Below are 144,179 nucleotides of genomic sequence, written 5' to 3' on the forward strand. Positions count from 1 at the left end.
GAAAATATGTGACAACGCTTGTCAACAAATTTGAAAATTTTGAAAAGAAGTCAATGTAACATCCAATGTCCTTCTCCAGATTTGTGAAGCAAATTTGCACAATCTTCTTCAGAGTTTCAATAACGAGTAAACTATTAAAGTTTACGACAGAATTTCCACTTTTCACATAGACATAGTCCATGTGGTCGAAACGACTTAGCCAGAAGACGTATTCTGTGTTGCTTGCTTTCTTTTCAAATTTGTTCGCCGCAGCTTCTCCAAACAACAATTTTGAAACTTTTGTTGGAAATGTGTCGTTCATTAGCTTAAACAGTTGATCAAGTTCTTCCATTGAGCGTAGTCTTCCAAGTAGTATTTTTTCAATCAAATTGAAAAAATCTGAGAGATTGAGCTCCACAACTCTCCCCTTTCTTTTGAGACGAAATGTTGGTCTGCCATCGCGAATTCCTTCGTCGACAACAAGTACAATTCCAGCTGGATCAAATGGATTTTTCGGAGTTTCCTCCTTTACTGTAGTGTTCCTTCCAAAATCGCTGCGTGGGCCCGCCATTGTGACTGATGGATTATGAGCTGCGAGTCAGCTTTTTATACTACTAACTAAAACGTTTTTGCTCACAAAGGTATTTTTAACTCTGGGTACTTTTCCATGTAGACCACTCGACATTTTAAGCACATGAGAATCCATCTGGGTTCTTCCTCATCACTAACGTAAAATTGACAGGATTTGTAACAAAAATCACATTTTAGCTTTCTAACGGGATTGACAGCAAATTCCATTTCAGCAACATTCAATTCTTTACCGGATTTTAGTACAGATTTAGACGAACAACAGGTAGATCTAATATAAATACAACAGTTTGATTTGAATTGCTTAATGGAATCACAAATGGTTCCGAGATAGTTTCTTAACGCAGCCATGGTTCTAATGGCTGATTCTTTGCAGTTCCTCTCTGTAAAAACCGCCTTCCAAGACCTGACCGGACTGGTCGCGAAGAATATAAGTGCGGGGAACGGTTTGTCTGATCATGTGAATGATAAACTTTTCCGCTTGGAAATTTGTTGCTGCTCCTTTCTCGAATATCTTCTTCACTTTTGAAATTAAAACTGTATCACCCACTTTAAATATCTCTGCTCTCAGGTCTCCCATATCCGTCAAATGACCATACAAATTCTTATACGCTTCACTTTGTTTTGCTGGCACAACGTCAATCGGTCGACACTTTATACTTCTATGATATGACCTATTGTACAAATTTTCAATCTCTCTAATTCTATTCACAAACTTTTGAGTGTTGTTATGAGTCATAAAACGATAAATCTTCTCCAAAATAGGTCTGTTGAAACGTTCCACAACACACGATTTTAATTCTGATTGCACAGAAAATAGCTTAATTTTATATTTGTCCATTAGTTCTTTACAATTAGAATTGATAAATTCTAAACCCATGTCTGTTTGGATTCGTTGAGGGATCCCATAACTTCGTCGAAATATCTTTTCAATTCCTTGTTTCACAACAATACCGCTTTTGTTCTTCAGAGAGCATTCCGTTATTTGATTTGCTGAATTTAGAAATATCCATTAAATCCATCCCCCATTGAGCATTGATATGAGGCACATAAACAACTCGTCGAGGGAAATGAATTGGACTTGCTCGATGCAAAGTATAAGCTGGAATTGTTTTCAAAACGTTTTCAATTTGCTTAACTGATTCTTTACGATTCCCCGACTTTTTAAATCCTGATAGTCCGCTAAAGCTTCCTGGGATTCTTGGGTTAAGATAAGCACGTTTAATTATTGACTCCATATTGACTGGAATTCCATGGTAAACTAATCCCACCAACGTATAAATAGAGCAGTATTTATACTCAGTGGGTTCAGTTGAACAAGATGGCCAAGAATCGCATAGTTGCTAACGCTGCATTCCTCAAAAGTGTCTGTAGCGCCAAACTCAAACCGCAACGTCGAAAGAAACTAATAAATAAAGCTAGTGGAGAAGAAATACGTTCAATTTGTGAACTGTGCGTCAATTTGTGCAACAAAAATATTCCAGTCACTCCTTGTAAAAAGAACAAGCTATTGCCTTTCAAATCCAGCATTCTTAAATTGACTGCGAAAAAGCCAAGTATTAAGGCTAGAAAGAAATTCCTCAACCAATCTGGTGGATTTCTACCACTCCTTGGAACAATTGTCAAAACTCTTGCTATTCTTGGACCGGCATTATGGCCCAGAAAATGAAAATTGTGCCAGAATCCTGGTACAAAAAGATTTTGGCACTCAACTCGCAAAAGGATTCAGAACTTGATCTAGAAGATCAGAAAAACTAAACTAAACTAAAAGATCAGAAAAATAAACTTTTTAAAGATTCCAATTTGACTGACGACATCAAGCTACTTTTACTGCAGAACTTAAATCGACAGATTATTGAGAGAAAAAATGAGCAATTCAAGAAACCACTGCTTGTTAAGAACGTAGAAGAGGAGAAACCTACACTTTCAGCTGACATTAAAAAATCTCTACCTACAACTACAATAAACAAACTATTAAACAAGACAACTGCACGTGGATCAACAATCCTGGATTTCCTGAAGGAGCATGGAGCCGTTATTAGCAGCGATAAAGTTGATGTTGGTGGTGTGAGCTACTCCCTCGAGAAAATGAATACATGCTTAATTACTTTATGCAATGGATTAAGTGCAAAATCAACTGCTTTGACTGATCCTACAGTCATGCAACTTTTAAAGTTCATCAAGAGCAAAAAGCCACCCATCGATCTATTCCCAGCAAGCGTTAATGCCATTCTTAACAGAAAACAGACTGGGGCTGGAAGGATGACTAGCATGAAACGAGCCAAGAAACGTCAAGTCAAAAGGATGCCAAGAATTGTGCGATGGACAAAATTTTAATTTAACAAATATTTTATTGAATTTTGATTAATGTTACAATGTTTACACTTTCAATAAATACAACTTGTTCTTTAGAAATTGTTTAACTAATCTATCATTTCTACCATAATCATTTGAAAAATTACAATAAACACTCGCCAACGAGTAACCACTAACACGTTTCCATAAAAAATATATTGCATATTGACCACACACTGCACTATTTGGCGATTGTAACTGTACATTATTCTGAATTACACCTCTCCCGTGTCGGTCCACAAAATCTTGAAAATGTTGCGAGTAAGCTTAATTGGCGAAGTGGGACTTGCACTAAATAAGCTAAGCCAGTGTTCTCCAGGATGAGAAGAAGGCTTACTATTTACCACTAGTGCAATGGGATATTTTTTTGTTTTAAACGAATCCAATTCATCACTAGCCAAGACATTGTATGTAACATTGGTTGAGCAAAAAAGTCCAGATAAAATCTTGTAGATTTGTACAGTATTCATGTTGTAAAGTCCTTGAAATATGCGTGTCGATTCTTGTCAATATAGAGCACTGATTGATAGTCACAGTGGCAAATTACAGTTAGAGCTGATGTTATTGCTTGTCTTAGTTTAATTTCAATTTTCACACTTCCATGTCGTGGAATAGCGAACCAATCATGTTGATGTCGTAGATCAAAAATATATATTTTTCCATTCTTAAAAACTTCAAACGTCAAGTCGAGTCCTGCGTCAATATTTGAGAGACCAAGTCCAGAAAACACACTGAAGTAGGCTTCAATACTCTTCTTGTTGTTAAAATCAAGCTCAAATGTTTGAGAAGTAACTTGTTCTGAATTTACAGTCACCGAAATGCTTGAAATATCAGCTTGGATGAAATTGAACGGGTTCTCCAGATAATTTCCATGAACAGCTTTGCTTGAAACTATTCCAATTGCTAATCGATCGGGTAGCAGACCGGTGATTAAGCTCTCGTTTGTATATTGTAACGTTCCAGCTGAAAGAGAGAATGATTTGATATCCCCCTTCGCATAGGATAACAAGCTGGTTGGCCCTTATCCAGGAGTTTTAAATGAGTTAGCGTAATCGATGGGAAGAGTGTATGTTTCTGAACAACCAGTTTGGCTTCAACGATATGAACTTGTGCTTGATCAAGCGTAGAACCAGCGGTTGGTGTTTTTCCCAACAGACAAAAGTTATCTGGCGATCGGTTTAAAACTATTTTCACATCAACACCAGGAATTAAATACCTATTTTGATTGAAAATGTCACATCTCAATTTTCCACGCATTTCAAACACTTTGCTGTTATGGCTCAAAGATTCACGACTAATCCATCCTGCATCGTCTGTAGTGGGTTCAATTTCTTTGCTGTAGAGTGCTGCTTGAGCCTGGGTTTTTGTATAGTCTTTCACGAAAGAAAGGAAAGTTTCCATGAACGCTTTGTACGGGTATAAGGTTGATGGTGGAGTAATTTGCACATCATTTAAAAGAATGGTCACTTGATGTATCATTGAATGTAAAAAATTATTAACTGGAGCAATATTTGACGAAGTTTGAGCGGCTCCTTTACTGTCAACAATCTTGCAGCGTACGTATAATTGAGTTTCTGAGAAATCAATGTACTGCAAATCATTTCCTTGAATAATGAATGTTAGCGGTGTTGATCTGTCTTGTATGTTTGTAATTGGATGATAATCAACACGGTTAGAACTTGAAAGAGTTAAATCGTATCCTGGTTCCGAAAAGAGGTCGGTCTCGGACCGGATAAAGTTGACCACTTGCTTTGCCTTCGCCATTTTTTAGTCAAATAAACTGTTTTTTGAGATTAATTTTCGTTTTGACTTTGCTTTCCGTTTTCGTGTAACTCCTTTTGCTCTTTTTCGTGTGAGCCGTTGTAAAGGCTTACGTTTCACTAGTTTACGTTTGCGAACAACTTTTCGCTTTTTAGGGCTCCGCTTTACTGTCCTACGTCGTTTAACTCCACTACCAGACTGAGACACTAAACTGTTTCCAACCCCTTTTAAAGCTTCCATGGCGTTTGATTTTAAAGAACTGCGAAACGACTGTTTGTCGTTAATTACGTCTGAAGCAATGTTTTTCACCGCAGTTTTAAGCGATGGTATTACATGTGGCAGGATTGCTTTGACGTAGGGCAATAGCCCTCTTCCTATGGCTCCAAATATACCTCCAAGACCTGCTCCCTTCTGTCGATAATAACTAGCTTTATAGGAAAGCGAACCTCCGACTTGAGGTAAATACACCTCATAAAAGTCGTCATCCACGTTGTCCAGACAGGAATACATTTTCACTACATACGTTTTCTTCTGAAATGAAGTGTGGCAGTGAAACTACCAAAAGTAAATGGCGGGGGTTTCGCGAATTCGTTCCTTATATACATTTGTATAGAGTCAAATTCGTTCCTGGCCAACGAAACATATTGTAAATTGTTGAAACTTTTTGAAACTATGACATCTTGTTGAGTGGGCACATGCACAAATGAACGCAGCATTGGCGCTGTTGTATCGCCAATATACTGATTTTCAATTACGTCACAATAAACGAAATAACGTGTGTTATTTGCACTTAGACTAATTTGATGTTTGGATTTAACTGTCTGATCATCCAAAGTAATTGATTCAGTTAATCCGAGAACGGAAGCAACTTCGGGCGCGAATTCAAGTTTGTACAACACTTCACTAACAGGCTCTAGGCAAACAAATCCGTCCTTCAATTTGAATTTGATTTCGCAATTGAGACACTGAACTAGCTCGTCAATTGTTTTAATGTCTATGGAAGCAGATATATTGAACCAATTGTCAGAATTATCCATGTAAAGTGAATTGCTTTCTTTCTGAAATCTGAATAATCGTGTTCCTTTAGTAAATTGAATTGGTGTAGATGGATAGGAACATTCCACCAGAGCTATTTCGAATTGATTTGGCTCTAATATTATAGGCGTGCTCATCCAATTCCTAAACGTTGTTACTGTATTGTCCTGGAAATGATTATACGAAGAATTACTTTCCAGGTGAATGTAAAACGACGACATGTTGTCACTTGTAAATCTAGCTGACAAATGCCTTTAAAGTGGTCTCAACCTTTATTTAAATGATCAGTCTTAATCCAACTTTCAACGAGTAAAGATGGCGTTGATTTGCGCTCCAAAAGACCTATTTTGGCTAAGTTTCATAATCTTAGTAACGAATTTAATTTTCCTTGTTGTAATGTGTTTTTACGCTGTAATTGAAAATCAACATTCAAATAGCCAATTTCAAGTTAATAACAATACTGCCCTAATTGTCGCAATTGACAAAATTCTTGAAAAAGTACTTAAATAACGTGCGCTCTTGGCATACAATACATCAACCACACTATAAATCAAGCAAGATACCATAAATACGTCAGTATTAATTTTGCCGTCGACGTGTAAACATGGGGAGCATTAATAGCATACCAATTATATCTCAAGCTAAATCTGCGGTCCTCGCAATAACTGGTGATCTAGAAGGTGCTAGAAAGACACAAGAAGACTTTATTTTCCAAAATGACTTGCCAATCGTTTCCCAGCTCTCTTCTGCTGTTTATGCTATTGCTGGAGATCTGGATAAAGCTCGTGAACTTCAAGAACAATTTCTTGACAGAACTAGCGGGATTCCAGTTGTATCTCAGCTGGTTTCTGCAGGCTATGCGATCGGTGGGGACCTGGACACAGCGAGAGAACATCAAGAAAAATTTTTGGACGCTGTACAGGACTTTGCTGATCAAGTGCCAGGAGTGGGACATATTAAGGGGGGAATTCATTACGCAATGGGAGAAAATGAAAAAGGAGATGAGTCCATGAAATCTGCTTTAAGAACTGTTGGTGTTATCGCTGGCGGTGTTGTTGGGCTTGTTGCTGGAGGACCTGCAGGCGCTGCCGTCGGTGGAGCTGCTGGTGGTGCTGCAATGGATTTACTTATTTCTGGAAGTCAAGTTTTAATTCATGGTGATGATGGCGAACTCCATGGCTATGTTAAACATGGAGCCAAAATCGTAGATGCCCTGGCAAAGGATCAGCCTTACACATTGGATGACGCTGTTGAACTTGTAACACAACCAATGCATGATGTGCTTGTTGGATATCGAACAGGGCCAATTATCCACGACACACCGCCTATTAAATCCATACCAGGACTTATCAAACAAGGAGTTATAGTTACTGAATCACTACCACCATCAGTTGCCAGTTCTTCTACTACTATTAGTTCTCTAGGTTCGAAATAATTTATAATTTGCTTTTTTTTGTTTTTGTGAATAAAGTTTTATATATTGTAACGCCATTTGTGTAATTTGGGGTAAATTGAGATTTGGGGTGATGTGAGACTTTTGGGGTGACCTGAGACTTTTGGGGTGATATGAGACTTTTGGGGTCATGTGAGACATTAGCACATGAAAATACATCTGCAAGATCATATCACGTGGTCTATATTCATATGCATGCATATACTCATATATACATGTACCTGCAAGATCATATATACATGGGCTCGTCCTCGACCTTTTCTATTATTAGCCATATATAGCGTGGGATATACCTATATCCGAACCACTATAACGCGTGGAGCAGGATTTCTAGCCCTATACTCAACCGGATATACCTATATCCCGCTGGGTATAGCGTTTGGAGTAAGTTCCCCCTATGTATACTACTACATCCATTCTCTTTAAAAATCGGTACCAAAAATGTGTCAAGAAATCGTAAAAATTATCATATAATCGATTATTTGTGATTTTTAGCATTCCCATGCGATTTCCTAAAACTAATAGAATTTTTATATCTCTATTTACGTTACTAATTTTCTGTAAAATGTATAAATCAATGTTAAACTGGGGCTGATTGCATTTTTTTAAGTGTGGGTGAAAATATGTCATATTCGATAATTACCACAATTTAATGAGTAAACATATTAAAAAGTAAACACATATGTGAAGTTCTTAATACGACATTTGCAACAAATTGACAAAACTGGCTTAATTTGTTCATTAGTAAAGTTTGCATATTTTGAAGTTTTGATGATAATTTGGCCATAAAATTAAGACGAGAAATGTTACGTTTGCATGATAAAGAAAAAAAAATCAGGAAAAAATTATCCCGGTAAAATTAATTACACAAATTCCTTAAATCGCACACAATTTCCCAAAACTCACACTTATACGTAAATGCAAGAAAGATGAAATACTCGGAATACCCAATTCAACGTGGGAATGGGAGTTTAAAAAAAATTCCAACATGCAAAAATGTATATGGTTAAAGCAATATCGAAAAAATAAGTATTTAGACTAATCATATTTAGACTAAAATTGATTAATTATATTCTCATGAAAAATTGTGGATTTGGATTGCTTGCAAATTTTCGCCAAAGGGAAAATTTAGTTTTTTTTTAACTTTTTTGCACTGCATTAATTGGGAATCAAATAAGTTGGGAATTTGCCTTATTAAGAACTTTGTACGTATAATGTTCCTTAAAATATGGTGATATATTTTTCACCCACATAAAAAATGGACTTTACCGATTTGTACATTTTACAGAAAATCAGTATACTGATTTTCTGTAAGATACATTAGTATTTACTATATATCGTAAATACTAATGTACAAATCGGTAAAGTCCATTTTTTATGTGGGTGAAAAATATATCACCATATTTTAAGGAACATTATACGTACAAAGTTCTTAATAAGGCAAATTCCCAACTTATTTGATTCCCAATTAATGCAGTGCAAAAAAGTTAAAAAAAAAACTAAATTTTCCCTTTGGCGAAAATTTGCAAGCAATCCAAATCCACAATTTTTCATGAGAATATAATTAATCAATTTTAGTCTAAATATGATTAGTCTAAATACTTATTTTTTCGATATTGCTTTAACCATATACATTTTTGCATGTTGGAATTTTTTTTAAACTCCCATTCCCACGTTGAATTGGGTATTCCGAGTATTTCATCTTTCTTGCATTTAAGTATACTAATTTTCTCTAAAATGTACAAATCGGTGTTAAACTCTGACACATTTTTTTACCAGCGTGGAAAATATGTCATCATACATAATCGGAATTCAATTAATAACAAATCATAACCATCCTAACAATTTAAGGAAGATAACAATACGTACAAATTTTTTAATAATACGGCAAATTTACAACTTATTTAATTTTCAGTGTCAAATGGCATCCTCAAATTTTTACCAAATTGACAATAACTTTTTTCATTTAGTAGCCGAGTTTGAATGTTTGACTTTAATGCAACGATGAAATGATATTAAATGGTCGTGAAGAATTACAGTAAAAATATGAGAAAATAATACCATGATACAATTATTTATAAACATTTCCTTCAAAAATTAATAAAAAATATGCCTCTAAAATTTGAGATTTGAGTTTTAACTAATTATTTAGCATTGTTTATTTAATTATTAGTAACTAGCGTATAGCCCGGCCAAGGCCGGGTTCTAGAGTTCCAGTGGGGGGTGAAAGCGAAAAATCCGTCATGCTATACTTTAAATAATTCCCAGTGGAGACTTCGTCGTACTACATACATATATCAGAGTGAGGGTTTGCCCCAGTCATACTGCATTTTAATTAACCTGGTCACAGTACAATTTGATTTCCCCCTGTGGGAGTAGTTGAATAGCTAATTACTTAAATTCCCGTCGTGTGGGAGTAACTGCATAGCTAACTATTTATATTCCCGCGCTTCACGCTCCCGTTCAGTTCCATAAACCCCAACTTCTATAATTAACGTCAAACTATTGACGGATTCGGATTCAGCGTCAAAAATACATTCGGATAAGCCATATTTAGCTGCCACGGTCAAGGGAAGGTCACGGGGGCCTCGGAGGTCAAAACTATTAATGGCGTTGGATTCAGCGTCAAAAATACATTCGAATTGATATGCCACTCGCTGTGGGTGGAGTTTCTCAAACTAAAATAATTAATTAATAGTGTTTATCACGATCACTTATCATGATAACCACTATTGATGAGTAATGATGGTTGGTTGATCAGTTGATGTATGTATGGGGTAGCAGTGTTTGCTCCGCTTCCTTCTTTGTCTCCTCTACGGGGCGACTTGCATTGACTTACGGACCGACCCAGAACTTAACACTGTCATTTTATGGTAGTGATTTGCCAATTCATTTCAAATTTTTTACATTGCTATAGAAGACTAGGGAAACACGTAGAGACCTTGTAATTAAATATACTTTTCAATTTCCTTAAAATGTACAAATCGGCATTAAATTGTATCAAATTGCATTTTTTTTATTGGGGTAGAAACATCCCATCATAATCACACTTAAATTAACAATGACTCAAAATCATAATCACAATATAAAGAGCATAATAATACGTATAAAGTTCTTAATACTTGTGGGCGGAGAAGATGTCGCCGTGGGCTCGGTAGGGGAATATGGGCGAGTCTCATCGAGTACCGGACGTCAGGGTCCTTGGGGGACGGATGCGACACGCTTCTGATCACGGGACACCTTCACTGGCCACAGGGGGGTAGCCGGATGGGAGCTACGACGCACGGGGAGGAGGATGAATTGTCTCTCGCTTGGCAATTAGAAATACTGTCTTGTTTTTTACTCCGATTTCCACTTATGCACCGTTTCTATACTAAACTGCACCTAGCACGACTCAATGTACAATTTTTTATGAACAATGACCCGAATAAACTGTTCAATATCGGTGCACACAATAAGTTTCACTTGACAAGGTTTTAAGAAATCTTTACTCCTTACATTAAACGATCATAACGTGTACAATAAATGAATTTTAGGAACTTAATTTTTGATAATAATGTATTTCCAAAATGGCAGCCACGCAGAAGACGTGGTGCAAGAAAATATGGAGAGAAGAGTTGTGGAGGTGTTCACACTCGGAATCCTCGGGTCGGTCTGTGTAGAAACGGAGAGAAGATCCTTCTTTTTACAGTCGTACTCGGCCACGGTGGCTTCCGTGTGCCGAGTGGTAGGCTCGTCGGGTGGGGGATATCCAATCCCTACATACTATCACAAATTCCCAACTTATTTAATTACCAGTGTCAAATATCATCTTCATATTTTTACCAAATTGACAAAACTAGCTTCATTTATTAAAAGGGAATAAATGTTTTTATATTTTCATGATAATGCGACGGTGGTAAACTAATGATGATAAACGCTACTGTAGGATCATATGTAAAAAAATCAGTAAAAATATTAATATCACTCAGATTTTTTCTAAAAAACGATAAAAATTATGTCAAGAATGTCGAAGGTAAAATTCTAATTTTCACAATCCTACAGGGACAATTAATGCGTAATGACCTCCGCCACCAATTTATAATATTAAATTTCTATACAATTTACCAATCGGTGTTAAACTCTGACATTTAAGTTTTATTCAGGTGAAAAATATGTTATCATAACCACAATTCATTCAATTGATAATAAATCAAAATCATAATCATATTCACAACGTAAGGAGCATAATAATAACTACAAAATTCTTAATACCTCAAATTCCTAGCTTATTTAATTGGTCAAGTGTCATCTCAATATTTTTACCAAATTGACAAAAACATGTATAACTTGGAGCCGAGTAATTTTTTATGATATTACGACGATAAAATGATGAAATGATATGTTATATGCATGATAAATGCTATTAAAGGATTACATTTAAAAAAATCGTCAAAAATTTGAAACTATTTACATAAATTTCCTTTAAAAAATCATTACAAAAATATGCCTCTAAAATTATCCACAGATTTGAATTTTAACTAATTATTTAATTAGTACTTTGCCTATTTAATTCCAGAAAATTTTTTGCACAAAAACTGGACACATCTTTTACGTAATTATGGTACAAATTTTCCGTGGAATGTACAAATCGGTGTTAAATTGTAACAAATTGCATTTTTTATCGGGGTTAAAAGTATGTCATCATAATCACAATTTAATTAATAATAACTCAAAATAATACTCACAATTTAAGGAGAACAATAATACGTAAAAAATTCTTAATATCGCAAATTCTCAGCTTATTTAATTGTCAATGTTAAATGTTGCCTTCACATTTGTATTGTACCAAATTGACAAAACTGTTTTCATTTATTGGCCGAGTACAAATTTTTTGGCATTTTAATGATAATGTGACGAAAAAATTATGATAATAAATATAAAGGATTACATAAACATGATAAATAATAAATATGTTTATCAATAAATAGGATTACATAAACAAATAAGTAAAAAAAATATGCCCGTAAAATTATTTGGAAGATTTCATTTAAAAACGGTAAAAATGTGTAAACAAATCTACTTTGCTATCGTAAATAATTTCTCCAACTTCTATATCCTTTATATATTTAAAATCCTATAGTTTTCTGTAAAATGTATATAAATTTTTGTTAAACTGATTGCATTTTTGGGTGAAAAATATATCACCATAATTTAAGCAGCATATGAGATGAAAAATCCGTACAAAGTTTTTAATACGATAAATTCCCAACTTATTTAACTCCCAGTGTCAAATATCATTCACACATTTTTACCAAATTGACAAAACTGGTTTTATTTATTAGCCGAGGATAAATGTTTTTGTGTTTTGATTATGATGACGATAAAATGAGGATGATAAACGCTACTGAAGGATTACATGTAAAAGAAAAAACAAGCTTGTATTTTCAACAGGCAGGGATTATAGTTACCTGTAAAAGTTCGTTATTCTCTGCTGATGATCAGGTACTTTTATTTCGTATCAAATAAGATCTTCTCAAATGATTGTTCACTAACCTCATTAAAAATCAGAGTACTTACACACGTAAGTGTGCAGTGCAGGGACTTGACATAGCCCGAGTCATTTGCTGCACATTTTTCCAGTATTTTTTGTGACCAATATTTGACAAATTTGATGTCATTTTCTGAAGGATATGATTAAGATTAAATGGACAGACAGACAGACATAACGATTCCATGAGCTCTTGACACTTAGCAATAAAAAGTGGATCGATTATATAAATCAGAGCTCCTTAATTTTTGACAATCTCACTAAACAAGTCAAATAATGACAAATATAATGAAGGGAGGAGACCCGAATGCAAATTTATTCGTCAATTAAAAATTAAAATTCAATTAAAATTATCAAATTAAAAAATAATAATCCATAATTTTTATTTATTTTCTGATTTTTCATAATGATTTTATCAAATTTTAAACTTTAAAAAGTAATCGCTGCAAAAGTTTAATCAGAGGCAATTCATCCGATGAAAGGTGGACACCCAAATGCAAATGCGGTATTTAAAAAATATATTTAATTTATTAAAGAATCATAATTTTCATTTATTTCCTAATTTTTTCATAACCATTTTTAACAAATAAATTAAATCAAATTTTTAATTACAAAAATTAATCGCTGTAAAATTTAGTAATTTAATTTCACCTTGTATTTCTCTATCCAATTGACGTACTTGTCCAAACGGGTGTAAACTCCGGGATAAACGCCGCATCTTTTCATGCGAAAAGTAACAAATAAATTAATGAATCCATTGTCATCAGCATACCTGTTCACTTTCATTCATTTCATTGATTATGATGGTAAATGGTCGAATTGAATTTTTTTCTATTTGAGTAAAAATGAATGAAGGATTCAATCATTTCAGATGAGTTACTGTGAATGAAAAGATTTCTCACTCATTTCATTTCATTTTTCACCCTACGTTTCTTAATACATGAAGCGAAATAAGAAATGAAGTGAAATTAAATGAATTTGAACGAAAATCTTCAGTCAGAAATTGGGATGACTGATTTTTAAATGAAAACTAAATTTTTGAACAGGTGTGATTGGCATAAATTTTTTAATGAATAAAAAAATCACTAAAACTTACTTAATTCCCCAGCTCACGACTCCGATTAATTGCTGTCTCCCATTTTGCGACAAGGTCAAACTTCCACCACTGTCACCTAATAAAAAAATATAAAAAATAATAATCATTAATTTCAAACTTTCTACAAAAATTTCAAATTTTTGAAAAATATTTCCAAAGTTGTTATATAATTATCTGAAAAATATATATTTCACGTATTCTGTCAAAAATGCACAAATTTTCTCCATATTACATCTTATCTAAGAAAACTGGATTTTGATATTTTATTTCTTAAAAAATAATAAGATGACGTCAAAATTCCTCAAAATGTGTATTTTTCGTTTTTTTTCGAATAAAGATTTTAACGTTTTTTTAGAATAAACATTTTTACATTTTCATACATGAAAAACATTGAAACCCAAAAGATCGAATTGATTCCATCTTTAATTTTCGAAATCTTCTTTTCGACATCAAAATTTCATATTTTTTTGTAGATATTTCATAATTATAGTCCCACCCACCTTGACAAGAGTCTTTGCCATTCGACCCAGCGCATACCTGCAAAACAAAATCGCGAATATTTTACCCATGAAATATTTGCACACATATAGCAAACTTTGCAAAAAATAATTCGCACCATTCCACTCGAAATTGTGGGGGCAAGCGTCCCCACATATTTTTGGGCACACTGAGAATTCGTCCAAATTCGGATGGACGCCGTTCTCAGTTTTCTCGAGGGGGGACCATGTTCCGAAATCTTGCCCCAACCAGCAACTAAAAATCAAATTAATTATTCCTATCACATTGCAAATTATCGCCAATAATTACTGCAAATTAATTTCAATAATTGCCACTAGTAGAAAAAAATTTGCAATTATATCACGTCAACCTTTACAAATCTCGCAAGTTTATCTGGGCAAATTTATCCCGCAAAAATATTTGGCAAACTCATTAAACTCATCAAACTCATCATTAAACTCATCCTCACCATCATAAGCCAGAGAAATTACACAAATATAATGAACGAATATTAAAATAGGTATGAGTTTTTTAAAGCAAATTTGTGAGATTTGCAAAATTTGCGAACTAATTTTTTGCGAATTTATCGTCCTCGCTACATAAATTTTTCGAGCTTCGCAAATTTGATAAATGAGTGCCTCCATTGCAAATTGTTGCCAAAAATTAATGCAGATTTTATAATTAACATTTTCTGCTTACTGTCCGCATTGGTTTCTCCGCCATCGACGGGAGGACTCCCAGAGTAGAGACAGACTGGTTTAATACTCTCGGAAAACATGACGGGCGAGTCGAGGACCATGAGCGCGATGTCATCCCGGAACTGCTGCCCGTTAAATCCCTTATGAAACGCTAATTTCTTCACTTTCCTCACCTCGTAGTCCTTCCCCCCGTAAATGTCGTGGGCTCCGATGTACAATCGCACATTTTGCAACATTGGGCCCGTCCGAATACTTAAAGAGGCAAAAAATTGTCTTAATTAAGTATATTCAAAATGACAAATTCTTTTACATATTTGTATGTCAAATCACTTACTTGTTAACACAATGCTAAAATACGCATTAATTTAAAATATTGGTAATTAATTAATCGACAAATTGATTAAATACTTGATTTTACAACTCACCGCAGCCTGGAATTCCCAATTCACATGTAAAACAAGACGTATATTTTAAAGATTTATTTACTAACAATTGCTATCTCCCAGCGTATGGAGCCCGATATTTACTAAGCCAGTGTCAATCGATGGCAAATTTAATTAGGATGAAATTTGCGAAAGACACGATCTCCCAATTGGCGCAGATATTTGCATCCGGGGAGGAGACGCACATGCCGTAATTTGGAAATTCTACAATTTGTCAACTTTAGGGTGCGCTTTTTCCTCTTCAGATGCAAATATCTCTGCAAAACCTTGGAGCAGATCGTGTGTTTTGCAAATTTTATACTACCTAAATTTGCAATCGATTGGCACTAAATGTCTTTCAAAATTTGAGACCATGCGCTGGGAAACCTAAATTTTAACAATAATTGATCATTTCTTATTCGGAAAACGAGCATCCTTACCGTCACGACGTGTCTCGCATCAATTAGGGATGCACCACAGTGATGTCGCCCATTTTGGAATAATGCCACCTACGCAAAGAAAATCGGGTTAATTAATTCATTTTCCATCATTTTAATGAACTAATTAATTACAAAACGGGTATATTCCTTACTGCCCAAGGGAACTCGTTCTTCTTGGCTTCCCTGCCCTGCACGACTTTCGGGAGCTCGTTATTGTACGGGGTCAATCCACACCCCGCGTATGCCTCCACTTTCTCCTTCTCCATCTCTTGCGGGCTCATTTCCGCATTTTCTGTCGTTTCTCGACCCTCAAAGGACGGTAAATTTCCACTCGACGCGGCCCGAGTTAGCGTCGCGCAGCAAATGTGGTCGTCGTTTGAGACACCCTCTACAAAAAAGTGGTCAAAATATATCAGTAAAATTATTTTCGTACATTTCCTCTCCAAAAAATCGGTAAAAAATTCCCTCGTGATATTATCTAGATAAATTTCTTTTAAAAAATTGGTAAAAATTCCCTTTCCTCTAGAAAATTGATAAAAAAAATTCCGGCAAAATTACCGATACAGATTTTCTTTAAAATAATTCATAAAAAATGCGTGGGTAAAATTATCTAAAAAATTTCTTCCAAAAAAAGTCGGTAACAATTATCCCGTTAAAATTATTTGTCAAAATGATCTTTAAAAAATTGGTAAAAAAATATCCCGTTAAATTCGTCTACACATACTTGTTCCCTAAAAAAATAGTAATAATTTTCCTGTCAAAATTATGTACACATCGATATTGCTTCCAAAGAAAGTCCTAAAAATATCCAGTTAAAATCATCTGCCCAAAAATTTCTCCCAAAAATTGCTAAAATATTAGCATAAATCCGCAAAATGAGCACTTATTTACCTCCGCCCGGAGACAGGGGATTCGTGGTGACTTCCGCGGGTTGACAGGGGGTCGACATATTCCTCACGACTTCAATATGACTCGAAACCGTGGAGTGTTTCACGTCCTTAATTTCGCTTTGGAAGTACGGATAACACTCCGTAAATCGGATACAGGTCCCTGCAACCCCCTCGTTCGTGACGCAGTCCGTATCACTGCCGCTTTCAGGGGAAAGGGTGGTCACAACTTCGCCAGAATTGGAGGAGGACGATTGATTGTTAACTAATTATTGAGAGTATTAATTAATTAATTGGTAAATAATTTGCATATTTAATTAATTGCACTATTTGCATACCGATACTCTCAACTTCCAGAATTAAGGCGTCTTCCGCATTCCAAACGGTGCACGTGGACAAAGTCAAAAATCCCAGGAACAGGACGCCCCCCAATTTCCAAAATCTTTTCATGGTAAATTTCGCAATATGTGCAAATCTATATATGCAAATCTATATAAAGTGACGATAACAGACCAATTTCGCAATATATCTATGTAAATCTATGCAAAGTGCTGATATGAAACCAATTTCGCAATATGTGAAAATCTATGCAATTTTGTTTGGAAATCTGTAAATAAGACCAATTTTGCAATATAGAAATCTACGCAAATTTTTTGCAAATCTCTGCAAATCTGACGACGACTTATCGATCCGTCTAACTTCTTTAACCTGAAAAGCAAAACTGACCACTAGACATTTTCTGGCGAGACATTTTACTCCCAAATAAAATTTTTTTGACGTAAATCTGGTCAAATAAACGGTAGTTTTAGTACCATGACTCGAGTCAAAAATCGGGTTCAACTTGCTCATCAAGCCCTCAATACCTACTAGAATTTTATGATCATGTCAAAAAATTCGCTCATCCGCATTGTAACAGATCCAATTTCTAAATTATTTTTCGTAGAATTCGCAATAAAATCAAATCGATAAAACAAATTGCATACATGCTCATCCGCATTTTACAGATTCAATTTGTAAATTATTTTATTTTTTTATATTTCGTAATAAAATCTGTGAAAAACAAATTGCGACAAGTTTGTGGCAAATTTATGGACGATAATAAATTTTATGTAAATTTGAACTTCGGTAAAAACCTGCTTTTGTGTGTAATTAGGTAAATATTTTGTTAAATTGATCTCAACCAGAATTTGGTATGAAGTGGATTTTCTTTGCATACATTTTGTTGTGCTGTGCAATTTTCAAAATATATTGAAGCAAATTTCCATTGTATATTATTTTACTTTTATTGTGTTCATTTTTAATCATTTTTATAAATGGCGTAGTTTAATACAAATTTTCGTTTCATGGGTTTTGTTTTGTATTTTTTTGCAATTTTTAAAATAAATTGGACCGAATTTCCATTCCATCTCAATTTTATTTTGGTTTAACTGATTTTTTAAAATATTTAAAAAAAGATTATAAGAACTCGCGTATTTTAACACTAATTTTCGTTTCGTGAATTTTTTAAGCTGTACAATTCTCAAAATAAATTGTACCGATTTTATCATCTTAATTTTAGTTTTATTTAGTAAATTTTTAAGAATTAGTATTAATGGCGTAATTTAATAAAAAAAATTGTTTCATAAATTTTATTATTCTCAAAATAAATTGGACTGAATTTGAACATCTTAATTTTAGTTTGATATAACTTATTTTTAAGAATTATTATGAATGGCGTAATTTAATACAATTTTCGTTTCATGGGTTTTTTATGTATTTTTTGCAATTTTCAATATAAATTGGACCGAATTTCCATTGCATCTCAATTTTATTGTGATGTAACTGATTTTTAAAAATATTTAAAAATTATTATAAATCGCGTATTTTAAAACTAATTTTCGCTTCATGAAATTCATTATGCGATGCAATTCTCAAAATAAATTGGACATTATTTCAATTGCACCTTTATTTTATTTTAATTCAATTGATTTTTAAGAATTATTATTAACGGCGCACTTTAATACAAATTTTCGTTTCATGGATTTTTTATGTATTTTTTGCAATTTTCGAATTAAATTGAACTGAATTTCCATTCCATCTCAATTTTATTTTAATTTACCCGATTTTTAAAAATATTTAAATATAATTCTAAGAACTCGCGTATTTTAACACTAATTTTCGTTTCATGAAATTCATTATGCAATGCAATTCGCTAAATACATTGAACTCGATTTCTCATCTCAATTATATTTTTACTTTGTAAATCTTTAAGAATTAGTATTAATGGCGTAATTTAGTACCAATTTTTGTTTCGTGAAATTTATTCTAAAACTCTCGAAACGAATTTTTATGCCTTCCAGTAAATCTCAATTTCAGTTTTATTTTGAAAATTTTGAAGAATTAAGTTTTAATGGCGAAATTTAAAATCAAATTTCGTTTCAAGAATGTTATTATACGAAAATTGAATCCAATTTCTCTATTTTATTATAATTTTGTTATTTTTTAAGAATCATCATAAACGGTGTAATTTAGTAGTAGTTTTTGTCTATTTGGCTTTACTATGCTTATAACTGTTCACCTTCATTCAATTTTCTGATTATAATAATGAATGACAGTGAATGAAAATGAATTTCCCGTCATGTGAATGAAAATGAATTTCCTGTCAGGTGAATGAAAATGAATTTCCCGTCATGTGAATGAAAATGAATTTCCCGTCATGTGAATGAAAGTGACCGAAGGATTCCGTCATTTCAGATGAATTACTGTGAATGAAATGATTTTCACTCATTTCATTTTTCACCCAATGCTTAATACATGGGGCGAAGTAAGAAATGAAACCCGATAACGTGAAATGAAATGAATTTGAGCCAATATGATTGAAAGTCTTCACTCTGAAATCGGGATGACTGGATTTTTAATGAAAACTGAATTTTTTGAACAGGTATGATTATGGTATGAAATTCTCAAAATAAATTTTATTTATTTTGTATTACATCTCAATGTCATTTTTACTTTTAAAATTTTTAAGAATTATTGTATGTAGATGTAGTACTTTTATACTAATTTCGTTTTATGATTTTCTTTAATTATGAGATATAATTCTTTAAATAAACTGAACGGATTCTCTGTCATCTCAGTTTTATTTTCACTCTGTTAATTTTTAAGAATTCGTCTTCAATTTTCGTTTCACGAATGATATGTTTTGCAATTTTCAAAATAAATTGAACCGAATTTCCTTTGCATCTCAAATTTCAATGTTACTTTTATTGTTGTTAATTTTTAAGAATTATTAGGGGAACTCACGTCAAGTTCGTAAACTTCGTAAAACTTTTACGGATTTTTTACACACATTTCTAATGAAATTTTACTTACGAACTTTTACGAAACTTCCGTAATTTGAAAACGCAGTTTCCGAACTGCAAAAGCATATTTTTTACAAAAGTAAATAATTCGAAGGTTTGATATTTGCATTTTCAGTTGAAATCAAGGTTACGCTTATGAGACTTTTTTTTTAGCTAAACATGTTAACGAAAATGTTTACAAAGTCGATTCACGTCAAATCATAAGTATGTAAACTTACAAATCGAACGCAGTTACGTTAGTTACAAACTTGACGTGAACACCCCCAATCTCAATCATCTCCAAATCAAATCCCTATATCTTGTTCCATCTCAATCCAATCCAATTTTATTGAGATTTTGTTGTTAATTTTTAAGAATTATTAGAAACGGCGACATTTGTTCCCAATTTTCATTTCATTAATTTTGTTACCTTTTGAAATTTTGCAAATAAACGGGACCTTATTTCAATTGCATCTAAAGTTGATTTTGATTTAATTGATTTTAAAAAATATTAAAACCCGTATTTTAATGTTAATCTTGGCTTCATGAATTTTAACAAATCTCAAAATGAATTAGATTGATTTTGCTTTTCATCTGAATTTTATTTTTAAATTGTTCATTTTTAAGAATTATTACAAACGGCGTTATTTATTCCCAATTTTTGTTTCATGAATTTTGTAATGTTTTGAAATTCGCAAAATAACTTGAACTGAAATTGTTTTCCTTTAAAACATGACAATTTAGACTTTGTTCATTTTTAAGAATTATTATAAATGCCGTAACTTAATATCAATTTTTGTTTCATGAATTTTGTCATGCTTTGAAATTTTGACCGAGTTTCCATTCATTTTTTATTATTTTGATCTAACTGATTTTTAAAAATAATTATAATTGGTTCAATTTAGTGTAAATTTTCGTTTCGTGAATTTTATTATGCTGTGCAATTCTCAAAATTAAAAAATTATTTTCCTTTATATCTCAATTTATTTTGTAATTTTTAAAAAATTTTTATAAACGGCGAAATTTAATATCAATTTTCGTTTCACGAATTTCATTAATTCTCCCAACAAATTGCACCACATTTCAATTTCATCTCAATAAAATTGAGATTTAACTGATTTTTAGGAATTAGTATTAAAGGCGTCATTTAATACCAGTTTTTCGTTGAGTGAATTTTATACAGTTCCCGAAATAATAATTAGAAATAAATAATTAAACAACAAAAACTTCATGTACCTTCATTTGATTTTAATTTTATTCAATTTTCGCTTCATAAATTTTGCAATGAAATCGATCAATTTAATATTAATATTCCTTTCATGAATTTTGTGAAGCGATGCAATTCTCCCAATAAATTGAACCGAATTTCCATTTCATCTCAATTTTAATTTGCAATTTTTAAGAATTATTATAACAACGTAATTTATTTAATGGCAATTTTTTCATGAATTTTGTTATCCAAATAAATTGAACAGATTTTCAATTTCCTTTAATTTCGATTTAACTGATTTTTAGGAATTATTGTAAATCGCCTAATTTAGTACCAATTTTCGTTTCATGAATTTTGGTAAGCGATGCAATTCTCAAAATAAATCAAATTAAATCATGATCTCTAAATTTTATTGTGTAGTTTTTAAAAATTATTATAAATGGCTTAATTTACTTAATGTCAATTTTTTTGATAGATTTTAGGCAGTTCTCAAAACAAGTCAGCGCGGCATTAACAAATTTTTGAACTATTAACAAAATTTCCTACTGTTTCCAAAATTTCGAATTAAAAACAGGTTATCGACTGAATCGTAAACGAGATATATTCTGACAGGCATGAAGCTATGTCGTAAAAGACATATATAGTTCCAGATTATCATGCCTGCTTCTGTGATATCCAACGATGTATTAAATAAATAGCACATACATAAATAACCTATACTATAACCCATATTTCGATCGTGGAAAACTAATACGGAATATGCAATTATTTTGCAAACTTCAACATATAAGAAAAGTGGGTTCCGAAATCGAGGCAGCGGCCAATTTCTAGTCCAAAATAATTTTTAAAAATTATTTTCGCTGATATTTGACTAAGTTTGAACGATTTTGACATAAAACTCAAAATATGGCAAAATATAGAAACGCATAATAAGTAAAGTAAATCTTGTTTGTTTAATGTATCTCTATTTTATTTTTATTTCTTTAGTTTTCAGAATTACTATTCATGGCATAATTACATTACAGTACAATTTTAAAAATGAGATTTTTTTGGCACAAGTTATTTTATTTGTACCATAAAAATCAATGTTATTTTACACAAATCAATGCTTTCTTTTACTATAAATCAGGGTTTTTAAGTATAAATTAATGTTTTTTTACTACAAATTAATGTCTTTTTAGCAAAATTGATGTTTATAAGGTAAATGGTTTTTATGAAAAAATCCATGTTTTCACCACAAATTAATATTTATTATCAAAAATCAATGTTTTTCACCACAAATTAATATTTCTTTTTTTTCACCACAAATCAATATTTTCTTAACAAAAAATTAACAGTTTTTACCACAAATCAATATATTTTTTCTACCACAAATTAAGTAATTAATAAATATATTTTTTATAATAAATTACTCCCTGAATTTATGTCTGTCCTCCTTTGGACCAGTTATTTAGAATTTTTCGTAATCCAGGGCAAATAGTGGCTAACTTTCGTGTACACGCCAGGCTACAATTTCATAAATTTATAGATTTTGTACAAAGTTTTTTTATAATATGACTTAAAAAGTAGCTTACCTTTTCCCCACAACCGATCCCCCAACTAAAAAAAGAAGAATCAAAAAATAAAATTTGGTACACACAAATTTTGATAAAACTATTTAACTTACCTAACCACGCCCACCTGGGTTGCCTTATCTTCACCCTTTTTCAGCGTGAGTGGACCTCCTACGCAAAATGTAGATGTGCAAATTTATATATTCAGTTAATTCACGCGGTCATTAGTAACATTTGTAAAAAGTAAATCCTGTAAACTGCAAACTTTCAAAAAAATTTTACAAATATTTTGAAGGAAAATTAGCTTCCAAATTTTGCATTTACCCAAATCTAGAGCGGTGTCTCTTTATTTTGCAAAGTTTGTAAACTTATTTTACCAAATTTACCGATTTTAAAAAGTTACCAATAACTGTGCGAATTGCTTCATAATTTCATAGATACAAATACATAAAATGACAAATTGTATACCTGAATCGCCATCTGTAATTTAATTTTTTTTTCTTCACAAATCACATCTTTTTAAATTGTTTAAAAATTTGCATAATAAAAACTTACTGCACGCGTCCTTTAATGGGGCTTGAGACCCTGCACAAATCATTCCTGGTCCCATCGGAGGAGCATTTGTACCTTAAGTTTGTCACATCCAAAATTAAAATTGTCATAAAAGACACAGAAGTTTAGAAAATAACGCATTTATTTTTCATACCTTGATAAGTTCGTTTACACGCTTCTGGCGAAATTAGTGGCATGTTTACCGTCTTTCTTGCCCCAATTAAAAAAATCATTGATTAAACTCAAAAATTTGCTAAAAATACCAAACGGATGTATGCACCAAGCAATTTCGCTCAAAATTTTGCACAAACTTTGCATGCGACCTTATCAAGAGATATTCTTAGGTCGTACATAAATTAAGAAGAAATTAATACATTCAATGCCCTTCATTTACATATGTACTAATTTCAATTTCGCACAAAATTAGCATACGAGCTTATCAAGAGATATTCTTGGGTCATATACAAATTCATATGCAATTAGTACATGCAATGCATATCTGTTCGTATAAACTAATTTCGCACAAAAGTTTGCACAAAATTGGCTTTGTAAAAGCTTATCAGACGTATTAAACGAAATTTGCACATCCACATCTCTGGGGTCACATTACCTTCAAAGTTTTTGAGGGAGACCCATAATTTCCCGTTTTTCCCCACCCGGCCAAATCCACTTTCTCCTTGTACGTCAATTCCTCCGAATTCAAACAAATCGGCTGAATGTACGTCGTGTATTTTACGGGGGTGCTTAATTGTAACAGGGCGACGTCATTTTGCTAAAATTTATATTATTCAAATGAACATATGCCAATTTAGTGCAAATTTTAGTTAGTACTGATATTTTTTACGTACCAGATGTTGCATTGCGAAACTTCGATGGTACAAAATCTTAGAAACGCTGCGGGATTCGCGACCCGCTTCGGTCACCCCGATATTGTGACCACCAATGAGGACTCGGACGCCTCCAGCGTTTCGCAACCTATGCAGAATTACGACTTAATTTCACTAATTCATTTATATATTTTTAAACTACTAATTTAAACCTTACTGTTGAACGCAATGTGCTGAAAAATTCAGACAAAGGAAAAACAATTAATTCAAAATTGTGCAAAAAATTGCGAATATTTTTTTCATACCCGCCGTCAGAACGTAATCTTCCTTAATAAGGCTTCCACCTGTTCATTGGATGAGTTCCTTTTTAATATAATGATCAATGCCAAATGTAAATGATATGCTCATCCCGTATAAAAATCGAAAATTCGCCAATTTTTCTGCACATGCATGTATTAATTCTTTTATAATTTTTCTGCACACTGTATAAAATGAGCAAAGATTTTTGTACGCAGGAAATTTTCATATAAATTTTTATAAGAAAAATACCTCACCAAATGTGTTCGGATACTGTAAAATATGCAAGATTTTTTATGCAGGAAATTTTCTGCCCAGATTTTTGAAGAAAAATATCTCTCAAATTTTTTCCACAAGTCGATTTTTATACGGGATTTAAATACTAATTATCTATTTATACCGCAGAATTGGCGACCATTATCCGTAATTGCTACAGCCCAAGGGAACTATTTTAAAAAGTTACACGTAAAAATTTATGAAAAGTACATATCAAAATTTTTCAAAAAAATTTCCCTTAAATTTTAAATCTAACAAAAAATCCCTCCCTCACGTACATACCTGACCTAAAAATACAAACAAAAAAAATAATTAGTACTCAAAAAACTTTATCTGTTTTTCAAAAAGTACACTCAAAATAAGGTAGTAATGAATCATTACCATGCGGAATGACTATGTGTCTCTACCACGTCGGTTACGATTTGTCGTAGAAATGGTAATAATAAGTTCAGGGAAATTCAAATTTAATACATAATGGTATTCACTTCCTTAATATTTGGTAATGAATTTGAATTTCCCTGAAATAATTGTTACCATTTTCACGACAAATCGTAACCGACGTGGTAGAGCCACATAGTCATTCCGCATGGTAATGATTTATTACTACCTTATTTTGAGTGTATGAGAAACGAACCCTTTGAAGCATACTGTCCCCCGACCACGTTGTCATCCGTCCTGCTCACAAAAGTTCCACAAGTTTGCTTTGGTTTCGTCGGATTGGGTTTCGTCTGATTTTTAGGCGCGCTGGTCGTCGTCGTCGCCGCCGTCGTCGAAGAAGAAAGCGCCCCGGGTTTGTTCGTCGTGGGGGTGGGAAATTGTGGCAAAACGGCCGGTTTCTTAGCGGGAAGTTTCGCATAACTGTAATTCGGACAGCAGACGTAGCCATTTTCTAAAAATAAAAACATAAGACAAATTTCATCAAATTTTCCACATATTTCTAAATTTTAGACGCTTCGTCACATTTTCTCTTAATCATAACTAGAGGGCGGATATGTATTTATTTTCAGCTTTTTCATGGGATAAACCTTTGTCCCTGTGTTCCTTAACTCTTATAGATCACAAAAATTTCAAAATATTTGTAACAAATTTCCAGGTTTTCTCATCTTATTTCGAAAATTCGTAAATCTTTCACATATTTTTTCATAAATACGAATATTTTTCAAACATTTCGAACGATACAAGTAATCTTTTGCTTAAAGAAATTGGATCACAAATAAATTGTAAAGGTACACATTTTGCGAAAATTCTAATCCTTATTTTTTTGTGCATACATATTTCGTAAATATTTTAGTTTTTTTTTCGTAAGTATTAAATTAATATTTCATAAATACATATCCGCACTCTCCCAAAAACTAATGATTATCCTTACCATCGGAACAGGGCTCGGTCGCATTAATAATTTCCGTAACGTATCCACTAATCTGATTATTTGCGTCCTCCTGCATCATAAAATCCACGTAGGGAAAGCACTCCCTTAAAGGGATGCAAACCCCGTCCCCACCCGTCGGGGGGACGCAGTATCCTTCCGGTCGTGGCGTCGCGGCACTTCGATCCTCCTCTCCCGGCTCGAACTTCGACGGGTCAAAAATCACCGTGTCTGAAAACGTGTTACACACAAAAATTGTCACCATCTGGAACTAAATTTCATGCAAAATATACCCTTAGAAAACTGGTATTAAATCATTACTGATCGGAGTCAATAATCGACATGGTAATAACGAGAATCACCGTTTAATAACTTCGTGCTAATGAAAATTCTACCATCCAATAAACAAATTAGTACCGATTCGGTGTAAAATTATTACGAAATATCACTAAAAGTACCGAGTATATATGTAACTCTACACTGGTATTAAAGCATTACCGACCGGAGAACATACATATCTGACTCTATCGTAATAATGCGCATTACCATTTAGTATTAATGTCGTGACATGAAAAATTTACCAGTCAGAAAAAAACTATTACCAATCGGGTAAGAAATAAGTACCAAATCAATACCAGAAAAGGGTACATATGTATAACACTCTCAAGAATTGTCACCATTTGGTAATAATTTTCTGCTAAATTTGCTTACCATCAATCACCACCGCTTCCATGACCGGATCGTAATACGTCATGGCGTGGCAACCCATGACCCCCAAAAGTAGCACCGCTCCCACCACATTTTTCCACATTTCAAAAAATTATTTTTAAACAAAATAACCACAAAAAATTCCAATCTCGCCTTCACCAAAGTTCAAAATCCGTCTGACCCACCGGCAGTTGACTTTGAGGATAAAAAGTGCAAATATTTTTGGCATAGATCATCACCACTTTTGCAAATTCTCCGTCAATGAACCCACAAAATTCGTGTCTCTTACCATTAAATTTATTACCTTGTCCCCGACAAAGTGCAAAGTTTTATATTTTTCGTGCTAAAGAAGAAGAAGTGCATATAAAAATCGGCATGAATTTTATTACCGGTATTACTACCCTAGCGCAACATTGTTTTTGAGTTCATCTCACTCGTAAAATTATCTCGTCCTTCCAGTTTTCGGTAGACACGATTCTATGCATGCAGATTATTTCGCAAAGAATTTTTTGCACAATTTGTTCATTTCAGTTTTTATTGCAGAAAAAAAATAATCCGTTAATATTATTGGGGCTCATCAACAAGATCAAGATATTTTAGATCGTGTCGCTTTTGTCAAAATTTTCAATTCAAATTCTAAAAAAATAAACGCTATTTCTGAAAAACTTGTGTAAAAAGTATTATTTTTCAATTAAATTGAGCCACTTAAAAGTCGAAAATTAATTCTGTTAGAAAATGAATAGCGTAGAATTATTTAGATTTCTTAACTTTAAGGATTGCTTCAGATTTCTAAAATAAAAATAAATAATTTTGCTATTTTTTAAACCCAATTAAACAAATGGAAACGGAAGCTATATAATTTTACTTTGCAATTAAATAATTAAATCGTAACTATTTTTATAAAATAGTTAAAAAATTCGTATTTATCCGTGCAAAAGAAGGGTTTTACAAGACGATCAAAATGTATAAAGAGGCAATTCACGCAGGTCTTCGTAATTTTGTAATACCAGCAATCTTAAATACTTCTAAGGAAAATTAGCTTACTCTGATCAAGGGCTTTAATTTTTTAAACGCTTGCAAAATTAGTTTTCAAAATTTTCGGATTTTACAAAGTTTCCAAAGACTGCGTGAAAGACTTCCTTAATGATCAAATATGTATACCTTTTAAATCGCGTTAACTTGAAAAATTTCATATTGAAAACCTAAATCAAAATTGCCATAATTTCTAAAAAAATTATATTCTGAAATATTTCTGAATTAAATTACTTCAGAGTCAAAACTAATTTTTTGTACTAGAATGAATTATAAAACTGTATTTAGGTCAGGCTTTCAAAACCTTTAGTTTATTTTTTTTTCATAAATTAATTTCCACGTTATTCAAATACATTATATGAATACGAATTTGAAATCCTATTTAGCAAAAAATTTAAAACGAAATTAATAATTATTTTACAGCTAAATAATTAAATTGACACTATTTTTTGGTAAATTATCTCAAAAACTAATTATTTTACTCGTATAAAAAAACAGGTTCACGAGATTATCAAAAATATGCAATGACCACATATTTTAAATCCAATTAATTAAAGATAATGCATAATCAAATTTTAAATAAAAGTTGATAAAAAAAATACAATTTCTAAAAAAAAGTACCATTTCTAAAAAAAGGTACCATTTCTAAAAAAAGGTACCATTTCTAAAAAAAGGTACCATTTCTAAAAAAAGGTACCATTTCTAAAAAAAGGTACCATTTCTAAAAAAAATACAATTTCTAAAAAAAAGTACCATTTCTAAAAAAAGGTACCATTTCTAAAAAAAGGTACCATTTCTAAAAAAAAATACCATTTCTAAAAAAAGGTACCATTTCTAAAAAAGGTACCATTTCTAAAAAAAAGGTACCATTTCTAAAAAAAGGTACCATTTCTAAAAAAAAAGTACCATTTCTAAAAAAAGGTACCATTTCTAAAAAAAAGGTACCATTTCTAAAAAAAAGGTACCATTTCTAAAAAAAGGTACCATTTCTAAAAAAAAGGTACCATTTCTAAAAAAAGGTACCATTTCTAAAAAAAATACAATTTCTAAAAAAAAGTACCATTTCTAAAAAAAAGTACCATTTCTAAAAAAAGGTACCATTTCTAAAAAAATACCATTTCTAAAAAAAATACCATTTCTAAAAAAAAGTACCATTTCAAAAAAAAGGTACCATTTCTAAAAAAAAGTACCATTTCTAAAAAAAGGTACCATTTCTAAAAAAAGGTACCATTTCTAAAAAAAGGTACCATTTCTAAAAAAAGGTACCATTTCTAAAAAAAAGGTACCATTTCTAAAAAAAGGTACCATTTCTAAAAAAAATACAATTTCTAAAAAAAAGTACCATTTCTAAAAAAAGGTACCATTTCTAAAAAAAAGGTACCATTTCTAAAAAAAAATACCATTTCTAAAAAAATACCATTTCTAAAAAAAATACCATTTCTAAAAAAAAGTACCATTTCAAAAAAAAGTACCATTTCAAAAAAAAATATATTTCTCAACCGAATTACTTACTTAAAAGCCATAAGTTCATTTTTGTAAAAAAAATAATTGCAAAATTTTATTTAGATATGCTGGCTTCTAATTTAAGTTTATTTAATTTGTAATTTCCATATTATTCAAATAACGATTATGGGCAGAAATTTGAAATCGTGGACGCAATTAATAATGATTTAATAATTAAATCGTCACTATTTTTTGTAAATTATTTCGAAATTTCATCATTACTCGTACAATTTTATAAGATCATCAAAATACATAATTACCAAATATGCATACATTTTTTTTAAATCGTGCTACTTAAATAAAATTAAAAAAATATGCCCACTCCTGAAAAATTTCTAAAAAAAAATATTATTCCTCAATCGAATTGCTATACTCAAAAGTCGAAAGTCAATTTTTGGGTCAAATTAATTACGAAATTGTATTTAGATATCGTTCGATCTGAAGTCAATTCAGTTTTGTTTTACTTCCTAAATTAATTTCCACGTTGTTAAAATAACTATTACGAAAAAAATATGAAATTTTACTGAGGATGAAATTGTATAATTATAATTTAAAAACTGAATAATCATATCGTCACTATTTTTTTTATATAAAATAGTTCAAAAGTTAAACGTCGAAAGTTAATTTCAGTAGAAAATTAATTAAAAAATTTTAATGAGATACACAGCACGGATGTCCAAAGATGGTCGATTTCCTAAATTTATTCCCATATTATTTTTATGAAGAGAAATTAGGAAATCTTTTTGTTAAAAAATTCAACACGAGTTTAATAATAATTTCGCAACTAATTAATTAATCACTAATATTTTGTAAAAATAGTTCAAAAGTTTCAAAAAACAGTTTATCAAAATACATAATTATTAAAATTATGAATACATAAATAGTGTCAATTAAAGAAAATCCACTTCAAAATTCTCAATCAAATTTAATTATAAAAATTTGCAAACTTTCTGGAAAATCTATTCTCAGAAATTTGAAGTAAATTCTCAGAGAAGAGAAATGACTGCAAATGTGCTGATTTTTTTTAGCAACGAACGTTTCCTGTATTTGCATTTTACACTCGGTTTCTGCACACATATGTGCAAAATATATGCATATATTTTTGCATTATGGGAGTGACAACCGACTCCTCAAACTTTTTAGTTTTCCACCACTTTTTTCATGTTTTTCTTCTTCTGCCGGTGGTTTTATAGCGACGACGACCAAGCAATCATACGTGGCGTGGAAGGGGTCAGAAATTTGGGAAATGTTGAATTCCGTCGTCATCTTCTCTAAGCAATCTTCTTCAAAAGGATCTCGCAATTCGGCCGGGATTCCTTTCACGTACGGACTCGTCCCAATGTAATACACTAAAAGAAAAAAAATCAAATGGTACCGAATACAAAAATGAAAAGGTAAAATGTCAAACATAAAGTTAAAAAATTGCCAAATGATGCCAAAAAAAGTGAACAAAAACGGTGAAAAAGTAAACAAAAATGATTAAAAATAAAATTTACAACATTTCACAATAACACAATTTCAAAAAATCATTCCCTGGCGGAACATACTATGTTTCATTTGAAAAAAGTTTGGGTGTTCAAACTGTGTAATTTTTAGAAAATTTAGAAAATTTTAGAACACTAAAAAAATAATTGAAATAATCAAACCCTCTCGTTGTAAGTTTATGATACATCAAGACCTGATTTTCTTCAGTCTCTTTAATCACGTTTGCAAGCTTATACAGCTATTTTACAGATTCGCAAAGACCAATATGAATTACTCTCACGTAGACCAAATCTAGTTTCTAAGACGAAATGTAACACTTGTAAGACGAAAATTAATTCTTTACAAAAATTAATATTCTAAACTTATTTAGATTATTCAGGATAATGAAATTCACCAATAATAACGCCAATAATTCGCAAAATAAAGTTTAAAAAATCGCCAATAAATTGCAAAACAAAGTTTCGAAAATTGATAAATTTTTTTTAAAAAAGTAGCCAAAAAACGTCAAAAATCATCTCAACATTAATTTCTGCCCGTACCGACTGCTTTCTCCAAACTGGGAAAGGTATACTCCATCGGCTCCGTTTTGATTTTCTTTACTTCAAACCCAAGAGAATCCAGACACGTGTGAAATGCGTGTTGGAAACTTTCACTGCGTTCCGATTCTTCCGGCAAGTCCTACAAATTCAAATTCCATAATTAATTATTCCCAGTTTTTAATTAATTACATAAATATTTAATTTACTTCAAAATAGTTTTTCCACTTTTCATCATGAGAAAACTCTCGGTCCAAAAAATCTGTGAATAATTGTGTCGCATATGTCACTCCGAGTTGTCCGCCGGGTCGGAGAAAGTCAAAAAATCGGGCGAGTCCTCCTCTAAAATAATGTAAATAAATTTCCAAATTTCCACTCAAAATTAGCCCCAACTTTTTCCTGAAACTCGAATTGTCTTGAATGAAAATCGAACGGATTTAAATAAACATCAATTTTGCACAAAATTTGCATGTATGTATTAACATAATCTTAATCAAAATCGCTCATGTGAAAATCAATTTTGCACAAAATTAACATATAATCCTATAGTGATTAGAAATGAGATTAGTACATCCAACAGATCATGATTGAGGTCTCTCAGCGTATGCTCTCTGATTTTGAGCAAATTAGTGTCAATCGATCGCAAATTTACTTAATTTGTAAATTCACATTAAATTTGAGAAGTAAAATTTCTCGATAAGAACACATTTTCTTCTCTTTCGATGCAAATATTTCTTCAAACCTTTGCATTAGGAGATCGCGTCGTTCGCAAATTTCACACTAATTAAATTTGTAAGAGATTGACAAAAAAATTCCAAATTCTTCGTCAAAATTCGGAGAGCATACGCTGGGAGACCTCCTTTTTCAGACGCTGATTAGTGCGAGTGAAGTTTGCGATTTTTTAAAATTTACCTGTAATCCTTCACACACTGGAGCACATGTATCGCAAATATCTTATCAAACGACGTCCACTTGAAGGGAAAGTTGTCACTCGTCACGTCCCCCACCGTGTACGTCACCGACGCGTGTGGGTACTTCATCGCCGCGTACGAAACCAACTGTTCCGAAGTATCCATCGCAAATAAATGCGAATCATGCAGATAAATTTGCGGCAAAAAATGTGCAAATCCCGTCCTCCCCGAACCACACCCGCAATGCAGCTGATGTTTAGAAATTTCGAAGTTGCATGCATAACCCCGTCAACTAAAACTACCATGCAAAATAAAGTACTAAATAATACTGCGTTGCAAAATAATTCGCGTAGGAACCCCTGGATTTATTAATTCCGCAAAAAATTCTCCACAAAATCACGTCTTAAATGTCGCTATTTTACCTAAATTTCAAAAAATTGCAAATTGCTCACCCGTAATCTCTCAAACCACACTGATACTTGATACTTAAACTATCATGCAAAATAATTCGCGTAGCAACCCCTGGATTTATTAATTCCGCAAAAAATTCTCCACAAAATCACGTCTTAAACGTCGCTATTTTACCTAAATTTCAAAAAATTGCAAATTTCTCACCTGTAATCCTTCACACACTGGAGCACATGTATCGCAAATATCTTATCGAACGTGGTCCACTTGAAGGGAAAGTTGTCACTCGTCACGTCCCCCACCGTGTAGGTCACCGACGCGTGTGGGTACTTCATCGCCGCATAAGAGACCAACTGTTCCGACGTGTCCATCGCAAATAAATGCGAATCATGCAGATAAATTTGCGGTAAAAAATGGGTAAAACCCGTCCTCCCCGAACCACACCCGCAGTGCAGGACCCGCTCCTTAAATCCGTCCCATTTCATGTCCCGGACCAAAAGCGGGGCGTAAATTTCTTCATCGCGATGAATAAAGTTTGTATTCATCTCTTCAACAATGCGGTCCTGGTGGTCACGGATTTCTTCGAGGTGGACCAAAGTCACGGCGTTGTTGTCCTTATCACTTTTTGTGGAGGAGGATGAAAATCGTCGTAGAAACGACGCCATGATTTTCACACACTTTTCTATTAAATCTCACAAATTATGCGTGTAATTTTTTTAACCACTTTTGTCACAAATTTGCAAAGTTTTTGGCTAATATTTCCACGCTTGTTAAAGAAAATTGAATTAAATCACACATTTGATAATTTTATTTTTTCACAAATTTCCAAAGCTTTTCGCCCAGTTAGGCAAATATTTCCATTTTTAAGTTAAACTAAATCTCACAAATTTAGCTTTTAAAATGTGAAACGTTTAATTTTCACACATCGGTATTTCCCCTTTTTGGAAAGGAAATCGAATTAAATTTAACAAAAAAATCATGCACTATTTTGTTCAAAAACTATATTTTCTTTAATGTTATGAATCTTTAACGGCCGATTCTCTGGACTTGAAGTCAATAGAAGTTAAACAACAACATGCATCCCGAGAGATCAAGGAGACACAAACATTTATATTTACATGATACATGTGACCATATTTTCGTGCAAGTTTATACATGCATGGAAGTCATGCTTATTACATAATTTTTTATGCTTTACACTCCAGATCCCAATGCAGAACTCATTCGTTCGTGAATGTTCTAGCTAATTTAAGCTCATTATTAACCAAGCAAGCCCACATTTTCTCACAATTAATTAAGTATGTCTCTCTTGAGTTTAGGATGAGATGAATGGCTTGCGTGTTGACAGTAGAAAATTTCAGTCATTAAAATTGATAACTTTTTAACCTCTCAATTTTATTTTTAAATGAATGAAGATCAATGTTTCCTCATCCCCTTCCATCCATATCTGATGCTTATCATTTACAGTTTGTAAATATGTGTACGTGTGATACATTAATTATGATGATTGATATTTTCCACTGCTTATCTCATTTAAAATGTATGACTAAACATTGAGGTAATTCATGCAGTATTTGGTAACTTGGTAAAATCCGTAAAATTAAAAACTTTTGCAAATATTTTTAAGGAAAATTAGCCCGAAAACTTTTATAAGTTTACTTAGATATCAAGGGCGTCTTTTTTTATTTTGTAAAATTATTTATTCATTTTACAAAATATATTTTGTAAAATTATTTATAAGTTTACTCAGATATCAAGGACGTTGTTTTTAATTTTGTAGAATTATGTATTTTAAAAAATTGACGGATTTTGCAAAATTACGAAGAACTTCGTGAATTGTCTAATTGATGACAAATTGTCAGAATTTGTGCGTTTATTAGGATTTTTTATTAGACTCAAAATATTTCGAAGATCGCATCCGATGTTTCTCAATCCAGTCGAGATAGTCAGGAATTTTTGAAAATACCTTAAAAAAATTAACGCATCATACTTAATTTGAAAATAATTATAATTAACTTATAATCATCCATACCCCTGGATATTGACCACATCTGAAAAATGATCACATAATTTTAACAGGCTCTCAATTAATTAATTAGCATAATTCTGTAATTCTTACCCAATTCCAAACGAAACAATGCCGACTTGCTCCATCCGTCCGTTCCGCACGAGGGAAAGTGGAGCACCAGAATCGCCCTGGACAAGTAATTAATTAATTAATTACCAATTAACGACATATTATGTAAATTCCATAAATTTCCTAAAATCCTATGTAATTAATTGCATACACTAAACTCAAAATTCTCAAAATCTTGTAACCAATTAATTAAGCTATAATTAACGACGCGATAAAAATTCACAAAAGTGCCCGAATTTTTGAATAGTTAGTTAACGAACGCTACCAAATTCTAATAATCCTTAAAATCCCGTATTTATAACCCATAAAAATTCCTAAAATCTAGTAACTAATTATTTCACGATATCATAAATTCCCAAATTTTGCAAGTAGTAGTAAACTCTACCAAATTCTAAAAATTCCCAAAAATTCCGAAAGTCTTGTAATTATAAATAAAGCATCAAAATTCCTAAAATCTTGTAACTAATTAATTAATGATATCATAAATTCCCAATTTTTAAAAAATATATAGTAAACTTTATTACCAAATTTTAAAAATTCCCAAAAATTCTTAAAAACATGTAATTGTGAATCATGAGCTGGTCCTTCAATCTTGTAACTAGTTGATTAAATACAAAACATTCCCAAATTTTTTAATAGGTAGCAAACTGTACCAAATTCTAAAAATTCCGAAAAATTCCCAAGATCTTGTAATTAGTTGTAATTACAAATTAAAAAATTCCTAAAATCTTGTAACTAATTGATCAAATACACCATACATTCCCGAAATTGCAAGTTATTACAAAATTACTACAAAATTCTAAAAATTTCTAAAATCCTATAATCCCCAAAATTCCTACGTGCAATCCATCTAACTAATTAATTAAGTAAATCATAAATTTTCAAAGTATTAATTACCAGTTTCTATAAATTTCCAAAATTTCCTAAAATTTTTTATATACCTTGCACGCATCCTTCAAAGTTGGCGCGATAGAACCCGCGCAAACCATTTTATTTGAAATCCCACCCCCAGGAATTTTCCCCTTGTATTTTTCCGCGCATTCGTCATTCCTCCAAATCCGGAGGTGTGCCTTCATTAAGGTGTCGGAGGACGGCTTCCCCTCCGCCGGCTGGCCCCACCCCGTCAAAATTCCGTACGAGGAACCATCATCGAACGGGATTTCCCCCTCCGATAAGCAAATCGGGGCTATGTTATCCGCCCATTTTACCGGCTCGGATAAGTACATCATCCCAATGTCGGAGTGCTGAGAGAGCAGAAAGTAGAGATTTTTTTGTAAAATCAAGCCTCGTATATAATTTTCTTTGGGGGTATTCACGTCAACTTCGAACATAAAAGCTGTCAACGTCGCAACTCGCAACTTTGCGAAGTTTGCGATGAAGCCTCGTTTTTTGCGAAATTTCGGCATAAAAGGCATATATTATCATTATCGTAGCCTATGAGGAAATTTTCGAAGGCCTTTGTAACATTGTAAAACCCATAAATTCTGTAAACCACAATTTTTTACAAAATTTTACAAATATTTCGTACGAAAATTAGCTTACAAATTTTTAAAACTTATAATTATATCAAGAATGTTTCTTCATTTTGTAAAATTATTTTACAAAATTTCCTGCGGATTTTACAAAGTTGCCAAGGATCGCGTGAATTGCTCTATGTTTCACACTGCTCATTTTCAGTTTATATATTTTCATTTATAATCACTCGTTCACGACACCAATTTCGCAAGCAGCAAAATTGCGAAAATATATTGCGAGGCGACGTTACTGATTGACGTGAATCCCCCCAAAATCACATAACTTACGACGGTCCGCATGGAAAAGTTGGCGTGGAAAATGATGGCAGAAACGTTCCTTTCTTGATGATCGATGTCCGTGGGGTCGCGAATATTATGGTCGCCGATGAAGGCACGAATGTTCTTCAAATCTTTGCGACGAAGACTGCGGCAAAAAAAGTTTAATTAATTTTAATTACGAATCACAAAAAATAGCATAAAATATAAAATCATCAAAAACAATAATTAATTACTGAGCAATTCAAAAAATTGTACAAAATTATCAAAAAATACTGAAAATTTTCCACTTCAATTCACAAAGCACGTGTGAATAACAAAAAATTATTATAAAATGTGGAAAATTTCCCCCTATAATTTACAAAATACTTCAAACTTGTCACTTACTGGCTCACACAATGTGCAGCTAACAGCACGTGTCTCTCATCCAGTAACGACCCACTGCAAAACGTTCTCCCTTTATTCGTCAGAGCCACCTTTTCAAAAAATACAAAATAAAATAAAAATTATATTTGCAAAATTTCATTCCAATTTTTCACACCCACCATCCATGGAAATTGACCCAATTCTGCATCCTGTCCTCCAACGACGCGATACTTGGCGTCGTCATCTTCATGCACACCGGCCTTCACGGGACCACACTTCACCTCCTCCACCACCGCATTGCTCGTCGATTCTGGAGTCGTCACCGTCGTCGTCGTGGATGACGATTCTCCTTCCGAAGCGTTGTCCGTCTTGACCAATAGTGCATTCGGCTTGGACGTCGGAAAGGTACGAATTGGACACCAAACGTACACGTTGTCCGCTTTTTATAAATAAACCATGAATAATTTTTTCGTGTGCAAGTAAGACCACCACGTGCAAGTGACCACGTGCAAGAAAGTGGTTTCTTGCATGTAAATATTTTGGCCTGCAAGAAATGCAAGGCGCAAGAAAGTACGCCCCGTCGCTATATTTTATACGGAGCGTTAGCTACATGGCTCATATTTCTTGCACTTTCTCCCACTTTCTGCCACCTCGCATTTCTTGCATTTTTTTCTTCCCAGTGCAAGAAATAACTGCAAGAAAGTGGTTTCTTGCAGGACCTAATTTGACCTGGGAGAAATGAAAGGCGCCATAAACTACTACCCGCTGCTAAGCTTCATTATACGACGCGGTGCTGGATGGCGCATATTTCTTGCACTTCGTATTTCTTGCATTTCTTCCTTTGCAGTGAAAGAGATGTACCAAACTCGTGTGAAATTCACTGAATTTTTACCAAAATATAGACTCACATGGCGCATCGCTCCTCCCCAAATCTTGCGGGGGCAGGTCCGACGGTTCACAATAGTTCGCCGTGCTCAGAATAAATTTCAACAAATTCGGATCCACGACCCGTTCTGGCTCCGAATCCGATAAGTCCGCCGAGTAAAATAGGATCGGGTAACATTCACTCGCTTTGACACAGAGCCCCGGAATTATTTCGACCGGAATTGCCGTCACTGGTGGTGGTGGTGGTTCAACCGGAAGTGTGGTCGCATTAGGGTCCCCCGCCCGTGGTAAAGTGGTCACTGGTTTGGTCACGGCGCCGTCTAAAATTAATTCATTTTTGAAAATTACATTTTTTTAATTTACAAAATTAAAAATTATTATTTGGCAGGAATTAAAAGTCACGAAATTCCGAGATTAATACTCTAACTAATATGCTAAAAACAACTATTTCCGGTTTTCGCTGTAGTTTCACGTGACAAAATCAGTACGTAGGATTTTAGAGTAAAGAGTTATCGAAATTATGTAAATGTATAAAACTTATGGCGAAAATTTCAAGACAGGAAAACGATCTGAATCTGACCAAGTATATTCAAATATATTTCTTTTACATAATTTTGTCCCGGCTTTGAAATGTTACACTATTAATAAATAAAAACTATATAATATTTCGGAAATCTACAACTTTTACGAAGATTCAATGCTTACAAAGCTTCTCAAATATGGGCAAGATTGAGGCGTCTTTTTCTTTCATAAAAATATTTTGTAGGAATTAAAAATCGTGAAATTTCGAAATTAATACTGAAACAAATATTCTAAAAAGAACTACATGTTTCCGATTTCCGGTGTAGTTTCATGTGACAAAATCAGTATGGGAGGAGTTTAGAATAAAGACTTATCCAAGTTACATATGCAAATGTATAGTTGCATTAAATTTATGACAAAAATAAGAAAAAATCAAAAAACGATCTGACCAAGTATTTGTATCTCGTTATATTTTTTTTACATAATTTTGTCCTGGCCATGAAATGCTACAATATTAATTTGAAAAAACTACATAATATTTCGGAAATCTAGAATTCCACACTTAGAATATTCTATGCTTACAAAGCCTCGTAAATTTAGGCAAGATTGCAACATCTTTTTTTTCCTTTGTAACAATATTTCGTAGGAATTTAAACTTTGGATATTTCGAGATTATTAAATATTATTATTATTGATGAAAATTAATCAATCAAATAAATGAATAAAAACGTAATAAATTTCTGATATTCTTTAAAAAATATCTATTTCCACTTTAGTTGCTCGTAACAAAATCAGTACGTAGGACTTTAGAGTAAAGACTTATCCAAGTTATGTAAATGTAAACTAAATTTATGACAAAAATACGAAAAAAGTACACAAACGACCTGACCAAGTATATTTAAATATATTTGTTTTATATAATTTTGTCCTGGCTTTGACATGCCACAATTTTAATTTTAAACAAACTACACATTTCGGAAATCTAGAACATTTGCGAAAATTCCATGCTTCTAAAGCCTCGCAAATATAGGCAAGATTGGAACATCTTTTTTTTTTCCTTTGTGGCAAAATTTCGTAAGAATTTAAAGTTCGGATATTTCGAGATTATTAAATAAAATTATTATTAATAAAAATTAATCAATCAAATAAATGAATAAAAACATAACAAATTTCTTATATTCTTTAAAAAATATCTATTTCCACTTTAGTTGCTCGTAACAAAATCAATACGTAGGATTTTAGAGTAAAGACTTATCCAGGTTATAAATGTAGAGTTGAATAAAATTTATGATGAAAATCGGAAAAAAGTAAACAAACGACCTGACCAAATATATTTGTTCTGCATAATTTTTTCCTGACTTTGAAATGCTACACTGTTTTAAAAAATACATAATATTTCGCAAATTTGCGACATTTACGAAAATTCTATCTTTACAACAAAGCTTCGTAAATCTAGGCAGGATTGTTGCGTCGTTTTCTTTCGTAAAAAAATATTTCGTAGGAATTAAAAATTGTGAAATTTCAAAATTAATAGTCTAACCAATAATCTACGAATACTTATTTCTATTTTAGTTGCATGTTGCAAAATATATTGTACGTTGCGTTTTAGAGCAAAGATTTATTAAAATTATGCACGTGCTGAGTTGCATTAAAACTCATTATGAAAATTTTAAAAATTTCAAAATTTCTTATAGAACTAAAGCCTATCTGACCAAGCTTTATTTAACATATTTATTTTGCATAATTTTGTCCCGACTTTGAAATGCTACAATCTTAATAAAAACTTGACAAGGAAAATTACGACATTTACGAAAATTCCGTGCTTAAATAGCTTCGCAAATACACGTAGAGACAAGAGTGACGTTTTTTTCGTAAAAAAAAATTCCAAGGAATTAAAAATCTCAGAAATTTCGAAATTAATAATGTATCCAATATTCTAACAATATTTATCTGCTTTAGTTTCACGGTACAAAATAAGAAGACTAAAAACATATCAAAGTTACGTAAATTATTTTGAGCGCATTAAATTTATTACGAAATTTTCAAAGTTACCCACAAAAAAGCCATACCTTATCAAGTTTAATCAATGTATTTGATTTACATACTTTTATTCCGACTTTTAAATGTTACTTTAAAACTGGATAAGGAAATTTACAACATTTACGAACCTTAAAAACCTTAAACGTATTATTACTTATTCCTTTTACAAATATTCTTTTTCACAAATCCACACTTACAAACTTTACGTAAAACCCCTTCAAATTTTTTTTACCTTCTATATAAATCGCGTCTTCATCAATCCATTCGAACCCAGTGGAAACCGAAACGACAAATAGTAACGTAAATAATGCCAAAATTCCCAATTTTATCGCCATTTTGCAATTTAAAATGTGCAAAGCCACGCCAACAGGAGAGGTAGAAAGTAAGCTTTGTTTAGCGTGCTATACTTGACCACCAAACCTCGTGCAACGTGGGTCCAAACTACAACCAGTAGAATTTTATTATTGCTTTGGCTTTGTTATGCATATTTGCTCAGCCAGGTTTAGATGAATAAATTTGCAATATCAATAAACCCCCCGTCGTGATCGATGGGATTCTTTTTTACGTCTGCTGGCTAAATTTCTGCCATCATAATTTCCTCCTTGCAGATGGTATGGCAATTAATGAAACAAGGAACTCAGCCAAACAAGAGGTACATGAAATGTGAATACCAACCTTACATTCAATTAAAACTCCTCTTTACATTGAACTTTATTTTTTAAAATCATGATTTTTTAATCATGATTAATTAATACTTCACTATTAATTTCCTTAAAACAAATATTTCCCACAATTTTTTCTGATCATGAATTTGCAGATGGCATTCGAAATATTGACAAAATAAAAAGTTTCCTCTTCCTCCATTAAAAACTTCCGTGCAATCCAAATGAAGTATTCTTTATTAAATAATAAAATATAAACTTTTCTGTACATTGAAATTTATTAATTAAATAAAAATTCTTTATTAATTTCCTTAAAACAAATCTTTCCTGTAATTTTTTCAACTTTTTTTGTTGACATTAGAAATATTGCAAAATAAAAAGTTTCCACTAAAACTTCCATGTAATCCGAATCAATTATTCTTTAAATAATTAAAACTTTTCTTTACATTGAAGTTTAATGAAATAACAATTCTTCATTAATTTATTTAAGACAAATCTTTGGGATAATTTCTTCGACTTATTTTGCTACATATTTCTTGATAATGAATTACAGAAATATTGGCAAAATTAAAAATTTTCATTAAAAGTTCCGTGTAATGCAAATTAATTACTCTTTATTAAACAATTTCCAGTCGGTGGCGTCATGAAAAATTTGTATTCCTTACGGCCTTTTATTGTTACTGGATTTTTTAATGTTTCGATTTATCCAGTTTTTTTTTTAGTGACTGACACGCAGGTAAACGCCTGGAGTTTGTCCACACCTGAAAATAGCGAAAGTTATTTTAATTAATACATTTAACACCCAGGAGCCGTATTCAGAGCTTCGAGTAAAAAGTTAAAGTTACTTTTGTTTTCGAGTTACCTGAAATTTTTACCCTCATTCAGAGGATTTTTACCTTACCTTAATTTTTAGGTAAGGTAAAAATTCAGGTTACTCTGGGGGTTATTTGAACAGTGGAGCTAAATGCTGCCCTGCGCTCCGCGAAACAGCAAGATTTCCTTATATTTATGTCAACATTGTCAAAAACCCACTACCGCAGTTACTCTCTACCACCTCCATCCACTACTACCTCCACCCACTATCATTGTAAAGTTGTGCCAGTCTTTTTAATATAATTCAAAATTATTATAATAAATTATAAATGAGTTATTATTAAACGAAACGAGTACATTCATTAAATCACAATTTATTGTTTTTTAATTACTGGCATTGACACAGTTTGGCCGTTACACAGAAATTGACATAATTTAGGATTTAAAATAAAATCATCAACATGTTCTATTTATATCTACTCTAAATTTAATTACTAGTATTAGCACAAATTGGCCGTTACACAGAAAATTTTGTTAGTTTAGATTAGTTGTATTCTTAGACCTCTTAAACTCGACTCTGCTAACCTATTTATGTATTTCTGTCGAAGCGAGCTACGGCAGATTCGTTGCCATTAATTACAACGTCAGTACGATAATCCTGCATTTCTAATTTTCGACTGAAACGTCATGAATGTTGCCTCTCTTCATGTCACGGCCTAATGAAACAATGCATTAGTGTCACGGCTGTTGCAACTATAAATACATTATTGTCCAAATAAATAACCTGGTCACCAAATATTCCTATCATCGTAGCAGCCGGGAGGGTCATCGGAACGTTTTGAAACCACATTTCCTCATCATCCCCTCACCCAGTTTTTATTGTTTCCTACTTTTTGCTAGATGCATTGGCTTTTGTTCTTCGTCATATTCTTAAATTCTTCTTGCACCTTTTCGAAGTCTCTGTCACTGCCGAAACTGCATTTCCTGGAGCCAGAGCTTTATCCAATGTTTCGTTTTGTCTCGTCAAGTTCGATTTCAATTTTCCAAAGAGACATCATTTTTATATTTCACAGCGTCGATTAGGGCCAGCTTTGTATAGCATTGAGATTGTCCATCCTGTTAAAAAGATCACTTAAATTTTAAATACATTTTACCATGTCAAGGCTATAATATCACGGCTGGTACCTCAAACTTTGGCGCAATTACAAGGAATCTTCCAAGTGGTGGCGTTGTCGCTGAGCTGTCTAACGAGCTTGTGGTGGTGGCAGTGAGTGGTCTTGATAATTTGGAACATGCTATGATGCCCGTCTTCCGTGAATGGAATTTCTTTATTAATCCAAATGTTGTGTAAAACAGCTGCTGTTACTGTAATTATATACGCCTTCCTCTCCGAATAACGCAAAGCCCCACCAGTCCTGAAAATAACAGATTTAGCTTTAATGTTTTGTCCCAACATTATTGGAGCATCACAGATGGAAAGGTCGTGACACTATAGGTCTTGACACTTGCAAAAGATGCGAACAGAATGATCTTGAAATTGGTAACTTACTTGTCTATTGGCCGAAAGCGTGATTTCAAACTGCAAAGAGCTCTCTCGGCGATACTTCTTGTGTTTTTGAATCGATTGATGCAGGTGTTGTAGTAAGATCAATTGTTGCAGATAAGTTGCAGTGTGTCACGGTTGTATACACATGCCACGGCCACTGGGATTTTAAATTAATTTTACCGATACCAAACTGTTTCTGAATTTCTAAATCCGTGAAGTGTTCTAAAAATGTTCTTCATCCCAAATTTTTTTGTGCTTCGTCGCCAAGAGTAAGCAGAAGTACTGCCATAAACCTGTCGCACTATTTTCATTCGTCGTTCTCAATTGGCTTATAGTCCTCTAATTGGTTAGAAAGTTTCTACTTAATGCTATACACTTGAATATAGGAAATAGTTAACATTATTAGAGAATAATATTCCTCTCGATGAATCACTTCCGCATCAATTAAAAACTTAACGTAGTGTGGAGATAAGGAATGACTGTTCTGGGATTATTATTCGTTTCGCACAATTTTAATATATTCCATCCGCTGTCAGAATTGCCGAGTCTTGATCAAAATTAGATTCAAACAAGTCGCTAAACTCAATCTTATCGCAGTAAAAATTAAACTTCCAATATTTATGTTGAATTATTTGGCCGTGGCAGCTAACACCTTGACACAAATTTTATTTCAGCTTCACTAAATCTTATACTTGCTTATTACAACACACAAAACCAATTACTTTGAGTTATAATTAAGTAAATGGACAATTTTATGAAATATAATGGAGCGAGAAACCATGTTTTGGAGATGGAAAATGAGGTAATATTGATTTTAACCCTGCCTCGGAGCAGGGGAGAAATTTTGCTTACTTTGGGTTACTTTTGAGGGTAACTTATTTTTTACTTTGTGCTCTGAATGGTTTCATTCAGAAACCGGGGTAAAATGAGGAAAAATGTAACTTTTTAGGTTACTTTTTGAGGTAACCTAAATTTGTGAATCGGGTAAGTGAAAATTTGGGTAACTTTTCGGGTTACCCTGTGTTGTGAATACGGCCACAGAATGCAACGTTCTTTAGCCCGAGTCAGGGTGTTACTAAAAATTGAAATTGAGGCGGGTATATAATACGACCAGGAAAACTTTTCTATTTTTCCCCACATTTTCCCCATCTTCCAACTTGAATATTAATTTTGCCAAGTCTAAAATTTTGTCCAAAATCCACTCTGTCCAAAAACCCAACGTGTCCAAAATTTCACATCAATTGGACAATTTTTACACGTGTATTGACAGAAAATAATAATATTTTTCTCATCACATTTTCGTGTAAAGAAAGACGATCTGATTAATATATTGATATAATTTCATATTGGCCATATGAAATTTTAAATAAAAATATATTTTGGCGTTTTAGACAAGTTTTGTCTTTTAGTAAATTTTTTTATCCATTATCTCAAAATTTATTCTTAATGTTTTATTTACGTGTGACTAAATTTCAAATCGTTTCGTCAAGTTTTTGATGAAAGCCAAGCCATGAATCGCACTGAAAAAATGTTACATTTTTATAACATTTTTTGCCAAATTATTATTTGAGCATGAAAAGAAATTCCAATTTTTCAAGGACAAATATATCCACATATTTATCAAAAATTTTGAATTATATTTTTCACATTGTTCAAACCTGTAGTTAAAATGGGAACTTTTTGCACAAATTTACATATGGAAAAAATATGATCGGATCATATTGATTGGAAATTGTAAATACAAAATTTATTTCGGCGTCTCCATCTTACAAGATTTAGCAACAATTTATCTTCAACTGAATTTTTTTATCGGTAAAATGGATTCATAATTTTATATTCTATAAGAATTTCTTAAAAAATTCAGGTTGTATAAATGTAATAGATAGACTGACAGACGGACAACCATGACGAGTAGGTAAGACATGATTCCGACTTAAAATGTCAAGTTTGGGACATTTTTTGCAAAATTATTATTTGAGCATAAACAGAAATTTGAATTTTGCGATGACGAATATCAAAAATTTTGAAATATTTGTTTTACATTCTTCAAACCTTTGTTTAAAAAAGAAACTTTTTTCCTCTAATTTTTGCATGGACATACATGATCTGACCATATTGAATGTCTGGAAATTGATATTCAAAAATTTATTTCGGCGTCTTTTCCCTACACATTTGAACAATTTTTTTCAGAAGGGATTTTTTATCGGTAAAATTGATTCATAATTTTATATGCTACGTGCGTGTCTCCAAATTTAAAATTTTACTAACGTAATAGATAGACTGACAGACGGACAACCGTGACGAGTAGATAAGCCATAACTCGGACTAAAAATGTCAAGTTTGGGACATTTTTTGCCAAATTATTATTTTGCATAAACAAAAATTTGAATTTTCCGATGACGAATATCAAATATTTTGAAATACGTATTTTACACTCTTCAAAGCTTTAGTTAAATTTTATCCCAAATTTTCGTGGGAAAAAAATATGATCTGATCGTATTGCTTTTTTAGAAATTGAAAGTAAAGTAAATTGAAAGTTAGTGTCTCTAAATTTCAAGTCGATTGGATCAATTTTTCGAGCCTAATTGATAGACAGACAGACAAATAACCATGATTCGGACTGAAAAAATGTTAAATTTTTATAAAATTTTTTGCCAAATTATTCTTTGAGCATAAACAGAAATTCTAACTCTTCAAGACTGAATATATAAATATATAAAAATTTTGAAATATATTTTTTAAATTGTTTAAAGCCTTACTTAAAATACGGATTTCTTGCCCAAATTTTCATATGGAATAGATATGATCGTATCATATTGATTTTATGGAAATTTTAAATTAAAAATATATCTCCATCGTACAAAATTTAGCAAAAATTTATCTACCACTGAAATTTTTATCGGTAAAAATAGATTCATAACTTTATATTCTATGTACGTACGTATCTCCAAATTTCAGGTTTTAAAAATGTAATAGACAGACTGACAGACGGACAACCACGACAGATCTATAAGCCATGATTCGAACTGAAAATGTTAAATTTGGGACATTTTTTGCCAAATTATTGTTCTTAGTGAGGAAAATACCTAACAACGAAAAAAATTTACTAAGTATGCATTTGCCCCACCCCAAAAATGACCATCTGCGATATCTCAGTCATTTCTCAACCGATTTTGATGAAATTTTGCACCGATTATTGTTACATAATTTAGAAACGGGATCTGGTCCGACTTAGCGAATGCTTGATTTTTACGCGAGTTATGGGCAAAAATATACCCCTGGAAACGTGTTTATATTTATAGCTAAATAATGGCGTATCGTAATGAAAAACGAATTGCACAAATTTTAGAGTAAATTTTTGTGCAAATTTTAAGGGTAGTATGATTAAAATCGGTTCATAAATGGCAAAGTTTGTTCTATAAGAGTTGCAAAAAATTGGATGAAGCTTAAGGGGTGGTAAAAAAAACGCCATTGACAACAACTAATGGAATGAATATATGAGTTCTACATACTCGAGTTATGTGGCAAAATATTTGCAAACTACATGCAAAATTAAATTTCGGGCATGCGTGGTGTTTAGTATCTAAATAACTCAATTACAAGTATTAAATAAACAAGCCCCCAAAAAAGGGAGATCTTAGTGAGGCTGGGTGCAGCTATCAATATTAAATAAATTTTTCGGAACAGCATTTGCATCACCACTCGTAAAACTATCTATTCGCACATTAATTTGTATTGATCAGAATATGAACTCCTGTTGTCTTCATTCGAAATCTTTAGTTCAATATATTTAATTGCAGTAATTTGTTAATAATTATGTAATTAAGTCCGTCCTGATGACGATCGCAACCGAGATCGAAAACTTGACACCATTAAAAAACAATAAAGTTTTTCGTTGTTATTGAATTTGTACATCTACAATGTACTTAATCAATAATTCTACTAGTAATTAAATCATCTAGGCTAAAATAGTTTGGAGAGTCGTGATTCAAATGCTGTTACGAAAAATTTATTTAATATTGATAGCTGCACCCAGCCTCACTAAGATTTCCCTTTTTTGGGGGCTTGTTTATTTAAGCATAAATAGAAATTTTCCGATCACGAATATCAAAATGTTTTAAATATTTATTTTATAATCTTCAAATCTTTAGTTAAAAAAACAAAGTTTTTCCTCAAATTTTCATATGGAACAAATATATTGATTTTATGGAAATTCTAGATAAAAAATATATTTCGGCGTCTTCTTCTTTCAAATTTAGTTTTCCAGAGAAACTTTCCATCGATAAAAATTGATTCCTAATTCTGCAAGTTCTACGTGTATCCAAAATTTCGACTCGATTGGATACATTTATTACGAGCGTATTGGATATACAGACAGACAAGCAGATAACCATGACAAGTAGATAAGCCCAGATTAAGATTTAAAACGTCAAAAATGTCAAGTTTGGGACATTTTTTGGAAAATTGTTATTTCAACAAAAATTCTTAATTTCCGAGGACGAATATATGTACATATTTATTCAATATTTTGAAATATTTTATACCTCCCAAACTTTACTTAACAAAATTATTCGTTTGCATAAATGTACAGAAATTGTTAATAAAAAAATGTAAATTTTGGTCTCAACATCTCACAGATTTTAACAAATTTTTTTTTCTACTAAAATTTTGTATAAATATCGAAAACTTTATTCTTAATTTGGCATGTTCCTCTAAAATTGCAAGTTTCATAAGCGAAATAGATAGACGGACGGACAAACAGACAACCATGACGGTTTCATAAGCCCTGTCACTGACTCCAATTTTAAGTTTTAGGCATTTTTTTTACCGAATTATTATTTCAGAAATATAAAAACCAGAAATTGTAATTTTCCGAGAAGGAATATACAAATTTATAAAAGAAATTGAAAAAAATAAATATTCTTCATCAAACCTTTAGTTTAAAAAACAAGTTTTTGACAAATTTTAAGAAGGATAAGTCGATATCTGAGCATATTAAGTGCATAAAAATTGCAAATAAAAAAATATATATTTTGGCGTCTTCATCTCACAAAGTTGAACAAATTTTGTTTCCTAGTAAAATTTTTTTTAAATCAAAATTTTACATGTTCTACGTGTCTCTAAAATTTCGAGTTTTACAAGCGTAATAAATTGATAGACGGACAGACACACAACAATGACAGGTTGATAAGCCCGTGCTCGGACTAAACCGTCCAAGTTCCTGACATTATTATTATTATTTGAGTATAAACAGAAATTTTTATTTTCCAGAAAGAATATGCATTTATGAAAAATTTTGAAAAATTTTGAAAAATTTTGAAAAATTTTGAAAAATTTTGAAAAATTTCATGTTTTCCAAGTATTAATTCAAAAATAATGTTTGTCCCAAGTTTTTAAACCAAGAGATATGATGTGATCATACTGCTTTTACCAAGATGGTAAATAAAAAATGTAAATTTCAGCGTCTTCATCTCAAATTTTAATAAATTTTGCTTTTGCTAAAAATTGATTCCCAAATAATTTTCCACAATCTACGTGTCTCTAAAATCAAGTCGATTGAATAAGGTTTACGACCGTTCCAGATAGACAGATAGATAGACACAACCAGAACGGATAGATGAGCCCTGACTCGGCCTAAAAATGTAAAGTTTGCGACATTATTATTATTCGATTGGAACAAAAAATTTCAATTTTTCGAAGACCAAAAATTGGTAGAGTTCCACACCGAGAAATAAAATTCTGGTGGATTTTAATCAATTATTTAAAGCGTGACAGGTTTGGCATCACTCCGACTCGAAATACAAGTTTTTTAAAGAAATTAATTTTTTTGTATCGCTATCAAAATACTCTATTTTTAGAAACTCTTGAAAATAAAACAAACCCAAAAAAGGAAAGCTTAGATGAGACTAAGAAGTGCGATAAAAAGTATTTAATAAATTTCTTCTCCAGTGAAGGACATAATTTTAATATTTCCAGCATCAGCGCCCCATTTCATTCACTATCATATAAATAAATACAAATATACAATAACTATCAAAATTCAAATATGATGTAGCGAGAAATATTAAAATCATTTGTTAATTGTTCTTGTCGCTAAAAAATTATGAATGCTTGCAATTATATTTGTACTTAAAGTTGATACATGATATACAGGTCTGACCAAATATAGTCGACTCTTTTCCCCAGTAATATGTATACACATACGTAAATATATTGCTTATGTAATTTAGTCAGTTAAAAATAAAATGGGGCGCTGATGCTGTAAATATTAAAATTATATGTCCTTCACTGGAGAAGAAATTTATTAAATACTTTTTATCGCACTTCTTAGTCTCATCTAAGCTTTCCTTTTTTGGGTTTGTTTTATTGAACAGTTTTTATTGACGTTGATGACTTTGGGGGTGTAACGGTCAAATTATAATCAGGAGTAATCGTAGCAAAAGATGGACGAACATAACGATCTATAAATGAGTTTGACCCTTAATAATAATCTTTTCGTTGGATGACCGGTGGGCCTTAGCAACTAAACTTGGTGGTAGTGACAGTGGTGATATTTGACCACCATCAAAACTTTCTCAGTTTTAAACCGATTTTGGGTATTTTAATTTTGTATTTTTCTAAAAAATGTTTATCAACTTTTTGCTCATTTACATTTAGCATAAATGGCTTCGTTTTTTTCTAATCTCCAAAAAACACATTTTCGATGGTGTTTTCCTTGCATATCTCAGGAACAGGGAAACATTTCAGCCTCCTGTTCGACAGTTCAATTCTAATTTGCCATAATTAACTCTGGACACTAATTTTATTAAAATCGGATGGAAAGTGACCTAGATCTGAAAAAATTAAGCTTTTCAAAACCGTAGTGATTGCTTACTTAGATGATTTTTTTCCTGCAGTAACTATAGCCTCATCTAAGAATAATGTATGTTTCCAGCTATAAAATTTTCACGTAATCTGAATTACATTTTTTTGTAATTACATACATAAGCAAATCTACGAGATTTACGAAAATTACAACCTTCGTAAATATACGCATGTATTGAACTTCAATAATTAAATCAAAATTCTTTATTATCTCCTTCAAACAAATCTTTGTGATAATTTTTTCGACTTTTTTTTATAATGAATTGCACATACGTAGCATTACAAATATTGGCAAAATAAAAAAATTCCGTGTAATCCAAATTAATTATTCTTTATTTAATAATTTCCAGGTGGTGGTAGGCATCATGAAAAATATGTAGAAGTCATTCATTACGGTCTTTTATTGTTACTGGATTTTTTAGTGTTTCGACTTATCCAATCTTTATAGTGACTGACACGCGTATAAACGCCTGGAGTTTGCCCACACCTGAAAAAAGTTGAAAATCATGTATAGTAAAACCCAGAGTATAGCCTTCTTTTATATAGCCCGAGTCAGGGTGTCCCTAAAAATTGAGGTGGGTATAACACGACCAGGGTTTGCCACCCCGGGTTTTTGGGGTATTGGGGTTTTGATAGGTTTTGGGGTAGCAAATTTGAGCAATACCCACGGGTAGTCGGGGTTTTCAAATTTAAAAAAGTGTACAATATATTAAAACAGCATGTTACTGATAATTTTTTAAATTAATTAGATGCTAAAATAGAATTAATGAACTGCTTTGTTGCGAAATAGTTGAAAAAGTAGATTGTTTTCATAGCATAATACATGAGGTACTGACTCAGTTTACCCCCAAAACCCCGATTACCCCGACTACCCGCAAAACCCAGGTAAAACCCCTGGGTATGGGTTTTCAATAGAAAAAATCCGGGGTTTTCCTTACCCTGAACACGACCTCGACAGCTTTTTCATTTTTCTACACATTTTCCTCAACTTCCAATTTGCTTCATAATTTTGCATGTTTTGAGTGTCTCCAAAATTTCAAGTCGATTTTATAAGTTTTAAAACGAGTTTAATCTGAAGACAGGCAGACGACGGGCACATAAGCCATGACTCGGACTAATCCTAAGTTTGGGACATTTTCTGCCGAAGCGTTATTTCAGTATAAATAGAAATTGTAATTTCCCGAGGACGAATATATGTACATATTTATGAAAGCTTTTTTAAAATATTTCATATCTTCTAAGCTTTATTGAAAAAAAAAAATTTTTGTCCAAATTCTGGGTTGAAGAAACACGATCTGATGAAATTGAATGTATTAAAATTGTAAATAAGAAATATACTTTGGCGTCTTCATCTTACAAATTTCAACAATTTTTTTTCAAGAGGGATTTTTTATTGGTAAAAATTGATTTCTAATTTTGTAACGTGTCTCTAAATTTCAAGTCGATTGGATCAATTTTACGAGCGTAATCGATAGACAGACAGATAACCACGACGGCTAGGTAAGCCCCGACTCGGACTAAAATGTGAAATTTGGATGATTTTTTCTTGCCAAATTATTATTTCAGTAGAAACCATAAGTTGTAATCTGAAATTATTGTGGAATAAGGTAAATTGTTAGGTATATGTATATACGTGGATATGTATATGTAATTAATAATATGTATGTAATCTACGTAGATATGTATATGTAATTAGTTATGAATCTGTACATGACTCCATCTTTAACTCTCCACTAATAAATACTCTCCTCTGTCTCCTCTCACTGTGTACCACTTATTTATGTATAATCATATATACATAACATTGGTGGACCGTCGAGTACTTTCTTTCGCTCCTCCCACTCACAATGGATTTTAAAATTTTCAAAATTCTTCGACATCCTACCAAATTTGCTACGACGGCGACGACTAAGCAGCTTGACCACCGACCCTTAGAGCTTGTCATTTTGCTTCCGGTAGGGAAACTTCCCAAATCTCTCTTCTCAAAACCTTGCGTAAACTGTGTGATTTTCCTGTGAAACTTTTTTTGTGAATTTTCGTCATCTGGTCTGTAAATTGGATTATCCTCCCGGATGCTATCAGGTCTGTAAATTGGTTCTAAACCACCCTGAAAATATTTCCCCATTCTTAAAATTTCCAAATCTCCAGTCCAAAATTTACATTTCATAATTCGAGCAAATATGCTAAATTCAAAATTCCGTTATTTGTTTTAAACACGTCAAAAAAATATATGCAAAATTGTCCTTCAAAATTGTTAAAAAATCGTAAAAATATTGTAAAAAAAAATTCCGTTTAATTTCTGAAAAATTTTGATCAAAATTCGTTCAAAATTTATCAAAAGTTCTGCAAAATATTTGCAAAAATGTCATTTTTATTCATTTCGTCTGGAAAATTGTCCCAATTCTTTATCAAATTTTGTTGCAAAAATGTAATCTGATTCACCTTGTCTCAAAATTCTGCTGAACTTTCATGCTCGATCTGCGTTGTCACCACTTTCCCAGGCTGAGAATGAAATATAACGCCTTGAGATTAATGTTTGTAATGAGCAACGTCTACATATTAATTGCGTGTTCAAGTATGGAAATCCACATTGTACATAGTTCCCCTTTTTTAACGAGTCACGGTTATGGGTCACCCACACAAAACCCTGCGTCTTCGAGTTGTCCGGTTATGGGTCACCCAGAGAAAACCCTCACAAGTCTGCGTATTTATGTATCTCCGATGTCCCGATGGACGACATACCACGACCATAAAAATGTATTTTTCTTTGTTCATCGTTTTGTCCCAATCTGCAAGTTTTATATGAGTCAACCACCACCACGCCTGAGATGACACAATTCCACCACCGATTGCGAGCCATACCATCTTCTCAAGTTCCAGCCCTGCAAAATTACTGCGTCATTCGATATGTGTATTAAATTGTTCAGTGTTATTCATGCAAAATCTTTGTTCATGTTTGTTTTCCGGAGTCATTTCATATTTCATTTTTCCATGAATTTTACCTATGTCTCCAACCCTCAAAATTTCTAATTCAAATTGTGACTACTGAAATTTTTAGTTTGCAAACCTACACACTCTTTCAGACTATTTTTCAGGAGAAAAATTTTTTCGTGAGAGGGTAGTGTTAGGTATATGTATGCCTACGTAGATATGTATATGTAATTAGTTATGAATCTGTACATGACTCCATCTTTAACTCTCCACTAATAAATACTCTCCTCTGTCTCCTCTCACTGTGTACCACTTATTTATGTATAATCATATATACATAACAAAATATATCTGGCTACGTGTCCCTAAAATTTCATAAGTTTTTCTCGAAAGAAAAATTTCCTATACCATTTCAAAGCGAGTAAGTCGGGAAATAAGTTTTTGTAAGTCCCAAAATTAGCTCGACATTAACTCGTTGAAGGCCTGACTACATTTTAACTGAGAGGGATGTGGCCGTGAAAAAATTAAGACATACATAAAAAAGTATGGAGAATCCGAAAATGACAACCCCAAATACGCAGGATGAGAAAAAACCATCATTTCGACTCCTCCGAAAATGAAAAACGAAAAATTTGTTTAAGAAAATTCTCCATCCACGTCGGTGCCTGATGCGGCCATGAAGTCAAAGATTAATACAAACCACTTGTATCATATTAAGGCCTATAAAATGAGGGTCAAAGCGTATGCAAAGAAATCTCCAGAAAAATAAAGGGGACTGAAGAAAAAGTACGACCTCCCAAGCTTTACAACAAAATCTCACCAAAAAAGTTGGTCACGGACGACGAGTCCTACGTTCGTAAAAACGTAACAGAAACTCCGGGAAGGCAATTTTTTCATGGGAAATATATCTCCCAACTGCAAACCGTAGAGAAATTCAAATGTTTTTCGAAATTTCTCAGAAAACCTCAGGTTTGGTTGGCGTTCGGGCAATTTGGGCACGTTTCGGACCCTTCAGTTAAAAAGGGCTGTGAGGATGTACAAGTTTGATTTCGGGAATGGGGGATAGACCGTCTGATTCCTTTCATCAAGGAGTATTATAAAATAGAAAATGTAATTTTTGGACCGACCTTGGACCAATCCACGATCCAACAACTATCAAGCAAGAAATCGGAAAAAAATTCAGTTTGGCGTCGAAAAATGGAAACCCTACATACATGCCTCATCTTCGCTCAATAAAAAAATGTGACCTATGTGTAAGAAGGAATACTTCCAGCTTTGGGAAACAGTCGATACTTTAAGAAAATTTTGGTTCCGGTGGCAGAAAATTAACAATGAAGTTGCAAAGTCTTCCAAAAAATCAGTCACGGCGGGTGTGAAGAAAAAAGTTAAATGGAAAGTGGATAATGGATTAAAGTCCTAATTGTTCCTGGATATGTTTGGGCAGATATATTTTTAGTATTCTACAGAAATTTGAGATTTCAAAACTCATTTTTGACAATTTTCAGGCCGAAGTTGCAAGTGATCGGGTATATATAAGACCCGCTCTATCTATGCACATACCTGTTCACTTTCATTCATTTGACTGATTATGATAGTGAATGAAAATTAATTTCCTGTCATGTGAATGAAAATCATCGAAGGATTCCGTCATTTCAGATGAATGACTGTGAATGAAATGATTTTTCACCCTATGCTTAATACATGGGGCGAAGTAAAAACTGAAGTAAGATGAAATGAAATGAATTTGAAAGAAAATGACTGAATGTGAATGAAAATCTTCAGTCCGAAATCGGGATGATTGAATTTTAATGAAAACTGAATTTTGAACAGGTATGTCTTTGTATATTTCATTTTGCTAAAATTTTTTCAAAGATCAAACTTTATCTAATCATACTAATCGTATGAAATTGTAAATCAAAAATATATTTTGGCGTCTTCATCTTACAAATTTTAACAAGGTTTTGTTTTCTAGTTAAGTTTTTTATCAATATCTAAAAATTAATTCGTCTCCAAAATTTCTAGTGGATTGGATAAGTTTTACGAGCATAATGGATAGACGGACAGACAGACAACCATGACGGGTACATAAGTCCTGACTTCGGCTAAAAACAACTTAAAAAAAACTGTTAAAAAAATTTCCACACATTTTCCTTATCTTCCAACTCGATTCCTACATTCTTAGAAAACTGATATTAAATCATTACCGACCGGAGTACATATGTGACTCTACCGGCACTGGAATTACCGTTCAGTGATGTTGTGGTAATGAAAAATTTACCACTCAGGAACAATTTACTACCAATCGCGTAAGAAATTATTACCAAATTAATACCAGCACGGAGTATCTATGTGACTCTACCAGATTTTTAACAATGTAATTTAGCATATTCTACCATTGTAATCGATAGACAGACAGACAGACAACCATGACGGACGGGTACGTTAGCCCTGACTCGGGCTAAAAAAAAGAACGTGACACTTATGCAGTTTTAGTAAAATCTGTGATTGTCTTACTCAACACCAAAGGAGACGAGTCCTACACAAGGAACAAAAATGTATGTATATTTTGCTCAAATTTGAAAATCATGCTCGTCATTGCTCATAATTTTTCATCTTTCGCTTACCAACTTGCTCAGCCGTCGTCTTTGAGTTTATTGTCAGACTTCCTCCCGAATCGCCCTTCAAAACGTAATTAATTAATTAAATTAATTAATTAATTAATTGTGTATAATGACCAGAGGGAGGATATGTATTTACAAAAAATCCTGGAATTATGTCAATCTTTAATATTTACGAAAAATCTCAAAATATATGAAATTACGTAATTACATGCTATTTACGAAATATATACGAACAAAAACATGAACATAAGAATTTTAAAAATTTGTACTTTTAATTTGTAATTAAAAATAATTAACAATAATTAAGAAACTAATCCCCTAATTTATCCCCTAAATTAATCTCCTGTGGTCGAATTAATTTCAACACGAAAATTTCGTCTCACATCGTTTATGTATTTACAAAATATGTATATTTAAAAAAATATAAGTTTTTCGCATTTCTTGAATAATAGCGGAAATATTTAATATGTTTAAAAACCTAGAAATATGTGACAATGTGTAAAAATATTTTGAAATTTTTGTGATCTATGCGAGTTAGGGGAACACACCGACAAAGCTTGACGGTCATCAAATGGAAAAGTTAAAAATAAATACATATCCGCTCTTTGCTCATGCAAATCATCATCATAATAAAAACTGCATTTAATCACGACATTCATTCACAATCAAGGACTTTTTTGCAATATTGCAAAAAATTACTAACCCTGCAACTATCCTGTCCTTTTCCACCAGAGCAAACCATCCCTTCCGTAATTTCGATGATGCTCGCATATTTCTTTTTACAATCCTCATGCTTCCAAATGTTTACCTGCGCCGTTCTTAATTTACTTGGTTGTTGGCATCCTTCACAAAGTTGGCCTGCGTGGAGTACATGAAAATTATAACTTTGTGATGCGAAAAGAAATTGGCGATATTTTTACGAATTGGCAACCGGTTTTTTGCTAATTGTTTTTTGTCAATTGTTTTTTTTTTGCTAGTCAAAATTTCACTAGCAAAATCCACGAATGTGTAAAATATCTACATATCTTAGTAAAATATCGACATATTTATTATCGTAACAAAAACGATAAATTGGTGTTAGAAAATACATTATTTTAGGTTTTAAAATCTTGCTGACAAAAGATGAAGATTTCTGAACGATTTTTGCACAAGGAAAATAAAGTCCTAAAAAGTACATTTGAGTACGTTAAAGTTTTCAAAAAATGTAAGAGTCTCACACCGAAAATAAAATCTGGTGAATTTTAACCATTTAAAAACATACCTGTTCAAAAAAAACTTTTTTCATTCAAAGTTCAGTCATCCCGATTTCTGACTGAAGATTTTCATTCACATCCAGTCATTTTCTTGCAAACTCATTTCATTTCACTTCATCGGATTTCATTCCTTACTTCGCCCCATGTATTAAGCATAGGGTGAAAAATGAAATGAGTGAAAATCCTTTCATTCACAGTCATTCATCTGAAATGACGGAATCCTTCAGTCATTTTCATTCACTATCATTCCCTATCATAATCAGTGAATCATGTATGTTCAAAAAGCGATAGATTTGTCTACCCTCACACATAAAGTGACACATTATAATAACTTGAATGATAGAAATTAGAAATTTTTTAAAGACCTTAAGAAACAGAAATGAACAAAATATTTTGTGTATTTTGAGCTTCTATGCATTTCTGGGACTGTAACACCCACAAAAAGACGAAAATTCACTTGGAGAAGGCAACAGTTAGATAAAAATAGGTATATGGTTTTGTCAAGAAATTATGTTTTTATCGGGGTCAAAATACATTGTTTTAACGATTTTTAAAAATAATTTTGACACCGATAAAAACATAATTTAAAAACCCCGTATTTTCGACTGACTACCTTCTCTACATAGATTTTGGTCTTTTTGTAACACCCCCCGAAATCCAAACCTTGGCAAAATACTCTATTTTTTGACACAGTATTTTCCCCGTCCCTCCACTAAAATTCAATCTCATAATATACGAACGTACCCCACCCAGCTATGTCGCCAGTCTTCTTGTCGATCGAACTCCTTTCGCCGCTGTGGAGGCAGACGGGTTGAATGGTTTTGCCATATTCGACCGGACTCGACAGCTTTATTAGACCGATGTCATTTTGCTGCAAATTTGTGAAATACTTACGACGGAGGTATCTCAGCGGATGGTCTCCGATTTTGAGCAAATTAGTCTCAATCGACGACAAATGTAATTGATATGAAATTTGTGAAAGACACGATTTCCTAATGGGCACGTTTCGCAGAGATACTTGCATCTGAAGAGGAGAAAACGCGCAGTAAATTTGGAAAGAGTAACATTGTAATATTTCGAAGTCAAAGACAATAAATTTTTCAAACAAATTAACTGTCAATATTTTGTATTTTTATTCTGTATCTGGTCATATTTAATTGAATTTATTTGTATTCAATATTTTTTTTCTGACATTGAAATATACCAATTTTACCCTTTCCAAATTTACTGTGCGTTTTCTCCTCTTGGGATGCAAATATCTCGGCCAAACGTACGCATTGGGAGATCGTGTCTTTCGCAAATTTCAGGATAATTAAATTTTGCATGCGATTCCTAATTTTTTACTGGATTTTATGATATAACTCGATACACAATCCCGATTTAGCTTGAAAAGGTTCAAATTTGTACCAATTTATCCATCGTAAAGTGCTTGTTGTACAGGACCATGTACGCCTTCCTGGTCTGAATGGGGGCATCGTTCGGGTTCGAAATATCGTGGTCGCCAAAGACCAACTGCAAATTTGCCACATCACTCGCCGACATGCTTTAAATACATAAAAATATGCAAATTAATGTAAATCATCATTTTCCTTAAGGTGGAATAACTCCGTCATAGATCTTTATTCTCACTCTACCCCAATTCAATGTATTTAATTGCAAATTTATAAAATTACATCAATTTTATGGGTTAAAAAAATTAAACTTTTCATACTTTTATGTATATAACGTTAATTTAGGGTACTACGGAAATATCAATTTGAAATAATTAGTTTTTGGTATTAGTTTTTGACGACATTTATTGCAAAAATTAAAAAAGTTAATCAGCATTTTTTTCAAATCGATAGTTTTGTAGTGCCAAAAGTTAGCTTCACAATAAAGTATGAAAAGCTGCATTTGTCTGAAAACTCATGAAAAAGATGTAATTTGCGAAATTTGCACTTAAAGAGATTGAGCTGGGGTAGTGTGAGACTTAAAATCTATTCCACACCAAATCTTCATCCTATAGCACCTTAATTAAATACTTACTGCTGGATACAATGCTGCAAAAATATTAAGAAATTGTTTTACTTATATATCGTTACCAAGTTTAATGCTTACATGATCAAAATTAAATTAATTACCGCGGCTGTAAGGACCCATTCATTATTGATGATCGAACCTTAATTAAAATCAAAATCAGCTACTTTTCAGAAAACATACACGAACGTTATCTTTTCCAACCTCCGCAAAATTGTCGCCGTTTGTTCATCAAAGCCACCTTGAAAGTTCGCGACAAAAAAAATAATTAGAAATACAGTTATCGGACGACATGATTATTTTAATGCAGATATTCTGCCAAATGTTGATGAATTTCAAAGATGAAATCGAAACAAGCCTAAAATGATTTGGATAAAATAAATCAAAATTTCATTAATGCATTATTTTACAAAAATTTTGAATATTTTAAACCCAACGAAATCTCAGCAAAATTGTGATTTTCTGTAGCATAATTGTGAATTTTTAATTTTTTGTTTAGATTTTATTTCACAATTTTATAGACATACCTGTTCACTTTCATTCATGTGCCTGATTATGATAAAGAATGATAGTGAATGAAAATGAATTTCCTGTGATTTGAATGAAAATGAGTGAAAGATTCCGTGATTTCAGATGAATGACTGTGAATGAAAGATTTCTCACTCATTTCATTTTTCACCCTATGCTTAATGCAGGGACGAAGTAAGAAATGAAGTCAGATGAAGTGAAATGAAATGAGTTCGAAAGAAAATGATTGAGCGTGAATGAAAATCTTCACTCAAAAATCGGGATGACTGAAGTATGAATGAAAAAAGTTGTTTTGAACAGGTATGTTTATAGGACTGTAGGATTTCAATCTCGAATCCAAATTCAGTCAACATTTTGTAATATTAATAAACCTTTCAGATAAAGTAGCAGCGTCCTTTAATAATTGGGATAAAATTAAGTAAAGTATTTTTTAATTAATGATTCAATTTTCTGAAAAAAAACTCGTAATTTCCAGAAGCAAAATTCGAAATTCTTGGATTTTATTTCACGATTTAATAAAACTGAGTTTTCAATGTAAAAAGTTTATTAAAACTATATAGAGATCCCGTACTATATAGTGGCGATGGAGAACTTTGACCTAAAAATGGTCAAAAAATGATTCTTGAAATCTCAAATTTTGGTATAATATGTCAAATATATCTGACCACGTGTCCTCAAAATTTCATAACTTTTGCTTGAAAAATAAATTTCCTACGCCATTTCAAAGAGAGAAAGTCGGGAAACGAATTTTTTATAAGTACCAAAATGTGAGCGACAGCGACTCAAAGAAGGCTTGACTACATTTCAACGGAGACAGGTGTGGTCGTGAAAAAATTAGTACATACATAAAAAAGTATGGCAAATCCGAAAATATCAACTTCAAATACGCACCACAAGAAAAAACCATCATATTGACCTCTTGAAAATGAAAAACGATTAAATTTATTTTTGGAAAGTACCGCTCCACGTTTGTGCCTGATGCGGCCACGAAGTCGAAGATTAATCCAAACTATGTGCATCATATGAAGGCTCATAAGTTGTGGGTCAAAGCGTATTCAAAGAAATCTGCAGCAAAGCATACGGAAGGTCAAGAAAAAATGGTGAACGCAAGCCCTCCCAAGCCTTACAACAAAATTTCACCAAAATAGTTGGTCATTGGCGACGAGTCTCACGTCTTCAAAAACGTGACAGAAACTCCGGGAAGGCAATTTTTTGTGGGAAATATATCTCTCAACTGAAAACCGAAAAGAAACTAAAATGTTCTTCGAGATTTCTCAAGAAATTTCAGGTTTGGCAAGCGTTGGGTAAATTTGGGCATGTTTCGGACTCCTCACTTCAAAAGGGCTGTGTGGAGGCACATGTTTGTTTTCCGAAATGTGAGATAGACCGTCTGATTCCTTTCATCCATGAGTATCAGAAAATATAAAATGTAATTTTTTGGACCGACCTTAGACTAATCCACAATGCAATGACTATCAAGGAAGGGATCGAAAAAAAAATTCAGTTTGACGTTGAAAAATGAAAACCTCACATTCAACACTTATTATAGCTCAATAAAAAAAATTAGGCTATATGTAACAAGGCATACTCCCAGCTTTGTGAAACAGTCGAAACTTAAAAAAAATTTCGATTCAGGTAGGAGATAATTGCCCATTAAGTTGCAAAGTCTTCCGAAACAGCAGTAATGGCGGGCGTGATGAAAAATGTTAAATACGAGATGGACAATGGATTTCAGGCTTCTTTCTTCGCGGATGTGGGTAGTCAGATATATTTAGGATATCATACCAAAATTTCAGATTTCTAGAATCATTTTTTGACCATTTTTAGGTCAAAGTTTCCCATCGCCACTATATAGTACGGGATCTCTAACTTACTTAAACAACTAAAAAAGCAGATATATTTATTCCGAGCTTTCGATGCATTATCTTCAGGGAAAATTTTAGAAATCGAAAAAACAAGATTGATTTCACTTCATTCAGACGTGGGTAAAATAATTTGTCAAAATGCAGTATTTTGAGCTCAAACTGCTGTACTTTAAAGTATTTTTGCCACCTCTGTTAGTTTGTTTTAAATAAATCTATGTTTTCTATAGTTTAATTTATTTAACTCTGGAAATTACCTCTAGGTAATTTCCTTGTCACATTTGGCACATAAAACCCAGGTATATATGGCTTTCTAAATAACTAAACCTAGTTAGAATTTCTTTTTCGGTGATCAACTCTTGCACTTTTTGAAATCTTGTTACGTTTCCCACCCTACATGTTCAAAAATTTATTTTTTATTCAAAATTCAGTCATCCCGCTTTGTGACTGAAGATTTTCACTCACGTTCAGTCATTTTTTTGAAAATTCATTTCACTTCATCTGACTTCATTTCTTACTTCGTCCCATGTTTTAAGCATGCATAGAGCGAAAAATATTTAAAGGAGTCATAAATCCTTCATTCATCCGAAATGACGGAATCTCTCAGTCATCTTCAATCAAATGGCAGGAGTTTCATTTTCATTCAGTATCATAATCAGTCAAATGAATGAAAGTGAACAGGTATGTTCTCCACGCAAGAATCGTTTATAAGTTTGGGGCTTTTGTCAGCCGGATTCGGTGTGAAAACCGAAGAGTTTTTTACATACACGGAACCAATATTATTCAGATTAGAATTGGTTTGATTTATATTTTAACTAATATGAAAACCCCTTTACAAATTCTGAAATTAAAAAATTGCCGAAAAAAAATGTGTTTAAAAAGTTGCCAGCCTGAACGGTTGTGCAGAATAAAATATGTACTTTTTTCAGTAGGAAATTTTCCCTTTAAACATGAAGAATTCTTTCATGAGTAAAACCAAGGGATTATTTTTCTAAATAAAATTATCTACCGAGCAAAAAAAAAACGAAAATCTGGAGAAGACAACAGTCAGCCGAAAATTCAGATTCTGTAAAGAAGTTGCATTTTTAACGCTGTAAAAATGCATTGTTGACACGATTAAAAAAAATAAAGTATATTTGACTTCGATAAAAAGATAATCTCCACAAATCCTGGATTTTCATATTTCGTACTCGGGACAGAAACTCAACAATAATCTATCAAATTAAAATTCGTAATTAAAATTCGTCAGACTTTTTCTCGGTGTTAGACTCCTGCATTTTTTTAAAGCATGTACAATTACGCTTTTCCCAGGTAAAAATCGTTTATTTTCTTTAGAAATCTTGGAATTTTTTTTGGTTGGAATTTTTATTCCTGGAAATTCAAACCCTGGGAAGGACGGAGCTCAAATACCGTTCAAAGTATTTTTCCTACTTATGAAAGTAATAAAATGTAAACTTAAATCAAATCCTGTACTCACAATCCACGGAAATTCATGCATTTTTGCCTCTCTTCCCCCCACGATACGTGTCGCCCCCTCTTCAAGATCAGTTTCATTGCCAGGAACTACCGGGTTATTATTTTCTTCGCCCAAATGCACTTGAACTTGGCCACACGTTCGTTTTCCCTTGACCGACTCTTCTTCCACCACGTCCCCCGGTTCCACGGGGGTTGGGGGATAAATTGGGTTCCGATGCGGACAACAGATAAGAAATTCTGCGGTGAGGACTTGCCTAAAATCTGGAAACATTTTACAAAAAAAATCCTTAAAATTTCTGAAAAATAAATAGTTCTATCTTAATAATTTTGTTTACATTCTGGTTATGAAAAATCTGGACAACTGTACAGAAAACAAATTTTTAAAAAAACATTCATTTTTATAAAATTCGGGGGGTCAGAACTTGCTTAAAATCTGGACACAATTTTCAGAATATCTATCAAATTTCCGAAAAAAAACATTTATGTCTGCATGATATTGTTAGAATTTTCGTTGAGAGTTTGTTTAAAATCTAGATAATTTTTTTTCAGAAAATCTTCTCTCAAATTTCCTAAAAAGCAGTCTGTACAACTTTGTTTAATTTTGTGGTGAGAACTTGCTTAAATTCTGGGTAGCCTAAAATATTCACACAAAATCTCTAAAATTTCTGAGAAAAAAATTGTTTTCCTTACTCTGTGGTGAAATCCGATCTGCACCGGACGTCTCCATGTCGCAAATTCCAGAAATCTGGATAAGAATATGGGCCAACTCGGGGTTCATCGTGGTCACGTGTTGTTCCACCGTTTTATTCAGCGGAAATAGGAATGGGTAACACTCCTCAATTTTTCGACATGTCCCCCGCTTTCCGCGGGTCGTGGTACATTTCGAGGACAAAACGATGGCGTCATATCCTTCAGCCGAAGTGTCTTCTACAACAGTGCGTCTCATTCTTTGAGGGGACGATTCATCCCCTAAAGTAAAGGATCAATTTTTTTTCAGAAGTCTGTGAATCAGTGGCCGCGGAAGTCGGGGGAAAAGATCCCCTCGTACAGAAAATCGTTTGGAAATTTTTATATGCAAAAGAATTATTCTGATAAGATTTTGTTTTGGTCTTGATCCAAAAATCTTGTTCCAAAAATCTTGTTCCAAAATCTTGAATTTGAATTTTTGAGGGTATTGGGCCAGTGGCTGCGGAAGTGGTAGGGACAGAGGGGCAATATCCTCACAGTTATTCGATATCCGCATCACCTGCCCATATTATAAAAACCCCTCCCTCCTCTATCCTTAAATATTAATGTCCCCGCATGTCTCCACAGCTTCCGCGGCCACTGTTCGGAAAAAACTATCTATTTTTTACCTGCTTTTATAACGATGGAATCCCCATCTACGAAAAAATCTTGCCTAGCGAAAACCGAGGCCACCACAAAAAATAAAACAAATATGATTTTTTTCATCGCTAAAAATAATTATAAATCTTCCACTTTCCAATCTTTCCCTAGACTGGAGTCGTTTCTCCGAGATCCCACTATTTTTCATGGCATGGGAAAAACCATGAAATATTTAGTTTTGGAATTGTATTTACCCCGATGTCCATGGAATTTTTTAGCATTTATGGAATTAATGATTTCTTTTGCCATTTTTGTCCCGCATTTTAATTTATGGTCAATCTTGTAATAAACGTGAGCGATATTTCTGCCATGCCCAAAATAAATTAATTCTCAGAATTAATTATATTTTCTGGGCATTAATTATGTAGCATTGTACAACTCTGATTAACAGGTAGCCAAAAAAACTGGATGGTCCAGACCATTCAATTGGAGGTCGAACAATGATCCTTTATTTTGGTTATAAAACACCTTGACAGATTTATTCCACTCATTTGGCACTGTTCTGTAACAATCTTAGAAAGTTGTTTCGCAATTTTTTTTTGCATATGTGTCTGCCAGATGTATCGACTGGATACCTGAATGAGTGAATATTGTGGAACTATCATGCAAGGCATGCGTGAACGCTTGAAGAAAGATTCGAAAATTGACACGTTTTTCTGCATAACAAAGTTTCATGCAAAATTCTATGCAAAATTTTACAAAAAATTTCGGACCAAATTAATGTTGGAGGACAATGTGCAGAATTAGTTTTGTGTACATTTTCTGCCCAGACCTTTATGCGAATATATAAATAAATACTGCAAAAAATATGCATATTTTAAGATTTTCATTCTCTCCACGAACAAGTAACTATTTGAAACAATTTATTTTTTAGCTTTCTAATAAATTAACCAGTTTAATTCGATGGCAAAATTTTTAATAAACAGATTGGTAAAGAAGGTGTTGTATTATTCTTCGCTTTCTTTATTTATTGATAACCCATCCCTTTCACCATGTTGGTATTAATCCAGCTCAAGTATCGGTCAACTCTACAAATTCGAAAATATATCAAAATTAAAAATCACTTTTTAAAAAATTGCACATCATAATTCAGAATTATTGTTGCATTTTAAACCTCGTGTAAACACCCGGGTAGCGTCCACAACCTGTGCATAAAACCGAACCAAATTTTGCATTATTTTTATTCAACATCATTTATTATGCATGAGTTAACTCATTAATTAATTAATTACTCACCAATTCCCCAGCTCACAACGCCAATTTGTTTCGCCTGACTTTTATTATCCACGGTTAACGGGCCACCAGAGTCGCCTAGAAAAAAAGACAAGACAAGAAAATCTCAAATCTTAACGTCATGAAGATCAGAATACGTGATTAATGAATCCCACTTGTGTGGGATTACATTAATACAGGACGAATTAAATAATTCGATTTGCTGTGATTAAAGATTAATTATTCCTGATTAATTTTTGATTAAGGATTAATCAAAATTATATATATATTTTACTGCTTTTACTGATTGCAATCAACTTAATTCTAATGATGATTAAGGGTTAATAATTTAGCTACGCTTCGTCGGTACTAAGGATTAAGAGCATACAAATTGTTGTTAGGATTGAGCAGTAGGGATTATTAATCCTTAATCCCAATTTTAATCCCGATTAATTAATCACGAGTTAAGGTCACTGCTTGTCGGCCCACCTTGGCACGAGTCTTCCCCCTTGTCCGCGCCCGCGCAGATCATTCCGTCCCCAACTTTGTTCGCGGTGCCGGTGTAGCGTCCCTTACAATCGGCCGGCGTGATGACGCGCACCGTGACTGCGCGCAGGTCGGACGGTTGAGAACCCCCCTCACTCAGGGAACCCCATCCCGCTACGTCCGCTCGGCTTTTTCCGTCAGCCACGTTCGGCGTCCCCGAGTGCAGGCAGACGGCTTGAATCGTGTCCGAGTACGTGACAGGCTGGTCCAAAATTAAGAGGGCGATGTCATGTTGCTAAAAATAAAAATTGGTTACAATTTTTTTTAGGAATTTTTCATTTTTTTCAAAAAATTAGGTTCAAAATTAACACAGCGATATCATGTTGCTACATAAAAATTTTAAATATTTACAAATTTTTCATTTTTTTTTAATTGGTGAGGTTATTCATTCATACTTCATTTTTTGCCAACTTGCACCAAAATTAAAGTATCAGAGGGTGGATATGCATTTACGAAACGACAAAATTTGTATTTACGAAATAGCTATGCAAGTGAAAAAATTTAATAATAAAAATTTTGGCAAAATTTGTATTACAATTCGTAATTCTAGAAAATTCAAAATTTTTCAAAATAATTAATCTCGTTTCTAAGAATTCAATGATTTGGATTTTTTTGGTCGAATTTTTACTTTCCTTGAACAAACTCAATTTATCTCACGTCGTTAAAATGTGTATAAAATATACGTATTTTTTGAAAAAGACGTAACACATTTACATATTTTTAAAATAATAGCGGGCATATTTACATTTCTGAAAACTTAGAAATACATTGTTATAATATATCAAAATATTTTGAAATTGTCGTGCTCGATGCGAATTATGAAATACACCCCATAAAATTTGACCGTCGGTTATCATCAAATGAAAAATAAATAAAAAATAAAAAAATACATATCTGCCCTCTGCTAAATATGCATAACATTTTCGCAACTTGGTAACAACGCGTGAGGCATAAAAACACCCAAAAAACTTACCAAATGCTTCATGCTAAACCCTTTATGGTATTTGACCGCTTTAGCTGAAATTTATAAAAGGACGTTATAAATTTTTTCTTACAAATCATTAAGCAAAAATGGAAATTTAAATTTATGGCATTATGAAAATCCTTAAAATATTTGTAGCTCGTCTACAACATGACCTTTTGAAAAATTATTAATTTCAAACACTACAAATTTTCCTTTCCGACGCAGAAGTTAAACTTTTACACAAACTTGAATTTTCTAATATAATCATTTCTAAAGCTCTTTAATTGGGTTAAAATTACTAAAAAAACAATTTTCTGAAAGTCTCAAATTCTAATAAAATTCCAAAAATATTTAAATTACAAATAATTTTCCGAACTTTTTAAATTCAACTAAAATTATTCAAAAATTTGCAAAATTTTTTATTTTGGCATACATTATTTTGAAATCCAAACAACTTTTTAACAATTTTTCCCAACAATTAATCTTCTGAACCTTCTAATTGAATTAAAATTACATATTTAAAAACTTTGTAAAACTTCCCATTTTCATAAACATAATTTTGAAATCTTAATAATGTTCTAATAATTTTTTCTCGACAATTAATTATCATTCAATTGCAATTTTTAGGTTAAAATACATACGCACCTCCACGAACTTCATGTTTGACATCATTCTTCTTGTAAATATCCCAGTCACCAATTTGCAATTTCAGATTTTTCACATCGGCAGAAGTCATGCTGAAAAAATAAAATTTCGTAAAATCTGTTAACCCAGAAATTTCCGTTTTTCTGCTTTCATTTTACTTACTGTTGGACGCAATGTGCTAAAAAAAGCATAGGTAAACAAAGTCAATTAAAAATTATGCAAAAAATCATAAATTCGCCAATATTGCATATCAAATTGAATGCACTTACCCGCTGTCAACACTGTATTTTGATTGATAAGACTTCCACCTGTTAACAATTTCATAATTTTTATGAAAAATCCTGGAAACATGTAATTCAACATTTACGAAAAATGCAAAAATATTTACAACAAACAATCAAATTTTCTGAATTGAATACTTTTTAAATTCGTAATTTCATATTTTTGTATATTATTCCAATTTGTTCCGTCCAAAAACTTTTCTCTATAAATTCGACATAATTTTTACGCGTTTTTTTAAAAATAAATGAAAAATTTACAAATACTACCTCAAATATTTTAAATAATGATCGCATTATTAAAAAGTCATAAACAAAAAATATTCGTGGAAATATATTGCAAAATAAATAATAGAGTTTAAGGATCCGCAAAAGATACTTACCACAAAATTGTCGCCCTCTATTCATCATGGCCACCTAGTAAAACATAATTAATTTCTATGTAAAAAACTGTCCGAAATTTATACAGAATTTTCATAATTTTATAAAATTTCTAAATATACAAAAATCAATCCGAAATCTATACCGAGTTTTTTTCAAATTTATAAAATTTCTATATAAAAAGACTCACTCTAAAATTTATTTTCTATCGAATTTTTCCATAATTCTATTCACATTTTTAGTCATTTATGTAAATATTTACATAAATTTGTGCAAATTTTTTCCATTTTTTTGCACTTACCACGTACAGATATTCGCAAATTTTTGCAGAGCATTTTAATATAATTTTACGTGCATCTTACTTTTACTAGATTATTCAATTTATAAAATTTCGATATAACAAATCATTCCGAAATTTATTTACTATCAAATTTTTATATAATTCCACCCACATTTATGTAAATATTTACATAAATTTGTACCAATTTTTTCCATTTTTTTGCACTCACCACGTACGGATATTCGCCAACTTTTGTTTTCCTCCCTTTTACAATTTTATCCATTTCTTCCTCCGTTAAAGGACCCTCGTCTATCAATTCTGCCCACGCGGTCCGATTTTCCTTGACCGAATCATTCCTATACCCGCAACCTTTTCCCTTGTACATTTCGTCGTACACGTTGTCCGGCTCTTTTTCCGGGGCGTCCAAGTCAAACGATCCGGGATTCGTGTCGGGCTGTGCGGGACAGCAGAGGAGCACTTCCGACCGCAAAATTTGGTCCATCACTGCAAAAAACGTACAAAATTCAGCGGTACAAATTTTAAGCTCGTTCCCAGGGTTTAGATTTCCGGAACTGTTGACAATCTACGCGGAGAAGACAACATTCAGTCGAAAGTACAGTTCTTTTTAAAGAAATTTACTTTTATCCCTGTCAAAATACTACATTTTTAAAAATCGTGAAAACAATTAATGTATTTTTTCAGCGAGGAAAAGTTAATTTCTTCAAAAAAACTTGCATTTTCCGCGTAGATTTTCGTCTTTTTGTGGGTGTAACAACCCCCGAAATCCAAACCTTGAGAAGAACGGGCCTCAAAATGCTGCCGATATTTTTAAAAAATCGACCATAATCTAATCTGAATAATACTTTTCTAAATCATTCTTTTTTTTGCATTAAGAAAGCGACATACGTACGCACAAGTTTTCAAAAATGCAAGATTTCGAAACCGAAAAAGAAATTTTGAAATGCAAGATTTCGAAACCGAAAAAGAAATTTTGAATACTTTTAGCTCTCTGACATGACAAAGATATATAATTTGTCAATTCGGGTCAGACGAAGTTATTGAAATAATTCGAATATATAACTAACAATGCGATGGTGTGAAGAGTAACCCTCTGATTTGGTTGAAATTTTGAAACTATGTTGTCCAAGTCAGTACAACCAACGTTTCTTCAGGCAGTTTGTGCGATGGTCAGAATTTGCCAAAATTTTTGAGGTCAAAGTTGAAAAACCGGGTGATTTTCAGGTGGAGGAAGAAAACCCAACTTCCATTCTCTTCCCGTGCTAAAAATCGCATATTTGTTAACTCTACGCTCAAATATTTTGGCAAATTCTGACCATCGCACAAACTGCCTCAAGAAACGTTGCTTGTATTGACATGGACCACATAATTTCAAAATTTCAGCCAAATCGGAGGGTTACACTTAGCACTATTGCATTGTAAGACGTGTTTTTACGACTTTCAAAACCAGAAGGGTCAAAATACTTTGTCAAAATGCAATATTTCCAAAGTAGTGGATTTTCAGGATTTCTACAAAAATTTCGGAGAAACGATTTGGAGGAAGTAAAGTAATGTACATCCAAGTTTTTCATATATGCAAATTAATTAATTTACATACGCGTTGGGGTGAAGTCACTTCTCGCTTGGGGCGTATTGTCGCAAAAGCCCGACGCTTCGACCAGCATTTCCGCAAGGATTCGATTTCGCACGGGTACCGTCCCGTTTTCCGGGATTAGCAGCGTGAAACAGTCCGAAACGGTGGTACAAGATCCCTAAAATAAAAAAAAATGTAATTTGATAAAACAAAACTTTTGAATTTCAAATTTTGCAAAAAAAACTCTAATTTGCATACTGTATAATCAACGGCTTTTAAAGTGTGGCAATTTTTTTAATTTGAAATTTTCTAAATAAAATTCTAATTTGTATATTATTTATTTAATTGACAGCTTTTAAAATGTGGGAATATTTTTTTTAATTCAAAATTTGACAAATTTTTATACTTTTTCAAAATTAGCAAAAAATTAATTTTAATATTATTTAATCGACATCTTTTAAAATGTGGCAATTTTTTTAAATTTGAAATTTTCTAAATACAATTCTAATTTGTATATTATTTAATTGACAGCTTTTAAAATTTGGGAATATTTTTTAACTTAAAATTTGACAAATTTGCATTTATTTCAAATTTAGCAAGACAAAATTCTAATTATCATATTATTCAATCCATATCTTTTAAAGCTTTGAAAAATATGTATTTAAATTCAAAATTTGGAAAAAATGCTTTTAAATTTAAAATTCGGGAAAAAATCTAATTTGCATATTATATAATCAAACCCACCGGTTTTCCTCGAGTCGTAGTGCAGACGAGATCCACTTTTGGGGACGTTTTAGCAGCAGCATCATCCGGAACGACGAGCGTGGGGACGGTCGTCGATGGCGAAGTCGTCGTCGTCGTGGTCGTCGTTATTGGCGCGGATGTTGACGTCGACATCGTCGTTGGTGTCACGGTTGAGATCTCGTCCACGCCTGACGCACTAATTGTGGTGGCTGCAATTATGTAAAATATTGCAAAAAAATGTCGCAAAAATTGGGCGTGCTCACGTTAACCTTTGCATATCTCGTAAATTTAGCGAAGCTTTTGCCAAAAATCTATTGAGTTTTTTGCATTGTTTTTAGAATTTAATCGTAAAAATTGGGCTTATTCACGTCAACCTTCTCATGTCACACAAATTGAGCAACCTGTTTTTTTGCAAATTTACTCCGCACCTGGGGATGCTGTTATTCGCAAAATTATTTTGCAAACTCATTCTCACCAGCACCAGCAAGAGAAATTACAGAAATTTATGCAAACAACTTCAAAATAGGTGTTTTCAGAAGTAAATTTGCGAGACTTGCAAACTTATATTTTGCAAATCCTCTCACAACACAAATTTTTACAGCTTGGCAAGTTTGTCAATTAAGTTGCGAAAAATTGTAAATTATAACAAATTTAAATTTGCAGATTTATTTACCATCTATCGACTCCGTATCGACATCTTCGTCCAAAGGAAGGCTGGACACGATCAAAGGAGAAATTAATCCCAAAAATAGAAGCAAAATCTTGAATTTCATCCTTGCCAAAAATTTGCAAAATTTTATACGTGCAAAATTCCACCGGTGCAATCAATATTATCCAACACAACCGGATATTTTATCACGACTGGGCACCAACTGGCTTGTCTTGGTTATTGACTTTATTCACTACCAGCAGGAAGCCGGATTGAGATTTTTGCCCTCTTGCTGATTTTTGTCTCGCGAATTTATTTTGCAAAACCAAACCTTCAACTTGAACTTGCAAGGTATGTATGCATATGCAAATAGGCAGTGGCCGCGGAACCCGTCGTGGGGACATCGGGGGACATTCAAATTGTAGGATAAGGGAGGCTGGGGTTTATATAACATGAGGAGATGATGGGGACATTGCCCCTCTGTTTCCACCAGCTTCCGCGGTCTGTGAATTTCGTGGTTTATGCATGTAATCAGTGGCCGCGGAAGCCGTGGGGACATCTGGGGACATTAACATTGTAGGATAGGGGAGGGGTTTATATAACATGGGCAGATGATGCGGACATCGAATAACCATGGGGACATTGCCCCTCCGTCCTCTCCAGCTTCCGCGGCCACTGCAAAATAGGTACGCAATGTGCCTTGTGATCATTGATCTCTCAGAGTAGTAAGTAGTAAATCTGCATTTTGCAAACAATCACAAACGCATAAATGAAAAATACTTGTCTGTCATGTCATGTTTCTCAATTTTTTTATCCACTTCTCCTTTTCATTCTCTTTTATTGTGCCTCCGCTTCTTATCCTGCCTGTCATCTTTTTCGCGAATCACTCCTTGTCGATGGGAGGATTGATTTCATTGGCAAAATTGCAAAGAAAATATTGATGGACATACTTCAATTCAGTTTTTGCATGAATTTTGCGTATCTAGAAATTATGTAAGGTACGAAATTCTGCACGCATAAAAAATGACATGGACTCTCCATGTGAATATTTTTTCGCGATGGGAGGCTTGATTTCTTGGAAAAATTGCAAAAATGTGTGTGACCCCAGAAATTTTTGCGGGGATTGATTTCATTAGTAAAATTGCAAACAATATTAATGCGCAAATTTCAGTTTTTTGTATGGTATCTGTAAATTATGCAAGTTATAAAATTTTGCAATACATAAAAAATGGCATGGATTCTTATCTTATCTTATAAAGTTTTAAGTCATATGAATTTTGGCATACATAATTAAAATGGCGTCGATATTATACTATACAAATATGTGGGAAACTAATAATTTTTTCCAGGATTGATTTCATTGGCAAAATTGCAAAAAAAAACTTTGATGGACGGACTTCAATTTTTGTATGAATTTTGCATATCTAGAAATTATGTAAGGTATGAAATTTTGCAATACATAAAAAATGACATGGACTTTTTATGCGAATCTTTTTCATAATGGGAGGATTGATTTCTTGGAAAATTGCAAAATGTGTGTGACCCCAGAAATTTTTGCGAGAATTTATTTCACTGGCAAAATTGCAAAATAATATTGGTAGACAGACTTCAATACAGGTTTGTATGGATTTTTCGTATCTATAAATTATGAAATTTTGCAATACATAAAAAATGGCATTGATTCTCCATGCGAATCTTTTTCGCGATGGGGGGATTGATTTATTTGGCAAAATTGTGAAGAAAAAATTTATATAGCGGAGGATGTTAATCTTATAAATAATTAAGTTATATGAAATTTTTCATACATATTTAAAATGGCATTGACCTTATAAAACTGTGCGAAACTATAAATTCTTGCGAGGATTTTGGAAAAATTGCAAAGAATATTGATATATACAACTTCAATTCAGTTTTGTACGGATTTTTCGTATCTATAAATTATGAAATTTTGCAAAACATACAAAATGGCATCGACTCTCCATTCGGCTCATTAAAATAATGGTCTTCATCTTTAACCTCTTAACGACGAAGTACACACATTTGTGTAGTATCTCATTTTTCCGTTGACGACGATATACACAAATGTGTGTACTGCAAAAATAAATTTCCTTGACACCAAAGTTTTTTCAAAAAAAGAAAATTTCTTCGGTATTATGTGGAAAACTCGATGGTGAAAAGTGGATTTTTTTCGACATTTTTCTCCAAAAATTTTGGAATTTTCCCTATACCGACCAATGTTAAAAAGTGGATTCTTCGTGTTTTTCGTCAAAAACTCGAATATTGGAAACTGGTAGAAAATTTTAATTGGTTGCTATCAGGTATCCTTATGAAATCAAAATCGTACCGAAGGGAAATTTTATTTAAAAATTAGTAGTCCTAAAGAGGTTAAGCTACATCCACAGTCCGTGATTTGTTCGTGATTTGGTGATGCTTTCACGGGTTCATAATTACAGCATGTTAATCACCATAACAATTAAAAAATCGACCAATCAGAAAATCAGAATAAAATAATTTTTGGAAAGTTATGGAGCATGGATGCGAGAAATTATCAAATCATTACGAAATCATGAACAAATCACGGACTATAAATACAGCTTTAGACTGCGTAGGATCTATAAATTATTAAATTATGCCGAATTTTCTATACTGATTTAAAATGGAGTCCACTCTAGTTAAATTTTTTGCAACACTAGAAATTTTTGCAATGTATTGTCAAAATTGCAAAAAACATGTGGACAGACTTAAATTTAGTTTTTGTAGCGATTTTGCATATCTATAAATTATGTAAGTTATATACGAAATTTTGCATGCATAAAAAATCGCATCGCCCTATTAAAATATTTACATTGGGAAATCACGACAAAACGTTGTATCTATAAATTATGAAATCATGCAAATTATGAAATTTTGCATAAAATTGCATGACCTTTCCCTAAGCAAATCATTTTCCTATCCGAGGATTGATTTCACTGGCAAAATTGCAAACAAAATATTGGGCCGCAGCCGTTCTACATTTAGGGCATTTTGGCATTTATATAAAATTTTGCACACATACATAACCTGGCGTTGACTCTTATTAACGATGGGGGGAAGGATTTATTTTGGCAAAAATTGAAAAAACAGAAACTGGAGGTCATATTGCGTCGCGGATCTTTTTAATTATTATGATATATGAAATTTTGCATACTTTTTAAAATGGCGTTGACCTTAAATAATTAAGTACACCATAGTAAAAAATTTTGCGAGGAATTGTCAAATTGCAAAAAAGAACGGTGGACAGCCTAATATTCAGGTTTTGTACCGATTTTGCATATCTATATCCATATAAGTTATGTATGAAATTTTGCATGAATCACTTCGACCTATAAGAACATTTACATTGGGAAATTACGACAAAACGTTGTTCAGAAGGTATCTATAAATTTTGAAATCGTGCAAATTATGAAATCATGCAAATTATGAAATCTTGCATAAAATGGCATGACCTTTCCCTGCAAACCATTTTCCTATCCGAGGATTGATTTCGCGGACAAAATTGCAAAAAATATTGGTCCGCCTTCAGCCGTTATGGATTTTTGGCATCTATAAACTATGAAATCATGAAATTTTGCATACAAACACAAAATGGCTTCCACTCTCTATAACGATAGGGAGAAGGATAGATTTTGGCAAAATTGCAAACAAATTGGCAATCAGAGTGTACGGATCTTATAAATTAAGTAATAAGAGTTCTGCCATACTTATTTAAAAAGGCGTCGACTTTATACTTACAAAAACACCACTGCCACATCCTCGCAAAAATTTTTTGCGAGGATGTGACAAAATTGCAAAAAAAATTGGTGGACAGACCTCAATTCCATTTTTATACGAAGTTATCTATAAAATTATTATCTACAAATGATTAAATCATGCTAGTCATAAAATTTCGCATGCAAAAAACGACATCAACCTTATACAAAAATTTATTTTTAATCTGTAACAACCACAAATTTTATTAAATAATTTGCAAAAAATTATGTACTTATTTAATCGAAAAGAATTATTTTTCAATTATTATCTCTGATTTTTGTAGATCCAGCTCAAGTATTTGTCCACCCTGTAAAATAAAAGCAAAATAATTTGCATTTAATTCCATAATTTAGTTCGAATTATTATATATACCCTCAAAATAAGGTAGTAATGAATCATTACCATGCGGAATGACTATGTGGCTCTACCACGTCGGTTAGGATTTGTCGTAGAAATGGTAATAATAAGTTCAGGGAAATTCAAATTCATTACCAAATATTAAGGAAGTGAATACCATTATGTATTAGATTTTAATTTCCCTGAACTTATTATTACCATTTCTACGACAAATCGTAACCGACGTGGTAGAGCCACATAGTCATTCCGCATGGTAATGATTCATTACTACCTTATTTTGAGTGTATTATTCGCATTGTTAACGTTCGCTAATTTTAAAGTTTTTGCTAACCTTGTGTAAACCTGAAAAAGAAGAACAATATTTCCAATATTATTATTTTTTATTTTATTATTAATTAATTGTTATTATCTTATCATACCCCTGGATAAGTTGCACAACCTGAAAAAAATTAAATTAATATTATTATAAATTTTGAAAATTTTCAGTTTAAAATTTCGCATTTTTGCGTTCATACCAATTCCCCAGCTAACAATGCCAATTTGCTTGGCGTGTGAGTGGCTATCAATCGTCAGAGGACCACCAGAATCTCCCTGTAATTATTTATTTAATTAATTAATTAAGAATTAACAATACAAATTAAGAGTCACAAATTAAAATTTGTAAAATTCGCTAAATCCAAGTTCATATTTAAACGTCACGAAATTAATTTTTCCCAAAACTTGCCAATTTTTCTGCACAATTCTCTCCATAAATAGAGCAAAATTTGCGCGATTAATTAATTAACAATATCAATTACGACTCACAAATTAAAATTACTAAAATTCAATAAGTATGTAAAAGTTCATATAATTTTATGAAATTGATTTCGGATTTTGCAAATCGGAATCATGCAAATTTTTTGCATGATTCCTTTCATGGAAAGGGTTTTCGTTCTGCACAAAATTTTTTCACAAGACTACGCCGTGCGAATTCTGTCTTAAAAAAATATGCAAATTTTTGGCGTATCGAATTTCACACGCGTTTCCTCACCTTGCACGAATCTCTCCCTTTACCACCGGCACAAACCTGCCAAAAAATTAAAAAAATAGATTCTCCTTCAAATTTTCAAAATTTTGATTTTTTTGTCGCATAAGTTTCAAAATTTCGAACTTCTTTGTCACCCACCATGTTACTAATAATTCCGGCCGGCGCCTTCTTTCCATAGGCCTGCATGCACTCCGTATTCGTGATGACGCGCACATTGACCGTGTTCAGGACAAAGGACAGCTTCCCCTTTTCCGCCGTCTGTCCCCAGCCCGTCACATCCGCCCCCGTCGTCCCCCCGTCGTAGCGCGGAGCTCCCGTGTGGAGACAAACGGGTTGAATATATTTCCCAAAAGTGACCGGTTTCGAGAGACGAATTACCGCAACGTCGTCGTACTTTCATAAAAATAATTTGCAAAATTTCAAAAATTCTGCACAATTTTTCATAAAATTGTCTGGCCGTACTCACGACAAAGTCTTATTTCGCGGATCGAAACGCATTTGGTAAACTTGCCAATTTCAAAAAATCTATATTGTAAGGAAATTAGCAAAATGTGACTTCGCAAATTTAGCAAACTTACTTATAAAAACACCTTTTTTGACGCTATTTCAACTGATTTCTGTAATTTTTCTTGTCGATGATGAGTTCGCGAAATAATTTTGCGAAATAAAAATATGCCAAACTACTGGGTAAATTTGCGAAAAAAATAAATCTTCTAGAATAAGTTTTGTGAAGTTTAGCAAATTTCGCAACTTATTTTACGAGATATACGAAGGTTGACGTGAGTACGCCCAATTTTTTAAATAAAATCCTCTATTTTTTCTTTACCAGAGTGCTCATACTGAATCCGCGATGGTAATAAATATTCGACGCGGTGCGAACTTCGTGCGGCCCGTCCGACGTGGAGTAGACGTTATGATCTCCTATGAAAATTTCCATGCGGCTCACATCCTTCTGATTCATGCTAAAAAAAGTTTATGCTTTGGACAAAATTCGACTAAAATTTGACTAAAATTATGAAAAATTGACTTTAAGTTCTTACTAGTAAACGCAGTGCTACAAAATACAGATCAAAGTAAATTATTTAATAAATTTTTGGCGAAAATCGCAAATTATTTATAAATAGTAAAATGTAAACAGTACCGCGGCCGTCAATATGTGCGAATTAGAAATTAGTGAACCTAGATTGTTAATTACAATTTTACAAATTTTGCGAAAAAAAATTGCAAATTTATAATGTCAACCTCCACAAAATTGAGCTCCCCTGTTCATCAGGGCCACCTATAAAAAATGACGCCATGAATGAACCAATTTTCGATTAACTAATTAATTAATCGATTTATGTAATTACTTTATTAATTAATCGATTTAATCAGTAGGTTAATTAATCATTAATTAATTACCGCGTAAGGAAATTCACCCTTTTGGGCCTGTCTTCCATTAACGATTCGTAACGCCCCGGTTTCCGAAGAGGTGACATTTCCACTCGCATCTCCCTCGTCATCTCGATAAGTCACGAACGTCTTGCCACACTTTTTATCCCCCACAACTTCCGGTCGCGGTGTGGGGGGTGCGGGTGGGCGAGTCGGCTGATTCACGGGTTTCTTCTTCTCATTTGGACAGCAGACGTACTCATTCGTCGAGACGCCCTTTCCTGTGTCATGCAAAAAAATACATGGATCTTTTTCATATAAAAACAGCAACATGGCAAAAAAATTGGCACATTTTCAGCAAAAAATATAATTTCTTTATACAATTTTCTCTTCCCTACCATGCAAAGAAAAACATGGACATTTTTCATGTAAAAATCTACATAGCGAAAAAAACGTGGCACTTCCTTCACTTCAAAATACTGAATTTCTTTGTTATTCAAAATTTCTTGCAAAAGCCGTAAATTTTCTCCAAAAATGATTCTTTATGCAATTTGTAATTTTAATTCTCTCCTCAAAAAAATGCAAAACTAGTCAATTTTTCTGTAGAATCAAGTTTACGTAAAAGTTTTCTGCATAAACTTTCATGCAAATGGGCCAGAATTTGTTTTTTCTCCGGATAAAGACATACAAAATTGTGATGTCTGCTAAAAATGTGCAAATTTTTCCCAATGAAATTTTCATACCACATTAAATTTATGAAAAAACTCACCAATATTTATGTTGCTGATGGCATTCAGCACGTCTTTATCACAAGGACCGGAAACATTCCGATAAATATTTTCCAATTCCAAATTTTGAATCGCAGGAACGATGTCTCTCCCACTTATTTGCTCCGTTTCCGTTTCCTCCAAATCCCGCAGACGAAAAAGCGGGTAGCATTCCTTAAACCGTTTACAAACCCCGTCCTCATTCCGGGCTGTTTTGCACGTTATGGAAATCGACGAAGCACGAGGAGACGTGTCATCTTCACGCTTCCCACGTGGGTGAACATTACTCGCGAAAATTGTGTCATCATTTACCTCACCAACAGCTAATTTTTAAAAATTTGCACATTAATTCAAACTTTCTTCCAAAATATTTCAATTTTTTTCGTAAATTCTTGAAAATGAGTGCAAAATAACACCCGAAAGCCAAACTTTTTCGTTGAATTTTCACTAAAAATGGAAGTCTCCAAGCGTATGCTCTCCGATTTTTAGGAAATTAGTGTCAATTTAAATAGGATGATAAATTTAATTAGGATGAAATTTACGAAAGACACGATCTCCTAAAGGGCACGTTTCGCAAAAATATTTGCATCAGAAGAGCAGAAAACGTGCAGTAAATTTGCAACGTGTAAAATTCTACTGTTTCAATGCCAGGAAAAATATTATGTAAAAAAATGTATTTAAATTAAGCTGAAAAGATAGGTTGTAATGTTCTTGCGATTTTTGAAATTTTCAAAATTTTCGAAATTTTCGTAATAAATTTAGTACAACTAAAACTTACATATCACTTTACATTATCACTTTAGCGAAAACGGCGTTTTCTCTAAAGTTTTCATTTTCAGTTTTCAGTTTTCATCGCGTTTTCAAAACGCGCAGTAAATTTGGAAAGTGTAGCATTTGTCGACTTTACTTGTTTTCTCTCCGGATGCAAATATCTGCGCCCTCAAAATCGGAGAGCATCCGCTGGGAGGCATCTCTCGTTACTATTCCGAGTACACATACTATTCGTTATGTATATAACTCCCTATTTTTTTCACAAAAAAATTAACGTACCTGTAATTTCTACCGTGTCAAAATCCTCCTCCCGAAATCCTGACACCACACCCAATAAAATTAGGGACGATAAGAGTCCACCACTTATCAAGATAAAATACAATTTCATGCTAAATATGGTATTTATTTAAATCAGGCACGTATTCGTCCGAGGTCTTCCTCAAACTATGGAGTAAAACTTTGACATTTCGCATTCTCCGACTTTTACACGTTTTACGTGCAGGTGTTAATTTTGCATTTTTGCCGTAATATTGCAAATTCCAAAGGTTATTGTCACCGACCGACAAGTTGCGACGTCGTATGTATGTACATATTTATTTGCAGATCAAGAAGGCAGATAACATAAAATCCGCCACCCTCTGTGCCGTATTGTTTATCAAGTTTACTACATTCTATTTTATTAAACTTGTTCTTGCCCAGGTGGTGCCTAGACCATCAAGTAAAAGTTGAATGACTCAACATTACCTGGCCTGGCTGGCTGGGATTACTTTTACAACCAGGAAAATACGACGACATTCAATAAATAACTATTTAAAGCCGTTTTCCTTGGAAGTCGTCTCGTTTACTGGGAAATTCTCCTATGAAATCGAAAGGGATACAAATTTGAGTATTTGTTTATAGAAACTGGTTCCATGTAAGACGAGATGTGTTGCATTCTGCACAAATTTTATAATGCGCAGATCACTTTATTTTTGCAGATAATTTTCCACAATTTTCCGAAACATGTAGAAGAGGCTAATTTTCATAACGGAAATTTAACACATGCATGCATACTAATTGCATCTAAAAACAGGCAAGGATCATATTTTTAACCAATCTTCTTTATTATTTAACAACTCTGTGACTTACAAAAACAAAACAAAAACCTAAATACATAAATTATTAATTACCAGTCTATAAAAATGCAACAAATCGTATTATTTTTTTGTAACTTTGGTTCTCAAATTTCTCCCCTCTTCTTTGCAAAACTATCACAACCTTCTACATAAATCTAAGTATTTTTTGGAATATTTTTCGAACTTCTATTAATTATGTAGATAAAGAACACCTCAAGAATTAAACTTATTTTTTTATTAGGGGACAGTCATCACTTGTTTGGAGATGAGACGTTTTTTACGACGTTACGCAACAGCAGGTACATAATTTTTGTGTACTTCCTCCCTCCTCAAATCAATCCAATTATAAAGAATTAATTAAAATGAATGATGTTGATTGGTCCAGTTTCGGATTAATTAATGTCTCCGATTACTCGCCACCCAGTCCGTGTAATGATCAAGTCTAGTGTAAACCTAGAAAAGTAAGTAAATAAAATATGTAAATACGATTATGCAAACAATAATCGAGGTCTCCCAGCGTATGCTCTCCAATTTTGAGTAAATTAGGGTTAAACATTCACAAATTTAGTTAGGATGAAATTCGCAAAAGACACGATACGTTTGGCAGGGATATTTGCATTCCAAGAGGAAAAACGCGCGGTAAATTTGGAAATTGTTAAATTGTAATGTTCCAAAGTCAGACAAAAGATTGTGTAAAACAAATATATTTGACTAAAATCGATCAGATCATTTTTACCCAGTTACGTAATTTTCACATTTGATTAAACGCAGCTCAGCGTTTGCATTAAATATAAATTTCTCCAAATTTTGGAGAAATCGTAATAACAAGGGAGGTATGCCCTCCAATTTTGAGCAAATTAGTGTGAAACGATGACAAATTTAGTTAGGATGAAATTCGCAAAAGACACGACCTCCCAATGGGCACGCAGAGATATTTGCATCCGAACAGGAGAAAACAAGCAGTAAATTTAGAAATTGTAAAATTGTAATTTTTCAAAGTCGAGAAAAATATTACGTAAAAAGATGTGTTTAAATTAAATTCAAAAGATACGATGTATTAATCCTAAAATTTTTGAAATTTTTGAAATATTCGTAATGAATTTAGTACAACTCAAACTGTACATTTGACTTTACATTACCACTTTACTTGGCGTCCGAGGGCACCTTAAAATCGCCAAAAATTTTACACTTTCCTCATTTACTGGGAGTTTTTACCTCTTCGGATGCAAATATCTCTGCGAAACGTGCCCATTGGGAGATCGCGTCTTTCGCAAATTTCATCTTAATTAAATTTCTAATTAACCCTTTAAACTGTAACGACGACAATTGTCGTTTTATAAGAAATGGTTTAATTCGGGAGTAAGACAAAAGTCGTCCTAAAAAATCGTGGTCATGGCGCGGAAGGACGACAATTGTCGTTTCTAGGAGGTCATGGATTTTCACCGTTTTCTCTCCGCGACCTAAAATTTGTTGCAATTTTGAGGGATTTTACCTATGCCAACACAATGCTAAATTTGAAGATTTTCTTTCCAAAAATTTGGATATTTCCCTATACAACGCAATGTTAAATTTTTGATTTTTCAGTTTTTCGAGTTTTATTAAAAATTCCTGAATTTCTCCTCCCGCGCCATGACCACAACATACTTCCAGTGTCCCCGATTTAATGTATTTTCTTGTCGTTAATCATACACGTTAAAGGGTTAAGCTTGACTAATTTGCGACTTAAGATGGTCAAAGTAGTGTGAATCAATCACAAATTTAATTAGGGTGAAATTTGCGAAAGACACGATCTCTCAATTTTGCACCAATTTTGACATTTTCATCCGAAGAGGAAAAAACGCGCAGGAAATTTGGAAAGTGTACCATTGTAATTTTTCAAAGTCGAAAAAATATTATGTAAAAAAGTATATATTATTAAACTTGACCAGATATGCTTTTTGGCTCCGAAAATTTTTGAAATTTTGGTAATTCAACTCAAAATTTACATGATTTGGATAAATCTTTGGTTAAGATTCTTTACTCTAAAATCCTACGTATTGATTTTGTAACAAGTGCAAATTTGATTAGGATGAAATTTGCAAAGTACACGATATCTCAATTCGCACGTTTGGCCGAGATATTTGCATCCAAAGAGGAGAAAACCTCACAAATTTGTAACTTTCCAAGTTTACTATTGAAATAAAAGGGAAAAACGAGTATCTACCTGGTCATGTTTAATTGAATTTATTTGTTTTCAATATTTTTTTCTGACTTTGAAATGTGACAAGTTTACACTTTCCAAATTTACTGTGCGTTTTCTCCTCTCCGGATGCAAATATCTGTGCCAAACGTGCCAATTGGGAGATTGTGTCTTTCGCAAATTTAATAGTAATTAAATTTGTCATCGTTTGACACTAATTTTTCGTCAAAATCGGACAGCATACGCTGGAAAAGGTCTGCATTGTCAGTATTTTTCTGCAAAAATAATGTGATAATCAACAAATAACGATACTTACCCCCGGGTAGCTTCCACAACCTGAAAAATAATAATTAATGAAGATATTATCTTAATTATTATCTTAATTAGTGGCCAAAAAGATTAAAAATAAGTCAAATTATGTATACCTATTCCCCAACTGACGATGCCTGCAAAAAAGTCAGTGTATTTAAATGCACGTCAAGTTTAAGATGTGAAATATTTTTCATACCGATTTGTTCCCATCGTCCTCCCGTATTTCGCATGAGTGGGCTGGACACAAAAAATTCAAATTGATTAAATTCCCCTTAAATTTCCCAAAAATATGAAATAATTTTGCCAAAATTATCATCTCAAGAAGTTTTCTTCATCACCTGTATAAATTTTTTGTGCAAAATTTTAACCACTCGTGTTTAAAGGGTTACCAACACCAAAAAACATAAATCCTGGATTGGGGTGGGTCAGGGTTCGGAAAAACCCAGGGTTTTATTCAAAAAGTAGTGACCCAGGGGTTTTAATGGGTTTTTTGGGTTTTAATGGGTTTTATGGGTTTTATTGGGTTTTATTAGGTTTTGCATAAGTAATACATTGAACAACAATTTTCACAACTATTGCAATCCAATTTCAGTTAATATGCAAATCCTCCTTGTTCATGTTAGAATTTGTATCCGTTTCGAAAGGGTCCTATTTAACTGATCATAGTTTAATACTTTATGAGACCATAATTACATGCATTACCTTTTTCTCGAATACTTCCTCTCATCGTAATGAAATCCAAGTTATTTAAAGGTTTTTAAAATTTAATGTTTTAATGCGATCTTAACGTGTATTATCAATTCTGGAAAAAATCGAGTACTTATGTACAACGAAAGCACAAAGCATGTATTACGAGCGAGAACATAATAAGTGCTTTTTACAGATATACTCTTTTGTTTATAATAACGTAATTCGTTATGCATAAGTACTCGATTTTTCAAGAGGTGATAACTAAGATCGCTTTGAAACATTTTAAAAAACTTTATAAATTAAAAAAATACTATTAGTATTTTTTTAATTTATTCGCTGAGATGAGAGGAAGTATTCTGGAAAAAAGTATTAATTATGATCGCAAAATGTATAAAATTATTTGTGATTAGTTAAACATACCTTGTTCCGAAATTAATTTTGTGTATTTTTTGTCACTTGAAACCTGTAATGGTAAGGGATGTCCCTGATTTATTCCTGGTTTTCAAAACTTACAGTATTAATCAAATAAACTACTTAACTGCCATCAAACAACTTCGTCTAACGTATGACAGCTGTTTTCAGCTTTTAGAATATAGTTTTAAGCTAAAACACAGTTAAAACCCATTAAAACCCTAATAAAACCCATTAAAACCCAAATAAAACCCATTTAACATGGGAAAACCAGTTGGGTTTTATTCATTAACAACCCATTAAAACCCATTAAAACCCAAAAAACCCAACCCAATAAAACCCTGGGTCGGAATACCCTGGGGTGGGTTTTTGCGATTTTTTTTGCACAATCAAAAAATTTTATCGCATATTTGCACCCATGATGTCATGCAGATTCCAAAAAAGCACGTTTTCAAAATTTCGAAATTGTAAACAAAATTCTTACCCTCCACTATCTCCCTAAAATTAAAAAAAACAGTCAATTTGATTTTATCACGTAAAATTACGCCTCAATTTTTGGAAATCTAACCCTGCACGCGTCCGCATTCTGAGACCCAGCGCAAACCATGTGACCTAAAATGTCAGAATTATTAAATACTCGGTCATTCTTTACCATGTATTTACATATTTTGGTCAAGTTTGTATTTCGAACTGACTAGTAATTCCGCCGGGGGCACGACCACCATATTTTGCGGCGCACTGTTGATTATCCCAAACTTGGAGGTCTACTTTCTTGTAAATGGCGGGTTGTGGGCCACCCTCGTATATTCCGCCCCACCCTGAAAAACCACACCCACAAAATTTACATATGTATACAAATTTGTCCACTTAATTCCTAAATAAATGTGCATTTTGTGCCATCTCAAGCAAATCAGATAGCACATACATTGTACAGTTTCGAAAATCACATTACAGTAAATATGTTATTTCTGCGACTATGAAACAAAATGAACAACTTTCTTTAATACAACTGGCTTGAAATTTGGATTCAGCCCAAAATTCTGAGCATTTTCTTCTACGACTCGACCCGTTTTTTGGTTAACTTTCATCTTTAATAAGATGCGAATCAAATGTAAAATGCAAGTTTGTCCTAATCAGCACAATTTGAATTCAAATTCTAAGCATTATTCTATTAAAATTTTGAATGGAAAAATGCTCAGAATTTCTTATGTCAAACATCAAGTTGGTTTACGTATGTATTTTAAATAAGTTGCTTCACTTTAACGCCAAAAATCACAATTGGAGAAGAAATCACACATGGAGTGCAAATCACAGAAATCGTAAAGCGTGATTATCATAATTCAATCAAACCCTTGTAATACAACGATTTAAAACTTTGTGCTCTCTGCATACCTGCCACGGTGACGGTGGTGCCTTCATATCCGCCGGATCTGGTTAAGCAAATCGGCTGAATATTATTATTCCCGTTGTTACCAAATTGTACCGGCGAGTCCAATTTCAGCAACTGCGAAATTCGCATATGAAAATTATTTTCATGCTAAGTAAAACTAAAACATGTCCAAAATACTTACAGCAATATCGTTGTGCTAGAAAAATCAAGAAAAATTAATTATACCGCAGTAAAAAATGATTACAAATACATGAAAGCACTGATTACAAATTTGTAAAAGTAATTAAAATTGCAAATAATTAATTAAAAATCTGTAAAAATTAATTTAAAATCAACAAAAATTATTTAAAACTGACGAGGTTTCAAAACAAAACTAACTTCAAATCAGCAAGATTTAATTAAAAATATGTAAAAAAATTAATTATAAATCAGAAAAAATAATGAAAAATTAAAAATCTGCAAAAAATAGCTCCATAAATCTGTTAAAGCTAATTTTAAATCCTCAAAAATTACATCAAAAATTAATTAAAAATCTATACAATTTACATATTCATCATTCTGAATTTTTTTCTCACCAAAATCTGCATACTAAATCCCGTATGTCGCACTAATTTCGTCACGCCACGAATCGTCACGGGTCCATCCGTATTCGAATAAATGTCATAATCTCCAATTTGAATCCGCAACCCGGCCACGTCGTGCGGTTGGAAGCTACAACAATTTCCAAAAAAAGAAACACGTCACCAAAAATCTGCTAAGATAACTCAATTTAATTAATTAACTTCCTTACTTGGCAAAACAATGCTGAAAACGGAACAAAAAAAATAGTAAGTAATTTGACTGCCGATTAATTAATCACAGATTTAATTTCATGATACACCTACGGCTGCCGAGAGGATCCATTGATTATCGATCAGACTTCCGCCACAGATTTGACGCCCGTGCCGCATGATGGAAACCAGCCAAGGAAACTCTGCATGGTCAAGTCAAGCAAAAAACATTAAAATCCCGTCATGAATAAAATTACGGATAGATAGATTAAAATATAATCTATATTTGATTTTCTACACTACTTTTTGTAGATGGAGTTTTAATTACAAGTTCGAAATTTCGATAAATCAGATCAAATAAAATTTTAATCTATGGAAATTTTACAGCTCATTTTGATCACGCCATGACTCCTCGTCCTCGCCATACACTCTTAGAAATGGGGTAACGATTATAACCAAAAAGTAAACATATGTGACTCTACCGGCGTGGTTATGAATTTATCATCAAGTGGTTACAATTGTCACCGAGTAATTATAAAGTTTCACCAACTTGGTATTAAATTGTCACCAGAGCTAATAAATTTATAACCAGTTGGTGACAAATTCATAACCAAGGCGGTGGAGTCATAAACGTTTACAATTTGGTAATAATCGTAACCGTATTTGTAAAAGTGTACATAATCCCCAAAAAGGTTAAGTTCACGACTTTTTGCCTTATTTATTATTAAATAGTTGAGTATAAACAAAAATTATTTTTTTCCTAGGATGAAAATCCATACGTATGAAATATTTTGAAATATTTATTTATATTTTCAAAACATCTATAAAAAAGTGAAGTTTTTGTGCAAAATTTCGAAAAGAAAGAGAGGGCGCGTTATCTAATTATGATAATCGTCGTTGAAGCTGCCAAAAGGGCCTTCTCCATTTTATGTCAATTGACACAAAATGGAGAACGCCCTTTTGGCAGCTTCAACGACGTAATGTATAAAATTGTAATAAAAAATATATTTCGGCGTCTTCATTGCACATTTTTTCTGGTGAATTTTTTGTCAATATCCAAAAATTAATTCATAATTTTGAATATTTCACGTATGTATAAAATTTCAAGTCGATTAGATAAATTTTACGAGCATAATCGATATACAGACAGACGGACAGACCGCCATGACGGGTAGATAAGGCCTAACTCGGTCTAAACACAACTATTTTCATTTTTTTTACTCATTTTCCACAACATTCAATTCCTATAATTTTGGTTCTACTTTGTCTAAAGTTTTACCAGCGTAATAATAGACGTACAAACAGACAGACAACCATGTCGCGTACATAAGCCCTGACTCGGGCTAAAAATAAGGATTGATCAAATTCTATGCTTTATTTTGCATGGTAATTTTTGTAAAGAGGGTTTTATGCTACTTCGAAATTTTTAATTAATTAAAATTTTACTCTACACGAATTTTGATCATTCTGCTAGTAAAAGTTGTTCCCAAGGGAGAACGTGAATCAGAATGGAGCCCTAAAATTCCCGTAGATTGAAATTTTTCGAAATTTCGAACTTACATAAATAAAACCCTCTCTACAAAAGTATGCAAATTAAAGTCAGAAACTGAATCAAATTTGAGCCTTAACATTCCCCTAAATTAAAAATTTAATTGGTCTAATTTTTCGAAATTTTGAACCCTCTCTATGCAAATTAAATCTCGATTTCTCACCCCCTTTGGCCGCCTGACTTCCCCCCACAATCTTTCCAAATCCACAACTCGACGAAACCGGGGCTTGCGTCACGGAGGGTGGCGTGGTCATAATGCTGGGAGGTTTGTGGGTCGGATACTGCTGCTGTGGCGGCCAGTGGTGCGATGGTCTCTGTGTCGTCGGGGGGGTCGTGGTCGTCCCCTGAGTTCCGAACGTGTTGTGCACCCAGGACGGAAAATGGGAGGGCGGATGCGTGATAAATGGTGGGGGCCAGTTCGGATAGAGAGAGGAAAATGTGGTCCTCTGGGTCTGGGGGGAGCAGGGGTCGTCCAGTGGGGTTGAGGGGGTAATGGTCTCATGGTAGTTGTGGTAGTGGTCGTGGTCGTGGTAGGTCTCGTACTCCAGGCCGCCCACGGAGGTCGCATCGTGATTTGCGGGTGGAAAAGGTTACTCGCGCCGGGAATGTGGGGTCTCGGCGGGGTCGCGGGGTGCGACGCGGAGTCCGATCCGGCACAGCAAATCATGTTTTGGACATCTACATATTTAACGATATGTAAATTAAATTAAGTACTCATTAAGACAATCCCGCAATCATTTCATTCGTAACTTCATAAAATCCACAAATTTTATAAAAAAAACTTGTACAAAGTAAAAACGACGCCCTTATTCTGAGCAAACTTACAAAAATTTCTAATATAATTTTCCTTCGAGATACATACATATTAGTAAATTTTGAAAAAGTTTTTAAGTTTACGAAGTTTACAAAGTTACCGATGACTGCGTGAATTGTATCATGAAATATCTTGAATGTCTATTTATAGCCACCCAAATTTCTTAATTAATTGTACCACATCAATTGTAAAATTCCAGCAAAATTAAACATATTCTGGACATTTATATAGTAAATTCTTAAATTTGCGGTACATACAAATAAAATTCAATAAAATTTACATATCCATTTATTAATAATATGGCAAATTTGTCGGTAGTACGTAAAATTACACTAATTGTAAAACCCACCCGCCCTGAAGATGAGATAGTTCGGCATCGCGTGCAAACTGCATGACCCAGCACGTTCCTGAACATCCGCGGCCAAGCCAGGATTTCGAAATTTATCCTCCTCCCCTTCCAACGAGCTAAAAACGAATGGATAGCACGCCCTCAACGTGGCACACCTCCCTTGAAGCCCATTCCTCGTCACGCAAGACCCCATTTGAGACGGCGCCGTCGTCGTCGTTCTTGGCGTCGTTGTCGTCGTGGTGGTGGTCGTCTGAGGGGGATGAGTTGGTTGCTAAAATTGCAGAGATGGTTAAAATACCGTATTTTTTTAGCCTCGTTCTTGGTAGGGCTCGAAGTTCGGGGGCTGTTACACCCACAAAATGACTAATTGTAAAATCCACGTGGGTAAGACAGCAGTCACGAAAATACAGGTTTTCTGAAGAAATTTACTTTTTATTCGTATCAAAATTCTTTACTTTTTAAAACTCAATAAATTTTCCGAGTAATGAAAAGTTATTATCTTATTATTTCTGAAATGTATTGGTTTGACACCGGAATAAAAATCTGGTGAATTTTAATATCATATAAACAAGTTGTCAGATCCGTTTTTCATATTTTAAGTGTGAGACGAAAGTATTTAAAGTATTGAATCACAGATTATCAATGACTTTAAAACACGAAAATCTACATGGAGAAGATGGCAGTACTACGAAAGTAGAGGTTTTGTGAAGAAATTAACTTCTTATCGCTGTCAAAATACTTAATTTTTAAAAAAATTGTGAAAACATCGTTCATTTTGACCCCGATAAAAAGTTAATTTCTTCACAAAACCCTGAATTTTCGTATAACTGCTGCCTTCTCCACGTAGACTTTCGTCTTTGGAAGTCATTGATAATCTGTGATTCAATACTTTAAATAAATTCGTTTCGCGCTTTAAATCTTAAAAATAGATCTGACAACTTGTTTTATATTGTATTAAAATTCATCAGATTATTATTCCGGTGTCAAACTCTTACATTTCAGAAATAGTAAGAAAATCACTTTTCATCGGTGAAAAATTCATTGAGTTTTAAAAAGTAAAGCATTTTGATAGGAATGAAAAGTTAATTTCTTCAGAAAACCTGTACTTTTGTGTGACTGCCACGTGGATTTTGTGGGTGTAACACCCACGGAAATCCAAATCCTGGGGAAAACCAAGCTCAAAATACTGAATTTTGGCAAAATATTTTGCTCACTGCGGGAAATTGTGAAGGAAATCCGGCCGCCCCGGGAAATTGCGATGGAAATCCGGCGGCCCCCGGAAATTGGGAAGGAAATCCTGGAAAACCGGGAAATCCGCCGGCGCCCCCACCTCCCCCTCCGGGTTGCTGTTGTATGAACGGCCATCCAGCCGGAAATTGGAATTGTTGAAATGGCGAACCAAACTGTCGTTTTACACGACGAGTTCCGGAATAATAATAATCGTTTTCTGTACTGTTCCAGTTATCCAGAGATTGCAAGTCTTGATCCGAAGATGCTAAAAAAATGGAGAAGTGTAAATTTAGCTTGTAGAAAAGATGACAAATGTCACTTTGCAAATTTTGTGCACTACTTTTTTGCATTGTTTTACGTTTTAGAACTAATCCATGCAAAGAAATGAAGTCATGCAAATTCAACTATTTGAATGCATAATACACAAAATTAAATTCATCCCACAAATTTCAGATGTAAAATGCTAAATAAAATCATACAGAATTAGTTATTTAATTAAATACGCACATGTAAACAGGGTGCAAATACTAAATATTTTTTGCACTACTTTTTCGCACCATTTTACCACTAATAGATTTAAACGTTATAAGAAAGTCACAAATTTAGCTACTCAATTATGTAAATGCGCATATTATCTAACTTGTAAACAAGGTGCCAAAGTGCCAATGTCACTTTACATATTTTTGCACTAGTTTTTTGCACTAGTTTGCGTACAAATTTAGCTACTAAATTAAATGCGTATAAATATTTCAGTCATTCATAAATGTTTAGTCGATATTTGTCGGTGCACACTCTACATATTTTTTGCACTATTTTTTTTTTGCACACTTTTACTATCAATCTTATACATTAACAAATATTTGCATAAAATCGGACAACATTATAAACTCAAGGACTAAACTAACCCTCATTAATCAATCCTCTTCTTAAACCAGGTTTTAACCAACCACCCAGTCAAATTGAAACCTTGCCTAATTGTGTCCTCGTCTCGTCTCACTTTTGATTTTATTGCTAACTACACAACACATTTTGCAAATTGGCTTCTTCTAAATCAATCTCACCTTTACTACCACTCACTCTTAATTTCGCGATCGTCTCATACTTCTTCCATTTGCCTAAAAAACCCGTATCTCTACCTTCACAGTCATTATGTCAATCCAGTTTTAGCTCAGAACAATCAAGCCCAAAATCTACGAATCTCATCCCTCTTTTGCTAATCCAACTAAACGTTTTACTTATTGTTGAACACGTGTACAATAATTAGGCAGTGCAAATAATCAGCTCTCTGAGAAATTTAGGCATTTACATAAAATAATTCACCACCAAACCAACCAACCTTCAATTACCACGCTGTCTCCATCTTGATCCCAGTACACGCCTGAAACCTGCCCGAGAGGTGGTTCAGCGGAGGACGATAAACTAATAATTGCCACAAAATAGACGCCTAACTCCTTCATTTTCGCAAATAAAATTCGCACTCAATAAAATATTTAGTAGCGAAATAAAATATCACAAAAAAACACTAAATTTACGTAGTAGTCTGCAAAACTACACCATGATTTCAAATTTTACGAGTATTTTATTTTCAACAATAAAAATTCGCACTGGTCAATAATATTTTTTGCACAAATGTATGCAATAAATTCGCATGCAAATAAAGATGAACAAGCCACTAACTTCTTGACAAATCCAAGTTCCAAATGCGACTGGACTTGCGACTTTTCCGTCAATGATTTATCTGGCCGGACAGAATTAGAAAATGTCAAAATCTTTGCAGATCCACCCTCTCCTCAAGAGAGAGAGAGAGATGCGATCATTCTTAACCTCAACCTGGCTTAAGGATTATATTTTTGCGAATACTACCGTCACCGTCGCCCTCGCCCTTCTCCCATTGTTGAGCAAAACTGACGGATACATATGCATACGTGATGTGATGTGGGATGCTGTAGAGAAGAATCATCCGATTAGTATGGATATGGATTAAGAAGAAGAAGAAGAAGATCGATTATGCATAAAAGAAGAGACCAAATATCGCCACACACACGGTATTAAAATACTAATACGAGCTCTATAGCTTGGTCGTCGGACAGGCAGCTGCATCGCATTTTTAGCTAAACTCTTCTCTCTCAAAGTCAAACCCTTTCAGTTTTCATGGCTTCATTCTCATTTTCATTGTGTGTATAGGAGGAGGAGAAGAAGAAGAACCAGATTATGAACGAGATATTGATTCCTTTAGAATATATAAGTTGCAGGGGTGGGCAAAATACAATATTTTGAGCTCTGTTCTTCCCAGGGTTTGGATTTCCAGGTGGCTGTTGCACCTACAAAAAGACGAAAATCTATTTACGTGGAGTAGAGAAAATACGGTTTTATAGCGTTATATCGCTGGAAAAATACTTTATTTTTAAAAATCGTGAAAATAAAGTATTTTGAAACCGATAAAAGGTTAACTTTTGACCAAAACCTGTAAATATTTTCATATAACTGATGGATTCACCACGTGGATTCTGGTCTGTCAGTAACAGCCCTGGGAAGAACAGAGATCAAAATCCTGTAGGTATATTTTGGCCAACTCTGTTTCTCAATGTCTTAAAAAATCATTCCATTTAATTTACTTCGACGAAAGGCCATCTACATTTTAATTAACTCAAATTCACCCGATTTTTTACTCTGGTGTCAAAATCTTACATTTCTGAAAATTTTCTCAAATAACTTTAAGAAATTTATTTTCCATTACTCCCAAAATACTTTATTTTCAAATAATCTTAGAAGCAATGCATTTTGACGGCGATAAAAAGTTAGTTTCTTAAAAAAACCCCCCATATTTTCGACTGACTGTTGTCTTCTCCACGTAGACTTTCGTATTTTTGGGGGTGCAACACCCCCGGAAATCTAAACCCTGGGAAGAACTCAGGATCAGCTCAAAATACTGCATGCATTTAATATTTTACCCAACTCTATTTTTAAACTCATAAAAATCGATGATTCAATTTAATTTGGTTCCACACTTGCATAGATTCACAAAGAAAAAACCATCTAACAATTCTAATGTGATTATAATTCACGCTAATTTTTTCTTCCTGGTGTCGAACTCTTACAATTTTCGGAAACTTATCCGTTTTTCGGAAACCTTCTCAATTGGTTGGAAATTTCCGACAGCACGATTAGCAAAGGTATAGCCCTGGAAATCCAACCCGTCTAAAATGTATCACACTTTTCACAAAGTATTTTGCCCATCTCTCCCCCCAAGTTAACAACTTTAGTCTGATTTGATCCGACATAAAGGCAAGATTGCGTATAGCTGAAGAAGATGAGGGAGTAGTCCGACCAGATTGACCAACCACTTACCAACCACAACCTCTGCATTGTTGTTCATCCATAAAACAAACACGTCGTATTTCAATCTCGACATCGATATTTAATCATCTTCATCTCTCCATCTCTCTCCTCCTGAAATATGATCTTAATCACTTTTAGTTTCTAAAGACCATCTCTCCGCGTGTCTCGTGGCGTGGTGTGGCGTGCCGTATGCGAATTGTAATTTCGATGTCTGCACAAATTGTGGTGGTGGACGCTGCGGGTTTCAAATCGCATCTCTTGACGTACGCAAATTTCGATGCACTGCTAAAAATCTGGTATAGTCAGGCATTCATTACCGGTATTAAATTTGTTACCGCTTGGAATTAAAATTATATCTAAAAAAAATATTGTACAAATATTTATTGTGCAAATATTTAGTCGTTCAAGCTATGCAGAATAATAATAAAATCTACGCAAAATTTGGTACCGATATGATAAAACTTTAATACCAGGGTATTCTTTACTGTGCGATGTTACGTACTTATCAGTACCACTTGGGTGTATAAAATTATACGCTTGGTATTATTTTAGTACCGGATTTCTAAGAGTGTGACTGGACACTGCGGGGCCAAATAGATAAATGCCAATTTTATCTATTTGCCATTTAATTTCATTGTTTTCTTGTTTGCACAGCCAGTTAATTAGATTCCCTGCAGAGGAGAGTTGAGGGGGCACACAATTATTCTATTTCATCGAGTAAACAAGTCGTCATTTACATAAATAAATACACTTGTTACTTAAACAAACATAACTAAAGAGCGTCCGAAAAAGAAGAGTCACTCCCAGTTGACTTTGACAGTAACGATGCTGTTCTGCCGATATTTTTCGAGTCAAGTGGTTTGCAGTCAACAATTATGGCAATTTTCAGCAGTCAAGTTTACTCCATTATTTACGACTATTTTTATTAAGCCGGTGACCCCAAGTACGTAAAGATAAAGGCATAAACTTCCCAAATACGGAAGTTGGTCTGTTTAATTTAAAGCTAAAATTAAATTCGCAATTCATTCAAGTCCTGTCCGATTTAGCTGTAAAAATCGCGTGGTCATCGATGACGCACGTTTTAACAAGAGTCGTCTTTTTAGCCCGAATCAGGCCTTATGTGCCCGTCATAATTGTCTGTCTATCTATCCATTATGTACGTTCGTAAACCTTGTCCAATCGACTTGAAATTTTGCAAAGTCGTGCAAAATTAGGAGGCAAGTTGTAAGATGAGGAAAATGTGTGGAAAATTGTCGTGGTCGTATCATACCCACCTCAATTTTTAGTAACACTCTGACTCGGGCTAAAGAAGGCTGCATTCTGAGTTTTTAGATAATAAATGATCAGGTTTCCTGGTCCAATCTGGTAGGACAAAGCGAGGCATCGAATTACTTATTTTTATTCTTGTCGAATAAAAATTCAATCTTTTCACAAAATTCGCCCCTTTCTGATACATTTTTTGCCACGATTGCGCTGTAAAATTTGCACGTTTCTTATACATTAAACCGACCAAATTGTGCCTAATTTTCAACAATATTATTCCGACAAAGTAAGTGAGTTCTCATCCAAGAAAAAGAAGATTAGCATGGATTGTAAGACGGAGCATCATCTTCTGTTTTTCGCCTGGGAGGCTGGGCGTTGTCCGATTTGTCATGCTCTCAACATGCATTATGAACTCTGGAATGGACCATTTCTCCAACAACGTGGACCAAATTAAACGCTAAAATTGATGACTAATCGTCTTCTACTTCTCAACTTTTTTCCATGCGGATTTTCTCAATTCAATTTTTCAATCAATTCAATCCTGAATCCACCCTTTCTGTCGTCTCCCTCCCTCCGCACCAGTGGCCGCGGAAGTCGTGGGGACCTGGGGGACATTGCCATTGTAGGATAATACACTCAAAATAAGGTAGTAATGAATCATTACCATGCGGAATGACTATGTGTCTCTACCACGTCGGTTACGATTTGTCGTAGAAATGGTAATAATAAGTTCAGGGAAATTCAAATTTAATACATAATGGTATTCACTTCCTTAATATTTGGTAATGAATTTGAATTTCCCTGAACTTATTATTACCATTTCTACGACAAATCGTAACCAACGTGGTAGAGACACATAGTAATTCTGCATGGTAATGATTCATTACTACCTTATTTTGAGTGTAGGAAAGGAAGTTGTTTATATATATAAGATGGGGACATCGAATAACCCTGGGGACATTGTCCCTCTGTCCCCACCCACCCTTCCGCGGCCACTGCTCAGCACCACGGTATTATTAATGACTCCAAGTCTCTTGGGTGCTATCAACCTTTGCATAAAACAAAAACATACATTTTACATTTACATACGAAGGAAGGATAAGAACTCGCCAATTTTTTTGCACATTTATTTCCGTCCCTCCCAAGAATCAAAGCGATGTTATCAACCTCTCGATGCGGTGAGTTGTCTTCGTCGTGAAAGGCAGATTAATTTAGATCCAGTCTGGTTCACCGAACTGATAAGTTCCGAGATTTAAATCTTGCAGAATTTTGGGATGTCATGATGTCATGAAAAAGCGGTAGTACGCATGTGCAGATGCAGGCGATTCAAACCTTGCAAAATTTCGGGTAATGTCATGAAAAAGCGATGAGGAAGGAGCGCTGCAGATAAACTGCATCCAAAATTATTGCTAAATCATGAAAATTCGCGAAAAATTGTGCGAAAAAACTGGACACATTTATTTATTGAGTCACTCATTCTAAAGTACAATTTTTAATTGCAAAAAACATACATACATAGATTAGAATTTGGGTGACCTCTCTATTTAATAAAGGTGCGAAATAAATTGAGCCTGAGTTGCAAATCGAAATTCTGCAACATTTATCCTGCAGAATTTTGCAATTCGAATTTGCACACTGTTCAAAATCTGATAGAGTCACATAGATACTTCGTGATTTGGTAATAATTTCATACCAGATTGTAACGGAGTGGTAAGTTTTTCATTTCCACGACATTACTGAACGGTGATTCCCGTTAATACCAGAGCCCGTAGAGTCACATATGTACTCAGGTCGGTAATGATTTAATACCAGAGTACAGAGTGTCATGAAAAAGCGGTGGGAAATGAACACTGCAAATAAACTGAAGTCAAAATTATTGCTAAATCATGAAAATGCTTCAATTCATGCAAAATAGTGCGAAAAAACTGGTCACACAGATTTAGTGAGTCACTCATTCTTACAACTTTCAATCGCCCAAGATTTCATAGATTAGATTTTTGGGTGATGTTTCCGCCAGAAAAAAATTTTGAGGATGAGCAGCGTATTTTAAAGAATGTCAAGATGTGAATTCCGTAGTGAATAAATTAACACTCGCAAAATTATTGATAACACAGCAAGAAAATGCATCAATTCAGTGCAAAATAGTCGAAAAAAGCTGGTCACATTGACTTACATAACATACGTATTTATTTTTTCACTCCTAATTCTTACTCTCAATAATTTTTTGATGATATTGTTACCGGCTCTCTACCGCTCTGGTAAAATAATTTATCACCGAAGGGTAATATATATACAGAGGCTAAATCCTGCTCCGCCCCCAATGTCAACGCTCAGGTAATAAAAATATTACCGATACCGGAGGCAATTTCTTACCCACAGAAGAAAATTTGTTACTATAGTGTTACCACGCGGTATAATTGCATAGTATCTCCACCGGTAACAATATTGTCAAAAAATTATTGAGAGTGTACAACTGTCAATAAGATGAGTGACCTTTTTCTTTAATAAAAGTGAGGAACAAATCGAACCTGAGTCGAATATCGAATTTCGAGACGTCATGAAAAATGAATGAGTGGGAAAACTGAGGCAAAAATTATTGCCAAAAGTTGTGCAAAACATTGGTCAAATTTTTGCATTTATTTCGTGAATCACTAATTCTTACAAGTATTAATTAATAGCGTAAGATTATATTCCGGGTGATTTTTCAGCCAGAAACAAATTTTCAGTTTGAGTCGCATATTTTGCAAAATTGTTAAGATGTGAAAGCTGTAGTGGTGAAATTGTTGCTAAAAAGTATTGCCAAATCATGAAAATGTGCAGATTAATTCAAGCAAAAATAGTGCAAAAAACTGGTCACATGTCTGCCCTTATTTAATGATTCACTCCCAATTCTTATTGACAACTGTCATTTACACGAGATTAGATTCCGGGTGATTTTTTAGCCAGAAACAAATTTTGAGTTTGAGTCTCATATTTTGCAGAAATTTTTAAGATATGAAAGTTGAAGTCGTGAAATTAACGCTCGCAGAATTATTGATAGGTAATAAATCATGAAAATGCGTCAATTAATGAAAAATATGCAAAAAACTGGTCACATGAGTTTACTGACAATGCGATGGTGTGAAGTGTAACCCTCCGATTTGGTTGAAATTTTGAAAGTATGTGGTCCATGTCAACACAACCAACGTTTCTTCAGGCAGTTTGTGCGATGGCCAGAATTTTGCAAAATATTTTAGGTCAAAGTTGAAAAACGGGCGATTTTTAGCACGGGAAAGGAATGGAGGTTGAGTTAGCTTCCTCCGCCTGGTAAAAATCGCCCGTTTTTCAACTTTGACCTCAAATATTTTGACAAATTCTGACCATCGCACAAACTGCCTCAAGAAAGGTTGGTTGTATTAACATGGACTACATAATTTCAAAATTTCAACCAAATCAGAGGGTTCCACTTCACACCATCGCATTGTTAGTCACTCTCAACCCCATTTCTTACAACTGTCAACAAGATTAGATTACATTCCGGGTGACGTTTCTGTTTAAAAAAAAGAACAAAGTTTGAGCCTGCGAGTTGCATATCTTGTAAAATTTCAAGATGTGAAAGCCGTCGAGGAGAAATTAACTCAGAGATATTGCTAAATCATGCAAATGCGTCAATTCATTACAAATAAACAGTGCAAAAAACTGGTCACATGTGCATAATTCACCCTTACTCCCAATTCTTACAACTGTCAAAACAATACAAGATTATATAGATTCTGGGTCACCTTTCTGTTTAATAAAAGTGAGCAACAAATTTTGAGCCTGAGTTGCATATCTTGCAGAATGGTGGAGAAATTATTGCTAAAAAGTATTGCTAATGAATCATCATTCATTAGCAATACTAAATGTAAATAAGTGCGTCAATTCATGAAAAATAGTGCGAAAAATAACCAGTCACATTTACATAAGTATGCATTTACTCACTCCCAATTCTTACAACTCTCAGGCAGATTAGATTATACATAGATTCCAACAAATTCAGTACGAGCTACATACATATCTTGCAAAAATTTGTCGTTGAAAAAATTATTGCTAAATCATGAAAACGCGTCAAATCAAGGTGGCCACATGTGTCAATTTATTTCGTGAGTCACTCTCTCATCCCCAATTCTTACAACTGTCAATGTAACAAATATGTAGATTAGATTCTTTAGTGACCTCAACAAATTCAGCGTGGGTTAGATATTATCTTGCAGAATTTCGAGATGTGAAAGCCGTAATCGGTCAAAATTTTTGTTAAATCATAAAAAATCGTGCATAAAACTGGTCAAATTTTAATTTATCACCCAAAATTCTTACAACTATTAACACAAAATTCTTAAATTTAACAAATTCTTAACTCACTACTTAAAAGTGAGGAACAAATTGACTCCGAGTTGCACATCATGCAGAACTTCGAGATGAGGACGACATGATTATCGATTAAAATTATTGGAAAAAATTGTGAAAAATAGTGCAAAAACTTGGTCGCAATTAATTACATATTAAGTGGCGACTCGTTCAAAATTCTTAAAACTATCACCACAAAATTCTTAGAAATTTTTTGCATAAAAATAAATTCCCTAACATCTTAAATTTCTCATTACAAAAATCTCAACTCACTATTTAAAATTGTGGATCAATTTGAGCCTGAGTTGTGTATATTGTAGAATTTCGAGATGTGAACGCCAAGAAATGCTTAAAATTGTTGCTAAATCATGAAAAACAGTGCAAAAAAAATTCGCACAACTATCATTATCTTCAGCATCAAGTTAAGTGCGACCTTCTCTCTATTTAAAGGTGAGGAACAAATTGAGCGTCAACTGCATACAATTATTCAGACAGCAGAGAACGATGGAGTTTTCGAACGTGTACAACGACCCGGCCGTGCAGCGCACCGCGTGGAACGACTTTTGGTACGCGATCGCCTCCTTTTTCGCCCTGTTCGACGCCCTCCGCGCCACGACGCCCTGCTTCCACTTGGCGACGACCTCCTTGTTCTGGTCGTTCACGTCGCCCGCCACCGCGAGCGGGGTGATGGCCTCGAACGCGCACCGGATCCCGCACAGTGGACTATCAAATAAATACAGTTTAATTATGTCGAGATTTGGAGAAGTTTCGCGATCTATTTCATAAATTAATTTAAAATACAATTTTTCACTTTTTTTCAAAATGGCATTAATATTTTACAACAAAAAATAAAATAATTTTGAGATTTCAAAGTTATCGAAGTACTCGTGTTATTTTTTTTGAAATTTGGTGTCTAAAGAAGTATCGTGAGATTAATGGGCGTACCAACTTCTTATTTCGCATCGCAACTCATTTAGCAGTTTTGCGAAGATCAAAATATTTCTGTCATGAGGGGATTCGCAAGATATGATCTCGAAAAACTCTCCAATCTCGCAAATCTACTGAAAAACACCCATTTTGGTATTGCTTCCATGGATTTCTGTAATTTCTCCTGCTGGGGATGGTGAAGATGAGTGTGCGAAATAATTTTGCAAAGCAAGAATATGCCCAATTGCTAGGTAAATTTGCGAACAAAAACTTCACGGTTTCCCAGCAAAATTTTTTACTTAATCTCGCATATCTCGCAAAACTTCGCAAGTTCTGTTATTGCTATGCTCAATTTGCGAGATATGCCAAATATGCCAAGGTTGACGTGAGTACGCCCATTATTAATATTACCAATATTAACTTTGCATAATTTAACCATAATAATTATAGAGTTTTTTCCTTGTGCAAATATTACAGTGGAACTAAATTTATTCAAACATTTCAAAATTTTTGTACGAAGCAACCATATCTTTGATCTTTAATTAACGATATTCTTTTTCATTTTATTTCTTCGGCTTTGAAATCTTACTTTTGCGAAATCTCGCATATCTCGCAAAACTTCGCACGTTATGTATGATCAATTTGCAAGATATACAGGGTGGTTTAAATGTCAGGTTACAATGGAAAATTTGTCAATGGGAAAAATTCGCAAATCTCCATTAGTTACCGAAATTTTGTCTCTAAAATTAAACATTTCAAGAATTTGGTCATCAGTGTTCCATCAGTTTTATAAAAATTTTATAAAAATCTCAACCAAAAATCTTGTAACTAATGGAGATTTAGGGGTTTTTCCTATTGAAAAATTTTCCATTGTAGCGTGACATTTTAACCACCCTGTACATGCGATATATGCGATATATATATTTGCGAAGGTTGACGTGAGAACGCTCATTATAATCAAAGTGGGTAGCCAAGCCTTACAACATGAGATTAGATCCGGGGTCGTAGTGCCAAATGCGTATGACGCCGAACATCAGGATGGACACGATGGCGAAGAGAAGGTTCGGAAACGTGGAGAGGTACGTCACAAAAGCGTCGTTCATTAAGGTGGCGATGCACTCGATGGAACGGTACTGATGCACGGAGGATTTTTCACCTCGGGATAAGGCGAACCTGAAAAATTATGAGAAATTAAGTCCTGTCCATTTCTCATGGCCAGGGTAAGGAAAACCCCTGGGTTTTGCTATTGAAAACCCATACCCAGGGGTTTTACCTGGGTTTTGCGGGTAGTCGGAGTTTTGGGGGCAAACTGAGTCAGCGTCTCATGTATTAAGTTCAGAAAATAATGAAAACAAATGAGTTTTTCAGTAATTTCGCAACAAAACTGCTTATTAATTATATTTTAATAAGTAATTAACTTGTTGAATTGCTAGTAATGCCCTGTATATTTTGCAAAATTTGAAAACCCCGACTACCCCGACTACCTGTGGGTATTGCTCAAATTTGCTACCCCAAAACCCACTAAAACCCGCAATACCCCAATACCCCAAATACCCTGGCGTCTCCTCGACTTGAAATCATGCTTGTGAAAAATTCAATCATCTGTTAAAGTTTAAATAACTAAACTTCACCAGATTTTTTTTCTGGGGCCAAACTTTTTCAATTTCTTCAAATTTGACAAGTTTAGAAAATGTATGGTTTCTAAAGAAATTAATTTGTTATCCTTATCAAAATACTTCAAAAAACCTGTATTTTCTTTCACTGACTGCTATCATCCCTGCGTAGATTTTCAACTTTTTGTGGGTGTTACAACAGCTCAGAAAGAACGGAGCTCAAAATACTCAATTTTTACAAAGTACTTATTGTTTATCACCTCTGTTTTTAAGTGGGTATTTAAATATTTATGGTATATGTAAATCCCATAAAAATAAATTCCTGAGATTTTTAGCATGAAAATACATCCCTGTATATTTAACTAGGAAATAAACCCCAAAATTTCCGACATTACATAAAATTCCCATAGATTTTAAATCTCCGCAAAACAAGACAAGCCATAAATTCCATTAATTAAGTACACTTCTACTCACGACATTCTCCTCAATTCCGCCACGATCCAGGACATCCCCAAAAAAATTATCGTCCAATTGAAGGGTATTAAATCCCTTATATTTATAGCACGAAAATAAATTCATGACATTTTTTTCATGAAATTAAATTCATAGCTTAATTTGCATGAAAATAAATCCCTATTATTTTTAGCTAGGAAATAAATCCCCCAAATTTTCGGCATTGCATAAAATTCCCTCACATTTTAAGCGGCACACAAATAAGGCATGCCATAAATTCTGTCAAGAAACTACAATTTCACTTACGACATTCTCCTCAATTCCGCCACGATCCAGGACATCCCCAAAAATATGATGGTCCAATTGAACGACCAGGAGAAGAAGATGACCGTCGTCAAGTAGTACTCGGCCGCCATGAAGGGCACTTTATGCAGGAGGGGGATGTAGTAATTCTTGAACCCTTCGCACGGGAGGAAGAAGGAGCTCACGAAATGTGGGGCGCAGGGACTCTCGTCAACTAGCAAAATGTGCACAAACGGATTTCCGGCCAACATTAACATCCCGAAAAATATGTAATAGCTTAGCTTCTTCTGCTCGTAGGATTCCGTCATTTCGTCAAAATTTCTGTCCGATTTTTCTGGAATTGAGGGCAACTTATCGGAATCTGTGGGAAATAAAAAAGTTAAAATTCGGATAGGAAAATTGATGGAAAATTCCCGAATAAAAAATATTCCGTAAAATAATTATGCATAAATTTATGACAACTTTTTATAAAGAAATTTTCCATAAAAGTTTATTATTTCTTGTAGTTTTGTTCCCGTTTTTAAATTGTGTTGGTTGCGTTGTCCAAAATTCTTGGAGATTTTAAAACCCTGGTTATAAAAAACTAACAATTGATGGAAAATTCCCAACTGAAAAGCAGCCTGCAAAATTATTCTCCATACGAAAATTTGCAACATTTTATATATAAATTTCCCTGCAAAATTCATTTTTGCGACTTTTTGTGCATTTCTCTTAAAATTTGGCTTGTCTATATTTCTGTCATAAATTAAACCTAAAATCAGTGTTGTAGTAGTTAACTACAAAATGTAGTTAACTAGTAGTTAACTACAATTTTTTTGCAAAAAGTAGTTGTAGTTAAGATTTAACTACTTTATTAAAGTAGTTGAAAAAAGTAGTTAAACTACTTTCTTCGATGGTATAGTTGACGAAGTACATTTTAACTACTTTTCAACTACTTTTTAACTACATGTCATCTAATTTAAAATATCTTTTTAATCAAGAAATTTGGGTTTTCAAATCTTCTTAAATTGATGGTGTTCAAGTTTAAACAAACTGCCTTAATTATTCACAGAAACTGATAAAATGCAAGATCAAATCCAATAAAAATCTCGACTTCCTGAACGTAATTATGTTTTTTAGAGGAAACACTGAATATGTTGTAAATAATTTTCTTATTTCAATGATTTTAACAAAGGGTTTAACAAAGAAAAGAAGGTAAAAGTTTCTCTTTCATCCAACTACACAGTCTTAGAAATTCAGTATTAAGATAATAACAAGCGGTATTCATATATGACTCTACCAGCGTGGTATGGATAAATAATACCGTGTAGTAATAACCCGGTATTAAAGTTTTGCAATATTGGTATCAAATTTTTACGGACCGGTATAATTTAACACCAAGCGGTAGCAACTTTAATATCTAGAAATCAATACCTATACTTATCACTATGCCGGATTTCTAACAATGCATCGTAGAAGGTAGTTAAATCAAAGTAGTTAAAAAGTAGTTGAAAGTAGTTAAAAAGTAGTTGAAAAAAAGTAGTTGAAAAGTAGTTAGTAGTTAGATTTTAGAATGTAGTTAGAAATGTAGTTAGATTTTAACTACATGAAACCGAAGTAGTTGTAGTTGTAGTTCAACTACTTTTATGAGTAGTTACACAACACTGCCTAAAATCATGGAATATTATTCCCCACTAAAAATATTCTATACAAATTTCTGTCAATTTTACCAAAGTTCAACTTTTCAAAAATTCCAAAATTTTTTTAAATTATATTAAAAATTTTAATTTTCTCAAAAAGTATTTTTTTACATAATTATGCCCATATTTGTCTCTTCACATAACAAATCTAGTTGTAAAAATATTGTAATTCTTCAAAGTCGGAACATAAATATTATGGAAACATATCGCAATAAATTTCCTTAGATTTATTCTTTTTTTGTTCTTCGAGTATTTTTATAGTCATAAGAAAACAAAAGGATTCACTTTCTCTTGCATTGTCAAAAATTAATGCATTTTTTTAAAACTTGCAACTTTTTGTTCCCAATACTCGTCCAAAATTTATAATTTAGTTTAGAAAACAAAAAATTGATGGAAACAATTTTTACATCCCAATTATCCTAATTCTGTCCAAAATTTAATTTTTTTCTACATAGTCATATCAAAATTTGCCTCTCGGTTTTACATGCATTTCCCCCTAAAATTGTATTAAAAAATGTAATGTATCTTTTTACATTGTCCAAAAATCATACATTTTTTTAAAAACTCACAACTTGTTTTTCGAATATTCGTCCTCTTCACGTAGCTCAACCATCAATTCATAAATTGCAAATTTCCCCCTCCAAACTTGACGAGACAGAGCCTCGTCAAGGTTCTAATTCTATTTGTTTTGAAGTCATCCAAAATTTATAATTTAGCCCAGAAAGCAGAAATTCAGGAAAAATACCCCGTCAAAAATATTCAAAAATATATTGTGGACAATTTTTTATATCCCATTGCTATCAAAAATGTATTTTTTATACCAAATAATCATACTAAAATTTGCCTCGTTACATATTTAATTCATTTCTTTTGCATAGTCCACAATTCATAATTCAGACCGGAAAACAAAAATTCAGGAAAAATACCCCACCAAAAATATTCTGCGCAAATTTTTGACCTCTAAAAAAATTGGCAACTTACACAATTTGCGTGTAAACTTGTGAATTGGTAAAGTTTACAAAATTGGTTTCTGTAAAGAAATTATACTAATTTCGGATCAACTTGTTTTGTAACCTGGAAACTGAAAAGGTTTCACGTCAACTTTGAAAATTTTGTGAGGTTGAGAACCGTTAAAGTTAACAGGTTAATTTTTACGTCAGATGAAAGTTCTTACACTGCAGTAAAGTCGTAATTTTTCATTAAGTTTTATAAAGTTTTCATAGTTTATGTAAAGTTTACAAATTTTTAAAATATTTTGAAATATTCTCCTGAAGGAAATATTTATTTCGCAAATTTTTCATCCAAAAACTTACAGGTAGTTTAGTATTAATAAATTAATGCTTAAAGCATTGTAAACTCGTAATTGCATAAAGTGTTCACGGTTTATGTAAATTTGTCAACTTTGCAAAATATTGAAAAATGCAGAAATGTTGGAATGTTTTTTTGTGGATTTTGTTAAATGACAATTTTTTATATCCAATTGCTATCAAAAGTGTTTTATTTTTTCTACCAAATAATCATACTAAAATTTGCCTCGTTAAATATTAAACCCGGTTCCTTTTACACCGTCCAAAATTCATAATTCGGACCGGAAAACAAAAATTCATGGAAAATTCCCCACTAAAAATATCTGTATTGCTTAAATTCCTAAATTTCCACATTATTTTCAAATTAGGGTTCCTGGTTTTTTCATATCTAATCCAAAATTCATGCAATTTTTTTCGAAAACTCACAACTTGTTTTCTCAATACTCATCTTCTTCACGTAGCTCAACAAGCAATTCACAAATTGCAGAATTTCACCCTCCTTCGTCTCCACCTGGACGAGACACAAGCTCTAATTCTATTGTTTTATAATACATTTTCAGATTTCATAATTCAGCCCGGAAAACAAAAAATTCATGGAAAATTCCTCACAAATTTTGTTAAAAATTCATTATTGTTTTTGTACAAAATCATGAAATTCTCCACTAAAAATATTCTTCATAAATTTCTGATAATTTCGTCAAAAATTCTGAGTTGTTTTCTTTACGGAAAACAAAAATTCCTAAATAAATACTCGTTGCCTAAACTTTTTTACATTGTTCAAAATTCATGATTTAAAAAAAAACAAAAAATATTCTTCATAAATTTCTGATAATTTCGTCAAAAATTCTGAATTGTTTTCTTCACATGCCAAAATTTTGCCTGTTTCATTACACAATTCTTTTACATTATTCCAAATTCCAGATTCAGACCGGAAAACAAAAATTTCGTACTAAAAATATTGTTTAAATTCCTAAATAAATACTTGTTTCCAAAACTTTTTTACATTGTCCAAAATTCATGATTTAAAAAAAGAACTCACTAATTTTCCGAATACTCGTTCTCCTCACGTAGCTCAACAAGCAATTCACAAATTGCAGTATTTCTCCCTCCTTCGTCTCGAACTGGACGAGACAGAGCGTCGTCAGGGTGTACGCCATGAGCCAAACGGTATTTAGAATTCGCAACACGAGGGGAAAGTAGCCGCGACTCATGGCCTGCATCAGTCTCCCGGCGGCCAAAACGTTCATGAAAAGGTTGATAAATTTATGAATTTTGAAATAAAAACGGTGTCGTCTTCCGGCCCTTTTGACACACTTTTCTTGCGAATCCCAATCGAAGGGGAAGAGTTTCAAGCCACTCCCCACGTCGAGGAGGTGACACACGGCAGAGATTCCTTTTGGGGTCAACATCTTTGCGTCATCTGAACCTCGGAACCATCAGTTGAGCGAAGTTTTTATAGGAATCTGCATATTTACAGGGTTTCGTTTCTAGAGGGTTAATTTGCTGAATTTTTGCACTGTACACTCTAAATAAATTTGATTAAAATTAACTCAATTTTGAGTAAAATTGCCACCAAAGCAACTATTGAGTAAAATTTACCCTGACAAAGGTAAAATATACTCAAAGTTGAAAGATTTTTGCTCAACTTTGAGTAAAATTTACCTTTGTCAGGGTAAATTTTACTCAATAGTTGCTTTGGTGGCAATTTTACTCAACTTTATTTACAGTGTAAAATAAGAATTGCGAGGTGCACGAAACTGCAAGAAACATGTGCTGTGTAGCCACACGTAATATGGCATTTCTTAATAATTTAACATATTTCTTACTCTGCGTAGTAAGAAATGCAAGAAATTTGCAAGAAACAGGCACCATGTTTTTTTTGCGGATTTGACGCCTTTTTTGGCCTGAAATGGGACAAACGCTAGAAATGCTAGGTGTCCATACCTGTTCAAAAATTTAATTTTCATTCAAAAATCAGTCATCCCGATTTCAGACTGAAGATTTTCAGTCATTTTCGCTCAAATTCATTTCATTTCACTTCATCGGACTTCATTTCTTACTTCGCCGCATGTATTAAGCATAGGGTGAAAAATGAAATGAGTGAAAATCCTTTCATTCACAGTCATTCATCCGAAATGACGGAATCCTTCGGTCATTTTCATTCACATGACAGGAAATTCATTTTCATTCACTATCATTCTTTATCATAATCAGTTAAATGAATGAAAGTGAACAGGTATGTAGGTGCCAGAAAGTGCAAGAAATATGCATTATCTATAGATAATGTCTATAGACACGCGCCGTGTGAACTATGTATGCGCGACGGAGCGTAGTTTCTTGCGCCTTGCATTTCTCCCAGGCCAAAATATTTACCTGCAATAAACCACTTTCTCCCCCTTATTTCTTGCACGTGGTTACTTATTGAACCCGAAACCCTGCAGATTTCCTACCCACGCACTTTTTCCTAAATCACTATATTTTCTAGCCACCCAATTTACTCCATTACTTAATGGTCATCACATTTTGTGCGCATTTCTTTACGCAAATATTTATCGTAACCCGGACAAAATAACTTAAGCCGAGGTTATCAAACGTATCGCAACGACGTACTAACAATGGAGGCGCAAACCATGTTCAGCCCAGATAATTTTTTGACCTTATTAGTTTGAAAGAGCAAGTCTTTACAAACAACATTTGGTTCGGCACTTGGGCAGATGCGCAAATTTCAGCACGTTCTGGGCGCCGCAAGTTCGCACAAACGCACGAAGTTGAACTCGCGCTGGGCATTGCCCGAAAAATCGTGCGTTTTTGCGAACTTGCGGCGCCCATAACGTGCTGAAATTTGCGCATCTGCCCAAGTGCCGAACCAAATGTTGTTTGTAAAGACTTGCTCTTTCAAACTAATAAGGTAAAAAAATTATCTGGGCTGAACATGGTTTGCGCCTCCATTGTTAGTGTAAACTGAAACTGTTATTGTTACTGGTACGAAAATTATATATGCAAATATTGACCGCCAAACAGTAACTGATCCAGAAATTGCTTTCCGATGGAAAATACCATGATGCCCACTGGACTGGAATAATACGTAACTTTACAATCTCTGCCCGGTTGTTGGGTACACAAAGCATTATTTTATTATGGTTGCACTACCGTCATAACAAAATAATTTCTGTCATAATTCGGAGAAATGTTTACACTCTTAAAAATGGTAGAGTCCGATATATACTCCGTACTGGTATTGATCTGGTAATGACTTCTTACCGGGGATTGGTAGTAATTTGTTTTGCATTGGTAAATTTGTCATTACCACAACTTTACGAAACCGTAATGCCCGTTATTACCAGTGGCGTAAGAATCATGTATGTATATACACTCTTAGAAAACTGGTATTAAATTATTACTGACCGGAGTACATATATGACTCTACCGGCACTGGTATTAACGATCATAACCGCTTGGTAAATTCTGGTAATGAAAAATTAACTAGTCAGAAACGAATCACTACCAATTACCAAAGCTATACCTTAGCGGAGTATATATGTGACTCTACGAGATTTTTAACAGTGTATGCACTCCGGTCGCAATAACGATTTAATACCAGTTTTCTAAGTCACAACCCCAAACTGGTACACTCAAAATAAGGTAGTAATGAATCATTACCATGCGGAATGACTATGTGTCTCTACCACGTCGGTTATGATTTGTCGTTGAAATGGTAATAATAATTTCAGCGAAATTCAAATTCATTACCAAATATTAAAGAAGTGAATACCATTATATATTAAATTTGAATTTCCCTGAACTTATTATTACCATTTCTACGACAAATCGCTACCGACGTGGTAGAGACACATAGTGATTCCGCATGGTAATGATTCATTACTACCTTATTTTGTGTGTATGGATTTGGCAATAAGTTCTTATGTACCGAACTGGTAGTAATTTGTTTCTCCGTTGTAAATTTGTCATTACCACAACCTCACTGAATGGTAATACCCGTTATTACCAGTGTCGGTAGAGTCATGCATATATGTACTCCAGTCAGTAATGATTTGATACCAGTTTTCTAAGAGTGTTACAGCTTTTACCAGAATATAAACTTAGCTTATTATTGATCACAGTAGACCATTTATAATTTAACTTAATTAATTTAAAGTGTATTTGTCTTGTAATTATTTTACTCGAATATTGTATTTACGAAATTCATACATACATAATCAAAATACGACGTCAGCAATAAATATGGTCGTCAATCCATAAATAAATAAGAAATTTCCAGTATTGTTTACAAGTTCATTAAGTCTGCACAATCATAAGCGTGCACAAAACACGATCAAAAAGCCAGCCAAACAGCGTCGTAAGTCAGATTATTAATCTAGTGACCAGTAATATTCTAAAAATAGCTTTTTGTCCTTCAGTTTCATGTAATAAAATCAATACGTAGGAATTTAGCGTAATAATTTCTCCAAGTTATACAAATTTTGAGTTGAATTTACGTAACTCTTGAGTTGCAGCAAATTTACTTCAAAAATTTGAACATTTTCGAGTGCAATGATCAAATCTGAAAAATCTTTATCTTATATACATAGGTAATTTATTTCGAACGTTGGAATATTAGATTTAAACAATTAAGTTTGAGAGATATTTACATACCTGTTCAAAAAGTATTTATTCATTCAAATTCAAGATTCATTCAACTGGATAAAATAATTTATTCATTATTCGTTTTTTATTGTTCGTTTTACAAGTTATGCAAATTTTTAGTTACATTTATTAAATAACTGTTGAGTTGCAGTAAATTTACTTACAAAATTTGAGCATTTTCGACCCCAACGATCAAATCTGATAAAGCTTTATCGTATATATTTCTCCAGCATAATTTTTTTGGACGTTGAAATATTACATTTCAACATCAGTCATTCACAAAAACTATACAAAATTTGAGACATAATACCTGTTCAAAAAAATATTTATTCATTACAAAATTTCATTGAGAAATTTAATAACATTATTCAAGAATTATTCGTATGAAGTTAAGTTTGAAAAAAATGGTTATTCATTCATTATTTATTATTCATTTCACAAGTCATATTATTTAATGTGACAAATATTCTGTTTCAGTTTCAGTATCATATAACAAAATCAATGCGTCGGATTTTAGAGTAAAGATTTATCAAAGTTGTTTAGATACTGATTTGTATTAAATTTATTGTTAAAATTTCAAAAATTTTTAGAAGGTGCAAATTTTACAAGTTTAATTAAACACATTTGCATACTTTTTTTACGTAATTTTACATGTTTAAGTTTACAACATAACTTTACACTTACAATTAGTCACAAATCAGACAATTTAATGTGACCATTAATAATTTTCTCTATTTCTGATTCAGTTTCACGTAACAAAATAAATTTGTATGATTTCGAACTAAAAATTTATCTCGTTACCGACAACTTATCTAAACACGTTTACTCTAATAAACTTGTTTTAAAGAAATTTTTTCCGACTTTGAAATATGCAACTAAAAATTTTAAAGTATAAAAAAATTATCTATAAATTTATAAAATTTAATTATTTACCAATTTAGTAACTTAATTCAAATTTAATTTAATCTAATTTCTACTTTTGCAATCATCATGCCATATTCAGCTTATTTTAAACAAGTTTTAACTATATTTGTTTCACATAATTTTGTTTGTGTCTTTGAAATTTACACTATAAATTTACCGTGCATTTTCTCCTGTTCGGATGCAAATATCTCTGCCAAACGTGCCCATAGGGAGATCATGTCTTTCCCAAATTTCATACTAATTAAATTTCTGATCGACTGATACTAATTTGCTCAAAATCTATCAACTTTTTTCCTAAAATGAACACCAAATTGTATAATTTTGTAATTTAATAAGCGTAATATGATTTATAGATAGATGTCCCTTCCAGTCCTCATGTGAAATTTAAAACACTTGAAACACTCGCTTGAATTCCTAATCGAATATGCGCGACCAATAACCCCTTTTAATAAATATTTATGAACGAAAATTGACATTTAAAAATGAAATTTAAAATGTGAAATGTTTATTCATATGCAAATATTGAGTTGCGTTAAATTAATTACGAAAATTTCAATATTTAAAAGAGCAAAGGCCTGGTTATTTGGCCAAGTTTATAATTCAACATTTTTGTAGTACAGAATTTTTTCTGACATTGAAATACTACATGTTTTTTTAGAAAGCACATAAGTGTGAGATAGCGAACATAGATCTAAAAATTCGTTCTGTCATTTTCCTCATAAAATTTCAGTCCATAATTTTTTTTTAAATTTTACACCGTTTAAAAAAATTGGATTTAATTCATAATTTTATGTATTGCCTGTAATTCGTTGTAGTAAAAATATTATGAGAAAAATTGGTATAATTTTTGCTAATGTTGCACGCCAAATAGTCTAATTTTATAATTTAAAAAACATAATGCGGTTTATAGATATCGTATGGCTTTCTAGTTTAATAACCTAGTCAAAACTTTATTATAAACCAAATTCAATTACTTATTTCCCCACATTTAAACAATTAAAAGATAAACATTTTTTTAAGAAGATTTTACACAATTATAAAATTCGGATTGAATTCCTAACTTGTCCAAGAATTTCTCGAAATAAAAAAAAATTGTCGTGACATTATATTGCGATTGTTTAATAATAGTTTGATAATTTTGCACTTTTACAAATATCGGGGGAGATTTAAAAATTTGAAATTATAAATTATCCACAATGCAAAGTTTCCAAAAAATTTTGAATGTTGGAAGTTGGAAAGTGGTCAAGAACTGCAAAAATTGCTCAAATTTAAAATTTCAACACTTTTCGAGCCATCCGCGTCTTAGAAAAATGCTGAACTAAAATGCGGTTTTAATGAATTATAGTTAGCGATAAAAGTTTTCGGTCGGACCGGTCCGGTCCGGTCCTGGGAAGTCAGGACCGAGACCGGACCGAATTTTTGATTTCGGTTTCGGTTCGGTCCAGCCTTGGACCCGTACCGGACCGGAGTTTTCGGTCCGGTCCCGGTCCTGGACCGGACCGATTGAGAACACTATTACATACGTTAATATGTATCTGTTCAAAAAATATTTATTTATTCAAATTCAAAATTCATTTAATTAGATACAATGATTTATTCATTATTCATTTGTTATAAATTATTTGTAGAAAATTTGAAAATCGATATTTATTCATTATTTGTTATTCGTTTAACAAATTATGCAAATTTTGAGTTGCATTTACATAATTGTTAAATTACCGTAAATTTACTTAATTTACTTCTGACGTTGAAATATCACATTAAAACAAATATTACATAGTAAGTTTGATACATATTTATTTATACTGAAACCTGTTCAAAAAATATTTTTTCATTCAAAATTCAAAATTCAGAATTTACTTCTGACTCAGAAGTAAATTCTGTAAAGTTAAAGCTTCGTCAAGTTTTATCATTGCGCTCGAAAATTTTCAAATTTTCGAAATAAATTTAAATTTATTGCAACTCCACAGTTGTGCAAATGATGCAACTAAAAATTTGCATAACTTGTAAAACGAACTGGAATAATGAATAATTATAGATTTTTAAATTTTGTATAAATGAATAATGAATAAATAATTGTATCCAGTTGAATGAATTTTGAATTTGAATGAATAAATATTTTTTGAACAGGTATGTAAATATGTCTCAAACTTAATTTTTATATTGCAACGTCCGAAATAAATTACGTAAGACAAATATAAGAGATAAAGCTTCTTCAGATTTGATGGTTATAACCGTAAATGTTCAAATTATTGAAGTAAATTTACTGTAACTCAACAGTTATTTAAATACAACTCAAAATTTGCATAACTTGTAAAATGAACAATAAAAAACGAGTAAATAGATATTTTAAAACTTTGTACACTCAAAATAATGTAGTAATGAATCATTACCAAGCGGAATGACTATGTGGCTCTACCACGTCGGTTACGCTTTGTCGTAGAAATGGTAATAACAAATTCAGGGAAATTCAAATTTAATACATAATGGTATTAACTTCCTTAATATTTGGTAATGAATTTGAATTTCCCTGAACTTATTATTTCCATTTCTACGACAAATCGTAACCGACGTGGTAGAGACACATAGTGATTCCGCATGGTAATGATTCATTACTACCTTATTTTGAGTGTATAAATGAATAATGAATTTTGAATTTGAATGAATAAATATTTTTTTAACCCGTATCGGGGTATGCAAATCTGTCTTAAAATAACTGTATATATTTTTTAGTGTAATATTTCAACGTCAGAAATAAATTACGTAAGATACATATATATGATAAAGTTTTGTCAGATTTGATATCCACAAGGACAAATTTTCAAATTATTGAAGTAAATTTACAGCAACTCAACAGTTATGTAAATGCAACTAAAAATTTGCATAATTTTTTTAAACGAATAATAAATTATGAATAAATATCAAATGAGTAATGAATAAATAATTTTTTCAAATTAAATGAATTTTGAATTTTGAATGAAAAAATGATTTTTTGATCAGGTATCAGTATAGATAAATATGTCTCAAACTTACTATGTATAATTTATTTAAATGCAATATTTCAACGTCAGAAGTAAGTTATATAAGATAAAGATATACAATAAAGATTCGTCACTGACGAATCGTCACTGACGAATCGTCAGGTTCTATAACCGCACAGCAAAATTTTCAAATTATTTAAGTAAATTTACCGTAATTCAACAGTTATGTAAATGCAACTTAAAATTTGCATTACTTAAAATTTGTTGGACAAATAATAAACAATGAATAAATATCGATTTTCAAATTTTGTACAAATAATTTGTAACAAACAAATAAAATGAATAAATCATTATATCAAATTAAATGAATTTTGAATGAAAAAATATTTTTTGAACAGCTTTCAGTATAAATAAATATGTCTCAAACTTACTATGTAATATTTTTTTTAATGTGATATTTCAACGTCAGAAGTTCTGACGTTGAAATACTACTTTTAAAAAATCCATGCATAGTAAGTTATAATAATAATATAATAATTTATTCAATGAATAATTCTTTCAAGGCCCATAGAATTACAGGTTAATTTTCAGCATAATTTAACAATATAACAGGTTACATTGTATCCATTACAATTTTCTAAATAATCACGTAGATGCCGAAACATTACAGAAATTAGACTTTTCAATGCATAGTAAGTTTGAGACATGCTTACACTGATATGTACCTGTTCAAAAAATATTCATTCATTCAAATTCAAAATTGATTTAGTTGGATAAAATTATTTATTCATTAATAACTTGTACAAAATTTGAAAATAAATATTTATTTATTATGTATTATTCGTTTTGCAAGTTATGCAAATTTTGAGTTGCATTTGCACAACTGTGGAGTTGCAATAAATTTACTTAAAAAATTGAACTCTTTTCAACACATTTACAAGATCTGACGAATCTTTATCGTATACATTTCTCTCACATAATTTACTTCCGACTTTGAAGATTTACAATATTTTTATAACTTTGCTGTTTTTATTTTGCTCACTTACCGATTACTTTCGTAAATTATTTTTCACAAAAATCTTCACCATTTATAAAAAGTGGATTAAATTCCGAACTTACTTTGTGGCAAATAATTCCTTTCAGTTAAAAATTTGTAGGTAAAAATTTTAATTTTTGTAAGGTTTGACGCCGAATTATATAATTTTTCTAAGGCGAGACCCCAAACGTAACCATGCACCCAAAAAAATACGTGCATGGTTACGGCGAAGCCATAGTATGCAGTTAAGTGGACACCTCAAACCAGTCAGATAAGATTGTGAGAGAACCATACGTCGTAGAGACATGCGGTTTCGACCAATGGGTAGTAAATTCTTTGTAGTATTGATTATAGATCTCTGGGCTTAATCGGTTCACACCTTCATGGTATATTTCTCATTTTAGTGACTTTTTTTTCTGTATCTCAAAATATTCCGCTGAAAGTGAAAAATCGGCTCAGGGAAATCGAAAGAGCTTCAAAAAACATTAAGATCATTCTTTTGGTTCATGCAGATCGGATCAACAATGACGAAGTTATGGAGGTTTTAAAATTTTAAAATTCGGTTAACATCCATAGCAACTTTCGTAAAGAAATTCTTTATATATATGTGTAGATGATGGCCCGAGACAGGGCTTATATAATCGTCACGTTAGTCTGTCTTTCGATAACTCTCTCAAGCATTGACCAAAATTTGGTACAAACATGTGGCTTGGCAATGCAACGACCAAGTTGCAAGAAGGGACCAAACAAGATTTGGACTGATGGGGGCCACATAAGTGGGTGGCGTGCATATTATACATCAAAATTTAAAAATTGTGCTAGAAAGCTGAAATTTGACATGGAGCTCTAATGGGTTATAATGAAAGAATATGAATTGAAATTAAAACATTTTCATTTGGAGCGACCCTGTGAAGCGACCCATACTGATTTTTCAAAATCATCCAATCGAGCTGAAATTTGGTAGAGAAATTTGTAATGGTTCGTAATGCAGTATTGGGTGATAATCCCAACCTTTTCTTGACTCGGGCTATAGCTAGCCTGAATTGTAGGTTTTTAATGACGGAGTTAAAAACTTGCTCACTTAAAAACCCCAAAATAAATAAATTAAAAAAAAATAAAACTAAGGCGAGAGGCGCTATTACAAACAAGAAACAAGCCCTCCCACCAACACTCCCGTCTCGCCGTGGCCCCATTAATATTTTTATGTCTGGGGGCTGTAATCGAAATTTATGATTCAAAGTTTTAACCACTAATGTAAACTGCATTTAAATTGATAAATACAGTTTTATATTGCATTGCACTTGTAAACCCTGTCGGCTGCAGTTCTTGCATTAATTTCAATTTAGGAAAATATGTAGTAGTCTAGCATTAATCAACAGAGTCCGGATAAATTATTGAAAAACCCTGAAACATTTATGCGAAATGTTTAATCAAGTCTACAAAATATGTGTAAAAATATTTATTTAATTTGATTAAAGAAAATCTATACCAGAACCAAGATCCTAAAGTTTCAAATCAATCAGTATTGTTGTTGAAAAAGCTTGGAATATACACATACCCGGACTCTGTTCATCAACCGTCGTACACAAAATGAAATGTTTATTTCTTAAAACCAACTATTTTAACATATGCAATCATGCGGTTAAATACATTCCAAGTCTTCATTCAGTAATTTCAGAATTTCGGAATAACTGCTCTGGTAAACGAGCTAAATAAATAAACTTTTGTAGTTTCATTTCCGACATTTGTGCGACAATTTTATAACACTATCACGAAAATAGCATGCATCAATGTCGGCATATATACCCCATTATACGTGGTTTTCTAAATTGTTGGGTATGATGCAGGAAAGAATTACAAAAAATAAAATTGTGGTTACACCCCCCAGATATAAAAATATTATGGGGCCACGGCGAGACGGGGGTGTTGGTGGGAGGGCTTGTTTCTTGTTTGTAATAACGCCTCTCGCCTTAGTTTTATTTTTTTTAAATTTATTTATATAATTTACTAAACGTAACATGATTCATAGATGAGTGCAACTGTTGTCATCATGGTTTGATAATTTCTTCAAAATTGTATTAGCACGAATTCAACCTTTTTTCAATTTATTTACCGAATAATCTTTCAAAATTACGAAATTTTACACCATTTTTAAAAATCGTAGTGAATACACAATTTAAAATGTGACCAAGAATTTCTTGTAGTAAGAAATTTATGAGTAAAAATTGGGATTTTAGGTTGGACACCAAATTGCATAATTTTATAATTTATTAAACATAATTTGATTTATATTTGTCTCTGCTGTCGCTTTAGTTTAAAAATCTTACCAATACTTTATTAGCACAAATTAAACCCTTTTTTAGTTAAATTTCCGGAATAATTTTTTCATTTTTTTTACAAAATCTAACACCAACAAAAAATATAGGATACAAATACAAATAGGATTCCTAATTTAAAATATGGCCAATAATGTTTGAAAAAATTGGCATTTTTGCAAAAAATGCCAATGTTTGACGCTAAACTGTTTAATTTAATAATTAAAAAAAAGTAAGTCACTCTGTAGATACACTCAAAATAAGGTAGTAATGAATCATTACCATGCGGAATGACTGTGTCCCTACCACGTCGGTTACGATTTGTCGTAGAAATGGTAATAATAAGTTCAGGGACATTCAAATTTAATACATAATGGTATTCACTTCCTTAATATTTGGTAATGAATTTGAATTTCCCTGAACTTATTATTACCATTTCTACGACAAATCGTAACCGACGTGGGAGAGACACATAGTCATTCTGCATGGTAATGATTCATTACTACCTTATTTTGAGTGTACTACAGCTATGGGTCTAGATTAATAAATTATTTTCTATTTGATATTTCAATACAGAATAATTTCGAAACAATATTTTTTTCGAAATTTCACACCATTTAAAAACATTGCACTCCTAACGTAATATACTCCTTTTTGAATACAGTAATTCGTGAGTAAAAATTGACAATTTTTTGCTAACGTTGAACGCCAAATTGTATAATTTTGTAATTTAATAAACGTAATATGATTTATAGATAGATCTTCTCTTCCTCTAGTTTAATAAGCCTGTCAAAATTTTATTGACACAGGTGCAAACTTTTTCGTAATATCTGCGAAATATACTTTTTTTTAAAGAAATTTTACACCATTTTTAAAAATCTGATTGAATTTCTTACTTAAAATGTGGCAAATGAAGAATCATTATTTTAAATTATTACAAATTATTTTAATGCTAAGAATAACATTAAAATAATTTGTGGTGGAATGGAAATTGTTTGATTGCTAATGTTACTGGAAGACGGCAAATTGTGTAATTTTATAATTTAATATTCGTAATAAGCTATAGGTCCAAGATGGAAAAAGCAAAAATTGTAGGCTATGTAAATTGATAACATATATTCTAATGTACTTAACATAAATTTACGTTACTAATCTTTAAAATTTCACTGTATTGGAGAATACCTGTTCAAAAAAACTTTTTTCATTCAAAGTTCAGTCATTCTGATTTCTGACTGAAGATTTTCATGTTTCATTTTCATAAAAAATTAAGTTTGAGAGATATTTACATACCTGTTCAAAAAGTATTTATTCATTCAAGATTCATTAAACTGGATAAAATTATTTATTCATCATTCATTGATACAGAATTTAAAAATCTATATTTATTCATTATTTATTGTTCGTTTTTCAAGTTATGCAAATTTTTAGTTGCACTTAAACAAGTGTGAAGTTTCAATTTGAACATTTTCAAGCCCAACGATCAAATCTGATTAAACTTTATAATATATATTTATCTAGCATAATTTATTTTGGACGTTGAAATATTACATTTCAACGTCAGTCATTCACAAAAACTATACAAAATTTGAGACATAATACCTGTTCAAAAAAATATTTATTCATTACAGAATTTCATTGAGAAATTTGATAAAATTATTCATTCATTATAAGTTTGAAAAAAATGGTTATTCATTCATTATTTATTATTCATTTCACAAGTCATATTATTTAATGTGACAAATATTCTGTTTCAGTTTCAGTATCATATAACAAAATCAATGCGTAGGATTTTAGAGTAAAGATTTATCAAAGTTGTTTAGATACTGATTTGTATTAAATTTATTGTTAAAATTTCAAAAATCTTTAGAGGGTGCAAATTTTAAAAGTCTAGTTAAACACATTTGCATACTTCTTTTACGTAATTTTACATGTTTAAGTTTACAACATAACTTTACACTTACAATTAGTCACAAATCAGACAATTTAATGTGACCATTAATAATTTCCTAAAAATTTTGTATAAAAGTTGTTCCTATTTCTGATTCAGTTTCATCTAACAAAATAAATTTGTATGATTTCGAACTAAAAATTTATCTCGTCACGGATAACTTATCTAAACACGTTTAGACGAATAAACTTGTTTTAAAGAAATTTTTTCCGACTTTGAAATATGACAATAAAAATTTTGTAGTATAAAAAAATTATCTATAAATTTATATTATTTACCAAGTTAAAAATTTAATTATTTACCAATTTAGTAATTTAATTCAAATTGAATATAATCTAATTTCAACTTTTGCAATCATCCTGCCATATTCAGCTTGCTCATCTAACCAAGTTTTAAATATATTTGTTTCACATAATTTTGTTCGTGTCCTTGAAGCATTATACAATTGAAACATTACAAGTTTACAGTGTAAACTTTACATCTTGCAAATTTACCGTATATTTTCTCCTCTTCGGGTGCAAATATCTCTGCCAAACGTGCCCATTGGGAGATCGTGTCTTTCGCAAATTTCATCCTAATTCAATTTTTGATTGACTGACAATAATTTGCTCAAAATCTATCATATGAATTATTTTACTAGGAAATTCATAATCAAAATTAATACGCCGTAAGAAATATGCTATATGTAAATTAAAGTAGAAACGATTAATAATTTTGTTGATAACTTTGTGAAATCCATAGGTGCGCAGCTTCCAGTGCTTCCGCTTCGGACCAAAATTTTCCCTACCAAGTTCCAGAATGAGAAATATTATGAAAAATATTATGAGAAAAATTGGTATTATTTTTGCTAATGTTGGACGCCAAATAGGATAATTTAATAATTTAAAAAACACAATGCAGTTTATAGATATCGTAATAAATGGCTTAGTAGTTTAATAATCTACTCAAAACTTTATTATAAACCAAATTCAATTACTTATTTCTCCACATTTAAGAAACAATTAAAAAATAAACATTCTTTTTAGGAAACTTTGCACCAATTACAAAAATCGGATTTAATTCCTAACTTGGCCAATAATTTCTCGAAATAAAAAATATGTGAGGAAATATTGCGATTTTATTGGTAACTAGAGTAGAGGCCCGTTCAAGAACGGGTTCTAGGCCCCCAGAGGGGGGTGTGCCCATAGCGCAAAATCCCTAAACTTTAAATAATTTCCAGTAGACACTTTGTCCCTTGTCATAGCGCATACATGCATCAAAGTGCCCAAGTCATGCTGTATTTCAATTTCCCTGGTTACGGAACAATCTGATTTCCCCCTGTGGGAGTGGCTGGATAGCTAACCACTTAAATTCTCACGTTCCACGCTCCCATTAACTTCCACAAACCCCGTTGACTTCCACAAACCCCGTTGACTTCCACAAACCCCGTTGACTTCCACAAACCCCGTTGACTTCCACAAACCCCGTTGACTTCCACAAACCCCGTTGACTTCCACAAACCCCGTTGACTTCCACAAACCCCGTTGACTTCCACAAACCCCGTTGACTTCCACAAACCCCGTTGACTTCCACAAACCCCGTTGACTTCCACAAACCCCGTTGACTTCCACAAACCCCGTTGACTTCCACAAACCCCGTTAACTTCCACAACCCCCTTTAAATTCTACAATTAACGCCAAGCTATTGACGGCGTTAGATTCAGCGTCAAAAATACATTCGAATTGATATGCGACATCACGAATAAGCAATATTTGAACCCCACGGTCACGGGAAGGTCACGGGGGCCTCGGAGGTCAAAACCATTGACGGCGTTGGATTCAGCGTCAAAAATACATTCGAATTGATATGCCACTCGCTGTGGGTGGAGTTTCTCAAACTAAAATAATTAATTAATAGTGTTTATCACGATCACTTATCATGATAACCACACTATTGATGATGAGTGATGTATGTATGTATGTATACTGCTCACTCACTGTACATTTTCATGCATGTATTCTTTCATGCAGTGTGGTGGTGGTGGTGGCTTCGCTTTTTTCTTTGTCTCCTCTACTCCTCTCCTCATTTGCATAATTCTCCACAGGCAGACAGGGATCATACTAACGCTTTATTAGAGTGGATATTGGAAGCCAAAATGTACAATTTTATAATAATTTTGCAAACGTGGCACTTTTGCAAATATTTAGCTTGCTTGGAATAATTTAATTTTACAGTAAAGATTTTCCACGTTGTGAAAATTTGGAGTTAAATTAAATTTATTACGAACATTTCACAAAATTTTAGAAACAAACAACCACATCTGTAAAGTTACATTAAATATATTTCGTTTATATTTTATTTTTTCGCTTTTCGAACCTTACACTTTATAAATGTACCGTGTGCTTTCTCCTCTTCGGATGCAAATACATCTGCTAAAACGTGTCCATTGGTAAAAGAAATTCATTCAAAAGTCCCTCATCCCGATTCGTGATTGAAGATTTTCCTTCACATTCAATCATTTTCGTTGAAATTCATTTCACTTCATTGGACTTCATTGCTAACTTCGCCCCATGTATTAAGCATAGGGTGAGAAATGAAATGAACTGAAAAATCCTTTCATTCACAGTCATTCATATGAAATTATGGAATACCTTAGTCATTTTCATTCAAATGACAGGAAATTCATTTCCATTATCATTCATTCTCATAATCAAATGAATGATAGTGAACAGGTACACTCTAAATAAAATCATTACCAAATCATTACCAAAATGCACACGTATATGACTCTGCAGAAACGGTAATAATAACCACCAGCTGGTAAAGAAATTGATTTAACCCGAAGTGGTAATAAAGACCACTTTTTCGGATAAAATTAATACCATGATGTATGACAGATGTACTACAATATGTAGTAAAATGTCTACCGCCTGGTACTAAACCACCCCATTTTGTACACGGTGTGCTATTCATACCGGTATTAATGCTTGTATTACGTATACCCCATTATTACCAAATGTAGTGCAGATTTCCACCGAAAAGAATAGATTTTTGTTTTCTTTACAATAATCTTTCATTAAATTATATTTATTGTAAAATAATTTTGACATATAATACATAATTACAAAACTTAAGAATAATGCAAACTATTGAGTTATATACATACATACATACATATTTACATGAAATTTAAATCGAACTAAATATTTTATAGCTTTTGCCGTACACTTATATAATTAACAACTGTTTTACAATTTTGCATTGTTTCAAAGTAATCATGTATATATAAATCTTTCACTTTAGCAATACCAAACATAGAATCCGAGTATTTAACTTTAAACTAAAAATAAAGTCGATCTACGCCTCCTGATCGTCTTGCAGAAAAATACCTGCTCCGATTTCCAACTTGAATTTTTGTTTCACTGAAAAAATAAATGCATAAGATTATTATTTACTCGTTCGATGATCACCATCTTGATAAGGCACCTACATATGATAATTTGATACTCACCTGTTTCCAACAATTATATATAATTTCCAGAAGTTTTTCAATTTTTATCCCACGGGCAGAATTGGTTCGCCGTGTTGAGTTGAGCTGAGCGGAAACTAAAACTGAGAAATGCGCACTGTTTAGCGTCTCACATTTCACACCAAATGTATTAAAATTCTTACCTCCATGGTAATAAACTACACCAAAATGTAGATCTCATCAGCACCACAACGGAAACAATTTGTACTACACTTTATTAAAATTATGGTAAAGAGTGTTATCTAAATTTGTAGGATATAATTACCGGCTCGTAGGAATTTATTACCAAAATTTTAAACATAACTTAAAACATTGCGGTGGAAGGCTAGTTACCCGTTTGGTATTGATACGGTAATAATCCCGTATAATTTTTGTAGGACGCGTTATTACCAAGAGCTCGGTAAAGACGCTTATTAGGAATTCTTTACCAAGTTGCTAAGAGTGTATGTGTCTGCCAATACTCACGTTTGACGGAGATACTTGCATTCAAAGAGGAGAAAACACGTCCTAACGGTGACAAATTTTACAATTTCCAAATTTAAATTTCCTGTTACAGTAAAGAAATATGCTCACTGCCATCAAAATCGATCAAAATGCCGGAAATCGTCTCTCACAAAACAGATTAATAAATTGAACCAATTTTCTTTAAAAAAAGCTTTTCTGCTCCAATTTTATTTAAAAAATTAAATACATCGTGCCTTAAAATAAAAATGTATCTATGTGATTTAGGTATGCAAATTTTTGAACATTATTAAATTTATTACAAAAATTTCAAAATTTCATGGTTCTGGATAAGGTAAGCTAAATATATTTGTTTTTCGTAAATTTTCCCTGGCTTTGAAATATTGCAATTTTTTTTATTAACTGCATACATAACTTTGAGACATTCTCATCTCATTAATTAAATACTGCAAACTTTGCACAGTTTACATAATTGGATTTATCCATAACTGAATGCATGAACAATGACTCTTTTCGTAATAAAGAAAATGCTTAAGGAAATCTTTTTTTCCCATAATATTTGATTTATTTGAAAATATAAAAATTTCGTAAAACTTTATCGCAAATGTATCGGTGCATTGAATTTATTTTCAAAATTCCAGGTTCAAAATTCCAAAATTTTGGAATATTAGCAAAACCTGGAGTAGACAAAATTGATTTTAAAATTTAGTTTTTTTAACTCATGAATGTAAATACTATAGGGATTGGAATTGTATGGTTAGGAGAGCGAGACAGAATGGGGAGAGATTATGCGGGATGTTGCCTCATGCCACGATTTGGTGTCTGGTGTACGAATACATAGTGCTTCTATAGGATTTGGTGCTTGTGCCCGATTACTTAGTGCTTTATGTAGAATTTGGTGCCTCTATCCGAGTAATTAGTTATTATAAAGAATTTAGGAATATTCAAAGGTGCTGCACATTGATATTCCCGGAGGTAAACCGTAACGCGATTTGCACCCAGGCACGGATCATGTTATGTGACAATTTGAGTTCTGTCAAAAATATAATTTCAGCAAATGCTAAATTTAAATGAACAAAATTGTAGTATTTGCCAGTATTTAGATTAATTGTAACGATAATTTGAAAAAAAGCTGACAAACACAATATTTGTACACATAAAATCAATACTGTACTCAATTCTTACAGTAATGGTCACCCGGAGCCTATGTGGGGGTGACTACAAGTGGATTCACGTTATTTTACCGACATCTACTTACCGACATTGGTTTACCTTTTTTGCCTTTCGCCAAAGTTCTATCCTTAATAACTTTTCGGTTTATGGACCGATTTGGTTGAAATTTTTACTGAAGGTGTATAATCGCTTGGGCTACATATTTTACCTGGGCGATTGACCACAAACCCACTAGGAAAGAACCTCACCCAAAGTGGGTGTGGCTCGTCGAATTTTTATGAACACGTCCACGGTCACTTGGGGGCTCAGAATATACAAAAATATTATGAGAAAAGTGTTCGTGGGCTTTTTTCCTCTAATCTGGCCTTTTTGGATAGTGTGCACTCTTAGCAAAACGGTATTGAATGAAATTGAATCATCACCGAATGGAGTGCATATATGACTTAACCGGCGAGGTGATAACAGGCATCACCGTATAGTGAAAAGTGTACACCGTTATGGTGATGAAAACTAACCACTTGGAATCAAACTATTACCAACCCGGGGAGAAACTATCACCAAATCAATACCATCACGGAGTGTATATATGACCTCACCACTTTGCTAAGAGTGTGGATTGTCGGTAAATTATTGTGTCGGAAAATATTTAGTCGGTAAATAATTAGTCGGTAAATAATTTCGTCGGTAAATAATGCGTCGGTAAGTTGATGTCGGTAAAAAGGTGGACACCCTACAAGTGATATATTTGTCACAAAGCTTATTATCAAAAATAGGGGGTCCAGGCACCAAGTTATGCAACACAAAGGCCTAACTCTGCAAAAGTTTATGACAGCCCCGTCGTGGTGCTGGATGATGATGACTCATCCAGCCACAACGTGACACAAATATGCATACATGTTCATAATGTTATTATAAATTAGTTTAAAAACATTGCAACGCAATTAATCAATTTATAAAATAAATCAAACCGATACAAGTATTGTTAAATTTTTCACCATTTCAGAGTTACGTATTTTGCGGGTACCCCCTTTGTCGAAATAAAATAAAATCTCCTTTATAACGCTAGATGGAATCAGATGCACAGTCTGTCTCTCGTGAATCTACTGGTTAAGATATAAGTTGGCCAATCCCTATAGTATTTACATTCATGAGCTTACCGGTAATCGAAAGAATTTGAGCGTGGAATTTTTTCTGCTAGATTTTGTGGTTGGGAGTGATTTGATTCGATCCTGGTTTGCTTTGATTGCCTGCCTCTCGATCCCCTTCCGAGATCAAACGCTTCCTGCTCCTCGGGAGGAACGGGCAGGAAGGAAATCGGGGCCATCAGCAGTACACATACAAGAACATGGGACACTACATGTGTTTTAGGGGCAAAAAATACGGTGGTTACTTTTTGGGAAACTTGTTATCAACCATGAAAATTTTCTGCGGAAGTCGATTCAACGAAAGAATTCACGCAGTCTTTGGTAACTTCCTAAGATCCATGAAATTCTCTAAAGTGATAAATTTTTGCAAACTTTTCGAAAGAAACGTAGCTCACAATGTTTTTGCGGACTTACTCAGACTAAAGTGTTTTGAAATATTAATCAATTTAAGCAATTGCATATTTTGGACGATTTTAGTGAAATTTACAAACTTTGAGAATATGAGAAACTAAGAAAAACAGGTGACAGGGTTTTTCTTAATGATTTGGAGACATGGACGATAAACTCATTTCAAATCCGTCTGATTTTAAAATTATTTTACAAACTTCTACCAAATAATTGATAATAATTGTCGTAATTTATAATCTTACAAATACTTGGAAACCGATTAACTCTTGATGTTTTTAAGAATTAAAAAAAAAACATTTTCATTTAAGTTTTTGAATGCACGGAATTAGGACGACTGGCTAAAGTCAAAACATGCAAGCAGTCCTTTGTACATCCTGTACAATTCTAGAACTTATGGGCAAATAGTTACAAAATTCTAGTTTTAAAAATCGAGAGATAATCTGTTGACAAACATTTTGGAAGATTACAAATTGTGTAGTTACACGGGCGCCGTGTAATTTGGTGATTTTTTTTTAACGTTGACTTAGGTGACTCATCGCCTGTGACGTCAAAAAATATGGTCTAAAAATCTGCACATTTTTACTCATTTCTCGGCTCTGGGAATGTATTTTTAAATTCGATTTGGTCATTTTGTAGACCAGATCAGTACCAATTTATTAAAAATATGCACTCTAGATTTTGAAAAGTTTTGAAGGAGGAGACCCAATTTTTCTGAAGGCCTTCACTCTTTTTGGGTCTCTTTCTATAGTACTCGTCCTTAAAACTCAGTCACTTGATATTTTAGTGGTAGAGGGGTCGATAAATAAATTTAGAAGTCTGAAATTTGTGTAGAATATGCCAAGTATATCTAGTCACATAAATTCGCGAACAAATAAGACTTGAGTCCATTCACCATCTTGTATTTAACTTTTTTTTATCACGCCCACCATTTGTGCTTCTCCGGAAGACTTTGCAACTTCAATGTCAATTTTCACAGACCGGAATTTAAATTTTCTTAAAGTATCCTCTGTTTCACAAAGCTTTGAGTACTTCTTCCTGGATAAAGTCCAAATTCTGATTTTGGGGTGAAGATGTTGGGTGTTTGAGAGACTTTCATCTTCTAACCCCAAACTGACATTTGTGTTAATTTTTTCCTTGGCAGTTATTGAATGGTGGACGATCGCAAGGTCGGGCCAAATAAATACATGTTATATTTTTTGATACTCCTTGATGAAGGGAATCAGACGGTCCATCTCACATTTCTGAAAATAAACCTGTGCGCCCACACAGCCCTTGTGAACTTAAGGGTCCCAAAAATGCACAAATTCGCCCGACCACGGCCAAATCTGGCATTCCTTGAGAAAATTCGAAAAAAATTTTAATTTCCCTTCGGTGTTAACTTGAGGGATATATTTCCCATGAAAAAATTTCCTTCCCGGAATTTCTGACACGTTTTCAAGGACGTAGGACTCGTCGTCACTGGACATCGTTTTTGGTGAAATTTTGTTTTAAAGCTAAGGAGGTCTTACGTTTACCATTTCTCTTGACCTTCCGTATGTTTTGGTACAGATTTTTTTGCATACGCTTTGACGTACAATTTATGGGCTTTAATATGATACAAGTAGTTTTTCTTAATCTTTTACTTCTTGGCCGCATCAGCCACTGACGTGGAGTGGCACTTTCCAAAAATAAATTCACTCGTTTTTCACTGTTGAGGGGTCGATATGATGGTTTTTTCTCATAGTACGTATTTAAGGTTGACATTTTCGTATTCTCCATACTTTTTTATGTCGGTCTTAATTTTTGCACACTCACCCCATTCTCCGTTGAAATGTAGTGAGGCCTTCTTCGAGTCTTTCTCCAACAAATTCGGGTACTTACAAAAAACTAGTTTCACGAGTTCGTCGCTTTGAAATGTTGTACGAAACTTATTTTTCATTGAAAACGTTTGAAATTTTGAGCGTAAGTTGTTAGATACTTTTAGCACATTCTATAAAAATTTCAGATTTCGGAATTTATTTTTTGACCCCTCCCCCACTAAAATACCTAGTGACCGAGTTTCTAGGACGAGCACCTTACAAAACTTTTCAAAATCTAGAGTGCATATTTTTAATAAATTGGTACTGATCTGGTCTACAAAATGACCAGATCGAATTTAAAAATACATTCCCAGAGCCGAGAAATGAGTAAAAATGTGCAGATTTTTAGACCTGCGACGTCACAGTCCCCTAAGTCAACGTTAATTAATTTTAAAATTCGACGGATTCAAATTACAATGTTTTGCCTGAATCGATCTACTACATAAAAAATTAAATGTACATCTATCGTAATTATTGAACTCCAAAATTTCACAAATTTCACTAAAATCGTCCAAGTTGTACAAAAATTGAATTCAGAAATAAAAGCACCCTATTTTCAGAATTTAATTCTGATCGCTGATCCGATTCAATTTGAGTTTTGAAACCCACCAACCCCTAGTTTTGAAGTATTTCGTGCAAAATGTGTACAGAGAAGCCCTCGGTCTCTGTAGTTAGTTGGTAATAAGCACATGTATTTTTTTACAAGATTACAAAGCTGTCAGGAATATATGAAGTTTTAAGGAATAAAAAGATATGCTTACATATCTGAACAAGTTTACAAAATTTCTAAGCAAATTTTCCTTAGAAATATCTGTAAAAGTATCTGAAACTTTGTAAGTTTACGAATTTTACGGATTTTGCAAAGTTACCGCACATTTATTTGCGGGCGTGCTTAATGCACCTCCCTCGAACCAAGAAGGGTAAAGAAAACGAGCCTCACGCCCAATTTGAGTCACATAACTGCATCCTGTATATCAATCCCGGTCGGAGAAAGTATGCGTAACTGGGTAAAAATTTGCATTAAAAACTATTGAATTTGAACTATCAAACTTGAACTAGCAAACTTGAATTTGATTTCAGAACTTAGAAAGAATAGAAATTTCTTTAATTTTTAAAGTTAGTTTTTACATCCTGCGTCCTGCCCTCCGACGACGAGGACGTCCACTTTATAGCCTTGGACGACCCCGTGACGCGCAGCGAGTGGGGGTGGTTCCCAGGTCAAGGCCAAACTTTGGGAGGAGGTGGATCTACACTCTAATTTCTCTGGAGGCTGGGTTGGCACTGAAAAAATTGAAATTTATGTTGTTACAATTTTTTTAACTTAAACTATAAGTTGAAAACTTTTTGCGATGTTTAACGCCAAAATTGAAAAACCATTAAATCATGTATGTCAAAATTAAATTTTATAGGTAGAATGACAATTTGTAGCAAATAATTTTTGGCAAGTTTGATTCTGAATTATTTATAATGAGACAATTCACGCAATCATTGGTAACTTTTTTAAAATGCGTAAGTTTCGTAAAAAAAATATATACAAACTTTTACACGCCCTTGATCTTCTGAGCAAGTTTACAAAAGTTTGGAAGCTATTTTGCTTCGAAATATTTGTGAAATTTTGTAAAAGTTCGTAGGTTTGCAGAAGTTATGGAGTTTATAATGTTACAAAGCACTGGGTGAATTGCCTCATTGTTTTGCCGTTGATAATTATAATGCTGAATGTTTTAATCAAATATATGTTTTAAAAGGTAGTTTGGACAAAATATGAAATTAATTTCAAAGTATCACCATGAACGAATGGAAATTTACATTTTCGATCTAAAGAAGAAATTATCTTCGACTTGCGTTACACTCAAAATAAGGTAGTAATGAATCATTACCATGCGGAATGACTGTGTCTCTACCACGTCGGTTACGATTTGTCGTAGAAATGGTAATAATAAGTTCAGGGAAATTCAAATTTAATACAAAATGGTATTCACTTTTTTAATATTTGGTAATGAATTTGAATTTCCCTGAACTTATTATTACCATCTCTACGACAAATCGTAACCGACGTGGTAGAGACACATAGTCATTCCGCATGGTAATGATTCATTACTACCTCATTTTGAGTGTATGAAACATTGGTTGACTAATAAAAATGAATTCGGATGAAAGGAAGGGAACAAGTTCACAAATAATGCAAAATTCACGAAATAAAAAATTCATTCTAATCTCGTAAAATACATTTTAACTTTGTAAGTAATCCTAGCCATTAAATAAGGTGGGAAAGGTTTGGTTGTAACCAATTTAGTAATAATTTCCATCCTGGTTTGTTACGTATTTGGTAATGAATAGTCTGTCTTCGATTTTATTACTAATTTGTTACCCATATTTTGTACACCTTGATGCCGATTTATGATAATTTATCAGCTGAGAAATAATTTTATTACTAATTTGTTACCCATATTTTGTACACCTTGATGCCGATTTATGATAATTTATCAGCTGAGAAATAATTTTATTACTAATTTGTTACCCATATTTTGTACACCTTGATGCCTATAGTCTGTCTTCAATTTTATTACTAAAGTCTGTTGAAGTTCAGTAGTCCCTGTGCGGGTGGAGGTTAAGTGCGGAACATTACCCGAATGAGCCGAGTTATTTTGTTATTTGACACCAGTTATTTTTATTTTGGCGTTTCAATTATTCAATTTCGTATGATTTTTACGAAATAACAAAATAACTCGGCTCATTCGGATAATGTTCCGCACTTAAATTCAAATAATAATTTGATTGGGTGATGAATCTGACGTCACTTCATACAAGCTCCACCCGCACAGGGACTACTAAAATTCAACAGACTTTAGTAATTTTTTTTCGTTGTTAGGTATTTGCCTCACTAAGAAAAATATGGAAACCCTTTAACTCCGAAATTTCCGAAATTATACTTTGATCCGAATCCGATTCATTCGTATTTTTGAAGCCAAGTAAACTCTACTTTACAGTTTTGCAGTATTTCATAGAAAGAATTTTTTTGTTGCCAAGTATTTGCCTCACTTACAAGGGAACCTTAAGTACTGTCACCTCTAGATTTCCTTCGGAATAGCCTTAATCGACAGATAATTTAGTGAAACTAAAACTTTGTCATAGAACATGCGGTGCAAAATCGCGTTTTCGCGAAATATTTCGCGAGAACTGCACCAAAACCTGCCATTTGCCCAATGCTTTTAACATAGCCACCAGCCTTTCGAATGATGAAATGAACTTTATGGAATCTCAATAAATTATATTTGTACCCGTCCGCGTAATTTCAGCCGGATCACGAATATGCAAAAAATGATGCAAAGATTCGCAAATCTTTTGCAAATTGCGAAAATATGAAAATATCCGCAAATTTGAATCTCTTCGTTTTTTTTAAATTCAACAAATCAGTTTAATCAGTTTAACTGATATAAAATATACTTTTCTTATTGAAAAAAAATTACAAAAATTTGCAAAAAAATGAAGTTTACAATTTTTAAATTTCGCTTTTTATAGAAACTTAAGAATTGTCATATATGCAGGTATGATCGAATAAAGGAAAAGCTAATTTGTTGAACAATTAAAACATGCTAACATTGCAAAAAATTCTACATATTGAACTAAAAAATTGCACACACTAAGTTTTTGCAACTTGCTAAAATAAATACCACAAATAATTAAGAAAACCAAGTAAAAATAGATTATTTAACTTATCTTCATTAAAAATTTGCGAAGTTCGATTTTTTGCAAATTTGTGCAAATTTTTTGCAATGAGAAAAGTATATTTTATATCAGTTAAACTGATCAATTTGTTGAATTTAAAAAAACAAAGAAATTCAAATTTGCGGATATTTTTATATTTTCGCAATTTGCAAAAAAATTGCGAATCTTTGCATCATTTTTTGCATATTCGTGATCCGGCTGAAATTACGCGGACGGGTACAAATATAATTTATTGAGATTCCATAAAGTTCATTTCATCATTCGAAAGGCTGGTGGCTATGTTAAAAGCATTGGGCAAATGGCAGGTTTTGGTGCAGTTCTCGCGAAATATTTCGCGAAAACGCGATTTTGCACCGCATGTTCTATGACAAAGTTTTAGTTTCACTAAATTATCTGTCGATTAAGGCTATTCCGAAGGAAATCTAGAGGTGACAGTACTTAAGGTTCCCTTGTAAGACAAATGACAAACTGGATTGCTTTAGTGGGGCGCCGTCCAGTATAAAATTTAATAGCGAAGTAAGCATCATTGAAATTAAGGTGTTTCTTCTCCTGAATTGAATAGTTAACTGGATTTCCAAGAAAGGCGAATTTAATTAATTAATTAATTAATTGAGAATGCAATTTAGCAATTAAGTAGTAACATTTTATCAAAAATTCAAAATATTCTGGCCGGTAGAAATTTTAGATTAATTAAATATCATTTAAAGTTAATAGTACAAATTTACAAAAAATTTCTCCTCTTCGTTAATTTAATGTACTGCAGATTATGAATTTAACACAAATTATACCAATTAATTTGCTCAATTGAATAATTAATTAACTAAATTAAGTAACATCCGTGTTGAATAATGTAAGTAAACCGACTCCGATTTATCTGCTTGCAACAATTTTCAAAAAATCTGTAAGTGTTAAATGAGTACAAAAGTTAAATATAATTTTTGCTATATTTCGAAACATTAAGAAATAGCGGTATCTGGATTATTTCCCGGAAATTAAAATTTTCTGCCGAATGTTCCCCATTTTATTTGCATTTTGTTAAAGATTCGAAAATAACATCTTGTCGAAAAATCTGTCCCTTTGAAACTTGTATATTTGCAACGCGTCAAAGCGCGTTCTATTCTTCACCTTGGCAAATATTTACATTGCGTTACAATTTTCAAAGTTCATTCATTCGAAACCTTGAAAAAAAAATATTCATTCCTTATTCACTCATTCATAATTTGTAAAAAAATATTCATTAATTAGTCAACATTTATTCATTAATCACCATTCCTTCATTATTCATGTTACTCAAAATTCACATTATTAGATGAATTTCTCAACTGTCCCTATGTATTAAGTATTGAGTTAAAAATGAATGATGAAAAAAATATTCATTCATTATTCATTCACACGAATCGAATAGATATTCACTCAATATTCATTTATTAAAAATCAGAATAAAATATTCATTCAATATTCATTCAAAATTTTGAATATTGAATGAATAATTTATTCATTCATCATTAAATGAATGAAAGTGAACATGTATTATTTGAATGGTTGAGTAAAAAAACAAGAGAGATATCTTTCACAGGGTAAATATTTGCATTTTCTAGAAAACTGCATATAAAACTTTTGTTGTATTGCACACACAATCTTCATACCTCATTAAAGGTTGCAAATATTTGGAAAATTTCAACTTCGAAGAGAGGTTAGAAAATATACTTAAATACGTACAATAAATTCTGACACTAAAAAAATTATTTCGTACAATAACTTGTTTTCAATTGTGAAATAATTCGAAACTATTTCGAAACCATAATTTCTTACAATCCATAAAATCATATTGAACAAATCGTGTTTTGTTTGCTTCCAAATTTTGTAAGCATGAAAATTTGCATCGTTGAATATTTTTTGTTTGAGAGAAAGTTGAAAATTCTACTCGAAACTATAATTTTTTTTAAATATTCATGCTTTATAAAATATTACAGTTTACCAACTTTCATTAAGGAGGACAACCCTTCACCGACAGAATGACCGATCTTGATGCCCTTTGGATATGTTGTAGTCCTAGGTGAGTCTAGCAAAAGTGAAGAAGGATTTCATTCCATGGCCCCATTTGCGTCCGCCACACCCACTCAAAGGTGCAAAAAGACCCTGTTTTGGTTCATTACAAAAATCACCAAAAATCCAATTTTGGTCGGATTTTCACAATTTAAGCATTTTTGTGACCTTGGATAGTTGCTTTATCATATCCAATAGCAAACTCAACTTTTTTGAAATTTTGATTTTTTCGAAATCCACGATATTTTCGAAAATATTCAAAAAATTCAAAAAATTGAAATTCATGTCGGATACGATAAAACAACTATCTGGGATCAAAAAGGTGCACAAATTATCAAATTATCATTAAAAATGGATTTTTGGTGAATTTTTTAATGCGACCAGTTTGGCATGGGATTACTCTTTGAGTGGGTGTGGCGGGCGCAAATGGGGCCATGGAATGAAATCCTTCTTCACTTTTGCTCAACTCACCTAGGACTACAGCATATCCAGAGGGCATCGAAATCGGTGATTCGGTCGGTGAAGGGTTGTCCTCCTAAGTTTTAGCACATTTTTTATGCAAATTAACTACTCCGTGTTAAAAACTATTCGCTGTATTAAAGACATCTGCTGATCTATAATATATATAGAAAAATAACAAAATTCTTGATCGGCGTCGCAAATTGCAAGAAAATTTGGAGATTTAATTTTCGAACTATTTTTTTTTGTCCCCAGTTCCGTCTCCACCGTCGGATTTGAAAGCGGTGGTGTCCTCTCGACGGTCCATCCTCGTCTCGTGGCTTCCTCCGGCCAACACGGAAAAGTCACTAACAAAATTGTGAGTTTACCGTCTACACCAGAATCTCCGACCAAAGTGGTAAGAAGCATTACGAGGAAATTTTGCATACATTCTTAAGGAAGATTATGAAGTTTGTAAAATTATTTTTTACAAGACTTACAGATTTTACGAGTTGCGTAATAATTACTGCGTGAATTGCCTCATAATTTACTTCATTGAATACATTAAAATCACATATAGCTCAGCATGGTACAATACCTAAGTTAATTTTGTAAATGTGATATTTGAAAAATAACAGGTTTCGGCGCTATTAATAACCATAACCAGTTTTGATAAGGCTACACGATGAGAATTTCATAATTCGCAATCATCATGAATTTTCTCTACGCTTAGTGACAACAATTTGCGCGTATCTATTTCAGAAATCTCGAAATTTAACAACACCAACACAACTTTTCAAAATTTTGAAAACGATTTGACGTTTATTTCGTAAAGCGCAATCTGTTGCTAGATTATTTCGCAAACTATTTGCACAGCGAGTTGCGACATGGAGAGATTTCACTAATAATGCGATGGTGTGAAGTGTAACCCCCCGATTTGGTTGAAATTTTGAAATTATGTGGTCCATGTCAATACAACCAATGTTTCTTCAGGCAGTTTATGCGATGGTCAAAATTTGTCAAAATTTGATAAAAATTTAATACATAATGGTAATCACTTCCTTAATATTTGGTAATGAATTTGAATTTCCCTGAACTTATTATTACCATTTCTACGACAAATCGTAACCGACGTGGTAGAGCCACATAGTCATTCCGCATGGTAATGATTCATTACTACCTTATTTTGAGTATATATAATGTAGGAAAAATTTCCTTATGAAAATGTTAAGGTGCATTAAATTTATTACGAAATTTTTAAAATTTCCTGGATGAAACTAAACATCTGAACAAGTTAAAATCTATTTTTTTTTTGCAGACACTCTCGCTTAAAGGTTTGTAAACTGCAGTTTACAAACATCCACTTTTCAAATTTACTGTGCATTTTCTCCTTTTTGGATGTAAATATCTCGGCCAAATGTGCCCACTGGGAGGTCGCGTCTTTCGCAAATTGTATACTAACTAATTTTACACCATTTACAAAAATTGCACTTAATCCCTAACTTAATGTGTGACCAATAATTCTTCGTAATAAAAAATGTGGAAGGAAAAATTGTAATTTTTTTGTTAATGTTATACTCAAAATTGTTGAATTTTAAAGTTGCTACGTTAAGTTGCGTAAAATGTGATCTTTCAGTAACAAAAATTTGTATTTATAAAACTTAGGACATGTTTTTTGGTTCCGAAAAATTTTGACATTTTCGTAATACTCAAGTCAAATTCGAAACTTCGAAAATGTCAAAATTGACCGAACCACCATGCTGATCTAATCAAGTTTACTTACATATATTTGTGTTTTCATTAAACCTTTTCCGACTTTGTGCACTTACATTTTTTTGAAATATTGCACCTATTTTTCGTAATATTACGATTTTACACTAAAAACTTACTGCGAGTTTCTCATTTATGAATTCCTGTCTTTATAGATGGCCATTATTTCCTTGTAATAATGTGTGGCAAAAATTGCCACGGCCATCCAACGGTTCCATAATATTTTCAAAATTTTATTAACAAACACTCATCTCATTAAATACTCTAAAAAATGAAGAAATTATGAAAAATTCAAAATAAATTAAAATTTAGACTTTTACACGAGCCGATTTATAATGTAAGTTAATTAATTTAAACTGTGTTTGTTTTGCATTATTTTACTCGAATGTGTTTTGCATTTACGAAATTCCCACAGAATCAAAATACCACGTGGTTTCAGGTAAATTTTTTCAACTTGTTGTAATTTATTTATCCTTACTCTATCATAACCTTCAAAATTAAAAAAGTAAAACCCATGGCCCCCCAGGACCCAAGAAGTTCACTACTCCTTCGTTAAATTTGTAGATTCAAACACGCTCAAAAACCCAGTAAAACAGAAAGTCTTGTGACATGGATTCTTCATTTACATGTAATAAGAAATGAAGTCAGATGAAGTGAAATGAAATGAGTTTGATATAAAATGACTGAGTATGAATGGAAATCCTCACACTCTAAGAAACCCGGTAACTAAGTTATTACCAGGCGGAGTATCTATGTATTACCGAATATTACCGAATCTATGTATTATCTATGTATTACCGCATGGTAATTAATTCATTATTGAGTGGTAGAAAACTAGTTACCAACTGGTCATATTTTCAAATTTCGCGGCCGGGGTTATTACCTGTTTGGTAACAAAATGTTTACCCTTCAATAATGAATTAATTACCATGCGGTAGAGTCACATAGATACTCCGCCTGGTAATAATTTACTTACCGAGTTTCTTAGAATGCAGTCAGAAACTGAAGTTTAATAATCTTGGCAAAATTTTATTACCATAAATTAAATTTCTTATTTCATCATAAGTAGGTAATAATTTTTAAAAAATGTCGAAATTTTAAACCATTTATGTACAAATATCACAATTTCTAAACAACAATTTTATTCTGATTTTCTGCTTGGTTGATTTTATAATTGTTCTGTTGCTTAATAATTATGTAAAATGTTGAAATCATGAACACTCACGGACGCCAAATACCAAATACCTAGGTATTTGGCAAAATGGCAAAATTTGTTATGATTTTGTAATGAACAAGGGTGCTGTGAGGATATAATAGGTATGATAATAAAACAGCATTTGATGTACAGTATTTGACAGTAAAATTTATGAGACAAATTTACAAACAGCAGAAGAATGTATTTGTAAATTTGGCTTTACAACATTTTTAAATTTCTTACCTGTTAAATGAAACTGCAGCAAAAATGTATGAAACCTATGTACATAAAGTGTCAAAATATGTAACACATTAAAAAACGACGAGTAAATCTAATTGAGAATTATGTTGCTCAACATGTTTAAATTTTTCTTATCTGGCATGAAAAATTACAAAATTACAAAATATTACAAAATCTTACAAGATTGATAACTTCTCAAATTGTTTTAACGCAAAATTTAAGAGTTTACATGTAAACTCAAAATATGCATATTTTGAGAATTATTGAAACAGAATATTTTACTTAATTTTACTTATTCGTAAATTTTGGTTCATTTCAAGTTTTGTCATTACGGATCAGAAAGTATGTTAACAATAAAATTTATGAAACATATTTACAAACCATGTAAAACTACGTAAAGATTTTTAATTAATTGAAATTAGACAACAAATTCGTGAATTTAATTTCTCATCATTTTCAAATTTCTTATCTGGCATGAAAATATTACTAAATTACATTACAAAACATTACAAAATTTGTAATTTCTCAGCTTTGTTTAACGCAACATTTTTAAAGGGTTAGATATGTGGAAAATAATTGAACCAGTATGTCTTACTTGATTTTACTTATTCGCGAATAAGTAAAATTCGCGAATCGCGAATTTTGCTTCACTTCCGACGAGAACTTGAAAAATATCGCCATTTTAAAGTGCAATCACTCCACGTGCGGTTTTTCATTTAGCAAATTTTACACAATTTATAGGATGAGATTCATGCATGTCAAAATTCAGTTTGTGCCATGGTATGGTACACAAATTGGTGCAAATTTATCACAACGGATAGAATAACGATGGGCAAAATTAAGTAAGTTACTTAATTGATAGATTAATTAATTAATTCAGTTAATTAATTAAGTAGTAATAAATAAATAAAATTTATTGTTTCTTAAATGTGTAAAGTCTTCAATTTAGGGTTTTTATAAGGTTAAAAAATTTTGTCAATGTTTATAAGTTTTGTCAGGTTTGCATGCCAGATAAATCAAATGAAAATGCAGTGCAATTATATAATTTGTATCAGATTTGATTTCAACATCAGGAAATAAGTAAATTTTAAACCATTTATGTACAATTATTGAATTCCTAACTTGTTCGTTGTAGTGAAAAATTGAAAAGTTGGGAACATAATTTTTCCAGGAACAAACTTAAGACGACAAATACTCAAAGAATCGCCTTTTCTGCTTCAGTTTCATGTAACATAATCAATGGGTAGGAATTTCAAATAAAGATTTGTCCAACTTATCTAAATTCATAGTCGAATTAAATTCTTCCAAAAATTTAAAAATTTCCGAAACAGAAAAAAACAAATCTTGTTTAGTTAAATCAAATATGATTATTTTACGTAATTTTTTCCGACTTTGCAATACCGCATTTTTTGGAAGGTATATAAGCTTAAGGCACATTTACAAAATAAATGAATACTATCATTCACAGCCAGTGAGTTTGCTCAAAATATAGTCGGGCTGAGCATGAAAATGTTGATGAAAAATTTAAAGTATTTCATAAAATCACTTATGGGGAGAGAAACAACTCCCAGTTGAAAAAAGTTTTAAAAAACAACTTCTTCACCGCTAAAATACAAAAAAGTACAAAAAATGTCTCCTTTAGGGGTACAAAAACAATCCTACGTGGTGAAACACATTGGACTGTATTCCCCTTAATTATTTACTTTTTTTATGTGAAAATCGAAATTTTGAACAAAACTGTGAAAATTAGTGGTTGACCCTCCCCATAAGACAGATTGAGTCAATTATGTAGCGTGCGGATGAGGCCAAAGTGATTAGAAACTCGCGGCTTCCTTCACTCTCTTGTCTGGAGTAACGGTTTCTTGCTCATCCGCAGGCTACATAATTGACTTAATCTGTCTTATGGGGAGGGTCAACCACTAATTTTCACAGTTTTGTTCAAAATTTCGATTTTCACATAAAAAATGTAAATAATTAAGGGGAATACAGTCCAATGTGTTTCACCACGTAGGATTGTTTTTTTACCCCTAAAGGAGACATTTTTTGTATTTTAACGGTGAAGAAGTTGTTTTTTAAAACTTTTTCAACTGGGAGTTGTTTCTCTCCCCATAAGTGATTTTATGAAATACTTTAAATTTTTCATCAACATTTTCATGCTCAGCCCGACTATATTTTGAGCAAACTCACTGGCTGTGAATGATAGTACCTGTTCAAAAAAATATTGGTTCATTTAAAATTCATACAATTAAAAAATATTGGATAAAATTTGTCATTCGTTATTAATTTATACAAAATTTGACAAATGCAAATTTAAAGTTGCATTAAATTTATTACGGAAAATTTAAAGTTTAACAAAGCCTATGAACACATCTGATCAAGTTTATTTAAATGTATTTGTCCCACATAATTTTTTCCGACTTTGAAATATGTCAATTTTTTCAGAAACTTTCAAGTAAATTTTGCTAACCTTACAAAGGTGCGAAATTTACGCCATTTACAAAAATTGTATTTAATACCCAACTAATTGTATGGCCAATCTTTAGAATTTAGGAAAAATGTATCTGCTTAATTTATCTGTTATAGTTATGAAAATGTTTAGGTGCCTAAAATTCGTTACGAAAAATTCAAAATTTTCTGGATGAAACAAAACATCTGAATAAGTTGAAAATCTATTTTTTTTTTACTTAAGTTTGAGACACGCTCATTACATCAATTTTGCAAACCGGGCACAGTTTGCCAACATTTAAGTATTTTTACACAAATTACGGAAATTTGATTTAAGGGTCCATTATATGCGGCTTCTGAGTTTGAATTGTGTTTCAGCTTACCCTTCTTCGATATATTCAAATGGCGATTTTGAAACCTGTTGATCTCGGTGGGTTTTGAACAATATGGAGATTTATCCAAATTTTGGATTTTCATGTGGATAACTGTTATGTTGCATTAAATTTCATAAATATATATGTAAGTTTTAGCCATATTTACATACAGTGATACTTACCTGTTCAAAAAATATTTATTCATTCAAATTCAAAATTCATTCAACTGGATAAAAAATTTATTCATTATGCATTTATACAAAATTTAAGAATCTATATTTATTCATTATTTATTATTTGTTTTACAAGTTATGTAAATTTTGAGTTGCATTTACATAAATGCTGAGTTGCAGTAAATTTGCTTCAGAAATTTTAACATTTTCGAGCACAATGACAAAATCTGACGGAGCTTTGCTGTATATATTTGTCTTATAATTTATTCCTGACGTTGAAATATTACTTAACAAACTATGCATTGTAAGTTTGAGACATATTTGAATACCTATGTTTACAAAATACTTATTCATTAAAGAATTTCATTGGATATAATTATTTATTCATTATTCATTTGTATAAAATTTGAAAATAAATGTTTACTCATTATTAAGGGAAGCGAAATCCCTTTATGGAAATGTCTTGTCCGTCCGTCCGTCTGTCGGTCTGTCTGTCCGTCTGTATCCACGATAACTTTAGAACGGTTTCGTATTTCGACATGCAATTTTCGCCAACGTGTTTCTAATTTTTGGGGACAGGATGAGTTCGAAGATGGGCGTTGTAGGTCATAAGGTCACGGCGCCATGGTGATGACGCCAACGGTCAAAGGTGTCGAATTTTTTGTATTGATCGTTTTATGCACAGTCAACAGTTTTTGACCGGGATTTCAGAAATTGCCATAGGTTTGACGTCCCATGACCGTGGAGAAGACGCAAAAGTCGAAAATTTATTGTTAAATGTCTTTATCGTTTTTGACGAAATTTAGGCCGCAAATTGAGCATAGCAACATATATAACTTGCGTAATTTGCAAGATTTCGCAAAACTTTTGGTAAGAAAACGACATGATTTTTTTCCCCAAATTTATCCAGCCCTTGGGCAAGTTCTTCTTTTGCAAAATTATTTCCCAAATTCATCCTCACCATCTCCAGCGAGAGAAATTACGGAAATACATAGAAACTGAATCAAGCTAACTGTTTTTAGTAGATTGGCGAAGTTATATTTTGCAAATCCTCGCACGGCACATTTTTTAGCTTCGTAAATTTGCTAAATGAGTTGCCACGGAAAATAACACGTTGTCCGGAGTACGCTAATGATCTAATAATTGAATCTATGATCTATTCGAATCCATGTCAAATTGACCCCGTCAGATTTCCCCGCGACAGATTTCCCCGGTCATATTGACCCCGCGACAGATTGACCCCACGTCATATTGACCCCGCGACAGATTGACCCCATGTCATATTGACCCCGCGACAGATTGACCCCACGCCATATTGACCCCGCGACAGATTGACCCCACGCCATATTGACCCCGCGACAGATTTACCCCAAGTCATATTGACCCCGCGACAGATTGACCCCACGCCATATTGACCCCGCGACAGATTGACCCCACGCCATATTGACCCCGCGACAGATTTACCCCAAGTCATATTGACCCCGCGACAGATTGACCCCACGCCATATTGACCCCGCGACAGATTGACCCCACGCCATATTGACCCCGCGACAGATTTACCCCAAGTCATATTGACCCCGCGACAGATTGACCCCCGGCAACTATTAGTTAATACACAAATAAATAGGTATGTCCCATGGACATTGTCCACTAGCGTACCATACGCATGTTCAATCATAATTTTGTTGACAAAGCCAAAGTTGAGAGCCAAAACGGCTGAACCGATTGACTTGAAATTTTTACCATATGCATATTGGGCAAAGTTAAGAAACGAGTTCGAAGATGGGCGAAATCGGTCCAGTGGTTGACCGGTAGGGTTCATCGGAGTGGGTGGGGTATAATGTACCAAAATTCCAAAATTATCGTAGAGAGCTGAAATTTAGTACAGAGGTTGCTAATGGCTTATAATGCACAAAAAATCAAGTTGGAAAAATTCAAGTTTGAAAAATTGTTATCTTGAGGGACCCTATGAGGTGACCCATACTGATTTTTCAAAAATCATCATATCAAACTGAAATTTGGTAGAGATGTTGCTTATATGTCCCATTGGAAGAATATGAAAAGAAATAGATACAATTTTTATCTGGAGCGACCCTATCGGGTGACCCATACCGATTTTTAGAAATTGCTTTAAAAAGATGAAATCGGCAAGGTAATACTTAATGGCTTCTCATTATAGAATATGAAGTTAGAAGTGAGCAAACTGTAACCAGAGTGACCCTGAAGGCTGACCCATACCGTTTTTAAAAGTTGTTATTTCCATCTGAAATTTGGTATGGGTGATAAAAACCACTTCTAGATAGCACACACAGCTTTGAAAGTTCAAGATGTTAAGGGATTTGATGCCAAATAATAGAAAATCTAACAAATATGACTCGGGCTATATGAAGTCTGCACTGTAGGTTTTTTAGGTTAAAATGAGGATAAAAATAGATTAAGAAATTTGCATATTAACAATTAAAATATTACATTATGTATGTATACTTTTGAGTGGAATACATATTTTAGACTTAAATTTTAAATAGGAAATAAAATTAACTATTTGTGTGTGAATACATTAAGTAGTACCTGTATCTATGGCCTGGGGTCAATCTGTCGCGGGGTCAATCTGTCGCGGGGTCAATATGGCGTGGGGTCAATCTGTCGCGAGGTCAATATGACGTGGGGTCAATCTGTCGCGGGGTCAATATGACGTGGGGTCAATCTATCGCGGGGTCAATATGACCGGGGAAATCTGTCGCGGGGAAATCTGACGGGGTCAATTTGACGCCCTACCGATCTATTCATTCAATTTATATTAACGAGTCGATGGATACTGTTGTATGACTTATCTACCGGAAATACAATTATTCCGAAAATAATAATTTCAATAGTTGGACAGATTTATATTCGTTACGTAACGTGAGTACGCCCATTACAAATATTAAATCTGCATAATTTGACTATAATTACATTAGTTTTTCCTAATTTTTTTATAAACTACATACGTAAGTTTGAGACATTTACGAAAAGAACGAGTAAACCTGTTCAAAAAATATTTGCAAAAGTCTTTTAATTGAAAACATACCGATCAATACATATGAAGTTCAATTTTTGTTTTCCAGAATTTTTTTACTGAAATTTTACACTTTCTAAATTTGCGAGTCGCAAATATCAAGTTTAATTTAATTTCTTTGAAATAATTCCTTACCTTATAATAAAAAAGACGCGGTAATATTTACATACAAAACAAAACCACTGAATCCTTATTCAAAAAATATTTGTTCATTACAAATTCATTGAAAAAATATCGAAAAAATATTCATTCTTTATTCATTAATAAAAAATTTAAAAATAAATATTTATTCATTAATCATTATTCATTTCACAAAAATGATTCATAATGCTAAAAATATTCGAATAATTTTTTTAGAGTGTAATTTTAGAGATTTTCCAAGTTGTGTAAATTTTGATTTGAATTAAATTTATTGCGAACATTTCAAAATTTCAGGAACATACGACCATATCTGTGATGCTTAATTAAATATATTATTTTT

General features: G+C 32.7%; 10 protein-coding genes and 2 long non-coding RNA genes across 14 annotated transcripts; all 12 read right to left on the minus strand.

Moving 5' to 3' along the window:
* Nucleotides 1-3,388: 3,388 nt before the first annotated feature.
* LOC110859041 (uncharacterized protein F54H12.2-like) lies at nucleotides 3,389-4,686 on the minus strand. Its single transcript, XM_022107904.1, has 2 exons — nucleotides 3,930-4,686; nucleotides 3,389-3,885 (listed from the first exon to the last, which is right to left on the minus strand). The coding sequence occupies exons 1-2, from the start codon at nucleotides 4,684-4,686 to the stop codon at nucleotides 3,389-3,391; spliced, it is 1,254 nt and encodes a 417-aa protein (XP_021963596.1).
* An 8,541-nt stretch (nucleotides 4,687-13,227) lies between these two features.
* On the minus strand, nucleotides 13,228-17,464 carry LOC110859091 (venom peptide isomerase heavy chain). The gene is made up of 11 exons (XM_022107955.2): nucleotides 17,081-17,464; nucleotides 16,747-17,007; nucleotides 16,008-16,243; nucleotides 15,856-15,924; nucleotides 15,419-15,424; nucleotides 15,328-15,341; nucleotides 14,995-15,245; nucleotides 14,414-14,550; nucleotides 14,298-14,334; nucleotides 13,798-13,873; nucleotides 13,228-13,419 (listed from the first exon to the last, which is right to left on the minus strand). The coding sequence occupies exons 1-11, from the start codon at nucleotides 17,190-17,192 to the stop codon at nucleotides 13,335-13,337; spliced, it is 1,284 nt and encodes a 427-aa protein (XP_021963647.1). The 5' UTR covers nucleotides 17,193-17,464; the 3' UTR covers nucleotides 13,228-13,334.
* Nucleotides 17,465-22,586: 5,122 nt separating this feature from the next.
* Nucleotides 22,587-27,535, minus strand: LOC110859092 (trypsin-2). The gene is made up of 15 exons (XM_022107956.2): nucleotides 26,855-27,535; nucleotides 26,147-26,374; nucleotides 25,412-25,666; nucleotides 25,060-25,064; nucleotides 24,902-24,947; nucleotides 24,510-24,548; nucleotides 24,422-24,437; nucleotides 24,226-24,352; nucleotides 23,988-24,149; nucleotides 23,532-23,583; nucleotides 23,381-23,452; nucleotides 23,294-23,305; nucleotides 22,939-22,996; nucleotides 22,847-22,871; nucleotides 22,587-22,778 (listed from the first exon to the last, which is right to left on the minus strand). The coding sequence occupies exons 1-15, from the start codon at nucleotides 26,952-26,954 to the stop codon at nucleotides 22,719-22,721; spliced, it is 1,257 nt and encodes a 418-aa protein (XP_021963648.1). The 5' UTR covers nucleotides 26,955-27,535; the 3' UTR covers nucleotides 22,587-22,718.
* Nucleotides 27,536-30,244: 2,709 nt separating this feature from the next.
* LOC110859094 (juvenile hormone acid O-methyltransferase) lies at nucleotides 30,245-33,879 on the minus strand. 2 transcript variants are annotated; one of them, XM_022107957.2, is made up of 4 exons: nucleotides 32,934-33,879; nucleotides 31,617-31,749; nucleotides 31,411-31,549; nucleotides 30,245-30,735 (listed from the first exon to the last, which is right to left on the minus strand). In XM_022107957.2, the coding sequence occupies exons 1-4, from the start codon at nucleotides 33,389-33,391 to the stop codon at nucleotides 30,494-30,496; spliced, it is 972 nt and encodes a 323-aa protein (XP_021963649.1). In that variant the 5' UTR covers nucleotides 33,392-33,879; the 3' UTR covers nucleotides 30,245-30,493. The 2 variants fall into 2 exon arrangements, with proteins under 2 accessions (XP_021963649.1, XP_021963650.2); XM_022107958.2 differs by having other exon boundaries at nucleotides 30,247-30,735; nucleotides 32,320-33,057.
* Nucleotides 33,880-34,100: 221 nt separating this feature from the next.
* On the minus strand, nucleotides 34,101-40,944 carry LOC110859090 (proclotting enzyme). The gene is made up of 9 exons (XM_022107954.2): nucleotides 40,699-40,944; nucleotides 37,928-38,224; nucleotides 37,199-37,458; nucleotides 37,041-37,129; nucleotides 36,666-36,801; nucleotides 35,805-36,107; nucleotides 34,846-34,922; nucleotides 34,759-34,777; nucleotides 34,101-34,692 (listed from the first exon to the last, which is right to left on the minus strand). Exons 1-9 carry the CDS (start codon nucleotides 40,799-40,801, stop codon nucleotides 34,603-34,605), a joined length of 1,374 nt encoding a protein of 457 aa, XP_021963646.1. The 5' UTR covers nucleotides 40,802-40,944; the 3' UTR covers nucleotides 34,101-34,602.
* Nucleotides 40,945-42,295: 1,351 nt separating this feature from the next.
* On the minus strand, nucleotides 42,296-43,291 carry LOC118438693. The gene is made up of 3 exons (XR_004836998.1): nucleotides 43,127-43,291; nucleotides 42,726-43,057; nucleotides 42,296-42,657 (listed from the first exon to the last, which is right to left on the minus strand). It is a non-coding gene; the product is annotated as an uncharacterized LOC118438693 (long non-coding RNA).
* Nucleotides 43,292-50,526: 7,235 nt separating this feature from the next.
* Nucleotides 50,527-64,549, minus strand: LOC110859104 (trypsin-1). 2 transcript variants are annotated; one of them, XR_004836984.1, is made up of 13 exons: nucleotides 64,394-64,549; nucleotides 63,729-64,007; nucleotides 63,040-63,299; nucleotides 59,377-59,413; nucleotides 59,277-59,314; nucleotides 59,182-59,195; nucleotides 58,564-58,699; nucleotides 57,901-58,027; nucleotides 56,607-56,761; nucleotides 55,907-55,961; nucleotides 55,797-55,818; nucleotides 51,290-51,937; nucleotides 50,527-50,838 (listed from the first exon to the last, which is right to left on the minus strand). XR_004836984.1 is itself a non-coding variant. In XM_022107972.2 (12 exons), exons 1-12 carry the CDS (start codon nucleotides 64,488-64,490, stop codon nucleotides 50,742-50,744), a joined length of 1,317 nt encoding a protein of 438 aa, XP_021963664.1. In that variant the 5' UTR covers nucleotides 64,491-64,549; the 3' UTR covers nucleotides 50,527-50,741. The 2 variants fall into 2 exon arrangements, 1 of the variants encoding a protein (XP_021963664.1); XM_022107972.2 differs by lacking the exon at nucleotides 51,290-51,937.
* Nucleotides 52,380-52,976, minus strand: LOC118438672. The gene is made up of 2 exons (XR_004836985.1): nucleotides 52,794-52,976; nucleotides 52,380-52,458 (listed from the first exon to the last, which is right to left on the minus strand). It is a non-coding gene; the product is annotated as an uncharacterized LOC118438672 (long non-coding RNA).
* Nucleotides 64,550-65,270: 721 nt separating the features above from the next.
* LOC110859087 (venom serine protease Bi-VSP) lies at nucleotides 65,271-71,944 on the minus strand. Its single transcript, XM_022107950.2, has 13 exons — nucleotides 71,739-71,944; nucleotides 71,066-71,274; nucleotides 70,346-70,499; nucleotides 68,960-69,234; nucleotides 68,453-68,486; nucleotides 68,061-68,099; nucleotides 67,954-67,969; nucleotides 67,792-67,883; nucleotides 67,156-67,199; nucleotides 66,126-66,417; nucleotides 65,661-65,735; nucleotides 65,539-65,569; nucleotides 65,271-65,452 (listed from the first exon to the last, which is right to left on the minus strand). The coding sequence occupies exons 1-13, from the start codon at nucleotides 71,836-71,838 to the stop codon at nucleotides 65,392-65,394; spliced, it is 1,422 nt and encodes a 473-aa protein (XP_021963642.1). The 5' UTR covers nucleotides 71,839-71,944; the 3' UTR covers nucleotides 65,271-65,391.
* A 3,719-nt stretch (nucleotides 71,945-75,663) lies between these two features.
* On the minus strand, nucleotides 75,664-80,368 carry LOC110859088 (trypsin-1). The gene is made up of 13 exons (XM_022107951.2): nucleotides 80,076-80,368; nucleotides 79,028-79,348; nucleotides 78,289-78,539; nucleotides 78,130-78,166; nucleotides 78,029-78,066; nucleotides 77,928-77,941; nucleotides 77,714-77,849; nucleotides 77,026-77,280; nucleotides 76,891-76,926; nucleotides 76,376-76,451; nucleotides 76,280-76,299; nucleotides 76,192-76,202; nucleotides 75,664-75,810 (listed from the first exon to the last, which is right to left on the minus strand). Exons 1-13 carry the CDS (start codon nucleotides 80,182-80,184, stop codon nucleotides 75,768-75,770), a joined length of 1,347 nt encoding a protein of 448 aa, XP_021963643.1. The 5' UTR covers nucleotides 80,185-80,368; the 3' UTR covers nucleotides 75,664-75,767.
* A 507-nt stretch (nucleotides 80,369-80,875) lies between these two features.
* On the minus strand, nucleotides 80,876-92,504 carry LOC110859089 (trypsin-1). Its single transcript, XM_022107953.2, has 16 exons — nucleotides 91,942-92,504; nucleotides 90,590-90,870; nucleotides 89,376-89,646; nucleotides 88,376-88,890; nucleotides 86,778-86,866; nucleotides 86,684-86,697; nucleotides 86,469-86,604; nucleotides 86,075-86,089; nucleotides 85,896-86,007; nucleotides 85,199-85,321; nucleotides 85,072-85,115; nucleotides 84,988-85,001; nucleotides 83,599-83,639; nucleotides 83,516-83,536; nucleotides 83,407-83,426; nucleotides 80,876-81,364 (listed from the first exon to the last, which is right to left on the minus strand). The coding sequence occupies exons 4-16, from the start codon at nucleotides 88,464-88,466 to the stop codon at nucleotides 81,308-81,310; spliced, it is 777 nt and encodes a 258-aa protein (XP_021963645.1). The 5' UTR covers nucleotides 88,467-88,890; nucleotides 89,376-89,646; nucleotides 90,590-90,870; nucleotides 91,942-92,504; the 3' UTR covers nucleotides 80,876-81,307.
* A 6,794-nt stretch (nucleotides 92,505-99,298) lies between these two features.
* LOC118438650 lies at nucleotides 99,299-107,263 on the minus strand. The gene is made up of 4 exons (XM_035859192.1): nucleotides 106,894-107,263; nucleotides 102,872-103,229; nucleotides 101,481-101,672; nucleotides 99,299-100,295 (listed from the first exon to the last, which is right to left on the minus strand). Exons 1-4 carry the CDS (start codon nucleotides 107,261-107,263, stop codon nucleotides 100,013-100,015), a joined length of 1,203 nt encoding a protein of 400 aa, XP_035715085.1. The 3' UTR covers nucleotides 99,299-100,012.
* Nucleotides 107,264-144,179: the final 36,916 nt, after the last annotated feature.

Source organism: Folsomia candida, unplaced genomic scaffold, assembly GCF_002217175.1.
Source record: "Folsomia candida strain VU population unplaced genomic scaffold, ASM221717v1 Fcan01_Sc024, whole genome shotgun sequence".
NCBI classification, from domain to species: Eukaryota; Metazoa; Arthropoda; class Collembola; order Entomobryomorpha; family Isotomidae; genus Folsomia; species Folsomia candida.

Excerpts from the sequence above, each read along its gene's own strand:
- LOC110859041 (XM_022107904.1), bottom strand. The coding sequence starts at position 4,686 with ATGGCGAAGGCAAAGCAAGTGGTCAACTTTATCCGGTCCGAGACCGAC. Across the intron at positions 3,886-3,929 it reads GGATAAGGGCCAACCAGCTT|CTGGAACGTTACAATATACA; the intron begins GTTATCCTATGC and ends TCTCTCTTTCAG.
- LOC110859091 (XM_022107955.2), bottom strand. The coding sequence starts at position 17,192 with ATGAAAAGATTTTGGAAATTGGGGGGCGTCCTGTTCCTGGGATTTTTG. Across the intron at positions 16,244-16,746 it reads TCCCCTGTCTCCGGGCGGAG|AGGGTGTCTCAAACGACGAC; the intron begins GTAAATAAGTGC and ends ACTTTTTTGTAG. Across the intron at positions 13,874-14,297 it reads TGGCAAAGACTCTTGTCAAG|GTGACAGTGGTGGAAGTTTG; the intron begins GTGGGTGGGACT and ends TTTTTTTATTAG.
- LOC110859092 (XM_022107956.2), bottom strand. The coding sequence starts at position 26,954 with ATGTGGAAAAATGTGGTGGGAGCGGTGCTACTTTTGGGGGTCATGGGT. Across the intron at positions 24,549-24,901 it reads TAATGGTCGCCAATTCTGCG|GTGGAAGCCTTATTAAGGAA; the intron begins GTATAAATAGAT and ends TCCAATGAACAG. Across the intron at positions 24,150-24,225 it reads GTTTCGCAATGCAACATCTG|CAAAATGACGTCGCCCTGTT; the intron begins GTACGTAAAAAA and ends TATAAATTTTAG.
- LOC110859094 (XM_022107957.2), bottom strand. The coding sequence starts at position 33,391 with ATGGCGTCGTTTCTACGACGATTTTCATCCTCCTCCACAAAAAGTGAT. Across the intron at positions 31,750-32,933 it reads CAGTGTGTGAAGGATTACAG|AGGAGGACTCGCCCGATTTT; the intron begins GTGAGAAATTTG and ends ACATTATTTTAG. Across the intron at positions 31,550-31,616 it reads AGTGGAAAAACTATTTTGAA|GACTTGCCGGAAGAATCGGA; the intron begins GTAAATTAAATA and ends TTGAATTTGTAG.
- LOC110859090 (XM_022107954.2), bottom strand. The coding sequence starts at position 40,801 with ATGGCGATAAAATTGGGAATTTTGGCATTATTTACGTTACTATTTGTC. Across the intron at positions 36,802-37,040 it reads GCTGCACATTGTGTGAGCCA|TCTTCGTCGCAAAGATTTGA; the intron begins GTAAGTGACAAG and ends TTTTTGCCGCAG. Across the intron at positions 34,923-35,804 it reads CTTTGAAGGATGCGTGCAAG|GGCGATTCTGGTGCTCCACT; the intron begins GTATATAAAAAA and ends TTACTTGTCCAG.
- LOC110859104 (XM_022107972.2), bottom strand. The coding sequence starts at position 64,490 with ATGAAAAAAATCATATTTGTTTTATTTTTTGTGGTGGCCTCGGTTTTC. Across the intron at positions 55,962-56,606 it reads AAGGACAGGATAGTTGCAGG|GGCGATTCGGGAGGAAGTCT; the intron begins GTTAGTAATTTT and ends TACGTTTTGAAG. Across the intron at positions 50,839-55,796 it reads CTCGTCTCCTTTGGTGTTGA|GTGTGGGCAAACTCCAGGCG; the intron begins GTAAGACAATCA and ends AACTTTTTTCAG.
- LOC110859087 (XM_022107950.2), bottom strand. The coding sequence starts at position 71,838 with ATGAAATTCAAGATTTTGCTTCTATTTTTGGGATTAATTTCTCCTTTG. Across the intron at positions 68,100-68,452 it reads TAGAGGGCGACAATTTTGTG|GTGGAAGTCTTATCAATCAA; the intron begins GTAAGTATCTTT and ends AATTGTTAACAG. Across the intron at positions 66,418-67,155 it reads GGTTTAGCATGAAGCATTTG|CAACATGACATCGCCCTCTT; the intron begins GTAAGTTTTTTG and ends TTTTATTTTTAG.
- LOC110859088 (XM_022107951.2), bottom strand. The coding sequence starts at position 80,184 with ATGAAATTGTATTTTATCTTGATAAGTGGTGGACTCTTATCGTCCCTA. Across the intron at positions 78,540-79,027 it reads CATCAGCAACATAAATATTG|GAAAGGGCGTCTCGACGAAT; the intron begins GTGAGTTTTTTC and ends TGCATGACACAG. Across the intron at positions 77,281-77,713 it reads GATTCAGTATGAGCACTCTG|TACGACGACGTTGCGGTAAT; the intron begins GTAAAGAAAAAA and ends TTTTTATGAAAG.
- LOC110859089 (XM_022107953.2), bottom strand. The coding sequence starts at position 88,466 with ATGACCACGCCACCCTCCGTGACGCAAGCCCCGGTTTCGTCGAGTTGT. Across the intron at positions 86,867-88,375 it reads AAGTCAGGCGGCCAAAGGGG|AGTTTCCTTGGCTGGTTTCC; the intron begins GTGAGAAATCGA and ends TTGACCATGCAG. Across the intron at positions 81,365-83,406 it reads GTTGTGGAAGCTACCCGGGG|GTTTACACTAGACTTGATCA; the intron begins GTAAGTATCGTT and ends TTACTTTTCTAG.
- LOC118438650 (XM_035859192.1), bottom strand. The coding sequence starts at position 107,263 with ATGTTGACCCCAAAAGGAATCTCTGCCGTGTGTCACCTCCTCGACGTG. Across the intron at positions 103,230-106,893 it reads AACGAGTATTCGGAAAATTA|ATTCCGATAAGTTGCCCTCA; the intron begins GTGAGTTCTTTT and ends TATTTCCCACAG. Across the intron at positions 100,296-101,480 it reads CCCGGATCTAATCTCATGTT|TCCACTGTGCGGGATCCGGT; the intron begins GTAAGGCTTGGC and ends TTTATTTGATAG.